This window comes from Gallinula chloropus (genome assembly GCF_964237585.1).
Source record: "Gallinula chloropus genome assembly, chromosome: 2".
Taxonomy (NCBI): domain Eukaryota; kingdom Metazoa; phylum Chordata; class Aves; order Gruiformes; family Rallidae; genus Gallinula; species Gallinula chloropus.
The window spans coordinates 8,102,322-8,246,500 of record NC_140086.1 but is presented as its reverse complement, the minus strand read 5'-3'; the positions used below and the strand labels follow the sequence as shown (position 1 = coordinate 8,246,500).

Genomic DNA, 144,179 nt, shown 5'->3' with positions numbered 1-144,179 from the left:
AGTTGCCAAGAGATTGCTAATCCGAGTTTTTGGATAGAAGCTGGTGAAACTGTAGGAAGTCACACTTTTTCAGAGTCAGTAGTGGAGGTCCAGTATACTCTTAAAGAATTCTTAAAAATAAGCACAATGGGGTTTTTTTTGAAAATAGGACAGAATGAGACAGTGAGTATCCCCTTTAAACTTGGGAAAATATATTAATACTTGAGTAATTTGGAAGACACTTCCCTGCTTCTTTCCCAGGCATCAGGAATTATCATTACCCTTACAGCTATAAAAGGCCAATGAGTTAACTGACCACTGCTCACTCTGGTATACCTTCTCACACTTGGCTGTTCAGGCTTGGAGACTACATTTTGGAAGTGCTTATCTGTTTCTCCTCAGGAAATTGCAGTTCAAGTGCTCTCCTGTGTCTCTTGTTTCTGGTCATAAATGGGCCCTACATTAGACTCCTTCAATTAGGCTGCTAGTGCCAACAGTCAGGTAATCAGAGGTCCTTACACTGCATCAGATAATATTCTCCTCGCTGTCTCAGCTTCCCTGAGAAATATCAGCATTATAAAGAAGGACACCGATGTCCACAAATAAGCAGAAAAAAAGTCTTGGGTTCTTGCTAGGATGGAGAAGAATCCCTTATTCCAGCAGTACCCTCTGCCATTCAATGTTGCTCACCTTCTGCCCAGATATGACATGACCCTTTTGTAATTTCTTTAATGTACTGCAGTAATAGTTTTTTAATTATTCAAACAAACATCTCAAAAATCGACACACACAATGGGCAAACAATGTCCAGGTCAGGAAGTTCCTCTTGCCCTACAAATTTTTCTTCCTACTTGGGTTATCAGTCTACCTGGATTTCTTATAAGCCTTTCTCTTCATCTGCCATTTACCTCTTAATTCACTGGGGGTTTAAACTCCACACCTTTCACCTCACATCTTCAGATAAATTCTAAGGGAGAATGGAATTCACACAGCACTGGCAGCATGTATAGATGTTACAAACAAATATAAAACAGTCATGCTTGAGTCAATGGAACTAAAATTTCAAATGAAACTGTATTACTACAATCAGCAACGCATCAGATGACAATTTATTTTAAGTACAATATGAAATAGGGGTATCATAACAGCTGAACTATCTCTAGTTGTCTTCCAGGTTGATAAGTAATAACATGCTATTCAGAGACACAGATCCATACCCTTCATCCATCCTGACAATGCAAGCATAGATTTCTTTTTTGTTCAGTATCTCATTATGCCTTTTTTCTGTAGATAATTTTAGTCCTATAAGTTTTCTCTGATAGCTATTTACGCTGCGCTTCTGCTCTTCAAACTGACTGCAGAGCTCCATAAGCATTACATGTCAGTGATTTTCATATCAAATAAGCTTGGTTTAAAACTTGAGGGGTTTTTCCTTCCAGCTCTACAAAATAAAGTCTGTGCCCATACTGTGGCAAACAGAGATAGGGTTTTCCACAGGAATAGCAACATGGACATGCCCAGAAAGGGTTTGGAGGCTGTGTTTCAGGACCATGCTTGCTCTTGCGTGTATTTACACCTCTAGCACTTCTGACTCTTGGAGTCTTCTCCTCAAGCTCTAGTATCTGGGCCCACTGAATATACATGGCTCAGATGCATTTTTTCTTCTATATCACTGCTGGCAATAAAGGTGGTGTCACATTTTTATCCATACTGTCTTTGGGTTATGTTCCACTGTCTCCACAGAATTTCCATCCTTACAAGGATGTGTTCTGCAGAGCAGTTTTGACTTGGTGTAACTTCAGGGACAAGCAAATGGCAATAGGGTTATGGAGGTGTTATTGAATTGTTACTGCTGGTAATAAAGTGCCAGCAAAGAAAAGTACAGTTTGACTGCCATATTCCAAACTGAGTTACCAGCTCTGACAGCTAAAGAAAATAAATGAATACATATCTTTTTTTGCTGGTAAAGTGATCATATTTGACTCAAAGCCCCTGAAACATTCTGTGTTTGAAATGATATGTTACAGCTTTTACAGTCACTAATCAGAGGAGAAATGTGATTTGCTGTAACTTCTTTTAATGCAGACACCTGGATGATATAAGCTAACTGCAACCCAGAAAATCTTACAAAAACTGAAATCCTGATCCAAAGTTTTGCAATAACCATACATACCTACAGTAATAGCTTGAGCTCCCTAATCTTTATTGCATGTGTAGTGCACCACTGTGGTAGAACAGTATACATTACAGTAATTTTTTTTTTAGCTTTGAAAATTTAAATACTGTTAACCTCTCTTTAGATTTGATGCAAATTTAACTTGCTTATACAGTAAACTCCAATCTTTCCCTGGATAAATTCTGCATTCCTCTTCTATCTTGACCTTTGAAAATCTTCCCCACGACTACCAATCAAAACACTCTATCCATCAGAAATTCTTTCAGATCTTGCTGGAAGATTAATCAATCTATATTCCAAAATACACAGTTGAGGGTCTTTTAGTTAGTTAATTTCCCCAAATCACATTTGAATACTATCTGAGTAATAAAAATTGGCAGGAATGATTAGTGGCAGTACCTTAGATTTGCCATGGAAAAGAACATGAATATTTCTTCATAAAAATACTCACTCTCCTAAGTGTACTTTTTGCTTCCTAAGCTAGGTCCAATATGTGAGTCCTATGCCTGGAAGCTAATATATGATATTTAGAGCTCTGAGTCCCCCTAGGCAGAATCCAGAATGCTTTACTGAGTGTCTGGACTCTGAGTATGTGACACAGAGAATAACATACCACAAAATGAGATTCGGGGCAGCTACTGTGCTGAACAGAAAGCTGACAAGAGTATTTAATGCTTGGAGTGCAGGCACCTAGGTGTTGTCAAGAAAAAAAACATTGTTCGGATAACTCCAGACACAGCTTTAAAACAGCTTTAAAACACCTCTGCTCTGGCTCCTAGCACAATCTAGTTTCTTTTTAGGAATGCTGAGAATCCAAAGACAATCTGAATGTAAGAGCAGGCAAATTTAAGAAAGAGCTGTCAACCTATATCCACCAACTCTTCCAGAGTACACTAGCAATTAGCACAGACACATTCTAAACAACTTGCCAAATTCAAGCCTTGCCATACACAAGAATATGAGATGAAGGCACCTGTGCTTGCTTGCAGAGAGTGTTTGTGCTGATCTCAAGTCCCTGCTCCTTCATCTGTTGTCTGATGGGAGGTAGAAAGGCTTTGGATAAGAAATGATCAAAAAAGGAAGCTCTGGGATTTGCAGCTCTAGCATGACACACCAACTTGCACAGAGGCACAGAGTGCCTGTGCTCTCTTCCCACAAGTTTAGTTTCTCCTCTGTGTTTAAGGGAAGGCTCTGAATCTAAGTTGGGATGGGGGAGAGAGACCACACGGAGAGCAGGATGGGACAAGTCTTTAATGGCAGGTCATGTAGATACTCTTCCCTTAATCTCTGCCCATTCCCCCAGAAAGATCTTTTCTTTTAAATTCCTCTGTATATCAAAGATTCTGCATATAGTTATGTTTATAATAATTCCTCCTTGGAAAGTATCAGCAGGGTTGTTCAAGATGAAAGACACATTAGTTCTCATTGTGATACTGTGATTTATCATTTACAAACTGTGCAGGTAATAGTCTTAGTAGCTTTTCCTAACTTTATGTTTGTGCTCCCACTAATTGGTACCTCTCTTGGGATTCTTCACCACCAGATGGGTGACCATATGGGTAGGGACACTTGTTTATAAACCCTGTTATTTATGCCCATGCAAAGTTACCTAGGGAAAATAAATTTCCCCTAGATTTTATTAGGGAGACAGACATTAAAGCATTGTCATTCCAGAGTGGTAGGACTTGTATTTTTCTTGTACCTTTTCAACACAAACTAGAGAAAAGCTTAGGTTTTGGCTGTGCTTATTTTTTAGTAACTTCTTAAAGAAAGTGAGGACTTAAATCAGTGCTAAGGTAAAAATCTATTAACTGTGCAACTGAATTGCTCTTTCTTCTCCAAAGAAAGAGCACACAATGGTGAAAGGGAAAAAAAAAATGTGTCTGGCAACAAGACTGACTCTGATAGAGAATAGTGGATTTTACTATTGTGGAGCACACCAGGAATATCAGATGGAAAACCAGCAAATGAAACCTGCATTTTAAGTCCTACCAAGAAGGACAAGGAGTCCAGATTTTTATCTTTTACATTAGTAAACGTTCAGAAAAATTTTCGTAGCTCTAAGTCAACAGTTACCTGCATCCACATCAGTGTATTTGAGATCAGATCCTGGCCTGGGAACTGTAGTAAAAAAAATATTAGAATAACACTTTAATGATAGTTTACATTGCTTAATTTTCCATTTACCTAAATCCATTTAATCCACCAGAAAAAAATAATTCACCATTAAAAGATCTTCTGTATCCCATTTACTGCAATGGACATTGAAAAAATCTTTACGAGTTCAAAGCGATTTTCAAAAGGAAATTAAGATAACTGCCAGTTTTAATATTGCTGAATCGAGACAGTACATGTAAGGAATACTGTGAAACAATTTATAGCACAACATTTTTACCTACTTCTTGTAAGTCAGCAAAAGGGTTTTTCCTAACAAAGTTAATAATTGAATAACTAACACAGACAACAAATGCTGTTGCACAGGGGCTTCCACTGAAACAATCCAAAACGTTTTGCATGGTGTGTGTGACATCAACACAGCACTGGTGCACCAGATAGGTAAAACCTGCAAAGCCCTCAGCCCCTGCAGCAACACACCTATCCATATTTTTCCATAAGTGTTAAACATAGTCTGATGCTGTTGCCAGACTGAAGGACTGAAACATGGCCAAGCAGACAGAGTTCTCTCTGTCTATTCAAAGCAGGGCTGTTATGTTCATCCCTAGGCATCATTGACCAGCCTCCAAGGTTGCATCCAGCTTCTCCTAGCTTTTTATCTTCCAGGCTGGGACCCTTACTGGGCCCTGCTGGCAGACTGTCTGCTTTCCCAGTTCGTGGATAAAGGGAAGAAAGTGAGTGTGTCTGGGTCTCATTGAGACATGAGGTCAAACACAAGCAGTGAAAATGAACACAGGAGATGGGAAACACAACCCAGACTGCTGAGCTTGTTTGTTTGTTTGTTTCGGGCTTTGTTTTCTGTTTTCAGATATAGCTCAAGAAACTGCTTGATTTGTGTTTAGCCTCTACAGCCACTTAAAAGATAGGTTATAACAAAGCACAGCTTACATTTTGAAACTGTTGGTTTCAGCAGCACAGCACTGTAGGGAGTTTTCACAAAGCATCTCACCTTCAAAGCCCAGTGTGCAGGAATGCCTTATTTACCTTTTGAAGCCCTGTAAGGGAAATATCAGGGCGGCGTGAAACGGAGGATGTGTTCCTCTGCACTGCAATTCTCCACTTAATTTGTCTGAAATTCTGTCTTACTTCAATATGAATTGAGGTAACTCAGCTGTGAGGTTAAACTTCGGTAGAAGGTTTGTATTGGTACTTCTCCCCCTTCTCTATAATCCCCCAGTAATACAGAAAACTACATCCCTTGTGATAAAACATCAAACCCCAGTACTGACTAGTTCAAGCTGGAATGCAACTTCTTCCTTCAAAGGCAGAATGTATTTCTCACAAAAACTGATGGATTGTCCAGCTTCTGCACAGAGTAGGAAAAGCACAGGAAATAAAAAAATCCCAGAAAACTTCTTTATCATGAATTGAAAAGCATGTTATTAAGGCTATTTATTCTGCAAAGTAAGTTACCATTCTGCCATCTAAAAGAACTGCAGAGGCCAAAAACTAGGGTGGACATCTAGCCACTAGAAACAGGGCTGAGAGAACAGCACTCACTTTTAACAAGTTGCAGGATAAAAGTTCCCATATCCCATAATTAATCTGGTTTACAAAGTCAGAAATATGGCCAAATCTGTGGTCCTATTTATTGAACATGCTTGAGCAATGAAGTACCAATAAATCAACTTTTAGGTAAAATCTGCAAGCAATACATTTCTGATGTCTTTAATTTTTTAAAGCTTGAAGAGGGTTATTGTCCCCCTTACCTCTCACTTCTCAAAGGGCTGAGAGTTTGAAAGGCATGTCTATACCACCTCCTTCTCATATCAACTGCACCACGTTATTCTCTCTAAATAATTTAAAATCCAGATTAGATTGATCAAATGTTTCTTGATAACTAAATAGAAAGATTCTGACCCTATTAGTAAAACATATATTTAATCACTTTTAAGAAGTCAATATTCATGGATGCTTTTTAAAAGTGCCCTTGGACACTGGAGCAATTGATGGTAGTAGGAGAGCAACAGTTCTTACCAGGGAAAATGGGCCATGGCCTCATGAAGGTCACTGCTTGTTAAATGACTTGTGTAGGAGGAATTAGAGCCAAAAAGAGTGGAGAAGGGGAAAGAGACGTTACCAAGTAAAACAGAAGTAAATCCAACATGGGACTCAGTTCAGCTGATACTTACCACTGAAACACCTCACACAAAACTACGTTCTCCTCCTGGCCTTGAACTCACTGTGCATATCCAGAATTGCTGTAGTCAGATAGGTCCCTACCTCTTTTCTGCCTGGGCCATGACAGGGTAAAAAGAGTAAGGAAAGTAGGTCTACAGCGTCTTAACAAGCCCATCTGATCTGTTCAGGGTCACATAATCAGCATACCAACAACTACCTGGAAGCTGCAGATTATGTGTATATTTTCAGTGATATTGGATGGCACTATCAACATTTTCTATGTAACATATCACTTAGTACATTCCTCCCAGGCAGAAGACTATGCTAGCTGAAGAAGAGAGTTCCCATCCATATTGGTTTCAAGAATGATGTTTGAACAGACAGGGGTAGCTTCTTTGAAACTACCATGGCTGAAAAATCCTTGGAGCAGCATCTCACTTTGTGGGTAAGAGCTTCTAGCCACTTGTCTTGAAGGTAATGGGGTGGCACTACCACTGTTTCTCCTTCATCTTTAAAAAGAAATGAGTAAATCACCACTCTTTGAGTGAACATTTGTAGGGGCTTATCCTAAAGAGAGAACTCTGGGCTCTAGCTTCCAAATAGCTAGGTAAATCTTTCTGGAAGACCTTTGCTGAAGGTTCTCATCTCTGGAAGATAGTCAGGGTTTAAAATGCATTCACATGCTTAGCAGATTCAACAGACTACATGGAGAAAGTTTAACATGAGTTCTGAAATGGTGGAGTTGATTAAATAGCACACAATAATCAGAGGAGTGGTCTGCTTATTGTTACATGCTCTCATTTCAATTTACATTCATGACAGACCTTGCACCTCACTAATCCAGGGGAAAACTGCTTGACCATTCTTCCATCATTTTCGAAAGGTCATGAAAAACAGGAGAGGTGTCTGAGGACTGGAGGAAATCCAATGTCATTTGGGTCTTCAAAAAGGACAAGAAGGACTCAGAAAACTACCAGCCAGTCAGCCTCACCTCCATCTCTAGAAAGGTGATGGAACAGTTTATTCTGGGAGTCATCAATAAGCATGTGGAAGAAAAGAAGGTTATCAGGAGTAGTCAGCATGGATTCACCCAAGGGAAATCATGCTTCATCTGACAGCCTTCTATGATGGGGAGAGCAGTGCCACAGTACAAGAGGGACACAAAAATATTGGATGGTGTCCAGATGAGGGCAACAAATACAGTGAAGGGTCTAGAAGGGAAGTATTAGGACAAGAGGCTAAAGTTTGTTCAGTTAATCCAGGATCTTATTTACTTTTGCATCATTAGGATTAAGACAGACTGGATTTCCATCTTTTAAAAAATAAATACATTAAATGGCAGTTGTTACTCTCCTGAAGACAATTCCTAATGGACAAGCCATAAGAGATGAGTTTTTGTCTCCTCACAAGTACACCAACTAATGGAAATGATTGGAGAACTGAATAAGATAAAGAAGCACTAAGTAAAAGTGAAAGAGGGGATTTTGAAAACAACATATTATTGCAGCATTATTTATCAATATGCGTAATTTAGAGTTAATCAATAGTGGTAATTACAACTTCTTACTGACCTAACCGTTATCAGTTGGCAATATTAGATAAATATTCATGTTATTAGAATGGATTACCATTATTATTCACAGCTATATTAATTTTTATAGTGACATAATTGTCAAAATCCTTTTCATTCATGTGTGGCATGTTAAAGTTTTGGTTTTGGTAGAAGGAGATCTGCTCCATCCATCTTAGCACAGTTCAGCTGCTGCTGAATTTTCTGATTACTTAACCCTGAAGAAATATTCCTGTTAAACTGACTTTTCCCCTCCTCTAGTCATATTCTACATTTCAGTATAGCAGGACAAGCACCGGGGTGTGTCAAGAAGCTATAATTTGACTTCAGTGAAAGTTACAGATGCTTGATACTTTTCAGGCCATGAACCAACATCTGCTTCTCTATCTGCTGAAACACTGATGCTGTCCACTGTAATTTGAGTTCACTTTCAAATCAGGGATTTGATTGCCAATTGCTGGAGTTAATGGCAGTCTTGCCATTCATCCCACGTGGGTAAGACAGAGCTACATGCAAAGAATAATAGAGATTTATTTCTCATGATTGCATTGAGTATTCTGTGAGGGAACTAAGTAATAGTAGAGCCGTATTTATAGAACAGATTTTATACCCATGTCATAAAGTACTTCACAAATAGCATCAGTCTACACTTCATGTCCAACTCTCCCAGAGATTCAGATAAACTCCTGTGGGAAGGTTTGGTTAGCCTTCGGTCTAAGTTCAAGGCTCTGGGTAATCAACAAAGTATTTTTTTATTAACAAACCAGAAGAAAACACTTCTGAAAACAATTATTCAATTTATTTATCCAGTAAAACTAGCCACAAAAATAATGAGTTCAGCCTTTATATTTTATACTTAAGTTATCGAATTTAAGTATTACACTAAAAAGATGACAATCTGAAAAGAGATAAATACATAAAGATGTTATTCCAGTGTTCTCATATGGCCATGTATTTCTGTACCAATAGATTAGTTGGTGTTTTGGAGTGGGTCGTGTGCATTTCAAATATTTACCTTTGGGATCTATAGTATTTCTGACAAGTATTTTCAAAGCAGAAATGTGAAGTTGTACTGACGTTTCCACAAGGGTAAGACCTGCTGCACAGATGTTGCACAGCTGATCTATGTTTGCACAATTCTGAAATGTCCCAGATGGGCTGACCATCCAAGGAGTGGAGGCTGTGAGTCCTCATGGGTCTGAAGGGACATTGAACACATTGCAGTTGTACAGAATTGTGCAAAATCTTCTAACTCTGTGACTGAGAATCTGTTGATATATGATACCCATCCAACCCCAGCTTGGATGGGACTTTGAGCAATGTGGTCTAGTGAAGGGTGTACCTGCCCATGGCATGGGGGTTGGAACTAGATGATCTTTAAGTTCCTTTCCAACCCAAAACCTAAAAAAAATTCTAAATAAAAATAAACCACTGGACTTCTCAAAGTGGAAAGGTGAAGCAGAAGGGAAAAGGTAAATGAAGTGTCTTGCAAGATGTTGTAAATGAAAAGTAATTCCATCAAAAGTTGAGCATTAAAGAAATCACACCAGTGTACCACTGTCAAGATCTCCACAAGTTCACAGCTCTCTATTTATTGTATTTTTTGAAGGAGTTTGGTCTTGAGAGATCTTCATCACTTATAGATGAACCCGTCATTAGTAGTCTTTTATGTATCTCCAGAGAGCTATCACAGCTCTCATTAACTACTATATCTAAACTGAAATCTCCTGTTCCAACTGCATGTATTTCAAGTTTGAATCCTTATCCATTCCCATGTCCTGACTTACAGAAACAGAAAAAAGCCTGAATAAACCAGGGTAAACCGCAAATCTTTCAGCACTGCCTCAGAATACAAGGTATGTTGAACTTAATAGTTCAGGCTCAAAGACTTCTCCAAGAAAATGAGGAGAAAATAAAGGACTGTCACAAAACATTTCTTCTGAACCGAGAGAACTGTTTTTTTCCCCACCAATTGTTGTAGATATAATTTATATCATTCATTTGCTAACCATGAATGTGATCAGTTAGGTCAGAAAAGAAACCTGTAATAAGAAGATTTTTATGCAAAATCAGTTTGGACCACTATTGAATCCTATCAAGAAAAGCAGCTGTGTTGCTTATTCTTTATTTTTTTTGCCACAGCTTTCTAGTGGGAAAAAAATAATCTATAAATGAGTTGTCACCTAATTCACAGCTTCCACCTTACCCTTTGTATGATTCTTTGTCTGAGACTCAATATAAACACTGTATGTACTTAATGAAATAATTTTCCTTCTCTCAGTTTTACTGCTATCCTTGACTTAGCCAGAAATGTAAATCATAGCCATACTGAATTGGAGAAAAGGTCCATTTTGCTGAGTCCCATCCATGACAGTGGCCAGTAGCTGCTCTTTATAGAAAGGTATAAAATCAGACTAAGGATCCAATGGTATTTCCCCTCATCCACCCTACCAGCTTTCAGCGAAAATATAATGGGTTGCATTGTACTCATCTTTTCACCCAATTTTTTCCCTTCCTGCTAACTTGAAGGATTTTATGAAGCCCTATAACTACACAATCACTGTCCTCTTTTATGGGCACAGACAACATTTCCCCCCACCCCTCTCTTTTATTACATTTATAGCCTTTGCCTGCCAAGATACTTTTATGGCGTTGGGAATGATTGCCTCACTCTTGATAAAGTCTGGAGTATCCCTTGGTGCTCCATATAACTTGTCACAATATTCTTAACAACGGCTCGTCGCATATTCCTGAGCGACTGACGCTTGCTACCAACTCCCCTGATGTGCTTTCTGACACCAAGAAAAAATATTCCTCTTTACAGCATCTCCCACACAGTGCTGAGCACCATTTCTTTCCAACTTCTGCTCTTGGTTCCTTCTTAACTCCTGGGCTTTTGCCGTTGGAGACAATGAAAATTTATACATTTGCTTTGCACAGCAACTACACAAACAATTTGAAAGTAAAAAAAAAAAATTCCTCTGCTGCATCACATTTCTGTTGAGAGTGATGTGTTCTTGTAAGGGGTATATCCCCAACACTTGTTTTTTAGTGGAACTGGAAAGCAGGCGTGTTTACCTCAAAGTATCTTGAGGGGAGCAGCTTCTATTCTCACAAACTCTTGGCTTTCCACACAGCCCAGCCTTGCTGCCGGGTTCATCTGCATTTTCAGCTCACAGAAGATTACATACATACTTTCTGCACCGAAATGTGTGACCTAAAGGGAATAAAAGACCAAGCAATAGTATAGATTTGGTTCTTCAGAGATCTAAAGGGGAAAGAATTATTGAAGATACTGTTAGGGCCTCTTGCTGAATCATCAAACTATTTTGCAGTGGTAATTGAGACAGCATATAAATACTGCATAGATATCTCTTCAGGCCCTCTTCATAGAGCAGTTATATTCCATTAAAGTGCTTTTCTTATACAGGTTAATCTCTCAGAATAAAAGTGGAAAATACAGCAACAAAACAAGATGATATTTTCACTACTCAATAAACCTCTCTTCTCTTCTCTGTAAATAAATGATTCCCAGAGGCCTCCCCTTCAGGACTTCTGAAAACTCAAAAGGGCAAGGAAAGGAATTAAAAAATATCACAGCCTATTCTGACACATTCATAGTGTTTATTAAAGATAAACAAACAAAACAGCATGTTAAAGGCTGCCCCACTTTTTACTGCACAGAGCCTCACCAATTTACCCAGTGTGCAAGTTAAATCAGATTTGGACCTAATCTGACTGTAGGAATACATGCCTTGTACTCCCATTGATGGAGATAAAGTTGGAAACAACCTTTCATTTGATATGAAACAGAAAAGCTGAGGGTTTTTTTTTTTTTGAAAATGAGAATGGCAAATCAGGCTTGATGATCAAGACAAATTCAAAGTGTGAAAGTAGGAGTAGAACAAGCTGCAATGTCATCTCTTGTAATTTCTTGCACATCCCTTGCTTTCTTTTTTTATTGTCCTGTGATTTTTATTTTTTTTTTTTAGTGCCAGAACTATATCTACAGCAACTGATGTATTTTGGATACTATGGTAGTGTAACTACCAGTGACAAAAATACATTCTCATTGCAGCTGCACACATAGGAAAGTATTTCAGCACTCAGCGTTGAATTGATTTCACGTTATAGGTTAAAAAAACACAAACGTCTCTCCTATGGGAAGGGAAGTCCTATATTATAATGGCTAGATTCCAGATTCTTTGATAAATTGCATTAATTTATAATGTATCTAATTATATACTATCTGCCCTTCTGTTTTGACACCTTTGTCCTTCTTTTCCTGTCCCAACGGTTGTAGGCTGGCATTGTATATTATGCCAGACAATTGTTTCTTACTTAAGAATTGGTTACATTTTCTTTGTGGGCCTTGTATTTCCTCTCCAAAAGGGTGTTTAAAGAACTTCATAAAATGCTTTGGGATCTTTGGGGGATGAAAGGCATGATATAAATCTCAGTTATTACTATTAAAAGTACACAGAGTGAGTTGTCTAGAGGCAACTCCAGAATGCAGTTTGGCTCTTAATAAATCATACAAACCTGCATCACTGGTCTGCTTTACTGTATATGAAAGAAGTGTTGGATGACACCTTGTATTTCACCAGCTGCTTTCCTGCCATTACTCAAAGAAAGTAACACAATACACGGCCCACCTGCTGTTAGAACCTCTGAAATACCACAGACAGTAAAAAGCGTTTGAGTAAAGTTCTTCTAGAGAGTCTTTTGTTGACATACTCTACAGCCCTTACTTGGTTTTCAGACAGTATAACTAGTTTTCATGGGAAAGAACTATACTTTTATCACTGTTCATTTTTCTATGCACATGAGGCTTTGATGAGAATATTTTTTATGTTCATTTTCCTTTTATTTTAGGCTTCTGGGTTTTGGGGTTTTTTTGGGGTTCTTTCTTTGGGTTTGGTTTCTTTTTTTTTTTCTAATTTTCATTTAGCTCTGCACAAAGGATCAATCAGCCCATTATTACCTCTTTGCTGGCAAGTACAAATTTAGCTCCTGTAAGAGTCCTAACAAAGGACTAAACTTGTATCCTTCACTTATGTAAGTAAATTGTTAGATGTTAGTGGAACTAATTACGAGCATATTGCTTTCTGCTTTCATCAAGACTTCAAGGCTTGATTGAAGTATGGTCAATACACACCACTGTCTTCTAATAACATCTTTATTCCAGAAGTTGATTTTATAAGTAGCATCCTCTTCTAATGTGAAAGAACTTTATAAGCGTTAATTCCTGCTGTGACCTGGAAGAGGGCTACAGTCAATCCACAGGCAGGTCAATTGAGTGGTGGTTCATCCGACACATCAGCAGCAGCAACTGAGCCACATTTTCCATAACCCACACAATTCTCATCATTAAATTCCACTTGAGTCTCTACAAGCACCTTGTGCCTTTGATGTATACTCGATTCCTCTAGACCCACAGAGCAGACACTAATTGTACTCTACATATACAGTGGAATAGGACCTTAAGGGATAGGTTTTTAGTAACTCTGATGACACCTTTCTAGTTAGTGTGGTGTAGCAGTATCCTATTTAAGATTGCTTTGTTTAATTATTTAAGAGCCATTATGGTAACTGGATATACTCTCACTGTAATTTATTAACTCATACACTTGAATTATCCAAGTGTCTACATCCACTTCACAGAATTACAGAGGAACAAGGACAAGGTAATTGTATGAAAATGTTACAGAATATTCCCTCTGCTGAAAAGTACAGAAGCTTTCTTATCTCTCATAGCACCGGTTCATGAGCCTTTTCAAACTATGCAATAAGACCATAAGAATCATTCTATACCAGCAGCAGCTGTTCATATAGAAAGTTTTAAGAAAATGTGTGCATTTTATATATATGTATATGCATGCATGGATATGTCTTCAATGTAATACTACTATTCACTTTCTTGTGTACGAAATGATACTGCATCCATCTGTTCATACCCCTTTCTCTGCTCCTCTGAATATGCTTTTTCATACTGTGAACCTTGTGCCATTTTCTACTCTTGTGCTTTCTTCTTGTCTATTCATCTTGTTTAAGCAAGCTGCCACTTTAGATGGTTCCTTCCTCACTGGAAATACTGCCCATTCCCCCAAATCCCTTTTCACCACCGTTGCCTGTACACACTGCCTGTCTGCCTCTTTCCTGCCTGCACAGGACATCTTTTTTTCCTCTGGAGAATGACATCTCTGGGAGCAGAACCTTGAGACTCATTCTTCCTTGCTCCAATATAGTGTCTGTTCTTGCTATCAGCAGCTTGATTCTCTTCCTGCCATTCAGGCACTTTTACACATCTCAGAGCTGTCATTTGCAAAAAGAATAGAGACACATGGGGCAGCAGATGAAGAAAAAAATCTAGACTAAATCATGTGAGCAACCAGCTCCCTGAAAGCCGTAGCAAGCACTCACAGACCATCTCAGTGTCATAAATTAATTTGGAACTGCTTAGAAAGGAAAACTTTTAGCACTCAGATTCTTAGTTATAGCAGTCTCCTCAACAGAATATTACTTTAGTTACAGCATGTATCTTTCTTAACCCAAGATGCTTACCAGAATTCTGCTGTGCTCCAGACAATATGTCATAAACATCATGAACGTGCAGAGCCATTATAAGTCCTGGATTCTGGGCTGCAGTATCCCTGCTGTTCAAATATACTGGCACAGGACAGAAAACTGATAACAGCAATTCTACAAAGCTTTTGAGCCAGGAGGAGATGAGGATTGCAACCAAATAGTGCCTTGGAGGCTCAGATGTTCCAAAGCAGAAAGGGGAGAAATTCATCATTTACCTGGACTGACCACTTTTGCAAAAAAAAAAAAAGTAATTTCCTCTAAACTAAGAGCCTGCCAAAACCTAAAAGTTAGGCAAGTGTGTCTGAGAAAGATCATTAGAAGATACAGAAAGCTTTCCTGCACAAACACAATTGTGTAATCACTAATGCACAACATCCCTCTTACACTTAACCTTTACGTGCTACCAAAGCACAGTGTCAAGACTGTCCTTCCAGCACATGTCTGTAACTGAAAGCTTTTAATATCCTCCTTCCACCTCCCTCAAAGCCAAGTTATCAGGAACATAGAAAGATTTAACCACTTATTAAACAGCACTACCTTGTCAGGCAATATGTTCTTTTCTGCAGGGCACTAGTGAATTGAATGTGCAAGAGAGACAGAGTGCCTAACAAAGGACAAGAAAAAGTTGCTGCATGACAAGTATGGCTTCTCCCCTCCCAAGGAATTTGACTAGCAAGGAAAACACTTTGTGGAGGGCAAAACAGAGCAATCCTGCAACAGAAAATAAGGCAATGGGAAATCACACAAATAAAGATGTAGAAAGACCAGAGGATATTAATTTTGTAGCACTTTTTTTTTTTAATCTACTTTAATAAGAAGAAAGCTGGGGACCTAATTGCTTTGATTACCTGGCTCACAGTAAATGTGCCTTTCCCTTCCTCTTTTTCTGCTAAATGGAGTTGGAAACCCCAACTCTTGCTGCCATGCTTTTCACCACCACTGCACAAACACATCACGCAGCAAGCTGATGATGGAGAATCAGGCCTTGCAACAAGCACTTGTATGCTTAAAAACCTGAAAAAAACACCAGTATGTAACTATGGGATTTAACACTGCAGGAAACCTGCCACTGGGACTGTTTCATTGAAAGAAAATGCAAGAAATAGTTCTCCTATGGCAATATGAACACATGGTGATTGTGCAGTATAGATGCACGTATGCATACTGACACAGAGAGGTGAGCATGAGCCTGTATTCAGCTTTACTATTCCCCAGCTTCAGTGTATCGACACCTGCACTGTGTGGAGACTATACAGTGCCAACAGTTCAGGACTCCTACATTTTTCATCATCCTCCAAGACTGCTGCTGAAATAGATTCACAGTAGCTCACATCAGTTTCCTGACTTTGACGCTATGTCCAAATCCATAATTACCAGTTCATATATAGTCATGAGTCATATATACAAAAGTCACCAGCACTTCTGGGCCCTTCAGCTGCTGAAACTCAACATAAGACATGCCAACCAACCTACAATGTCTCTACTTGCCTCTGCAAGTCTCTGCTAACTGGAGGACACAAGGGTTTGGTCATACTCCCATTTTTTTTCTTTTGGACACAATTCAATCCAGAAATTGAGCCTTCAGCCATGAATATATGGGTGCATGGCAGCCTTGAGTTCTGTCTGGCTTCCATGATTAAAATGATTACCTAAAATAAATAGCTGTTCTTAAAAATATAGGGTGTAACTGTTACAGGGCCTGGGGCATCCAGTGCAGCTGCTTTCTCATGGCGAGATTCTAAGCACAGTCCTAAGGTTAGACAGAACCCCCCCCACAAAGCAACCCCCTAAACTACACACCCAAGTTGAAATACATTGTGATTTCAACAGAAAACTAACGTATTAATATAAAAATTCAAAATTAACTGCACAGACATAATATTAAATTTGTGCAGTTAATTTAGTCTCCTTGTTTATTTCACCTTTAAAAATAGGGAATTGTTTTACATTCAGTAAAACAGAAACTTAATTAGGCTTTGCAATTCACATATAATTGAATAAAATACGTGGAAAAGGGCATATCCATCTCAAGTAATTTTATGCCATTGTATGAATTAATACAACATACCTCCATAAACAGTGGCTATAGCCCAATGAAACTAGTGTGTATTGTTTTTAAATGAAGCATTAAAACCAAGGACATTTGCAAATTGTTGCATATTCAATCACTTAAGTGCCTTTCCTCCTCCTTCCTATGTTCAGGAGGAAGGGAGATGGCTAGCACAGACTTCCATATCACCCTTTGTAAACCATGAAGTCTCTCATCCAATGTGTGCCAGGTAAAGCTGACAGCCTCTGAGACAAGCTTCTGGAAACGAATTGAAATACCATTGTTGGTTTTAAACTTCAGGATCTCATTCTCTAGGGGTTACAAAGTTCTCCTACAAACTAATGGTGTCCATATTCACAGCTACCAGTCTCATCTCATTATATTCATATATATATATATATATAACATATGTCCCTAATTTGACCACATTTTAAATTTTTCAGCTGCTGAGTACATGAAGTGTTAAAAAAGAAGCTGGCTATGAATGTGACAGTGGGAGCTGCCAGAGTGAATGCCCAAAACTTAAGACAGGCTGAGCCTTCTTTTAACTGTGACTTCGAGCTTCTGAAATGCTACTCACCTCTCTGAGGTCTGAGTGATTCAGTAGTCTTTGTGCAGACGGGTCAAACGGACCTGGACGTTCTCAAAAAGCCATAAGCAGCACCAAAAAAGCTAATGAATGTAATTAAGTTGAAGGATACAGACTCATTAAATCATTTCTGCAAAATGATGGGAAGTTGCTAGCAGTTACATTGCTCAGTATGCTGCAAAAGAAATCGCTCCAGACCCAAATTTGACTTGAGGACTATAATGCTTTGTGCATCTTCCTAAATAATCTTGCCAAGCCACAGTAAGAAGGAAAAACAGCATGTTGAGGTTTTTCAGCCCGAGTCGCAAGGACTGCAGCTGTAGTAGATCAATCATATGGAAAAAGTCAGAGAAAGCATCCTGCAAATGCACGTATGGATGCAGTGATGGCTCCCTGTATACAAAAAGAGGAGTGCACCTACCTGGGTGCATCTAGCATTGAAAATACAAAAGAAACGACGTGATTTATTTTAGCTTTAGAAGGTGAAGGCATGAAGAAGGAGTGGCAGAGGATGCCACCGGGAGGCAGTGTTGTCCCTTAGCAAGTTCATGATCAAAGTCCTCCCTGCTGCCTCAGGCCCTCGGCCACAGCACTGGGAAGCACAGCGCAGCAGCCTGGCACGCAAGGCAGGTTCCGAAGGAGAACATCACAGTACAGTGATGTGCACGTAGAGGTATTTAGAGGCTGATGCTTTCCTACCTACCCTTGAACAGCACTGAAAGTATTTGCGAGGCAAGTGATGTGCGAGTTTTGACACTTACAGCAGAGTAAAGTGGACTGGGGGTTGGATGAGGTTTTTTTTGGTAAAGCATCATCTGTCTTCATCCTGAAGAACTGTGGTATGACAAAAAAAAATCCAAAACAAAACAAAAAACGGGCTGCAATGAACATACATAAATTTTACGTGCTTATGAAAGCTTCTTTGTACATTAGAAATTCAGGAAAACCTACAGAGTTAACACATCTATCAAAACAGCAAATTGCTGTGCAAAAGAAGAAACTGAAAGTGGTGATGTAATACAACTCTCAGTTGACACAAAACCCCCTTAAATTTGTGTTTAATTAATTTTAAACTGCATCAAGACTCTTGATTACAAATTACAAGAAGCAGCAAAGCTATGTGCAGCAGAGATGAAAATCAGAAACCACAGAAGCCTGAGACATCCTGTTCTTACACTGTCTCCCATCAGAATAAAAGTCCACAAATCCAATAATTTTGTTTCATATGGATTCACCTAAGTAACATTGTTTTTCACGTAATTAACAATTCTTTTGCAACTTGAAGGATGTTGTAGGCCTTTTTCACTCCTGCATTCCTTGATTATGAAGGAACTTCCTAAAAACCATTATTCTTATTTGTATAGTATCACAGGCAGAAAAGGCTTTACTTAACATCTTGTCTTATTTATTATACTATTAACAGCTGTCAAAAACTTGGAAAAATGCAGCATTATTTAGGATTTTTTACATTTTATAATTAAAACTGCATGAAAATTGCTATTTCAAATAATGCCATTCCAAATAATACTCGATGATCTCAATTGGTCCATACATACAAGAATTTAACTCCTAAAGCTGATCATGTATATCACATTTTCTTTTTCTGCTGCTACCCACCATATTTCACATGCAGGATATTAAACCTTTTTCACCCTGAGATAGAAAGACACACAATTCTAATTATTGACAAATGTGCTATCATCTCCCCTGCCTGCCCAAGAACAATTAACCCAGAACGATTTGCTGATAGCAAGAAGTATAGACACGCTTGCAAAGAACCAAAGTGGACAACATACTTTGAATTATTTAATTTACTACACAGAATACATTGAGAGAAACACAATACACATCTCAATTGAAACTACTCTTTAATGAAGAGGTTTTAACGTTAAAGCAACGCCACTAGGTTATCCCTGGGAATATCAGATGTTGCCTGGCATATCTGTCTGTGCCAAGAGCATGTGCTAAGGCAGGTGGAAACATCTGGCTTTCATTTTACTTCCACTCGAAGCTAGCAAAATGCAGATCAGCTCCAGGTTTGATAGCTGTGCCTCTGCGAGAATCTGTCACCTGAGATGATGGATACAAGTAGAAACCCGAGCCAATGATGTTAAATAGTTCTGCTTTTACAGTTGGCTTGCACCCTGCCATGCTGCCACGTAGGCAGAGTTAGCCCAGGTCAGTATGTGGTCATGAAGGTATGCCAGGGCGTCAGGGAAAGGCAGTTTGCTGTACAGGGTGATAGCTGAAATCTAATCCCTTGCTCGGTCATAGCTCGACAATTTTCTGTGCTTTGGATCTTCATCTAGAAAAGATTAATTCTCTAATTATCACAGTATTGTAGAGACAAATCTATTTATAACTGTCATGGACTTTGATACTGCTGTAATGATGATCACATAAATTATTCCAGAGAAGTCCTTAGAGTTATCTCCTGTGAAAGTGAAGTAAAGCTGGGCAGGCAGTGCTTGCACGTCTCAGGTATGAGACACCCAGAAGCTTCAGCAAGAGTTAAAAAATAATCTGTTAATTTCAGGTATTTATTGATTTATTAGTGCTGGAAAGGGGGTGGGGGGAGACAAAAAAACATTTCAGGCTCTAGATGATATGGTGGTATTGGACAAACAGTTGGTCTTTATGATCTTAGTGGTCTTTTCCAACCTATGATTCAATGATTTAGTTCTACTGCAGATAGAAAAAACATGAAAGGTGCAACAAATATTCTGGCTGTTTTCATCTGCCTTCATTAAAAACAACTTGTGAAATTATAAAGTCAAGCGTGGGATTCAGGCCCACTTGCAGTTCACACAGACAGTGATTACAAAACAGGTCTGCCCTCACACTGCCTATTGTTTCTTCATTCCTTTATTAATGAGGTTTAACAATAATTCAGAAAAAGTTAATTGTTAAAAGTTGCCCTTTCCAACCTTAACTTCAGAAATAACCTGCAGTTAGGAGAGTTTCAGTGATGCTATTAACTAACTTAGCTCTTCACTTAGCCTCAGACTTCTTGGGTTAGAGGTAACCAGAATAGGCTTCTTGAACCAGCTGCACTCAGTAGCTCACCGTAGAGCGTATACCAGGTTATACTTCCAATTCTTTCCCTACAAATTAAGCTATCCAGGGGAGACAGTTCCAGAGAAATCCACAATGTGCCCAAATGAAACTTGCCTACCTTCATCATTGGGAGCTCAACTTTGTATAGGCTTGAATATTCTCGGTTTTCTTGTGTTTTCATGTTGCTTTTTTTTCTCCTAAAGAACAATGTTGATTCTCCAAGTTGGTGGGAGTGGAAACCTATAAAAAAACTGTTGATCGGTTGCAAATTACAGTCTTCTTGAAGCTGCACAGAGTAAGAATCATAATTAGTAATTTAGTAATACTTGTACAATGTCATGACCTGGTAGAAGCTTTTCCATCTATAATTAATTATACTCATTTTGGATAGATTCTTTTTAGAGATAGGAATGACAGTATTTGTCCTGATCTATTTATCTGCTGACATTAGTCTAATTTCTTTCACAGTGAAATTTTGTTTCTGATTTGCACCAATGGAAACAAATGAATAATTCCTGAAAATTACCTTTAAACTAACTAAACCTTTGCCTGCTTTTACCAAGGTACAGAAATAGAATTTTTTTCCATATAAAATGATAAAAAATGCACACACTTACCTTTACTGTCTGGAAGCTGCTGTCCATTTCTTCCATTTCGATAATGCAGTAGCTGTAGAGCTAAAAGATAGGCTCAGAGGACATTTGTTTTAAAATTTACTCTTTGGAGAGTTATTGCATTTATATGCTTTTTATGGAAAAGGGCAAAACAATAATGATGCTGAAAACTAGAATGCATAAGTAGACCATGTACCTAGTTATGTGCTATAAATCATGATGAGTATTTCTAACAGGGGAAAAGCAACACAAGAAGAATGAAGAGTGAAGAGACTCTAGAAATGTACACATGCACAGAGGCTTATAGAGCTCTGCTTACTTCTCAAAGGGAATTGATAAATGGGGGAAGACATCCCAAGGGGTTCGTGTAGTTTAACAAAAACAAAAGTATTTTTCAGTACATTGTTTTTTCCTCATGTCTTCCTTCAAATAAAATGAATTATGCACACAGATTGTTTATTGTCAGTTTGCATGCTGTGGAATTTCTGTTGTAGCAAGCAGGGCTCTGAGGACTTTTCTGTAAATGCTTTTCCTGTTCATTTATGTGTGTTTATCAATACAAATGCTTATCTCAACCTCAACATTTTACACACATCCCCCCCCAAAAAAAAGAAAAAAAAAATCCACACAAGATATTTTATTAATTGGGAGGTGCTGAGATATTTTGGAAGTTGCTGTCTCTCTGTACTTTTCCATCTGCAGAGCAAATGGAATAGGAAAGTTTAGCTTTCTGCCGGATTGACTCTAAGACTTTTTATATTCCTTATATACTTAGAAAACAGGGGTTTTTTTTGGTGTTTGAAGTCAATTTCATAACTAAATTAGCTGTAGGATTTAGGAATAGTGATGCACAATTAAAAAGAAAAGTGCATATAAAAAACCAAGCTGACAATATTTGCATGGTGACTCCTTTCTGCACACAAATATGGCAATGTATCTTCCAAGCAGGTGCAGTTCTGCCTTCTTCCCTCAACAGCCCAAAGCACAAGTTCTCTAAGGATCCAGAAAATACGTAGACCCATTCCTAACACTCAAGATACCTGGTCTGGAAAGTGTCTTCTAAGAATGGTGGGGACACATACTCAAAAGGACAAGTGTTTCCAAAATGCACTTGTAGCTTCTTTATAAAAAAACCTCATCTGCAGCAGTATCTATCATTGTAATAGCTCAGTAGTTGTAATATTTACACAGAAACTGTTGAGAACTAATTTGTATGCTTTGGGAAGGTTCTCCCCTCTCAGAAAGCTACTCAGTTCACTCTTTCACATCCTTTCTTGTCCTGCCATATGAATCTTTTCTCCTTTTCAACACAGGGGAACACTTTGGAGGTACCTACAGGCTACTACTGTGTTTTGCATTCAGCAGTCACTGGATTTAAAATAATCTTGAGGGAAAGTCAAGAGTCCAGGACTCCACACTTTTAAAGCATTAGACATCAGTGTAAAAGCATTTCTGATTGTTAAAACCAGCAGGCTATTTTGTACAAAGAGAGCATCACAATGTTTTTAGCACAAGATTTTCTCCATTCTTTCAGTTTAGATTTCATGAACTGGTTTTGACTCTGGACTCTGAGAAGGCTGTGTAGCATCTCCCTTGCAGAAATGACTGCAGTGCCTAAATTGCAATGAAGATAAAAAAAATGGACTTCCCCTGCACTCAGAGTTTTCCACTGGTAACTGTTGAGATAGTGTCCCATGGTCTTTGGATTGTCTCCCCAAGGGAACAGTTCTCCTCACAGCATTGCAGAGAAAGCATATGGTAGGCTTTGGCTTCCATTTCGTGGGACCAACCACATAAAAAATAACCACTGCAAAAGCACCACTATAGTTCTTTATCCATTTGCTTTTAGCGGTGGTGTGAGACAATTTTCTCCAACTCCAAGTTGCTAGTACTGAAGGAGTCCTACTTCACTGAAGTACTGCCATCAAAAACAGATAGGCAGAGAATCTATTCTTGGAGGGTGTCGTTGCTGACTGGAGCAGATTATAGTACTTGACAGATTTAGAGAATCTTGAAAAAGTAAGAAGATGCAGAGGGCTCATTTTGGCTAAGGTTGCTGTGGCTCCCCATCCCCATTATAAATGTGCTTGTTAGAGGCCACTGTAAGAGTTCTGCATCTATGTCTGAAGTTAAACACCTGCACATCCTTTGGCTCAACAGGGTCGTAGCTATCACCAGTTATATTGGAAGTTGTTCTTATCTGCTCTCACAGTAACTTACTTTCTATGTTTTAAAGAGGTTACCAAAGCACCACAACGTTATTATTGTCAGGACATGAAAGAAAGGTTTGGGGAAGGACTTCAACTCGTACTGAAGAAAAACCCTACCACCCCCCTACAAACTAGTAAAGCCCCAGAGGAGCAAGCATTTACAGTCTTTCAACGTTTTTAATAAGCACTAGCCTTACAGGGCAGACTTGGTCTGTGAAAACAAATCAGCTAATGATAGATTTCATTGGGGTTAACATCAAAGAAACAGAATGTGACTGTTGACTATACCTCAGTCATTTACACAAGAATAAACACTGTTCATTAACAATGGAGTCAATATATTTGTTTTCTTAACTGAGGTGAGAAATCCCAATCCTTCCAACTACATTTGTCTGTCCAAGTAGTGACTTTTCATAGGTTATGAAAAAGAAATTATCCAGGAACAGAAAGGGCTCAATTCAGTTGCCTAAGTGTAAACATCTAGTGATGCCTGAGATTCCCTAAGGTGTTACGTACACAGGGAGAGATGGTACAGCACCAGATCTATGGGTGATATATGTCCATCTGCAACAGGATCCTGAGGTTGGGTGTGCTACTCTAGGCTTGTCATGTCGCATTAGACACACATTTGGTACCTGCCTCCCATCAAATGAACATTGTATCACCTTTATGACAAAAGAGAGCATAGTTTGTGATGTGCACTCTGCTGAATCACAGGTGGTGGCCTTACTGTCCACCATCAGTACTGGTGGACAGTAATTAAAACAGAGAAGCCAGAACTATAGTCACAGTTGCCAGCAATTCTAACTCATCCTCTGTTCACTCTCCTTCACCTCTAATAGTTGTTATGATCTCACTAAGGGTTGTTTTTCAGGTAAAAAACTCAAGCTATAGATTTTTAATCATTAGATACAGCTCATGCAAATTCAAGTTTAGGAATCAGCTTTTTTTTTTGTTTAAATATCCATCACCAGCTTCAGAATGACCGCAAAGGAATTCACTCTAAAAGATGTCATACAGTTCTAGTAGCACTCTTTCAAAATGGTAAAAGATTGCTGTTTCACAAACTAAATAGGAAGCCTCATTTTCCAAGAAATACTTTGTCATTCAGATTCAGAGGGCTAAAAATGTTCTCCAGTGGTAGAGCAACACCCACCTGCAGGACCACTACAACATCAGCACTGCAGCAAAGTCTGACTTTGGTGGTGTATTAAAACCATTGATTACATCACACACCAGAGGGGTATAAGCAAAAGCTGTATCACCCCTTTGTCTGCATATTGGAACAACCTAATAAAACTTAGCTTTTTCAACTACTACTAAAGAAACCCAACCACCTATTGTAACAGATTTCAATGGACGATTTATTGCGTGTTGCTCACAGACCCTATTACGAAGCAAACAATGAAACCCAAACCAAACTGCCCAACATTACGCTCTTAAAAAGCATCTGACTTCTTTACTGAAAAATCAGTTATTTTTCAATAGCTCTCAACACCCACCTAACAGGAAACCTTCTTCTTGAAGCTTTCTCAGGAACTGAATGCAGCCAATACAACTGGTATTGTAGAGCTGGTCTCAACTCAGGGTTTGCTGGTATTCCTACAGAATGATAAAATTAATTTTTTATAGGGACATTACCTTGTCTCAACTGACTTTACTGTTGCATCTGTAAGTTTGTACATTACAACTAATTTCCTTATAACAAATTTTGAAGGGGAAACAAAATTTTCTAAAGAGTTTTCTCAGCAGAGGAAGTGTTAAATGACATGTAGCACAGAAAACATCTGGGCCTAGATTGACAGCTTATATTTTGGGGGCTTTAAAACAATATGAACAAACAGAAAGGATTTTAAAGTGTGAGATAGTATAAATTTTTTCATATTTTTAATGCATGTTAACATTTATTTGTTTCAAAAATTTCTTTGGTGTGTTTTTTCTAAGGCTCTGGAGGATCAGAAATAGATCCAAAATTCCAAGGCTACTTTTTTCTCATTTTGGATGAAGAAACATGTTAGAAATAGCACTTGCTGTGTGTGAGGCTTTAGGTGTTTCTGGCTTTTAAAGGTGAAGGTTGATGGCTTTTTTAAAATCAGGTTAGAAATTACTCCAGTTAAGACTCCTGCTGTATCAGCAGATCTGGATGAAAGTAATCAGTATAAAATGATGTATGGGCTGCTTTTCTTTAATAAAAAATACCCTAAAACAAAACAAAGACTAAACAAAACAAAAAACCCTGAAAGAAAACAAAAGTTGAGAGATCAGTGTAAGTAAGAAAAAGCTAGATGCAATAAAAATTATTACATAACCGCTAAATTAGCTTATAGTTTATAACTTTCCCTCATCCTTCACTGGTAAGGACTCTAGTCACACCACCCATGTCACAGAAGGCAAAGGCAGGGACTAGGAGAATGAAGAACCCCCCCAGTGTAGGAGAAGATCAGATGTGAGACTGCCCAAGGAATCTAAAGGCACAGATGCATCCGTGGGTCCTGAGGGGACTGGCGGATGAAGTGACTAAGCCACTCTCCATCGTATTTGAGAAGATGTGGCAGTTCAGTGACGTTCCCACTGACTGGAAAAGAGGAAACTGAACCCCCGTTTTTAAACAGGGTGTTGTAGTTTTGTGTGGCTTGGTTCTGGTGGAGGGTGGGGGTGGTGGGGCTGCAGGAGTGGCTTCTGCAAGAAGCAGTGAAAAGCTCTCTGCAGTTCCGATGGAGTACACGCCAGCTGGCTCAAGGCCAGGGTCGTGGTTGACCAAGGCCAAGCCAATCAGTGAGAGATATAATAATACTAATACAGCAAAATATACAAAACTGGTGATATACAATGCGGTTTCTCACTGAACCGCACAACTCAGGCTGTACAGCTCAGAGCCATCCCGAAACCAGACTGTCCCCCAAAAAAACACGGGTCCTGGAGCTGTGTGCTCCTCCCCCCACTCGCTCCCCTTTATTCTGAGCATGATGTTATTGGCATGGAATACCCTCTTTGGCCAGTTTGGGTCACTTTTCCTGGCTGTGTCCCCTCCCAGCTTCCTGAGTGACCCTCCCACCTTCTCATCATCAGGGAAATGTGAACATCTGAAAAGTCCTTGACTGCTTGGTGACAACTAAAAATATCAGGGTGTTATCAGCACTGCTCTCACGCTAACTCCCAAACATGGCATAACACCAGCTGCTAGAAAGAAATTAACTCTATCCTAGCCAAAACCAGGTCACGGGGAAAAAAGGTCAAGCAACAGAAGAGGGAGGTGATTCCCCACCTCTACTCTGCTCTCATGAGCCCCCACCTGAAGTCCTGCATCCAGCTCCTGGGTCTCCAGTACAAGAGAGGCATGGAGCTGTTGGAGTGAGTCCAGAGGAGCACCACAAACATGACCAGAGGGCTGGAGCACGTCTCCTGTGAAGACAGACTGAGACAGGTAAAAATAGCCTTTGCAATCTGAGGATAAGCATAGCAATGAAATGCTGTAAGAAGTCCAGATCTTTTAAACTCCTTGTTACGGATGAACCGTCCTGTAAAAATAGGGATACAAATACTCAACAGACTTTTATTTCATTGTTTAAGAAGAAAACAACATACTTGTTTGTCAAATCACAGTCTCTGCTTTTCTCATCTGCTATCAAATTGCTTTGTTTTTCTAAGTTTACAATAGAAAAGCAAAATTAGATAAGTACACCTCTTTTTACTTAATCTTTAATTGAATTAAGGTCTTTTAACGCTACTGTAGTATTGTCCCCCTCTATTGTCTGAGTCCTTTTCACTTGGATGAATTTTGAGATTGAATATTGTTTTCTGAACTTCACCCATCCTATACTGCATTACACAGCAAGCTAAAACAACTGACGGATTTACATTTTAATTACAAAGATTTTATTCAGAATTTATTCTTCAGAAGCCTCTAACTATTAACCTTTCACAAGTGTCTTCCTCTAGCTTTTACATATAGTGGGACACAGAAGACCATTGGTCTGCAGCAAATTTTACTGCAGTAAATTTTGAATGAAAAACAGACTAACAATTAACCTTTTCAGCTAAAAAGGGTTAATTCTGAGACAGTATAGCTAGTATTGCTAATCATTTCTAAAAGTATAAAATAATAATTCACATGCTTTAGAATGGGTGATTATTAAAAAACAAGATGCAGGATGCATAAGAGCAACCTGCCTAACCTTAGACAGGTGGGATAAACATTATACACATGGTGTTATAACAGCTTTAGGGCAAAAGCTCAGTGACCTCTGTCCCAGTGCACTTGCATCCCATAACATCAAAGGAGGTGCTGGTAGGTTTAAGGAAAGGGCATTATCAGGGGCATTGTATCCAATTTCCTGGAAAGACAGTTCAGCAGACATCAGTGTCCCCTGGACTCTTTCCTTGGGCAAACTTTTGGATTAGATGACCTCACGGTGTCTGTTTTTCTTCGGTTCTGTATCATGCAGCTCATTGCAAGGCTGTGTTGTCATAAAAAAACACAGAAGCATGTTCATTTTTTTCTGTTCTTGCATGTGGAGGACAACAGCATCCACCAAAGCAACCTTTTATAAAGCTAGAGTTGTCCACTGGCCCATTGTGTTAAGGACATCTGAATATTCATATTTTCATCCATATGAAAACCAGCAAGACTTGAACACTGCCATAGCTAAAGACCATAAATCTTGAAATGAAAGCATATGTTTCTTTCACACATTCCCACTTTTATGCTTTAATTTTTCCCAGCCTACCTGAAGTGTTTTTACTGAAATTAGATCTGTTACTAGCATAAAATTATAGCTGTTCTATTTATGTGATATTAAAAAAATGAAATTGAAATGTATCTGGGTATATTTAGGATTGAATATTTTTAAGATTGCTTCCTAATCTTGCTGTGGAAATCTAATGCAATGTAGAACATAAGAGATCGTGTTATTATCCTTACAGCTATAATATAGGCCATCAGGAAAAAAAGCATATGATAATGAATATTAAAAAATCTAATTATTTGTGTCATCTAGAAGATTGTATTTGTTTTATAATACAACAAAGACTGTGGCACATTCGTGTGACACATTCTGTTTATTGAAAAACAAATACAAAAAGAGATAATTTTAACTGCATAGCATATCATGTGAAGAAAAGATCTGTGGCAAAACACCAGGAAAAAAATCACAGTAATGAATGAAAAAATCAGTAGCTGAGAAACTTACAGCTAGGGACCCATTTGTTCTTTAGGATTGTTATGCTAATTTTCAGGACTTGCTGCAGCAGCAAAGTTGAGATTTAGGATGAATGCATCAATCACTAACCACTAATGCTATAAAGATATCCTTAGGTTCTCAAGGTAATTTAAAAGACCTATTCATATCGTACTTTTCAAGCATTGCACTTTTACGTGAACTGTGTTAGAGGTAAACTCTTCAAAAGTCAATAGAACTTAACAGTTTCCTTAAGCAAACAGAAGTGGTCTCCTTGGGAAGTATTATGTTCTAATTCGCCACTAATTTAAAAAGCAAAATAAAAAAATCCATCCAGAGGCCTGTGAATAAGAATCAGAATTGATGTATTAGCTCACTGATGTACTATTTTAAAGGAAATTTATGCTTGTATGCATTTTAAGGCTTACTAAGCATTTCTTACCCAAGCTTACATTCACGGCTGTTCACTGCCAAAATAAGACACTGCATCAATATAATTCAAACTATTGATTTTTAGTAACTTTTTTTTTGATAAAAATTTATTTCTCGGTTTAAGGCACAGAATTGCTTTAAGTCAATATTCCAAATTGTGAAGGAAAATTATTGGGTGAGGGAGGGGAAACAACATTTAATTAAAATCTTCTGGCAGGAACGCAAAACCGTATCTTTGTCTTAATATTTCACCTTATAGAATGAGCTGTAATTAAATAGTCCTGCTTCATATTTTCCTTAATTTTGCTAAAAATTCCTAGGTGGACAGAATGTGATATTTGTGAACATATGGTCAGGATTATTGCTTCCCAGTTCAGTTCTGAAATAAAAATCTGAAATCAGGTCATCCTCACCCACTGAACTCTCAGGTAGACTTTGTAGAAACAGGTTCTTTCCCCCCCACCTCAGTGACCTCTCTCCTCTCACAGCCACGTTTCCTTTTACCATGCCCCAAAACAACAGCTCTCTCAACTCTTCTGATACTGCTCTATTCTCTGTGGTCTGCCTTGTTTCCACAACACATTTAAACCTCACAAATCCCAGACAACCCCTAGAATTGCTTTTTAAGTCTCAAAAGCCAATCTCCTAATATACAACTGCCAGACTGCATTTCCAGAGCACCTTCCCCTGGGATTTATTAGTGTTTAAGATATTTGTTTATATGTAACTAGATTTGATACTTCTCTAGATTTGTTTTTTCTCATTGCACCATAAAAATTCCAATAGGCTCTCTGCAATTATAACCTGTCCATCTGGATTATCTTTCTTAACAGGACAGGTAAAACTGATTTTCATCTCTTAATGTGAAATATTGAAATTCCCTACCCTCTTTCAACAATCCTAAAACTGTATGAGGTAAAGGAGGCAACAAGATACAACTTCATAACTGTAAAACTAACACGCAGGGCTGTGATAACTGTTGTATTAACTCTCTCCCCCCTTATCTCCATGTAATGCTACCTGATGCTGTGACCAGTCTGCATTTAAACAATGTATGATACAAATATTGATTTCTTCCTACACTGAGACAGCTAATGGAAGAATGAATCTTGATAAACAGTTTTAATTGCTAATTCCATCCAATGACTATTTCAAATAGAGAAATAAATATATGGTTGTATATTTATTATAAAATCTATAATTATTACAAAAGAACTCTAGATGACTGTTCTAATGCAGCATCATATTGCAGAGAAGGCACTTTAAATTTCAGTTCATGTCTGATAGGAAAGAAAACCTAAAAATGAAATCAGACTGTTAATGTAATGGAAATTATGTAGTCTATTTGCTGTCTAATGCAAGGAATGTTAAAGATGGGATTTTTGCTTATTGCAGAAATTGAGAGAAAGATAAACTTAAGTAAGGAAACATTTTATTTCAAAATGTAAGACCAAAACAGAACAATTAGGAGTTCCATTAGAACTGAACTGAAACTTAGCATGTGACAGATTTAAAGAGTGATTTTTCTGGTGAGACAAAATTCATAAATAGGACACAACTCTGATTTGCCAGCACAGGTTCCCTCTTTTTCTGTATTAGTAATTATCAGCATATAAACAGCTGAAATATTTTTAAAAAGAATTGGTTTTTCATATCATGGATACCTGCTTTGTGATCAAGCAACCAGACACATACAAAACACTCATATCAACATTTCAGTGGGTGGCTGAGGGCTGGGAAGCACTGGGCCTTAGAAAACACAACTACTTCGTGTTAGAAGTGCAAATGACATTATTTGGAGCTAGACATAAAAAGACATTAGCCTTTTCAGCAACTGCTAGTGAGTTGAGCAAATATCTGATCCCAATTGTTCCACCATTCTCTTTCTGTCCCTAATCTGCATCACAGAAGATACCAAGAACACAGGGTACTGAAAAACATTTTGCACTGCTTGATCCTTCCATTGTAGGACAAATGCCTGGATGAGTGGGAGCACTTATAAAATCAGTGTTTCACATACTGATTTGCCTGGGTGCTTCGAGCAGGAGCTGAGTCTTGCTGTCTTTCATGGTGAGTTCAGCCTCTTTCATCTGTTGCCTGTGGAAGGTGCAGAAGGAGCTTGCTGCCATTCTTAAACAGAAGATGAACATGTTCGAGTGCTTTACGTTTTTTTTTATTCCCAACAGTCCCTTTGGGGCTTTTCTAAAGGTGCTGCTTTGCTTTGTAATCTGACTTCAGATATGCAGACTCTTAAAGGTCACTTAAAAGTATTATTATTTTTATGTGCACTTTGGTTTCATCACAGTCTGCAAAGTCTTCACGAAGTATGTTTTGGCTCATTTTTGTAGAGGTAGCTGTTGCAGGTGAACACCTGGACTAAAACCTCCCATCTTCTAGCATTTTAAGCAAAATGTATATTTTTCCAAAAGAAAAATGGACAGTTTTCTCTTGTCCCTCCTCCCTCTTAACAGAGCTTATAAAATACTTTTTATAAAACTGCTTCATTATTCCTGTGCCTGAGTTAACTCTATTTAAAAACAAATGCAATAAACTATCATCACCAAATGGGCTGTCATATAACAGCTTTAGTTTACCCTAGCTCTCTGAGGATCTCAGCAGGCTGAACAATGATATTTTCTGATATATTATCAGAAGAAAAGAAACTATCTACTGTTTTCATGCAGAATAAAGAAAGAAATGGGCCATGGGTGAATCAGGAAAGAAGTATTGCCGAAAACAGTGGTATATAGAAGATATTAATGCAGCAGATTTCTTTCAGCATTGGAGTAGATCATCTTCATCTTGAATAGCCACTCATTCCAGTAGGTAACAAGGAAAAAGGCAGGGGTATTTTCAAAGTTCAGGTATCTAGTAAACTCATACAAGGAGATAAGGAAAACACAGATTATCATTCTGAATTGAGTTCTCTCTCTTTTTTTTTTTTTTTTTTTTTTTTTTTTTTTTCTGTTAAAGAAAACATCATCATACCAAGATAAATGTTGTGAGACACATCAAGGTCTTAATAAGACAACTGATGTTATGGGTGATGAGGCCTCGGTAGTTAGGAAAGACAGCCTGTGAAAGACAGGCTTTGAATGGGATTGAATAGAAGAGAAAAAAATCAGTAACAAACAATTTCACACTGGAAAAAGCTGTCCTAAGAACAAAAGAGAACATTCATTAGCACACAAAATAATGTGCTAGAAGAGGTGCAACCAGGAAGAAGACAGGTATAGCAAAGATAAGGGTGTCTTGGATTTGGCATCACCCACGTTCAGAGCAATGAGAGACGTACATGGGTGGATCAGATGCATCAAGGTTTGTAATACACTTGATTGGCCAGCACCACAGAAGACAGTCACAAAGTGCACAAAGCAAACCACTTTCATAAGCATACTACAGAGGAAAATAGGAAAGTAAAGAACAGAACAATTTTCGAAAGCTCTTAGCAAAGAAATTTAGCAATAGTACATCTTACAGCTCCAGTACAGGATCAAGAAAGGACTAATGAAGATATATGAGACAAGAGAAAAAGAATATACAAAAAAGAGGTCTTTTCACCACGCTAATATTGGTATGTTTTGCATCATTAGGACAATATGAACTAAGTATTAGCAAGTATATAAAGGAAAATGTCAAGTCTAGATTTGTAATAAGTACATGTACAAAGCCAATACTGAGGCAGAGAACTGTGAAGTCATTGCACCTTATTTAAAACAGAATTAGAAAATACTCTTTTAATCTTACAAAATACTTCAGAACAGAGAAAATTAAATTCGTCATGATGCCTACAGTCGCATTATATGATCAAGGTGTACTTGCATGCAGTTCCAGGACTATGTGCACTGTTACAACTGCCATTAGCAATAATCAAAGAATCTGTGAATGGTTTGGGTTGGCAGGTCCTTAAAGATCATCCGATCCCCCTACTACAACATCCTCAGAGCAAAGAATTTCTTAACATCTCATCTAAAGTCATTACTCTTTGTCCTCTCACTGCATGACCTTGTAAAAACTGCCTCTCCAGATTTCTTGCAGGCCCCTTTAAGTTACTGAAAGGCTGCAGTCAGGTCTCCCTGGAGACCTCCCTTCTCCAGGCTGAACAGGCCCAACTTTCAGCCTGTCCTCATAGCAGAGGCGCTCCTATAATGCCTAAGGGAAAGAAGAAAGCCCTTCGGATCATGGCATACATGAATACAATGAAAAAGGTTGTGAACTCACTGCAATGTATTGCCTCAATTACTTCACTAGAAGCAGGAGAGACTGTTCTGATATACTGCATTAGCTTTTAAGACCTAAAAAGAATAATAAGGTAGAATGTGGAATGCTAAAATTTACCTGATATGCATGATGTCATTTTTGCTCTCCAGGGCTCATACATTCTACATATTATGTGTTCCACCAGCATACCAGTTCAGGCCAGACTGAGCACAGTGACCCACTTTTCAACTCTGTGGAAGATGGCAGGTCAAGAAAATGCTTTTTATCATGACTGTTGCACATAAGCTTTTTAAAGAAGGTGCAATGATATACTGGAAAGACTGTTTGGACTTAGCCAGACTTAGCCATTACTGATACTATACTGAAACAACAACAAAAGGTTATGGAAAATTCCCAATGTCACAGGCAAAAGGTAGAAGGAGATGTAATCTAAAATTCAATTGCACTTGATAGAAAACTCATGTTAGTCATTTTGGTTATGTCTAGGAATAGAGATGTATCTAACTCCCTTGAGTTAGTGCTAAAGCAAGTAAAAATATTTTCTTCTTAAAAGAGCTGAAGAACATAATGAAGATGATGACTAAGACTGGCAGAAATCTAGAGCAATTGGGGAGGGAAGGATGAAAACGGCGTTGAGATCACAGTCTGAATGATTTCACAGATGATGTTTTCCATAACAGGAAATATTTAGTCATTTACTTGTTCTACTGTAGTATCTTAGCTCATTCAAGGAAACACAATGTAGGCCAATTCATAAGAAGGCAAAGTTAAGAGTAGTCCCTCATTAATGTAAAGTTATGGTTTTCAAAATAGTAGTTACTTGTGGATGCTGTACTTTTTTTTTTCTATTTTTTTTAATCACACATATGGGTACATGGGAACAGCAGAACCTAAACATAACCAGTTGAGATTCAACACAAATCTTGATAAACCTTCAGCTATTTCAGTGCTGACTATAACACAATATAAAAAATACAAATGTACAACTTGAATGAAGCATGTAATTGCTAAAAAAAAACCCCTTAGTTGCATATATTTTATATGATACAGAATCTGGTCTAACTCCCCCCCCACCTCAAAGAGAGTCATCTAAAGCTGGCTGTCCAGGACCAAGTCCAGATGGCTTTCAAGCACCTCCAAGTTGTGAGACTCCACAACCTTCCTGGGCAGCCTGTACTAGTTAGTGCTCAGCCACCCTTACAGTAAAATGTGCTTCCTCATGTTCAGAGACAACCTCCTTCCTTTAAGTTTGTGCCCACTGCCTCTGGTCCTGTCTCTAAGCACTAACAAAAAAAGCTTAGCTGTGTTCTCTTAGCATCCTCCTTTCATAAGATACCCCTGAACCTTCTCTTCTCCAGGATGAGCAGTCCAAACTCAGCTGTTTCTCACAGGAAATATAAACTAGACCCTTCATCATCTTCAAGGGCAATTTTAAAATTCTATACAGTATGTCCAGGTCTATCTTGTACTGAGGAGCCCAAAACTGGATACAGCTCACCTTCCTCAACCTGCAAGCAATCGTCCTCCTAATGCAGCCCAGGATACCATTAACCCTCTTTACAGAGAGAGCACTTTGCTGGCTCATGTTCAACTCAGTGTCCACCAAGACCACCAGGTCCTTTTCTGCCAAGCTGGTGTTCAGCTGGGTAGCTCCCAGCACGTACTGCTCCCTGGGGTGACTCTTACCAAGGAAAGTGCAGGACATTCCACTTTCTTTATTGAACTTCACAAGGTTCTGATATTTAATACCATTTTTACAAGAAAAAAAACAAACCAACAAACCAAAACCAGAAAACCCCAACAGTCAGAAACACTTTGTTGGTAAAAATAATAAAAAAAAAAGGTTTGGGCATAAGTTCTTTGCCACCATATCTGTAGTCACTGTATGAAAACAATATTAACAAATCTTTACAAGAAATCACCTTAACACAGCTGATAATTAAGTAAGTTTCAGTGTGGACAAAAATAGCTTGACATTTGAACTCTGGAGGAGAAGACGTGAAAGAGGAAGCTGTGAATTTGTAGAAGAAAGCATCCAGAGCTTTTGAAAATGATTCATGATGGATGCCTTAATATGACAGTACATTCTTGACTATTTTTTCATAGTTTAACTGACATGGAGGTACAAAATAAATAAATAATAATAAAAAAGAAATGGCCTCAGGAATATTGGAAAAAGGAGTGCAATGGCAATTTCCATATGCCTAATAGAAATTGGCAAGTGATATATTGGAATACTAAGGAAGCCAGCACCTACTTAGCAACATGCTAATCAGATCTGTGGTGAGTCACATCAAGGACATATTCACTAGATGTGGTATTTGTGACAAACTATTTCCTGAAATAGACCCTGCTTCTATAGGTCTTCAGCTGTGTGCATTTTAATGAGCTGAAGTCGCAAATAAATAATGATTCCATAACAGTCTGTTGTGGCCTGAGCTTTAAATAGGGAACTCAGAGGTAAATAAGAGGTGGCAACTAGATTAGGGTCATGTAAAGTCTACCGTGGTCAGTAGCAGCTTGGTAACACTGTTCATACAAAATAAAAACACTAGTGAACAGGAAAAATTACAAGTATTTTATGTGTACTTACAATATGAGCAACAAAGACTGAACTGGTGAAAATACTGCTTATTATGCTGACCCAAGAAGTAAGGTAAATGTAACTGTAGAAAGTTCTACAGAACCTACACACCAGAGAAAGAATGTGGAGCAGTTCCAGCTTCTTCACATACAGTCCTCAGACTGCACCAAAACGTACAAGAATTAAGTGAATCTCACCAGGAGAGTGAAGGCATTAACACATTCTAATGCTTCTGTTACATATGAATATCAATTTTGGCATCTACAATTTTTCATCACTGGCCAGTCAAACAACTGGTGCTTTAAGGGAAGTAATGGGCATTAGTTTGACACCAGTTCTTGATTGATGTACACCTACCAAACTAACTGTTAAGGTATTTTTTAGTCTCACAAACTGTTGAGAAGTAGATATAGGCACATTTAAATCGTGAATTTTGAAAGTTTGAACTCATGACTTTTAAACATTTGGGAATAACTAAAGCTAATCCTTGCTGGGCGTCTCCTTGATTAAGCTGCTTTTCAAGCTTTGTATAGATTTCAATAGTAGGAAAGCACTCAACCCTTAAGACGATGGTGTTTCCTGTCTTTCTCTTAGAGTAAGAACTATGTTGCACAAGCTCTTCCCAACTAACCACATCCTGGGCTGCTTTCTGTGGCCTGAGGCTTGTAACTTACCATACTTTCTGTCCTTTTTATTGTAACTTACCATACTTTCTGTCCTTTTTATTGCATCCTAGTGAATTTCACCAGAGCAAACAATGTCCTGCACTTGTTATGTGCAGGTTTGAATTTGAACAATAGGGTAAAATGTGGATAACTTTATAATTTTTTATATAATTTTATATATAATTTTATAATTCCCATGTTGTTATAGACCTGGTGAGAAACAAGCCTTCAGACACACAGAGAGTCTTTTCCAGAGGGAATTGGTATAATATGGGAAGAAATACTGTGGTTTCTTGAAACACCAAATGCTTATTTAATCAGTTACCAGGGTGAATATGACTCCAAAAAAGGCACATTGTGTTTTACCCCTTTTGTAATACAGCTACCTTGCTGTTTGAGGTCCTGCGTGGTGTTGGGGGACATTAAATACATTTTTTGAAAATATAGGGATTATTTTTCTCCAGGTCATTCAAGAAAGACTATACTCCTACATATTGTTCTGTGTCAAAGTTGTATATGTCTGCCTGTTTCACAACAGATGGCTGCATCTCAGTAGTTTTATATAGACGATGTATATGGAAGGTTGAAATAAAACATTCATTGTAATGCAACTTTTTTCAGTTGATTATGTATGTTCTAGTTGTCTCCATCAAGCTTGATGTCATGCAAAAGAACTTTTCTAAACTGTAACTTTGTAAGTTTGTTTCTGTTAGTCCTGGGTCAAGATTTATTTGGACGGGTTATAGAGAGACTGTAAATCAAGTGTATTTCATATTCTGACATATCAGACATTGCTTTATAATATATTCCAGTCTGTAAAATACAAGAAATAAAGATACTTTAATATATGGCCCTTCTGTTTTAAGGGTGAAAGAGCACATGTAATTCTGAGAAGGGAGCCTTAACCTCTTCTTCCAAGCTATTTCTCATGATAGCCTTTGGGTTTTTTTCCCAGAGCTCTTTTCTCCCTATCTTTCAGGAGTAAGATACGTTGCAAAGTGGTTTGGTTTTTTGGGGTTTATTTTTCATGGAATACAAAAATAAATGTGTAATTACTCAATTTACAGAGGTAGGAATATATTTAATGGTGTTTTAATTGTAGCTTATCAGTTGAAGTTTCTTACCAGTTTTTCTGGTAAGCGCTGGTTTAAGACCAAGAGAGAGGGGAAAATGTTACTTTAGCATCATGATTTCGGCTTCAGGCATTTAGTAATTCTCCTCCGTTTTGCCCTTGTGCCCTGTCACAGAGCAGAAGAGCTGCTCTGGCTTCCTTTGGGCTTCTGGCACCAAAGGCTCATTGATGAAACACCTACGGTCTAACGAGGGAACTATGTAAAGCCTCAAAGCTGCAGATCAAAGTGAATAATGAGCTAATACACCAAGTGTACCCGCTGTAGAAAAAAAAAAAAACACAGGGCTCTTAAAACTTTACTTTCCTGTAAAATCGGATGCTGCTGAATCACCTGCCCGCTTACAACGGCCCATCCAGCCTAATTCACCGCAAATCAGATTTTCTGACTAGGATTTATTAAGCGCTTTGCATCACTGGAGCTGCAGGTACAGGACGCTGGATGGCGGGAGGGTAAGACCCAAAATTAAACCCACGTTCCTATTCCTAATTTAAACCCCACTCCTGCCTTCCTCCGCTCCCCCTCCCCTCGAGGGCTGTCTGTCCTGCTGCCCCGAGACCCCCTCTCACACCCTGCCGCCTCGGGCAGCGGAGACGGGCCGGCAGGAGGCGGGACACCCCGGGCGGCTGCCTTCTCCCCTCGCCCCTTACGGCTCTCAGCCCAGAGCACTCCCGCAGCCCCGGGCGCCGGCAAGATCCGCCGGCGCCGCTGGGTGCTCGTATTTCGAGGCGCCCGCGAGTTGCCGGAAAAGAGAACAGCGCCCGGTCCCCTCTCGGGAGAGGGTTTGCTGCGGGGTTTAGCTCCTCGCAGCCCCTCGGACCTCCCGAGCAGCCGCCCCGCTCCCCATCGGGAGCCGCTGCAGGAACGTTACCTCAGCGCCGCAACCGCGCGGCGCTCGCACCACCACCCACATTGCCAGCGAGGCGAGGGTACGAGCAGCCACCAATCCGAAGCTGCGGCCCATTCCTGACTGACGGGAGACACCATCCAATAGAAGCCGCCACTCGAATGGGCGGGGCGACACAGGCGGGGGCTGCTCTATCACCACCCATTGGGAGGACCCGGGGGCGGGGAAGAGGTACGGGGCGGGGCTCAGCTGGGATGGGCGGGGCTTTGGGCGGCAGGGGGCGGGGCCTCAGAGTGGTTATTTAAACCTGGCGCGGAGGGAGTCGCCCGCTCAGTCGGCGCAGAGCCGGTGGAGAGTGGGGTAGTAGGTGGCGCGGCGCGGCCGCCTCACGGTCTCTCGCTTCTTACGCGCGTGTGTGCGGGTGGTCGGCGGGCCCCGTCCCACCTAGTTCTGCGGCTCCTGGGGCCCGTCTCCTCTTCATTTCCCTCCCCCAGCCCCGTGCGCCTCCGCAGAGGGATTTCTCCTCGTCCCTTGCCCGGTGCTGGGGGGCGTCCCACCGGCCCGCGTCCCTTCCCTCCCGCACCCGGCCGGGGGCTTGCGGCGCTTCCCTCTGGATGCGTCCCCGCACCCCCGGGCGGGAGGCGGCCAGGGGGAAGCGCTGCCTCCGAGGATTTACCGCCGCCTGGGACTCGGACCCGCGCAGCCGCCGCCCCCTTCCCCGTGGGGACACCCGGAGCCCCGGCTGTGTTGCCGCTCCAGGCCGGCGCCATGGATGAGAAGTACCTGCCCGAACTGATGGCGGAGAAGGACTCGCTGGACCCGTCCTTCACTCACGCCCTGCGGCTGGTCAACCAAGGTGAGGGCCGTCGGGGGCGGAGCGGGGCCGCTTTGTCCCGCCGTGGGGTCGAGCGCCGGCGTCTGCTGGAGTTGGCGTCGGCCTCCGAGGACGCTCAGTGAGGGGCTCGCTCTGCGCTTCGCAACGCTTCGTGGGTTTTCTTGGTGTTCAGGCTGCTGGTGTTTACCGGCCCCTGCCCCCTTTCCCGTGCTATAGGCTGCGGGGGAAAGCCGGGCGGGGGGGGGGGGTCTGCCGAGCACCGGCAACCGCTGCCTGGGCAGGGCTCTGCATGCCGCCCCCCGCGCTGCCCGCGGCGGTCAGTGAGGCGTTGGGACTGCTGCCCTGGCAGGCTGAGCATCTCCCCCAGACAATAGCAAACGCTGGGCTGGCTTAGGAAGAAATCTTTGTCGTAGGTGTTTTTATAACTGCCGAGGCACGCTGGCTCGCTCTTTGAAGCTGTAATTCCGAGTTGATTTGTTGTGGAGAACAGCTCGGGTCTTGCGTGCTTTGCTTGGGCTTCGAGTCGATTAAAGACACAAAAGATCCTTCCTGGTTTACCCTGCGAAGTGTTTCTGAACAGCAGATAGCTTATTGTTTGTGTGTGAGCTCCTCAAAAATGAGTCAACAGTCAGGTACTCTGCTGGGAACTTGTGTCTCTGAAATATTAACCAACAACAGATTTTGGGGCATCATTAAAAAAAAAACCAACCCCAAAGCATGTTTTTCTCTTGCAATTATATAACTCCGAGTAATAAATGACATGCCCAGTAAACGCAGAGCTAGCACTTCAAAGCTTCAGTGATGCTACTGAAAAGTATTTCTTTGTGATCTGTAATATGATTCGGTGTGAAATTGGAAGTATTGTATAACTGGCAGGTGAGTCTCAAGTCCAGCTCAGGAGAGACAAACGCTGGGTGCTCGGGGTGGTCAAGTCAAATAAGTTACAAACTGATATTTTTTTTTAGTGTAACTTAACGACAGCCAAAATGATTCTGGCTTCCACTGAACTGATTACGAAGCTGTGCTGGTGTACTTTTATTTCCTGTAACAGGAACAGGTCTAAATCAATGTGGCTTCTTTTAATGCTTTGTTGTAGCTTTTTTTTGATGTGTAATGGACTGCAAATGTCCATCTCTAAATCAGAAGGGGAATCAACTACTGTCTGAAATACTCTGGAGCTGGTAGCAGCTGTCACAGTCTCAGCTGTGGAATGCTTGTGCCATGTGATTTGTTAGCTGCATGTCTTCAGATGACTGGTGTTTTGCATGTTTTTCCGAACTTTGTGGAAGTGTCACTGATAGCATAATTCTCCTTCTCTCACTAGTAAATATTTGCCTTGTTTGCTATCAATAAATAAACCTTGATGGATGCAAATTAATGAAGTTCCTCTCCAGCTAGTGATGAAAGAATATTTTTTTAATATGTAAATTATTTTAGGCAGTTACAGAAGTGATTTACTATTTTGCAAACAGTGCTTATGTAAATAGGATGTCTCTTAGAAAAATTGACTTCTTGGGGTTACTATAGTTTTTTGCAATTCACATTGAAACGAGACATTAGAGGACAATCTTCTGCCTGGTTTTATCATCTAATACTTGGTATTTGCATGCATACTTTCAGCTCCCAAAATAGATCCTGTCAGTGAAAAAACAAATGTAGATGAATGTGGATCCAGTGTCTTTATTCTAGTATGTCTCTAGATTTTTAGTCTTGTATTGAAACTGAAGTATTTCATGTTAGACGTGGGTAAAAAAATTGAGGTGTGACAATTAACTGGTTAACTGTTAAAATGCAAGTTTGTGTAATATCTCTATAAAATTATTTTGCACAGTTGTACAGTAACCAAAAATACAACTAAGGCAAAGTGACTGTAAAACCAAGTAAGGTGGAATGACTGTATAATGCAAGTGGGAAATGCCAAGAGATGTTTTATGAACCTGTTCTGTCATGACACTATTACTGACTCCTTTCTCAATTGTAGCTACTCTGTGTGGCTAAATGAATATCAGTGGAAATGTATGTGTAATAATTCTGGCTTGTACAACTGAGTTCTTACTATGGTAGTTCAGTGAGCAGGCAAACTAAATGGCTTGTCTGTTTTAAACTGGGTATGTGTAGCTTTTCAACTGAGAATGAAACATGCTTTGCAGTTTCGCTTCTCCCAGGTGTGTGTGTGTGAGAACGTCTTAGCAAAGGTTTTAAGTGCTTAAAATAACCATCTTAATCATGTAATAGCATTGTGATGTCTTAATACTATTACATTTACTATCTGTATTTACTTAAACTGAAATACTGTAGATCAGCCAACTTCAGGAACTCAAGATAGATTTGTAAGACTTGTGTGGTTGAATTTATAACTCCTAAGATGCTGAAGGAATTGAAGTGTTTGCACAGCATAGACAAAAGAGCCAGATCACCAATAAATTTTGGACCATGTTGAAAATTGGTTTCTAGGGAAAAGTCCTGTGTCTAGACTTCCAAAATCTGTTAATTATAGATCTCAAATGGAAGTGGACAGATTTGCATATTATGCTTGTAATTATAAATTATATTTTGGGTACACACAAATTACATAATTTTAAATGATACAGGGAAAAAGTGGCGCTTGACATCCCTTTGTAGTTCCAGGGTAGCCTTTCAGTTGAAAAACAATGTGAAGATAACTAGAATGCTTCAAGTATACTTTACTGGGTGGTGATATGAATCTGTGTATCAGAACTAAGAGATGACAGCATGTCTTCCTGCCCTAACAGCACCTTGTTTCAAGCATTTTGAAAGCATTCAAATCGAAGATCAGTCTCCTTCCCTGATCCTGCACAGTATGTAGAAGCACTGATTATTTTCTTGTCTAAAACTCTGCTGAAGTATTTGACTTGTCTCTTTGGGACATAATTGTAAGACATATTGCTTAAATTTGCTTTAAACAGTCACTGAAACCTTCAGGTGCTGCTTACATTTTAGAAGGGTGGGAATCTTTTGCAGGAGGCTAGACTGCTCTTTTCTATTTAGATTTACCTGCATACTTGAACACTAAGCCTTCCAGAAAGTGGACGTTTTTACCCGTAAACCTTTAAAAGGTATAGATTGGAAATAGTCTTATTCCTCATGTGTAGTAAGGTGACCATGCTAATAGGATTAATTTGCAGCTGGTACCAAACAATGGGAACTAGAACATTATGTCTAATTATTACCTTATTAGTCCTGTAATTGAAGAAACTTGAGAGATGAGCTGCTGTGAAGAAGTGAGAGCTTAGTACATGTCTATTTGTGTTTTTCCCATTTGCAACCCTCAGGTGCTCATCTTCACGTGGAATCTGAAAAATATTTTTGTATGTGTGAGTGATGCTAGATCTTTGTGTTTATCTTTGCCAGGTGCTGAGTGCCTTTAGGTTTTAATCTCTTTTTTTCATATCTTTATTTTGAAGGCTGGCTTTGTTTTCACTTAGGGTTGCATGTAAACGTTGGTAGATGTGTAAGTGTAATGTCGATTCTCATAACTTCCTGAGTGCTGCTTTAAAAATATTGAAAAATCTGTAAGAGGAGAGTTACTTTATCTCTCCTATCTGTGCATCGTATTGATTCATGACAAGTATTTTGTGAATGCTGGATAAAATATGTGAAATTGCAGATGGAAGAAGCTAAATAAAACATGTTGATACCAGGCATGTTTAGTAACAGGGGAGGCATTAAAATGGATGCCTGGCACTTGTTTGATTTGTGTAATGTTAAATGTGTGGGTGAAGATGACCCTGTAGTCACAGTAGGGCAGCTGAAATCCTGAAGTCAGAAGGCAGTGAGTCCGGGTGCTGTTGCCAAAAGACACCTTTCACTTCTGTAAATTGTACTTGTGGAATTCTCCCTTACAAGCTCTTTCTGAGATTTGAGGCAGTATCTGAAGTTGGTGAGGCTTACTTTAAATTGTCAACAAGGTGATGTACAGGAATACCAAGCCCTCCTATCAGTAGATGGCTGTATGTGCTAGCTGTATGTTGAATGGCTTTACTGAGACATGTGACTAGTAGTTGTCAGTAGAGGCTTGCTTGTTCTTGTGTTGAATTTTGAGTAGGAGTTCAATAATCACTCATACCTCCCTAAATATCAGGGCAAATGGAGTGTGTAAAAAGTGTACTGACTTTCTGCATTGTGGAGAACATTAACGGACTGATTTTTAGCAGGTAAGGGATAGCTTCGTTAATGTTTTAAGTAGGAACTTATGAGTAATGGATTTATTTTTAGTAAATCTGTCTTGCTCTGCAGTCCTTCTAAGTGCCTAGAAGGCCTTTAACTTTCACAAATAGATTTTTCTGCAATTCATTTCACTGAACAATCAAGTACATATGTTGTGATATAGTTGGCTTGCTACTGAACCATCCACTTACCTGAGGACAGGTATTTCATGACAGATGTGCATGGTGCTGCTTGTTCCCACTCCCTAACCATGCTACATTACATGTACTCTGTTGCTGTGTAACTTCAAACTCTTTTCTTTTTCATTGTAGTCTCAGTCATATGAGCAATGCTGCTTTCAAGTGTCCTGCTCTGAGGGGCTGATGAAGTGCTTTATGAAGGTCATAGGTGTTCTGTAAAGCAAATGCAGCTCTAAAGAGGATGGAGTTTCAAGGTTACTTGGGGCATCCTGTTAATTTGAATAAATTAGTAAATTTTATTATATCCCCTACAGATAAAGACTTTTTTGGACAGCAGGTCACTAAGTTTTTCTTTGAGGCTAGCTAGAAAGAAGAATCTTTTGTTGTCTTCTAGTAATCAGACTTCAAAACAGGCTATGAAAATGTGCAGGTGGAATTGGGTATTTGACAGGCTCAGGGTGATGAGAATCTTGAATAATGGTAATTGGAATGGTTGTGGTGGGATGGTAGCACCATAAAAGCAGGGAAGGTTGACTTTGGTTCTATTACTAGTTAATTCAAACAGCAAGAAAAGCAAAAGCTTGGGAGTGAAGAAGGGCTGTTTCAGACCAGGTTCCTCATGTATCAGCTTTCTTCATTTGGTATCACTTTGGAACTTCTCATTTTTGTCCTGGCTGGCTCTTCACTTTCACTGCACTGAACCTGTTTTGGGCAAGTCATGGGACTTAACAATTAGATTCCGGTGTTGGTCTCTTAAACGGCTGTGGAAGTGATTTATCAGGTATTCCAGTCATGTTAACAGGACTGCTGTGAAATGCAGCTGAAGATAATCATACATACTTCACCCTAGGCTCATCTGCTCTGAAGCATGACTCTAGCCTGCAGCCGCTCACCCATGATCGCATTTAGTCTAAAGCTGACTTCTAATTCACTTGCACACTTACTTTGGCAGTCAATGAGAGAGATCGAATTTAAAGGTTTCAAATTTAAACTGACATGGTTTGTCACTTCCAATCCCTTTCGACACCAGCCATGCAAATTAAAACTGTAACCTTCTGAGTACTTATTTACTGGAGAAATCAGAAAGAAGGTCACAGCATTGGATGGCTGCTCTTCTGGCCCATGGCTTGTTTGATTTAACTTGCATTTGCTTAATTTATTTACGTGACCTTTTTGCCCTCTTGAGTTTTCCCCTCCTGGTGCTTCATGTATAATTAGGAAACAAAAGAATTTAGGATGTGCTTTGATTGTGAAGAATTTGGTGTGAAAGTTGAGTAGCCAGCCTTGATAAGGTATTCGGTGTGGTACTGCATGACTCTTTAATTAGTATTTAGCAATTTCAGTAAAAAGCATGTTTAAATGGATTAACTGGTAGCTGACACACCTAATATTTTATGGTGAATTAACTGACTGCTCTTAGCTGAGCTCTGCAGGAATCTTCCAAGCTTAATGTTTACATTATTAATACTGGTTTTCGAATTGAAAATGATTCAGGACAGGGTGTTTATACTGGAAAAGTGGAGTGTCTTGGTAAAGTGGGGTTATTGACCCCTAAGACCTGGGAAGGCAGGTCTCACTGTAATGGGTGCTGCATGGTAGAGGAGAGTCCTTTTAGGGAAGCTGTATATTGAGAGCTACATGTGAGCTCCGGATGTATCACTAGCTAGACAATTAATATATTTATGGCCTTAAGCTAAACTATAAGGTTATATGGGCTAGGGAATCTCGTTTTCTTGACATTCTAGGGAAAGTCTATCCTAATTTTCAAGATCATAAGGAAAAACATGATGCTTTGCAAGCTTGAGAAGGTCTGTAGGCCTCTTGCTAGCCGGATGGGTTTGTGGAAGTGATCGTTAACCTGTGGTCTGAGTGCTTAACTACCTTCCCAGAGGTAAATAAAGGTGCTAAGAGGTGATGAAATGTCTGGCCAAAGTGCTTTTTTTCACTTGCACAGTGCTTTAGCAGTGGGTGATTAACTCTTAAATGTAACTGGTAGATTTTGGGCTCTCTTGACATTGTTTGAGACGAGTATCTGGACAAATTTTTAGGCTTATTGAACTATCAATGACTTGCAATATACAGTAGATGTAGTCTGGCTATTTATGACAAGGAGCAAATTAAACCAGCAACTACAAAGGTGGAATGAAGAAACATCTTGAAGCTGAGAACTGTATTATTGAGTGATTCAGCTGAGCAGTGGATGTGTTATTCTTTGTGGTTATCCTGTCTTAAAATATTCCTTTGATTTCAACTTTGTCATATTTATCACTAACTGTTCTTTTGTTTGTCATTGTCATTTTTTTATCCTTTTACCTTATTGTCAAGGTAAAATTAATAAGAAACTGAGAAAGTTAAATGGATTTCATTCCTATTCTCTACTTCCAGCTGCTGTCTTGCTGGCTGCCTTCCATTTCTTATTTTGATGTGTTTATCAGGCTTCTTGGCTTCAGCTAGCAGCTCAACAGGAACAAAGTTGCAAGGCAGTAAACAAATGTCAGTTTAATTCTTGTACTTGGTAAATCTTTTACTTTTTTGGCCTACATAGGTGTTCTTTTATAGGTCTTTATTTTCTAGGAGGAATTTCTTGACAAAATAATTGGAAACCTAAAAGATTAGAAATCATTTCAGTAAACCTATTGTTCTTGCACTTAATCCAAAAGAAAATTTGTTACAACTGCTGCTGTGCTGATCCTGGTATAATTCAGTGACAGTGGAAATCTGAAGTTGCAAATCCTTTGAGGATTTACTGGTTTTCTTCAACTTTATTAATCCATTTGTGTTGTGCAAAAGAAATAGTTGGTAGGGGAAGATACCTTTTTGAAGACAAGGCAAAGAATCTAGGAAGAAGTCAAAACAGCTGCTCTGACACAATACTGCTGCATTTACAGAATGCTTGTAGAGTCAATGCATCTGTAGTCTCTTACTGCCTCTGATTATCCAGTAACAGAACTCTGGAAAGAGGATGTATTTGAAAACAGAGCTTTAGGTGCTTTCAGTTGGCTCTTCCTGTTGCTTTGTGCTAGTAATGATGTTTGTTAAAGATGTAGAAATTGAAGGACTGCTGTTAATGCTGTAATTCTTCCTTTCATGTATGTCTCTTTCTGTTACTGATAATGGACAAAAGGCTTTGTTACTGGTTAGTTTTGATCTGTGTCCTAATTAACCAGAGATGGGCACCTAGATGGCAGTGAAGCTTCAGTGCTGATGCCTCTATGGTCAGCAGCCCACATTCTGCTACCTGAGCTCCTTAACTCTCAAATGCAGAGGATATGATCTCTTTTTTTATTGTCTCTGTCCTGCTACAAAGCAGAAAATGTGCTCCCCTGCATGCAGATTTGAGTGATAAAGCTCTGTGGGGTAAACCAGTAAAGTAAAAAATACCCTTTTCTGCCCAACTACAAAGGGATATTAAATGATAGATCTCACTTGTGCCGAAGTGAAAAGTACTAAGGTCCATCATGTCTATTTAGATCTTTGATGGCTTTTTGTTATGCTTAACTATACCCTCTACCCCTCCCTGAGTTAGAAGGAGAAAAGATTTGTCTCAACTTGCTTTCACACAGTTCTGAGTGTGATCTTCTTGGTCCATTTGTGGAGTACCAAAAGTCCAGAAACCTAGAGTGGTTTGCCACTTCGAGTTAACTGTTTCATGACCACTTCCAGCCTGTACTTTGTCCTGATTTCAAGGAAAACACAGCTGAGTTCTGCCTGCCCTGTAGGGATTCACCAAAGTTTTTTGTGGTAGGTGGAGCTTGTCAAAGTGAACATGGTTTGTAACTAATGATTTGACTCAGTTTCTCTGTTTAAACCCTGATGTGTGTGAGAAGCTAAGCTGCTTTACTTACTGTTTTACAGTGGATAGGTTGTGGTATCTTCAGTGTTAGTTACCTCTTGCTGCTTTTCTGGACGTACCCTTAATGATGTCCTAGTCTGACCAGTCTGCAAGGTGAAATGTGGCACCTTAGTTCTAGATCTTAAGACTGGGAAGGTCTTCTGTGCTTCAGTTTGTCTTGTGCAACGCAATAGGTCTTGGGCATTCTTTTAGCTCACCATATACCCTTGACCTTTCTATTGCGCCATGTGTCCATGGTCTGGAAAAATGACCAGGTTTTTATGGGCCTGCTGTATAAAGGCATACAACAGAAGATTTATGTTCCTAAAGTGTACTGTATCTGTTCGGACACTTTGTCTACAGCCATTTGAAGTCTTCACAGAAGCTTGTTAATACTGTGTGAAAAATCTTGGGAATGATGTAAAATGTAGCAATATAAAATGCTTGTGAGGGAATTAATGATGACTTTAAGATTTCCTCCAGCATTACTTTTTCTGTGAATTTGGCCATCTCAGGCAATTATGAAGTATTAACCCGAGCTCACTTCAGAAAGAGCAGAGGTCTCACGCAGTGGGTTTCCCTGTAGGAGACCTATAGAGCATCTTAACTACAAGGATGCTGCAACTCTGAAGACGTGACTTACCCGCGAAGGTTTTTGGACGCTGTTTGCGTGTCACGAAACTGTTGTATTAGCAGCAAGTCGCTGAGCGTTAGAGGAATCGCCGTGCAGCTTCTCATTTTTCGTGGAGCTTTTTCTGGGCCGTTTTGGGGAGTTTTATTCGGAGACCCGCGCGGTCTGTGTGTGTGCAGCGGGACGGCGCCGTCCCGCGGGTGCAGCGCTGGCGCAGCGGCAGCAGGGGGAGCCGGCGCGCAGCCGATCTGGCCCGGCCGGGGCTCCCCGGGGAAGCCGGGCTGTGGGAAGTGAGGGTGTCAGCCCCCCCCTCCCCCGAAGGGACCCCAGGAGCTGCTTTTGCAGGAGTGTTGGGGCTCCTGGGTGCTCGCTAGTCGAGAGAACTCTTACAGCCACCTGCGTTCTGTCTGCACCTGAAAGCGCAGGTCGCTCCCGGGAGCCAATATTCCATTAACCGCGGCTGCAGCCCGTGGGGAATCACTGTCAATGGGGCTCTTCGCGCAGCTTCCCTGTGTGAACACGGAAAGCTGGATGCTCAAGGTATAAAGGTGCTAAATGGTAGCTGGTGTCTCTTTGAAATTCCCATTGGCTGCGTATTTCTGCTCGTGCAGCCCTTTTCTCTCCTGCTCATATCTTGGTCACGAACTTTGGCTCTAATATGGACTTAATGCTGTGGCTGTAAATAGAACTACCTTATCTTTGGACACAGGGCTTCCAAATACAGCTGAGATACGGATGGGTGCTGAAATAGCTTTGGCTGGTGCTCTTCCCTTGGTGTATACTTCAACTTGAGACTGCTGCTAGTGTTGATGTTTTTTAAACATCTGGCAAAGTATTTTAACTTTACAATCTCTTAAAAGATCACATTGTTATCGTCTGATTAAATGCAGAGTGCAGGGAAACTACTGTAATGTTCTTTATAAATCATTTGTTCATAGATGCATTTACAGAATTCACAAATCTCCTGAAATAATCGGCTTTGCTTGGAACACTGACTAATAGGTCACATAGCTCAATATAAGGTTAATTAAAAATGCTGATGTGTGTAGCATTATCACATGTGGCAAGTAGCTGGCTGTGAGATCAGCTCTCTAAAGAACTCTAGACAAATTATCCCTCTTGAATTAGTGCCCTGATAGAGGAAAATGGATGCGACTTGCTTTAACTAGTAGATCATAGTTTCTTTAGACTCAGTGCTGTGCAGAGCACTATTCTAACATCATGTATTTTCTGCCTCTGAGTAGCTTGTAGGCTTTCAAAGCTCTAATCCCTTTCTGTTGTCTGTGCTCAAAGCAATGACCAAAGCTTTCCATGACTGGTTGTGTAGGCCAGAGGGCTACCTGTTATGATGGGTTGCATGATGATTATACTGAGAGGTTATCTATTCCAGGCACTCTGATGGATAGCATCCTGCTTGGTCTTCCAGTGGAAAACAGTGAAATGGATAGAAACTGAATCAGAAGTACTTTTTTCTACTTGGATGAAGTAGAAATTAAAACTATAGGCTTCATTCTGAAAGTCCTTCCAGAATCCTTTGCTGAATTGAATAATACTGTGTTGGAGTAATACCTGTCTGGAGCGTGAACCTGTGGCTTCCAGTGAGTACATTTTTCAGAAGGAAGTACTCAGCATCACTTGCACAGACTTAATTAATAATCATGTAAACATGTCAGAATTCAGATTTTTTGGGCACCTCATTTACAAGGTTTTGGGGCTGTTATCAAAGCTGAGATAGAAAGCTTTTCTGCAGAGTAACTTGAAAAGACTGCAGAGAATACAAGAGGTAAACACAGACCTGTTTATTCAATTTTAGCACCTTAAAACATGGATATGCATACTTGTCATAAGGGATTTTGAGCTGTTACAATAAAGCTAATGTTAAGCTTTGTATTCCCTTCATTTTTTCCTTAATTTATTGATGGCTAATTAGCTATTTGAGCTGTATCAATTAACCTATCAGCTTTTGGTAATAATCCCTTTTCTCTCTTCACTTTACAATATTTCATTTTCAAGTCAACTATCCTGACATGGGAGAGATTTTTACATGTAACCAATTGAAATATGGAATAGTGAACTTGGCCAACAAATGAGGAAATAAGAGCAGATGGCCCCTTAAATTAAAGAGAATAGATGCTGCTGGCCAGCTATATAGTTAATCCCTTGCTTGTCAAGAGGTGCTCCCAATAGCTAGTTATTTTGCAAGGGTAAAAGGAAAGCTGTATGGATTTACAGCTTTTCCTCATTCTCAGCTCTTTGTTTGGTATGTTCATATTTTTAAGATAACAGCTATAATAAATTGGAATAGTAACCTGTTGGGTGTCCATGTTGCTTCAGAAAGGGATACTACAAAAGAGTAATCCTAGGAATGTAGTTCCATCTATATTCAGTGAGGATTCATTGTAGCATTTCTGGTATTTTCTTGCTCTGAAAGTCTTTAAACCCTCATGTCAAATTTGGTAGACATACTTGTGATAACTTTGACTTCTCCCTTATTAAATGTTCTTTCCTGAATTGTAAGTGGACAGTCAGGTCTTTTAGTTAAATACCTTTTATTTCTCAGGTTTGAGAAGTAGCACAATAACCACCTAAAATGCTGAAATCTGTTTGTACCTAGGTAAGTCATGCCTGTACTTGCTCTAAAATAATCAAAAAAGAGGAGTTATTTGAAACAATATACATGTGAAACATTCTTTAGGAATACTTATAAGTAACAATTGTGACTGCTTTGGTCTTTTGTCCTTCCCAGTGCACTTCATGCTTCGTTTCTCTCATAGCAAGGAGGGCTAGAATGATTTATCACATTATATATTGTTGCCTCACCTGTCCATCCTTTGAGCACCCAGACACTGAATTTATTGGGCAACTGCATTTTTTAAAATGCTTTTTTCTCTGCCATGTGTAGAAGGGAACTGGGTTCTATGCTGCTGCAAAGTGGACCACCAAAACTTCCTTCCCTACATGGGAGTAATTCAAACTTCACTGAAACAAGAAGTAAGGTACCTTGGTGTTGGCACATAGTGTTGCTTGGCAGACAGAAGTGATGGAAGAGCAGAAACTTGAATGTATGTTGATTATGAAGGCAAGTGTGGAACAGGCAGGGCAGGAGTCTGGTTAGTAGCAGCTTCTGCATTTTCCTGGCACTACTGATACCAGTAAGACCAGTGCAGTTTTGGTGTCTCAGCTTGAATGTAGGTGTAGTTCCCTGGCTGTGTATTCTTTCACTGCACTTCAAGATGCTGGCTGCCTTGTGCATGTCACACATCACAGGAGTTGATTATTCTGTGTAAAATTAATAGAAATGTACTGAAATCTATTTAAATTAGAGGCATTATTCCCATGAGAGAACTTGTAACTTATTACTGGGAAAATGTTGCTCTGGTGAAAACTGGGATTTTGAAATTGGTGGGATTAAAACTAACAGTAGTTCTAAAGTTAATCACATAACTACATGAGAGTGTAGTTTCTGAAACTGCAGTAAGACTGAGGCATCACAATTTATGCTTTGTGAAAACCACTTGGTTTTAAACTGTCTTAAAATAAATTTGTAAGACAAAGGAATTTGCAGTATCTTGATTTGAGTGGTTGCACAAAACATCATGTAGTCATTGTTTTACAGCTGTAATGACAATGTCTTTTGGAAGGAAACTTGACCTTGACCTTTAGAAAATCTTTTACTGAAGAAAGGAGCTTTTTAATGAAATTTATTAACCTGAAATATGTGGCTTTGAAGGAGCTATTTAGTTTTACTAAAGCTAAACATGAAGATACTTCCATTAGATAATTATGATTCAGAGCTGTTTCCTATCACAAGTGAAGCTGTACCATAAATGGTACTAAAACTAGCATATTTTAACTTTCTTTACAAGTTATGTTTCAGCAAAAGTTTACTGGTGCGAGTCGGTAGTTCAGATATTTATGCAGGTATAACTTGCAAAGGTATGTTTCACTTTTTCTTAAGTAAGGAACACTGAATAATTCTGCTAGGTGAATGCTAGAAATAGCAGTTCAAGAAAATGTTCACCCACAGATGCCATGAAAGTTAGAAGATTGCTTGCTTTAATGGAAGTGCTGTATGGGAAGTACATGGTCCTACAGAGAACAGATTTACAGCAGGTTTGGATCTCACTTCTTTCCTGGAGAAACTGGTCTGTCAGATGTTACTTCCTTCCCTTTTGAATTGCAGATGGAATGAATTCATATCATAGAATATCCTGAGTTGGAAGGGACCCATAAGGATCAAGTCCAACTCCTGGCTCCACACAGGACCAGCCAAGTCAGAGCATGGGACTGAGGGCATCGTCCAGATGCTTCTTGAACTCAGTCAAGCTGGGTGCTGTGACAACTTCCTTGGGGAGCCTGTGCCAGTTCCCGACCATCCTCTCAGTAAAGAGCCTCTTCCTAATATCCAACCAAAATCTGCCCTATTGCAGCTTCATACTGTTCCCTGAGGTTCTATTGCTGGCCACCAAAGAGGAGATGGGCACCTGCCCTTTCGCTCCCCCTGGTTAGGAAGCCACAGATTGCTGTGAGGTTTTCCCTCAGCCTCCTCTTCTTTGGGCTGTATAAACCAAGGGACTTCAGCCTCCCCTCGTAAGACTTCCCTCCAGACCCTTCACCATCCTCATTGTCCTCCTCTGGACACTCTTTCCAATAGTTTTGTCCAAAACTGCACACAGTACTTGAGGTGAAGCTACAGTAGTGCAGTGTTGAGTGGGACAGTCATCTCACTGGACCAGCTGGCAATGCTGTGCTTGATGCACACCAGGATATGGTTGGCCCTCCTGGCTGCCTGGCTGAACTTGGTGTGGACCAAGAGCCTCAAATCCCTCTCAGCATGGCTGGCCTTCAGCATCTGATCCCCCAGTCTGTAGGTGTAGCCAGTGCTGCCCCTTCCCAGGTGCAGAATCTGGCACTTATCATTGTTAGACTTCATGCTGTTGGTGACTGCCCAGCTCTCTAGTCTGTCTGGGGGTCTCTGCAAGGCTTCTCCATGCTCAGTGGAGTCAACAGCTTCTTCTGATTTGATGTCATCTGCAAACTTAAGACACCTAGTCCTGTGCCCAGGTCATTTATGAAAATACAAAAAAAGCTGGACCTAAGATGGAATTCTGGGGAACCCCACTAGTGGCTGGCCACCAGTCAGATGTTACCCCATTTACTATCTCTGGGCCTGACCCTTCAGCCCACCCAGTGCATTATGGCTTTGTCTAGTTGTATGCTGGATATTTTGTCCAGCAAGCTACTGTGATTCACAGTATTGAAAGCCTTACTGAAATAAAACCCCACTAACTGGTTTCCCTTGGTCAACCAGCTGGGTGACCTTGTTGTAAAAGGAAATCAGATTGGGTAGACAGGACCTTCCTCTTCTGAACCTGTATTGGCTGTGACCAATGACTGTTGTCCTTTTGGTGTTTTTCAATAACTCAGTATGATTTTTTCCAGAATTTCACCAGTCAGAGGTGAGACTGACAGGTTTGTAATAACCAGGGTCGTCTTTCTTGACCTTCTTGAACTTCCAGTCAATGAGGACCTCTTCAGATTCCCAAAACTGATGAAAAATAGAGAGGTTTCCCAATGACATCAGCCAGCTCCCTGTGTACCTTAATCTGGACTTTCAAGGTTAATCACACTTCTATGGAAGTGTGACCTTGTCTAAAATTCCACCAAGTGATTTAATTGATTTTGAGGATTTTTTTTGAGCAATATTTGGAAACAATTGGATGTGGCAATAATCTTAATTCTGTGTAATATGTATCTTCATAGAGAAGATTATTTGGATTTACCTGCTAATGAGCATGTGGAAGGGATAGGTAATTAATGCTATCCCCTCTGGTAGTTAAAAATCAACTTGGATGCTAAGAGTTTTTAACACTCAATTTATGTTGAAGCTCATACATAATGTTTCCACAGGAATTTAAGATGTGCTTTCCCGAAGGAAAAGTGTAAGCTGCTTTTGTTTTGTTCTGCCAGGCTACATTACTGCAGCCAAAGACTCTAATGGATGACAGAAAAGCAAAACAATTGCATCAAAAGTAGTGTTTTGCCTCTTGTCCTTTGGCAGAGGCACTAAAGGCCTAAAGGATTAGAGGTGTGTTCAAGTAATCCGGAGTGCTGTGCTAGAATTATAGAATCATTGAATATATTGGGAAGGAAGGGACCTTTAAAGGTCATCTAGTCCAACCTCCCTGCAGTAGGCAGGGGCATCTTTACTAGATCAGGTTGCTCAGTCCCATCAATCCTTGAATATCTCCAGGGATGGGCCCTCCACTATCTTTTTGGACAACCTGTTTCAGTGATCCACTACCCTCATACTGAAGAACTTTTTCCTAATATCCAACCTAAATCTGCCATTTTCCACTTCAAAACCATTACCCCTCATCCTATTGCCACATGCCCTTCTGAACAGTTCCTCCCCAGCTTATAGGCATCTTTCAAGTACTGGAAGGCTGCTATAAGGTCCCCCCCAGAGCCTTCTCTTCAAGCTGAACAAGCCCAGCTCTAAGACTGTCCTCATAGGAGAGGTGATCTAGTCCTTGGATCATTTTTGTGGCCCTTCTCTGGATGTACTCCAACAGGTCCGTGTCCTTGTGTTGAGGGCTCCAAAGCTGGACACAGTATTCCACATGAGACCTCACCAGAGCAGAGGGACAGAATCACCTCTTCATCTGTTGGCCACAGTCCTTTTGATGCAGCCCAGGATGCAGTTGGTTGCCTGGACTGCAGGTGCACATTGGTGGCTCATGTCCACACAGATGGCTCATTAATGACTTTTGTATTATATGCACCAACTAACTTACGCAGGTTTTTGTTTATCCATCTCCATATGAGAATATCTAACTGCTTTAGGATCACTGGGTTATCTCTTTCATAAGTATTCTTAAAGCATTTTTCAAATTCTTAAGCTACATGTTTATGTATTAAAATACAACCCATCTATAAGGCATTCACCTCTTTCTGTGCAAGTTTACCATTTCATGCATGGTGCTTAGACATAGATTGTGCTTTAGAAAACAAAGTTTCAGGAACCTCAGACGAATTTACATCAAAGGATCAAGAAATTTGTGTTAGAACCAACAAGCTGAGAAATTTATGAACAGTAGGTTGCATTGACACACATGCATGAAGGTCACTCCATCCAGCATATATAGATTACAATAGCTATTCTTTTACAGGCACCAAAGTAGTGGTAACATCCATTTTACTAGTGCACTAGACTAGTGCAGTGTCACAAATGTATATGTGTTTTTCTCAGTTTCTGTAGTAAGAGTGGTACTATACTTGTTGGTAATATTGGAACCAGGAGATAGGAGCTTTAAGTTGTATGTGTCTGGTGTTAACTCTGAGTTTCACTGAATTCAATAGAAGAATTTAAATGCATTGCAGGTACTTGTGATTGCCTTCTCTGTTCTGTTCCCTAACACTGAAATAAGAACAATAAATTTCTTGGACATGTATTTTAGACTGCACAATGTTCTGGGAAGCAGTTGGAAGATGTGTAACTTTGGAAGAAAGTGTATACTTGTAGCCATGCAGAGCAGAGTAATGGTGGGGCTGTGAAGAGGGAAAGCTGTATGTGGGATCTAAATCTTTCTCTGAACTGTTTGATCACATGCAATCTGATGCAATGTGAATTGCTAGCATGCTTTCCAGTAAAAATCATGGCTTTCTGGGCTACAGTATTTAATGAGAAATGACCTTGGGGTGGGGTCAGATTTCACTAGTACTGGAACCTTAATATGTAAAAATACCAAAGATGGAACAAGTTGTCCTTCAAAAAAAAAAGTATTTCAGAACTCTTCTGTAAAGCAGTAGAAATCAAGTAGCTTGTACTAGTGCTGAGTAGAGAGGAAGGATCATACTTTCCAAGGCACTGCTGTTCTAGTGCAGGCTGGGGTGATAGTCCTCATGAACATACATTCCTCCTCAGTGTTCAGCTTGTAGGGACTCACAGGTCCTCTTCTCCAAAGCAGCTTTCTAGCACATCATGAGTGCAGTCCCATGGCACGTGAAGGACAACCAGGTTACCAGGCCCAGTCAGCATGCATTCATGAAAGGCAGGTCCTGCTTGGCTAACCTGATTTCCTTCCAGGAAAAGGTGACACTCTTAGTGGTTGTAGGAAAGCCTGTGGATATTGTCTACCTGGACTTTGGTAAAACCTTTGACACTGTTTCCCACAGCATTCTCCTGGAGAATCTGGCTGCTTGTGGCTTGGAGAGGTGTGTGGTTGGCTGGGTAAAAAACAAAACCAAGCTGTCTTACTACAAGGACAAGTCTTAGGAGTGGATGGGGGAGCTGGGATTGTTTAGCCTGGAGAAAAGGATGCTGGGGAGAGAGGAGATGACTTTCTACAGCTGTCTGAAAGGAGGTTGTAGCGAGTTGACCCTGGCTGAACATGCTCACCAAAGCTGCTCTATCACTCCCCTTCTCAGCTGGACAGGAAAGAATATGAATGAATCCTTGGTCAATGGTGGGTCTGTCTTTGAGCTGGCTAGTATTGGCTCTGTCAGACCCTAGGGAAGCTTCTAGCAGCTTCTTGCAGAAGCTACCCCTGCAGTGGGTCCCTGTCCCCTCCCCCCTCTCCCCCTTCACCATGTAAACCCACGCCAATGTTATAGTAGGTGGGTGTTGGTCTCTTCTCTGAAGTAACAAGTGATGGGACAAGAGGAAATGGCTTGAATTTCCACCAGGGGAGGTTTAGTTTGGGTATTATAAGGAAATTTTTCCCTGAAAGGGCCAGTACAGGCTTCCCAGGAAGTGGTTGAGTCACTATCCTTGGAGGTATTTTTTTAAAAGATGTGTTGCTTAGGGGTGTGGTTTAGTGTTTGGACTTGACAATGGTACATTAACATTTGGACTTGATCTTAAAGGTCTTTTATCACAGAATCATTTAGGCTGGAAAAACTGGCCTGACGTCAGCCAGCTCCCTCAGTGCTTTTGGATGTTCCCTGAAATTTCTGAAATTGTTGATTTAAGGTAAAATTTACTTAGACATACGAGTTGTGTGTTATTAGAGTTTATCAATAGGATGTGACACCCTTCTGAATGAAGGGTTGTCAGAGTCTGAGGCCGTGGCCTGTTCTTGTTAGCTTGTGTGAAGGATGCTGGCCAAGCTCTAGAGTTGCTTAAAATTATTTTTAGAGAAGTAGGGAAAGCTAACACCACTTGTCTTGCTGATGGCTGCATAAATCTTTCATAAAGCTTGGTAAAGAGTTATATGCTTATTTGAGTAACTATAAATTATATAAAATATGGGGATGGAAGATCCCCTATTAAGATGTGTTTTGGTATTGTATGTGTCTTCCAGTATTGAATGTGGTTTGAATCTGTTGGCACCGTTTTAGACTATGGTGTCTTTGCCAGTACCCTAAAAAGCTTTAAGTGTGGTCTTAGTGCACAAGCCTGCTTTAGGGTTCTGTAACAGGATGTTATGGCTGGAGTTTCAATTTGGCAATAGTTTAAAATGTGATGTATGCATATCAAGAGCCAGAGGTGTTATCCATTCTTCAAGTGAGATCTGAAATAATGCCTTTCCTTGTGGAAGTTGTCAGAGGAGTCACAAAGTTTGAGTAGTGTTATGTACATCACCATCTTGGTGAGTCATCACCCTTCCTGATAAGTTATATCTTGTCAAAGGGCTACCTGACCACATTGATACATATAATATCAATATACGTATAATAAAGATGGAAAAGCTTTTTGTGGGGGCTCTTGATACAAAGCTAACTTAATTTTCCCTAAGCCCTGTGCCCAGAGTGGTTTAAGGTCTGTATGTTGGGTCCCCTTATGAAATAAAGTCATGGTTTTACATCTAAAATCTGCATCCAAAGTAGATTTCTCTCTATGCTGCCACATGGCACATGCTGCTGCTTGGAGGGAACTACTTAAGGCTGGTGTTTAAAACTCCATAAAAAAAATCTTTTTCTAGACATTAAGATCACTCAGTACTAACTCCCTGTTTTTGTGCTGTATCACCTGAATAGTTTGGATTTCCTTTGGGGCTTTTGGGCTACTTGTGTGCTGTCATGGAAGCAGAAAAAGGTATTGGCAGAAAGGGAATTCTGTATTATTTCTAGGCTGTTGCACAGTAGATATGATGAGTAAAAAAACAAGACAGAAAGGGTCCCTTTTAGGTGCCTTATAGGAAGGATTGTAAAGTGCCTGAAGCTTTAAGAAACCTCTGAAGATCCATTTGGCTCCTCAAAGCAGGACAAAAGCCACTGTTTTTATTCTCGTATTTAGGTCAAGACTTAGTGTTCTTGAACCAGGGAAGAACATGGCAGTCAAGTGTTTTTGTCTTCATGGTATGTAGCATCCAAATACTTGACTGTAGGACATTGGGTACTGTTTTTTCCAAATGCCTTTGGGATTTTTTTGTTTTTAAATCAGGGAACAAATAAGTTGAAATTCCTGTAGGTAGTGGATTCCTGACCTTGCTAATGTCAAAATGCTCCTGTTGGAAGAAAGCTGTCAACAGTAGGTAAATTGTAGGAAATTTTAGCATTTTACGTTCAGAAACTCTCTTCACAAGGAGATAAACAGTAATTTTCAGTGAAGTAGGGTGGATATACAAGACTGAAGCTTATGTTTACATCTTTTTTCCTGAGCAAGACTGAACATCTGTTAATACCTTACTGTTACTTTTGACAGTTTCTACTGTGGCATTTTCTACCTTTTTGCTAATATTAATCAGTCTGCACAGATTTTAGTGGAGTCATTTTTGATGTGAAGGTAATAGGTGTTCAATTAGCTTTGAATTGCTTAAATAAAAAGGCCTATTCAAAATATTTTTCATGTTGGTGACTGAAATGTATTTTCAGATCAGTGCAGACAGTAGTACTTAGGCTGTAAAATAGAACTTACAATGCCTGTGAATGCAATTTAAATAAAGATTGGTTTAAGTCCTTCAACAGGGATATTATTATTAATTTGAGTATGCTGAATGTTGTAGACATCATTCTAGCGTGAACCACTCATTTTATTGTAAATTCAAATTAGATTCATTGTCAGTTGCTTCTACAGAATTAAGGTGGCGTATAAGACAGTTATGCTGAATTGAACTATTGTAGTAATTGCATTTGTTGAAGTAAATTCCTATGTTTCCTATGCACAGTTAATGCTTTTCTTCCTAATGTATTACTGCTTATGCCAGTTCAGAATTAGAACCTGCTGTGGAGGGTAAATTTGTGATTTTAAAAAGGCTTTTTTAGTGTATTAAAATGATGGTTGAGAAGGTTAGGTGGAGTTTTCTGAAATTCATAGAGGAATGGGGGTAGATGCAGTAATAGAGCAGCAGCAATAAAAAAAAAACCCCTCTTAGTACCTTTTTAGAGTCCAAAATGCATTTAGCATGTATCTGGATGTAAGGAGTCCACATATATTTAACCCCTTTATTTTTGAGGCTGTTTTATTCACTTGATTATGTGACTTTTCCCTAAGCAGTATTTGCTTTGGAAAAATCATGTGGGTAGAAAATGTACAGTTGCTATTCTCAGTTGTTCTGGGGTATTGGGATGCTATGTACAATTCAAACTGAGGAATCCTGCATCCTTTGTAAATATAAACTGTTTTGAGAATTACGTCTACTTCTGTTTTGTGCAAAGGTTGAGGTGGTCATCCAGTTTAGTGTTAATCAATACAACAGGGAGAATAGAAGGTGTCCTAGAGTCTGCTTTCAGAAAATGTGGGGTTTGCTTCCAAAGGCCTTTAAAAATGTTGGGTTGGACTTAATGATCTTTAGAAGTCCCTTCCAACCCCTACAATTCTGTGAATTAAAGCTTTAGTGTGATTTTTTTTTTTAGTTTTTGTGCATTGCTGTTTGTTGTCTGAGAAGACAAGTATTTTGAGAGGTACTGTTTTAGGTGACTTAACTACACCATTATGGGAAGGAGCCCAGTGTAAGATACATGTAATCTGAAGCATAGAATCAGAGTCATAGGGGTTGGAAGGGACCTCAAGATTGAGTCCAACCCCCCTGCCAAAGCAGGTTCCTTAGGACAGATTGCACAGTTAGGTGTCCAGATGGGTCTTGAATATCTCCAGAGAAGGAGACTCTGCAACCCCCCTGGGCAGCCTGTCCCAAAGCTGTCACCCTCACTGGGAAAAAGTTCCTCCATGTATTGGTGTGGAACTTCCTGTGCTACAACTTGGAGCCACTGCCCCTTGTTCTGTCTCCACAGACCATTGAAAAGAGGCTGGCTATTTCCTCTTGCATCCCACACTTGAGATCTTTATAAACATTAATAAGATGCCCTTTTAGTCGTCTTTCTAAAGGCTGAACAGCCCCACTTCATTCACACTCAAGGTCACTTTGCTATGGCAGTGAGATTAAGCTCTTGTCAATGTAATCAAAACTAGAACTACTGTTGGCTTGATCATCCTATATTTTGCACTCTGGATTTAGTCAAGTCATGGAACTGAGCATTAAAGCCACTTCCAGCATAGACTTTCTGTGACTGCTCTTGTGCAAAAGGTCTAACTGCCTGTGTCCTTAATGTGCCTTCTGAGATACGATAATGCATACACTGCAACTAAAATGTTGAAATAAAAGTATGCCATGTGTAAAAATTATCCAGTGTTTGGATTCAAATGTTACTTTTTCTAGAAAGACTTTCTGAAGGACTTACACTCAGAGCAAGAAGGGTTGTGTGAGGAAGCTGAAGTGATAGCTTGTTTGCTCCATTGAGAGAAACTATTTTTGTTATCAAATTTTGCTACAACTGACTGAAAATCTCCTTCCTCCTCTGGAAGCAAGCTAACAAGCTGAAGTCTTGTTTTTTGTGGTACCATCATTTGAATTTTTCTAATGTGAAACCATAAGGAATCATACGGTCAGACCAGATACCTATCTGCCTCAACGCTGCAACTACAGCAATGGTTTTCAAAATTAAAAGGACAGGGAAAGTATCTAAAGGTATTTCCACGGTCTTCAGTTGGACTTAAGAGCTTTCTGAATGGAAGATGGTGTGTGGGTCTCTTTTTCCAAAGTAACTATGAAGTGTTGAGAATTAACTGAGATGCTGTTGGGCATGCTTCAGTAACTATAAAAAATATGGTTGACTTAATCTAAATGTTGATGTTGTTTTCTCTTGGCTACAAGCTAATAAACTGTTTCTGAATCCAAAGAATCCTTGGATTCTTCATTTGTTCCATCTGAAGTAGGAAATTAATATGAAAGTATTTAAATTTCACAGGCTGATATGACTTCTGAATCTAAGGAGAAACGATGTTTTGTAAAGTTATAAAGACAAATCTACCTGATTTCTGTTTCTCATGATCTTTTGATTTGGAAACACTGTATAAATGTGATGCAGTAAACTTTTAGTTTGACATTTGATCTTACATTGATTATATTGATTTTACTACGGACAAATGCAAAGCATCACTTGTATTTCATGTAGAACAAAGTATTTATATTGGCTTAGCAGAGGGAGCTGGAAGCCTGGCTTGTAGGTCTGCCACAGGAAGATTAATTCTACCTAAAGATTAATGTGAAACAATTCTACTTTGTCATTATCTGATGTATCTAGCAATGTTATTTGAATTAACTGAGGAGTAATCATTGCTTAAATCTCTCTGCTATGATTAAATGTAAAGAAAAAAATCCATGCAGCTATTACTTCATCCAGTTAAATTCCTGGATGGCTGCATTAGCTGCATCCTTGGTCTGAGAACATGGGATTTTAATCTTTAGTATTATGGGAAGCTTTAATCACATGTTTATTTACTACTTCTGATCTAAGAGATGTACTGCTTAGCCATATGAAGCAATGACAGAATGTAATCTAAGGATTAGGAAAAGGCAAATCTTACTATCCATTTGACCTTGAAAATCTGATTGGATTTCCTGTGTGATCTGGCATGATTTTTCCCTAATTATCTAAGCTTGATGCTGAGTTGTGCAGATATGGATAAAGTTCTAATGCTTAAATCTAAGATTAATATGAAAGAGTGCAAGGAAATTACAAGAAACAAAAAACAATCTGAGAAAATGTGGCCTCAATGGAAGACAAATTCAGTAATTCAGTAGCCTTGACTTTGTTAATTCCAAATGAAAGCTTTATAGTAGTGAGTGTGTAAAGTCTTAAGTCACTTAAGTTGATTGGCCTCAGACCATATTAGGAAACAAATAGTGCTGTGGCAATGGGCTATCAGTGTTCATTAGAAGAAAAACAAGTCATTTGACTTGAAAACAAATGGGGAAAATTGTGATCCGTTTTGCTGAGTTGATTGGCTGTTTCAGCAGCATCTTTCAGCAAATGAGAAGATTGAATGGTGAAAGAGTAAAGAAATGGTTGTACTTAAAATGGTCAATAAAAAGCTTGTAGCCATGTGGGGTAGGAAAACAGATCATCAGAGTAATGGACAGATTTGTCTTAATATTTGGCCACTTCAAGTTCAGTGATTACTGGAGCAAAAAGGGAATGTTCTTTTTATGACCTTTTACTTTAAAAAAATTATATCAAAATACTACAGAATTATGGTTGTATCTAGCATTAATCAAGTTGTTTCAAGTCCTTCAAATACCGAATTGAAATAATGTAAGCTAAAATGTTTAGGAAATGCAGATAATGGTGTATTGATCTCCTAAGGAATTAATGCAGTGGGGAATTCCCCATCTGAGGAATGTTACTGAAATATTGTTAGAACTTTGCTCTTAACTCTTCAAATACTTAACCTTGACAAGTCCTGTTAAGGAATGTTCCTGAAACAAAACTCACTTTCAGGTTTATTATTCTAAGGTCTTAAAACTACTGCTCATTCATAAAACTGTGGAACTCTTGTAGAGTTCCTTACTAATTATGGGAATGGAATTCTTGTGAAATTACTTTCAGGTGTGCAAGGGTATTTGCTCATAGAACTACACTTCTATGTTTGAATGTGATGCTCAAACTTTGACTTAAAATAGCAGCCACATGCTCTGAGTGGGAACATCATGCCCTGTAACATTAGCTTTAATTTCATCTGGAAATTAATGCAACTTTTTATCTCCTTAATTTCCTGTACTTCTGTAGTATACGTTGGTGCCTTTGGGGCTGGACCTGATGATCTCCCGAGGTCCCTTCCAACCCCTAGATTTCTGTGATTCTGTGATTGTCTTCAGAGAACATACGAATTACACTTACCTGGATTTAGCGGTTAAAATATGTGCCTCAGTAGTTGTTAGCTGTGGGCTGAGTGATTTTGAGGTTTTCCTGAGCATGTTGCGATGTAAGACACTAGAGAAAGGTTGCTTTACTTGAATAGGGCTCCTCAAGAGTGTTTACATTACTAGAATTTGTGTGAATCAAACTTCACAGGGACTTACTGAGAAGATTTGTAAGGATACCTGGGGAAGGATGCTTTCAGGAGCCTCTAGGTAGCGTGGGGCTGGCTTTGCTGTTAGCTCTTCAGTCACTGAACACTAACGTGGATAAATGGAAGTGTGCTGAATTCCTGCTTTGTGGTAGCGAGGTGAAAATTCAAAGATGGGAATTTCAGTTACTGAGAAGGATGTTAGTGTCTTCATTTTCGTGGTAAACAGGAATGGACTGATACTAAACAAAGCTGCTAATGATGCATGGGGCTTTTTAAGCAGTAAGAAATGTGCTGCTTTACTCCTGTTTCTCATTGGAAGAATTTGCAAAGTAATTTGTGTTTTAAATGATACCTTTTGATGTTTGTTTTCACTCAATTTTTCTTAGTCTTCTGTTGGCATAATATCACATTACCACTAAAGAAACTTAAAACAATTGATAAATTTCATTAACTTTGCTGCTGAAATAGAATAGAAACGTATGCTTTGGGCAAAGCTAAGAAGATCCTGGAAGATTTAGGAGGAGGAGTGCTAGATGCCCATGGCAGAACTGTTGTTGCGCCTGTGCAATTGGATTTTGGCATGTTCTGTGCTGAGATGTTTTAACACCAACTCACAGCATGCTGGACTCCAAGCCAGCAAAGAGTTCAAGCAGTGCTTCATCTTTAGTTTCCTTTTATGTTCGAGTTTCACCATCCATGAAATGAAATCTGCTATTTTTTATTAGCACACTGGAGAGTCAATACTTGGAGAGGTATAATCAAGAATCAGTTCTGGGTATATCTCTAGTGTGTAGTCATGCAGTTTAACACTAATTTCAGTTTTTTGGGTATGATCTGTGTGCCTCAGTTACCCTGAAAGATTCATGTAACATTTGCTAATGAGTACACTGGACAACTGCCATTAACATTCCATACTTTGTTTATAGTATCAAGGAAAAAAATGAAGTATTACATTATATTGTTAGTTTTTGAGTTGAAAAATGAATGAAGGTATCAAGAATTGTTTTTACTGTTTCAGTCACAAGATATAAATATATCTGAAGCATTCAGTTGAAAGTTAGGATTTTAAAAATGCTTGCAATGGTAATTCAAGGTGTTATGCACATGACTAAAGTAGACTGAAAGTAAAACATGGTTTGCGCATAACTTGTGTAACTAATTATATGTATTAATTAAACAGTCCACTGTATTATGCAATATAATATTAGCTTAAAGGTTTTCAATTTATACTGACTTTTGAAGGTTCTCAGCTTTAGATTGTTGTGATAAACTGAAAATAAATATCTTTTTTCCTTTAACAGAAATTGAAAAATTCCAAAAAGGGGAAGGAAAGGAAGAAGAGAAGTATATTGATGTAGTCATCAATAAAAACATGAAGCTGGGACAAAAGGTTTTGATTCCAGTAAAACAATTCCCTAAGGTAAGCCCATTTCATATCTAAGTGCTTATATTACATTCCACTAAAAACCAAATGACCTTAATTGTTGTGTTTAGAACTAATTCTCTTTCTTGGCTGTTCTGCAGTCTGTTCCGTGGAAGTTCTAAGGTGGAAATGGTTCTTGTTGGAATAAGTGTGCATGAAAGTAGTGGTGGTCACAAAAAATAGTATGCTAAGAACAAATGATAAATACATTTTCAGGATAGCAGGATGGTCTTCAGGACTGCAAAAGGAATTAAATATATTTAAGCTGACTCTGCTTTGAAGCTTTCTTATTGTAGGTAGAAGTGCAGCTTAAAATGTACCATTAAAGGAATTCACTGTCTACTTTTTTCCTTCTTATCCTCTTAAGTTTCAGGTGTTGTTAGTTCAGCCATTGTTAGTCTTGAATTAGTTGTACCTACACTGTTAAATTATGTAGTAGATTCTGGAGGGGTAGGGACTGATTTGCTTAATCTTTGATCACCATTAATTCTTAATACTGCTTTACTGCCAGTATTATCCTGCACTAAAATATTGCTATCTAGAAGCATTTACTCAGTGTTCAATAGGCTGTGGAACTTTATTCCTTTGGTTCCTTTTTAAATTTGAAGGCTAATGTTATGAGAATCAGCATTTTTTTCATTTAATGGGTTTATTCTTCCTACTAGAAATTTCAAGACTGTTCCTGCTTGTGGAGGGGAGAAATTCTTTCATTGCTTCCTCCATTTCTTCAGGAAGGCTAAATTTTACTCCCCCCCCACTGTCAATGTTTTCTTCATACTATGCTGGGTAACTTGCATGTTATTAGATATTTATGTTAAAGCTTACTTATGAAAAATTTCATATAGTCAAAAGACATTAAAATTTGTCACTCTGTAGGAATAGTGTGGGAGGTGTGTGAAGTCGAACTTAGGACAGGTATCTTGATCTTCTCTGAAGAACATTCATCCTAAGCCACATCAGTCACTTCAGTTCAGTACCGCTTTTTTTTATTAAAACCAGGCTTGTGGCTTTATTTCTGAGATCTAATAAGTTTAAATACTTGGTATGAAGTGCCATAGCTTCAATGTGGCGAACAGAGCCTATCCTGGCATGCTGTAGTCTCTGGTGAGTGACATAAGTTCTGAATTGCCTCTACACAGGGGAACAAAGTCTTTTCGCATCCTAATGTCTCCTACAGGCTAATCCTCTTCCTGTTAGGTGTGTTCAGAGGAGGGTTTAGAAATCAGGGATGCTTTGCCAAGGCTTTTGGGGCAGATAGGGAATTATACCAAAACATGTTGATTTCACTGAGCTGCATTTAGAGTGCATGCATTGTATATTCTGATTCTGCAGAACATAAGCAGAAAATGTGGTGCTTATAAAACCTGAAATAATGCTTCATGTAAATGCTTTATTGATCTATGAAGTTCTTTCCTGTGCATGTGTGCAGTTTCCTAGACCATTTTACCTATGAGAGGTGTTAGTGCAAATGTATTATTCAAACTCAGGGTATTCTATGATTTGTAGAAGGCTGCCAAATAATAGTGCCTTGGAAAAACAGTTAAAAGATTTGGTTTTGATTTAGGAGCAATTTTCTACTTCCTACTGATACAGGGCTGTTGACAAATGCTTCAGAAGAACGAAACTTGAGGCTTAAATATGGATGAAACCTGTAAGAAAAGCTCTTCGTGTAAACATTGAATTTAGAGCAGTTCTAGCAAGCTGGCATCTGTTTTCTGTATGCCTGCAGTCCACACCAGCGTGTGGATTCTATGCTAATGTGCTAATTCTAAACAAAAATACTTCCAGTCTTTAAGGAGATACTTTTGGTGTTAGTGAACTGAATCTGCTGTTGGAAGCTGACCAAGTCACTACAATAATTGATGTATGTCAGATTAGCATCGGGGCACCAGTTTGGCTTGAATCTGGCAAACCTTGGTATCCAGAAAGTGTAACATATGTAGTTTTTCACCACCAACTTTAAGAATTCAGTAGTGCTTCCCCAAAAAAGCTGAAATTACTAAATCATTAATAGGGTTTATTATCTGAAAATAAAACATAAGGGATAACAGTAGCCAAAACTATTCCTTTGTTTCTATTTGCTGGTGGCTCTGGCAAGCAAAAAATGCTTCTGTTCCTTTTGGTATATAGGTAGGATTAATGAAATACCATGATTTTTTGTGATAGATGTGCTCTGGACCAGTGCACTCCCTCATTCAGACAGCTTACCAAGACTGACACATGGTTAACTAAGTTTCCTTTAAGTATTTCATTGCCCTTTCCCTCTTTAAAAACTTCCCTCTCTGACTCCTTGAATAAATCATAATAGCCTCAACTCAGGTCAGGCAGTCCTAGCGCTGATCTGATCAGCCTGGCATTGTAATGCCTGCTCACATTACCTGTCCTGTCAGATATATTCTTATGGGCTTGCAGCTGAGTCCTGTGCAAACTCAGCCTCATTATGTCTGACAGCCCTGGAAGGTGACAGGTTAACTGCAGCAGAAAGCTATTCAACTGAAGTTCAGAGCAGCTGGGTTTCTGCTAGAAAAGAATCTGGTAGACCTCAGATCCAGAAGCATAGGTAGTTCACTTCTTTTGGCACCTTTTCTCTCCCTGAAATAAACCTTTCGAGTTCTTAGTCTGTTTAGTGTGCAAACACCGGAGTGTGGCGATGTGCTTAACTTGCCTCCTGCCTAACTGCTCTTTGTAGCTTCTCTGGTTCTCTGTATTTATATCCTTTAGCTGGAAGATCTTTTGTCTTGCTCAGACCTTTTCAGTGTTAGCAGCCCTAGTATCTCAGTCTAAAACTAGTTGGCCTAAATGTTGGGTGTGTTTGGTCTCAACCTTGACCCTGGTTTTGTTTTGAACCTGAACAGATTGCTTTATGAAATAAGATACTACTGGGAGTCATGTTCATTTTCTACTTGAGGCTGGTTGTGGTTTTGAAAAACTTTGTGTTCTTTAGACTCCTGTACACATTAAACATTAATGATTAAGATTGTCATCAAGACAAAACTTTCTGAAAATTCTACTATAGATTGGAAGTCCTTTAAGTCTTTTCAAAATCTAATTGTGTATGGCCCTGTCACAAATTTTTCAGGTTGTTCCAGCTCTGCAGATCCCTTAGAGAAGTCTGAATTGCTGTGATAGGGAAATTAACCTGAGGTATTTAGGTGAGGCTTGAATATGCTTTGGCAATGCTGTCTGCAGTCCTTTTGTAACTGGGACACAATGCTACAAGCAAGGATTAGAGAGGTTAGAGCTTTTATGCAACCTTATAGGAAAAGGGCCAATGTTTTCAGATAGGATTCAGTTTTAAATCAAGTTACCTATAGGTAGAAGTCAGTGTTGGATGCTGGGTGTCTAAACTACAGTTAGTGGAATGAGATCTTGTCAGTGCAGGCAATGGAGTTCAAGGTGATTTAATATAACCTTGCTATCTAATCAGCTGAATACCTCGACTGACTCTAGGTCAAGTGTGGAAATGTGACCCTTAAACTTGTACTACTGTTTCATTTTGTGCTTGAAAATAATCTTCAGACTTGCACAGCCTTAAAGGCAGAGAGTGAGCTGGCCATGGCAGGTCATGATGTAGTTGTCTTGGTGAAGGAGTTCTCTGGATATATCCTAAAACTGCTATGAAATGCCAGTATGTGTGAAAGGTATTTTTTAACTTAAATGTTTACAAATGAGCCCAGAGGGTGTTATCCCCTCCCAATGTGTTTAATGAATATGCATTGAGAAGGAGTTTAGTCTCCAAAATCAGATTTTTCTTTGACAGCTTCGTGAACTCAAGTGTTCTGAATTCAGAGAATAAATAGCTTCTATGGATCATAAATAGAATGATGATGGTTTTCCATGAGGTGGATCAAAATGATGGGAACAATTATTTCTATTTTGTGACAGGCCACTTCTAAAAATTGCTCATAGAACTAGTGGGTGAATCTCAGAAGCCGGTAAGAAATGGTCTGTGTTGTTCCCTGAAGTGATACTTTAAATATATATTCTTAAACGTTACTGACTTATGGAACACTTAAGCTGTTTAGATATTTTCATTTTAAATGTTGAGCTATTTTAAAATATCACTGTCATATACAATATATCTGCAGCTGTTATGTAAGGTCATGGAGGGATTAAAATATTAATCACATGACTAGTTAGAAAATGATTTTTCATAATAGCTTAGCTCAAGGATTTCTTAAAGTAGAAATGAGAGAATGTGGTTGTGTAACAAGTAACACGAAGGAATAAACATCAAATACTAGGGGTAACTTTTGAGCAACTTTATGGTAATTGACCAAGGTTTCTGGTTGTGAATGTTTACTGTGGGTGAAGGAGAATAGTTGGTGTTAGAACTTAGATGCTCAAAGTATTTACTTTTCTGTAGAACCCTAGTTTCTTGAAATAAAAATCTTGGTTTTTTTCATGTTTTCAGGTCATTGTAAAAAAAGTGCTCTGAATCCTTATTTTTTCTAGTGACTTTATCAGAGGTGATTGCCATCATAGAAAACTAATTAAATCCAAGAAAGCTTTCTGTGGCTTTAAGTGACAATGGTTTGCATAGAGCTTTACAGGAAAGCATTTGGTCAAGTGTTTATACTTTCACTAAGTATTTTAAGCTGGATGAACTGTTCTCAGCAGACTTGTTTTGGTGGGGATAAACAGGGATTACTTTTTTGTATTACATCCTCCATTCTGTAATGTATACATTCAAAAATGCTGCAGTATTGTTAATTCCTTTTGTGGAAATTTGTATGGTAGATCAAATGTTTATGAACATATTGTCTCACTTCTATACTCTGTAGCTGTTTTCTCCAGCACTGTTTTCAGGGAATAGTTTCAAGCAGTGATCTGGTAAAAGTCTAGATAACTGTTAGTCAAGGTTTGATTTGGGGATTTTGAAGAAATGGGTGTTAAGCAGTCATCTCCATAATCTCCTTTGTACTTCATCTGCAAAAATGCTGCTTAAAATGAAAAGTAATGAATATCTAGAGAAAATATTTTCAAGCAAAACCCTGATTTTTTCTATTTCTATTGAAATACATGTTTTCTATTAATGTGTTTTAAATTGGTACTTTTTTAGTTATGCAGCACATAAAGGAAATTTGTAAATGGGAAACAAATACATCTTTTCAGTATAGTTAACTGATATTTGTGGGCTAGTGGACACCATAGTTAACGTTATAAAAGCCTGTATCCAAGGAAATTGAGAAAGCCGTTGCTCATCATGGTGCATTTTTACCCACAAAGTGAACTAGAGGTATAGATACAGGAAGATGTGTGTTCTGTGATTGGATGTTTTTGAAAATAAGATGACCTCTTATGTACTGCATCCTTTTGCTCTAATATATACCTGGTGAAAACCTGTGAAAATGATTTCAAGACTGCAGTGCGTACCATTATGACAACTGAGGTTGTATTTGGCTTGAAATGTAGCTGGGGTAACAATTTTTCCTGTCTTCATCTGTCTCCTATGGTCTGTAAATCTGACTTTTGGTACTGTTTTTTGCAAAGGTGTTTTCAATGTTTTGCTGTAATTTTGAGGTACCATGTTTGACATTCTTCAGATCTGGTCTAGAAGGAACTTGGATGTGGGGAGCTTCACCTTCTGTTTTATATATTCTCACCTGTAAGATACTGTTTCTTCCTTGAGACATCAGAAGTTGTCTTATTGTATAGACAACCCTTGATTTTAGCATAGATGATTCATCCAGTATAGAACAACACTCATAGCTGACTCTTCAGAGCTCAACCATTGTGTCGAACTGAATAGGCAATAGCTTTCAGGCCAGCTTGTGCTGGAAAGCAGTGTGACTATAATGCAATGTTAAGGTGAAGCTGCTGAACTTGAGGACAACTTTGGGTCTTTATGGTGATTGAAATATAATTGTGTTGTACTAGAGAAGGGTGAGTGACATTTGATTTTGAGCCAGGGCTAGTGAATATGACTGATGGGACAGAATGCTCAAATGTCGCTTGTTACTATCCAATGACTCTAATTCAGATGCTTTATAAACTTGAGTTCAGTATTAGACATGAACTTGTTTTTTGTTCTTGTGCTCTTGGGCAAATGAACTCTAGGAATGTGAGGTGTGGAAAGTGCTTGTGAAACCTTCACATGGGTATATTCTGTAAGAGCTAAGTTAGATCTCCCAGCTTATTTGCTTTTGATTCCACAGCAGATAGGCTGTATGTTTGTAAGTAAAAATTCTCACTCTGGCAGTATTGATCCTTTAGGTATGAGTCCTACTCCTTGATTACTGTGGATAAAATGTGTAATTAATGGTAATAGCTTAGTGGTTAATCTATTCTTGAGGTATTTCAGAGTTACAGAAACACTCTAAACATTTCCTGATCAGATGTTTTCAATTTGATGCAACTAGTTCAATCAGTACCTGTTGAAAATAAGTATCTTTACTGAAAGGATTCATTCAATGTCATAGGGAATAAACAAATGATATAAAGTATTTTAGCTTTATGTTGGAGCAGAAAAGGCTTTGGGACTGTATTGTAAGGTATTGTAACCTTCACTGCTTGTCTAAGCTATATCTAGAGACAGGGGCTTTCAAAGCAGCAGGATTTCAGACTTTCTGTGTAGGTTTCTCATGATTCAGACTTGTCAAGTCTAATATTTGGGGCCTCAGTGTGCAGGAAAGAATAGTTCAGTGGATCTCAGGGTACAGCTAATACATTTGTCATTAAATGTGTTGTCCAGGACATGTCATCTGTGCAGCTACTTTATAGCTACCATAATTTCTGGCTTCAGTGCTAGAGCTTTTTTGGTTTTGAGAAGATGACAGCTTGTGGTGGTATTAGCTTTGTAGGTCAAGCTTTAGATATACAAAACATATTAAACTACTTGGCTTTACAGTAAACAATACAGCTGGAATGAACCTTCTGTTTTGGACCAGCCAAGTCCCTTCTGAGCTCTGAAGCCTAGTTACTTTATGTGCAAATTAGGTTTTGCTTTTGTTGCAGGTATGTACTTCCATTTGTTAGGATTGTAGCTTTTTAACTATCATGTAGTTGGTTGTTCTGGTTAGGAAGTGACATTTGAAATTCTGCATTGCATAGTTAAATGTGCTTGCCTACTCCTAAGCAGACAAACTCTATGTGAAATTTCATCTGAACATTTAACTAAGATTACTGATAGTATTTTAGTATATATCAGACTGCAAGAACTTAACATACTTGAAATAATTTCAACATTAAATGAAATATCTCTAAGTGTGGAATAGGCTGCCCAGGGAAGGGAGGTGGTGGAGTTTCCATCTCTGGAGGCATTCAAGACCAATCTGGACACCTATCTATGCAGTATGAGCTAGGGAGCTGCTTTGGCAGGGGGGTTGGACCTGATGATCTCTTGTTCCCTTCCAACCCCTAAGATTCTATGATTCTATGTTAACTTGGCAAATAAAGAAAACATAAATAATGTTGAATAACTCTTGAAGAATTTGTGTTATTCTGTTCTATAAAAGCTTTCATTTAAGCTTAACTCTGAACTCCTTCCCTCTTCAGAAGCAATGATCCTCTAGTTAAGGTAACTGAGAAGGAGTTAGTAACCTGCAGAAATTCAGTGTACTTTCCTTGTAGTTATACATTCAATAATAATAATCAGAACTCCAAGGTAGAAGGGTTCTCTGGAGAACATCTATTCAAGCCTCCTGTTACAATCATGGCTGTAAATTAGATTACACAGGGCTTTGTCAGTGGTCCTGAGTCTGAAGGATTATGAAGGGTCTGGAAGGGAAGTATTAGCAGGAGAGGCTGAAGTCCCTTGGTTTGTTCAGCCTGGAGAAGAGGAGGCTGAGGGGAGACCTCATCATGGTCTGTGGCTTCCTGATGAGGGGGAGCAAAGGGGCAGGTGCTGATCTCCTCTCTTTAGTGACCAGTGATACAACCTGAGGGAATGGGATGAAGCTGTGGTGGGAGGATTAGGTTGGATGTTAAGAGGCTCTTTACTGAGAGCGTGGTTGGGTGCTGGCACAGGCTTCCCAGGGAATTGGTCACAGAACCCAGCTTGACTGAGTTCAAGGGGCATCTTGACAATGTATTCATTCAGAAGCTCTGACTTGGCTGGCCCTGTGTGGAGCCAGGAGTTGGACCTGATGATCCTTATGGGTTCCTTTCAACTCAGGAGATTCTATGATTTTATGATTCTGAATATTCTCAGGAAGGGAGATTAACTGTTGTGCTAGTCGACCTATTTCTGATGAACGTTTTCTTTGGCTGAATCTTAGGACATCCAAGAAGTAAAAAATTGAATATACCTAATAAACTTAAATGGCCTGAGGATTTCTTGATATTTGTCGGATAACTACAAAAGAGTAGTTCATGTTAGGCCTTAAATTTAATAGCTTCTGTAGATTGTAGTTATCCATATGCAATTGTATTTTGGTTCTAACTCAGGTTTATATTGGGAATTCAACTTGCCAAGACTGAGGTGAATAAGATGATAATTTTGTACTTAGTAGGCTATTAATGCTTTCATTTTTTTGTCTAAAGTAGCAGAACTAGGTGAACTAGAAGTGTAGGCTTCCTGCAGCCGGGCTCTTTTCCATCAGCACTTCCCATGTAGCAGCAAAGGATTGTTTCAGTGGCTACTACCCCATTTAGAAGTGTTTTTAAATTCCTCCAGCTGAATAGGAAGATCAAAGAAGGCCTGTCTTGAACAATTGAAGTTACTGCTTCATAAATTCTCTAAGTCTTCCTTCACTGCCCATGGTGTCTGGAGGACTCTTTTTCACTTCTCTCACAGCTTTGGTGCAGAAATTTTCACTCTTAAATATTTTATCAGAGATGCTGCTGGCATTGCTGATGTTGCCATGTTTGGCTGGCAGTGGGTCTGAGCAGGCTGGAGCTGGCTTTGTCTGATATGGGGCAGTTTCTGGTGCCTTCTCACAGAAGCCATCCCTGTAGCTCCCCTGTTACAAAAACCTTGCTATGTAAATCCAATACAGGAATAAATTGTTACTTCCTGAAAGTATCTACAACCTCCTGTACAAAATTCCAGGTGTGGCACATACTTACCAGTTTTTTTTGTGAATTTTTTCCAGCTTAAATAGGTCGGTACTTGAAGTGAATCCTCATGTCTCTTCTCTAACTGTCCTTCAAAGTTAATATCCCTTTCAAATGCAGCACAGTGAGTGGACTGCTGATGGTACACAGCTTTTCTCCCAATACTTGTGGCTTGCAGTGAACGTCCTATAGAGTAGTGCTCATGAGAACTCCCACATATCCTGGCTCCAAGTACAATTTTGTGTCCTTGAAAAGATTCTCCTATTTGTTTTCCTCTTCTGCATGTTATACATGTTTTCTTGTAGCACTCTCTCTGAAGCACCAGCTGTATGTTTTGGTGCTGTATATAAACAAAACGTGTTAGGCTTTCCTTGTCTGTCTTTGTGGCTCACCACTTCTCTCTCTGTGGTGTAAGGCCATGTTTATGACCCCAACTGATTTTGGTAAACTTAACTGACAATGAGGATTGAGTGGCAATTGAGAATCCTGGGGGATTCTGTTTTGGGACTAATGCTTTCTGAGTTTTATTCCGTGTTTGTTTCTGTGGGTTAGTGTAAGGTATATTGTAGGGGTTGCTGTGTTACTTTGTGAATCAAGTGAGGATAAGATACTTTTTTTCTTCAGAGCTTTGGCTGGTATGATAGGAGATTACTGCCAGCTTTGTTTTAATGGTTATGTACCTGGTAGCAATTTTTGACAAACTGAATTGCAATTTGAGCATACCTGTCTGTGTTGAATGGGATAAATAGGGTTCCCTATATTGAGTCCCTTGAGTTCAGATAGTTCTGTTTCTATTGGTACCTGGTGGAGACATGGACCTGCTGTTAATGATCCTATACAGTTGTACTTGACTGTGTAATTGATCTAATATTTGTTTGCACCTAGAACAAAAAGATAAGCAGCAAAGTATTTGATTTCATGTGTTCATTTATGCTTAAAAATCTAATGAGCTTAATGGTTTTCTGTTTTCTTACAGTTCAACTTTGTGGGGAAACTTTTGGGTCCACGTGGCAATTCTCTGAAGCGCTTACAGGAAGAAACACTGACAAAAATGTCTATTTTGGGAAAAGGCTCTATGAGGGACAAAACAAAGGTAAGTCTTGAGTATGCTGGTGGAGTGTGTGATACTTAAATTTTGTGACCTTCCTAAAGCTTTTGGGGATGTGAACAAACCATATGCCAGATTGGAGCAAATAAAGTGTAGGATACCCTTGTGTTGGTTAGATTCAGATGGAGTCTGTTTTCCCTGAGGAGTCTGTTCTCAGTATTTTGAAGCTAACAGAAGTTGTACTAAGGCCTGCACTGAACTATAGTCTAAACTATTGGAGTGGAATGTTTACCAGTGACATGTTGTAGAATGATCTTGTGTGGCTTGCACTGAATGATGTCTGAGGCACCATGGTTCTGTTCTCACTGTAGAAGGAACACGACTTTGAGATTAAAAAACCTTTCTGTTAAAAAAAATAAATTTAGTAACACTTAGCACTTCCAGGCAAAGAAAAACATCTGATGAAAGGAAATAAAATGCACCAGATAACTTCATAGTTCTGAAGATGACTTATGCAGCTTAAATAACTGAGAAAATGCAGCTGTTTCTATGAGAAGTATTTGTAGTAGATGTAGCCATTAAAAGAGCTGAAGTAGATGGTGGAAGAGAAACCTTTAGCTTGCTAGCTTCACTCTTTACTGAGTGAAATCTCTGCTAAATTTGTAATAGATGTGTACATCAGTGAGATCTCCCCTGTCTGGTAAGCTGTATTTTAACTTCAGCATTCCTAATGATACAAATAAAAATGCTGAACATATTTCTTACCAGTAGCAGTTCATGTTTTATAGTACTCCAGTGAAATCTTTTTGCAGGTACATAATCTGAAACGTAAAAATATGGTGTGCTTTAAAGACTGATAATGACATACATATGGATGAGTGACTTACAGGGATGGCTCCTGAATTTCCTAAACTGTTTCAGCACACTTCTCCATGAGCAAAATACCAATGTTATGTGATAGGTTATTTATCAAGAACTTAATTAGAACCCATAGATTACTTTGTGCGGCTTAAGAGCTAATACTTGCTTGTAATTCCTTCTTGAAAATACTTTTATTAAATATAGGTTGAATATAACTTAATACAAGTACATTTTCTTGTAATACAGGCTTAAGATGGGAGGTATTTTTGAATGGGAGCTGTTAATGTAATACATAGTAAAAATAATGCAACTTTAAGTGTTAAACAATTAGTCATGAAAAACTACATTCTAGTAACTTTATGAGGAAATATGACAGTTACATTAAAATAGTATTTGGATATTTACTGGCTTATCATCTTGACTTAGAGAAAGTTTGTTTTTTTAAGGAACACTTGGTAAACTTTCTCAGTTGTGAAATGAGTCAAACTGACATTTTTATGTTGCTGTGTTGCATGTTTCCATATGAAAATATGTTATGGGGTAGGAAGGTCTTTGAGTTTTTATAATGGCTCTGCAATATAAAAAAAATTATATTGGAACTAGAAGCTCAAGCTGAAAGTTCAGATTCTCACTTGAGTCTCAAAATCATTGGGAGGAGTCTGAAAAGTTTTGATGTGAGCTCCTTTCTTGAAATGCTAGCCAAAAGTTTCAAGTGATTTTAAAATCAAGTCACTAATGAAGCTGTTAGTTGGAGCTATTCTTTGCAGAGAACCTCAACAAAAATCTTTGAATTCAGAGATGGTAAGACTCCTGTCTGAGTCTGGTTGTGTTTTTAAAAGGTACAATAGAGAGGACCTGCTCTGATACTCTGGAATAATACAGCTGGAATAGCTTATATGTACCAATCTACCATGGTCCATCAGAAAGCATCATTCAGACCTAAACCAGAACATCAATAATGCTGATTCCAGAAATCAAACGTGCAGAAATAAGTGCATAAAGGTACTGCTGTTACAAGGGATCCTATCAGCTAATAACCTAAACCAGGGTGAATTCATTCCTAGTTCTTTGGGGGTGCTGCTCAGTAAGCCAGAGACTCTGTGGACAACTTAACCTTAAGGTTAACGTCAGACACTTTTTCAGCTTCATGTAGGTTATTCATGTACTCATTTTCTGACATATCTCACTAGCAGTTTACTTTTTCCCTTGATCCTTATATATGTTCTTGGCTAACATTTTGGAACTACTGGATAAAACTTGTCCAGACAGCTAGCAAATAAAAACCTCAATTACATGGGGTTTTTTTTGTACAAAAGAGTAGTGGTCTGGGCTGAATTGAAGCCCAGAATTGAATTACTTGGTGTCACCAAGTTGTTGATCAGAGGCTGGCAAATTTTAAGGTGTGACCAATTTTTGTTTTACTTGGAAAGTCTAGTTGAGACTTCAGTGTGGTATTGACAGCTAGTGAAGGACATAACTCTTGCCCTGTTTGACGTATTTCAGATATGGAGAGAAGCCCGAGTTGCTCCAATAGGAGAGTAATAGGTAAATAGAGAACATTACTTTTTCTATTTGCCAGTAATCCTGGTGCCAAAACAAGCAATTTCACTGCTGCCTTGTAGAGAAGATAGATGGTGTACCAGGGTGACATGCCAGACTAGACAGATGGGAGATAAACTGCCTTTCTGCTGTTACTTGTCTGTCATAGCTGTTCAAGCATGGTTGCTTCTCCCTATTTTCCAATGGACTATCTGATGAAACCACAAGTTTCTAGACTACTATTTGATTTTGCTAGATGGAAGGAATTGACTAAAAGCAGAGCTGCAATTATGTGGGATTTTCTTGCAGCTCTTACTGACTTTTGGTGTAAGGGTCAGATGAAAGCAATATTGCATGCTGGTGATCAGCAAGTTAGAGCAAACCTTGTTTTCAGAAGTGAACAGGTGGTGTGAAATGCTGATGTTCAAAGGTATAAATGGTAACTTAAGATATTTCTGGAAAATTACTGAGTTTGGAGAGCCTTTATTGCAATTTTTCTTACGGGTAGAAAGGTCTTTAGAGTTATCATGGATTAATCAATTTTTTTACTGATGTTAATTAGTACTTGTACGCTGAAGCCAAATTTGCACCAAAAAACAGCTAAGGATTTCATCTGTTGTCTCAAGTGAACCGCAGTATCTTTTGCTGCGGTAACCACAAGTGAGACAGCAGCGCTGCATAGTGATGGTGACCACAGATTGTGGGATGAACTAATTGTTGGAGGCTCTGGATCAGATCATCAGATATTTCTGAACACTTAAGTTACTACAACTGCTTCTATCTCTGCTTTTAAATGTCTGATTATACATCTTCCTGAAGAAAAGTGGCAGTAAGCTTTGTGGACTTTGGCCAAGTCAAACTTGTAGGTACTTTACTTAGCTTTGAGAACTTCAGAGTGGTGTAAGAAAGCTAACTGATGTGAAAAGTTAGACAAAATACAGCAGCAGCACTAGCTTCGAGCTTTCTAGGGAAACAGACAAAACAGGAAACACGAGATTCTTTAAGTTAGAGACCTGGATATAAAAAGAACACATTCAGGAAAGCTTTCACTGTTATCTTCCTTATTCATTGAAAAATTGAGTTTTAGAATCAATCTAGGGTTTACACTTCAGTTTTTCTTGTTAGCATCTGCAGAATAATTTCATGCATCTACTTGTGATATGCAGTATTTACATTCAGTAGTTTTCAGTTGCATGTTTTTTTAGGCTGTGCTGTCAATTCAGCACTGGCGTTTCGTTAAGTTGTGGCTCTGTGGAGACAGCTTCTGCTCGGCTATTCAGGCTTTCGTGTGTCTGTGGGAGATTGAAGAAGTGAAAGGGCCTGCTTCAGAATTTCTCTGTTACATGGCAAGATTGCTTTTGTATTGAAATCTGAAAAAAGTAAGAGTAAATCTTTCCACCCCAGTTGGTTATCCCTGTATTAGCAATAGTTTGAGACTGGCACAGACCTTTCAACTTGAGTATTCTGCATAACAGTTAAAATCTGATAGAAGCAAAGTTTCATTTAAGGTAGTGTTAAAGAGATACTGGATAGTGCCTGAAACCTACGACCTAAATGAAAGGTGATGTAGTGAAGATGAAAATGGCCAGTACTATGACCATGTATTTTGATAAATACTGTATGCAGCTAATGATTTAAAGTAGTAGAGTTCTAAGGCTGGTGTCTGAATCTTGATAATTCAACAAATAAGATGGAAAGCAACTGGCTCTACAGAATACAGAATATTAACTTTGTTAGGTGTATTTCTAGATGTCCTGTGATGCTGTATATTAACAGCACTGGTATGCTTTGTTCTGGACCATGAAGGGATGAAATGGATCATGGAGAGCTAAAGATGGGACTACAAGAGAGTTGGAGATGGACTGCTTACAAGGGCATGTAGTGATAGGACAAGGAGTAGTAGCTTAAAGGAGAAAAGGTAGATTTAGATTAGATATTAGTAATAAGTTCTTCATTTTAAGGGTGGTGAGGCCCCTTTCCTGACAGTGTTCAAGGCCAGGTTGGATGGGGCTTTGGGCAATCTGGAGGGTGTCCCTGGCCATGGCAGGGAGTTTAAAACTAGATGGTCTTTAAGGTCCCTTACAACTCAAACTATTCTCTGAAATATAGCAGCACAGAAAGAGTGAGATTTTTCATAAGGCTCCCTGATTACAGTGCTTGAAGGATGTGTCTATACTAAAAACAAGCTAGATCAGATTTTTTTAAGCCATGAACTGTTTGGTGTGATAGATTTTTGTCTGAAGCTGGAGATTTAAAGGACAGATTTTAAAAAAAAACCCACAACTGATGGCCACCTCGCCGATTTTTAGCTCTTTGGTTCTGTATCTGCTTTACTTTCATCCTCTCAGCAGCTTTCAAATCTCCACTGGAATCAAGGAGAAAAGTTCTGTGTTTTGGCCAGCCACACACTGCCCACGTGGACCAGGCAGGCCTAGACATTGTGTGTACTGCCAATTAATGGAAGGCAGGGGGCTTTGTAGAAGCTAAAAATACTGTCAGTGAGGGATTCTGGAATGGGAGCAAGCTGTGGCTTTTGCGTTGGTCTTCATGTGGAAGAAGCCTGAAATGCTTCATGTGTGCCCAAAGTTGGGAGATGTAAGACATAGTGGATGACCTCTTCCCATTTGTGTGCTGCTAAAAGCTGTGGTGACCAGTGTGTTGCCAAGTCATGGTGTGGAATTGAAAACAAATGAATCCAAGTAAACTGCATGTGAAGCAAGAAGAAAGGATCAGGTGAAAGCTTGCTTATGGAATGGTTTAGGACAATCTGCACGGAAATCGTGTTAAAATTACGGTTTGGAATCCTTTTTGATTAGGGCACTGTCTGAGAAATGATGTTTCTACTGCTTACTCCTATTGACAGGTTGAAAGATAACCACAGTGTCTGAATTCTCAGTTCTTTGCAAATCTAACTACAGATTTTTACTTAAGGAATAGGAATGCTTGATAGCATGCGTGTAAAAACATATGGATATCTGTACTGATGAAGATGTAGTGCTCAGTGCTAAATGAGGGTTTTATAGCTCAGGAACTGTTTCTCATTTAAGCCCAGTTCAAATTAAAACTAGATGTTTGAGCTGCTGTGTTTATATTTGCTTCCTACTTCTAAGATCAGTTATTTATATGGACATAATGGTTTTGATTAAGTGTAACCCTGCTGACTGACTGCTTGCTATCCTTCCTGTGGATGGTCTAACAACAGTTAACTAGATTCTGCTTTTTTTAAACATACCGATAGTCAAACACTGAGTCTGACAACATTATTTATGAGATGCAGAGATGGATTGTCATTTATAAACTTGAACACCCATAATTAAGGGGTGTGTGTGGGAACACTTCAACTATCATTGAAACTATGTAATTTCAGTCACCTAAAAGATGAAGTACTTACCTGATGTTTGCTGAATGCAATGAACAGCAGGGGAGAGTTCTTAAGGCTTTGTTTTTTAGATAGCAGACCTGCTAAAAATTTGGTACAATGTTACTGTGAAATTTGTGTTTGATGGTGACTTAATCTCTTGGAATGAATCAGTCACAAACACACAAGGGAGGCAGGGAGCCTGAGACTAGCAAATGTCCTCTAGGTCTGTGAACATCTTGCATTTGACTATAAGAGATCTGAGCTCTGTTCCACTACAATTGAAATCATAGCTTTTCAGTCACAAATAAAACAGAATATAAAACCCCCTGTTCTGCAGTGGTGAACAGTTTTCTCTAATATCTTCTTTCCTCGACTCATATGCTGAACTGTTAGATTCAAATCCAAACAGCACTGTTCTGTGAAGGATGTACTCATGGGGTAGAAATCTGAGAATAGAAAATAAGCATGACTGTGCAGTAATAGATTGAAATAATATTGGTAAAAGAATCCCGCTCTTGTGGAATATTAGACCAAACCTGTTTCTAAAGACTTTTGAGAAGAGGCTTCCAAGTTCACTTACGGTTCTTAGTGTCTTCTGTGTGAAGCTGGTATGCTTGGGAAAACTCCTGTGAATGTTGTCCTTTGTGCTACAGTTTGTGTATGTAAGCAAATGCTGATAGGTCATATTTTGTGTTAGCAGTCCTGTAGTAAGCAAACTGATATTTTAGCAATGAGATTTGGAAGTGTATCAGGAAAGTATGTAATTTTATGCCTTTTTAGTTGATGTCTGAACATGAGTAAACAGTATAAGCAGATGCATCTGAAGGTAATTGTAACACTTGTGTTAAGTTTAAAATAAGGTGGAAAAAACCCAACTACTTTCTTATTTCCTAGGAGGAAGAGTTGAGAAAAAGTGGAGAAGCAAAGTACTTCCACCTGAATGATGACCTGCATGTTCTAATTGAAGTATTTGCTCCACCGGCAGAAGCATATGCCAGAATGGGACATGCATTGGAAGAAATCAAGAAGTTCCTCATCCCTGTTAGTATAATTTTTGGTAAAAATTCTGCCAGTCTCAAGTGAGAAATTTTCTCTAAAACCGTAATTTGGGTCAGGTCATGTTGCTTAATTTCCTTCAGTTTTGAAAAGGGTGATGTTTACTTTTCATTCTGATACACAGCCATTGGGTGAATGCACAGTTATCCACATACTCTCACCTCATGACCTTTTGTGTAAAAGTAATTTATTCTTGCTTAACTGGTTATTTGCAGGGGGCTTAAACTTCTAAGTTATATATAATTGTAAAAATATGTAAAATAGGGAAAATATCTTTGCTTAAGGGAGGACTTTTCTGTGTTCTTTGTATACCTGAAGCATCAGCATAGGGTTCTGTTTCACTAAAATTTGAAGTTGTAGCATTACTGTAACCCATAATCCTGGCTTAATGTTCAGTGCTAAGAATCAGTGCAATTTTATCTTGTATCTTTATTTTGCTCACAAAGCTAGTGATGCATGGATTATACTTGTATTCTAGTGTAACCTTCAATGTATGGTATGTGGATGTATAGAATGAGATGTGGCTTCCAGTAAGTTTGTACTGCCGGTCTGGGATATATAGACACCAATGTTGCAGGTGTTTTTTTACAGAAGACACTTTTACTCACTTCTCATGTAAGGACCAACTTCAGTTGTTTTGCAATAGTAATCTGCTTGGAAGAGACCAAGTTCTCAAGAAGCTGGGGTGTTTGAGGTGGTCTTACTGTGTGAAGATTATACTTGGATTAGCTTTCTGATGAATCATAGAATGCATTAGGTTGGATGGGACTTTTAAAGGTGGGGTGGTTTGACACTGGCTGGAGGTCAGATGCCCACAAAAACTACTCTATCACTCCTTTTTTCAGCTTTCAGGGAAGAAAATTTATGTTTAGAGGGTTAGGAGTAGAGATAAGGACAGAGAGATCATTCTGTAATTAGTATCGTGGGCAAAACAGGCTCAACACAGAACAAAACGAAAATTAATTTATTACACTGCACACCCAGTGACACCAGATTTTGGATAATGAGAAATGGGACCAGATCTTAAAGCACCTCCCTCCCCTCACCCCTCCCTTCTTAGACTTGACTTGAGTCATGATTTTACTCCCTTCTTCCCCCCTGCTTTGTGGCATGGGGAGAGGCAGGAAATGGTGGAATGGGGGTTTTGGTCAGTTCTTCAGGAGTTTTCCTTAGGGGGAAGAGGGGTGTATGCATTCATCACTCCCTTTCCCTGCTGCATGGTGGGGTCCCGCCCATGGGAGATAGTCTTCCCATGAACTAATCCAGTATGAGTCCTTTCCTACGGGGCTTCAGCTCCTCACCAGCTGCCCCAGTGTGGGTCACTTCTATGGGGTGGAGTCATAGAATCATAGAATGTCTCTGTCTCCCAGGCCCAGACTGCTTCAGCCAGGTCCTCTACAAAGTCACAAGTCCACTACCCCTGTCAGGAAACCTTCTCGGTGTGGGTTGGTCTCATTCTCTGTGTCTCTTACCCCACTTTCACTGACCTTGGTGTCTGCATCTTCTCACTCCCTTCTCTGGTGGCAAAAAGCGGCTGCTTGTGTTTTTCTTAAATGTGATTCATAGAGGCACTGTGACCATTGCTGACAGGCTTGGCCTTGGTCAACAATGACTTCATCCTTGAGTCAGCTGGTGTTTACTTTGTAGCCTATAGAAGGCTTCTAGCTGCTTCTTGCAGAAGCCACCCTTGCATTCCCCCTCCTCCACCAGAACCCAGCCATGCAAAACTACATCAAAGGGTCTTGTGTAGTCCAACCCCCTGGCATTATTTAACTAGATTAGGTTGCCCAGAGCTTTGTTACGCCTCGTATCAGGGATGGGGCCTCCACTACTTCTCTGGGCAACCTCCCTCAAAGTGAAAAAATCTTCCTGATGTCTAATGTAAACTTAACCTGCTCTAGTTTAAAACCATTGCTCCTCATCCAATTGCTATGTGCCCTTACCAACAGTGCTTGACAGCTTTCCTGTGGGCCTGTTCAGGTACTGGAAGGCTGCTACAAGGTGTTCCCTGAGCCTTCTCTTCTCCACACTGAACAAGCCCCATGTTTAAGAAATGTTCTTCTGATTTTATTGGTTATCAAATGACTGACTATAGAAATCAAAGCATCTTCAAGGTGCATTGATTTCTGCTAGTAATACTGCTTAGGAAACCAAGTCCTGAAGTGACTGGAGCTAATTGTGTGCTCCTTAAGTGTTTTTTCTGTCTTGTTCTTGTCTGATAGGAAGTCAGATCATATGCCCCAGTACTACTGTAAGACATGAAACGCAGCATGGTAAATAGTAATCATCAGGAGGTTCATTTAGGAATACATCCTGATGTGAATAACACTAATGTCGTCAACCTCCTGAATGTCTTGAGAATTATGTTCTATTATAAAGAAGCAAGCATGACAGAACTCCATCTGCAGTTTCCAAATGGCTTTTGTCTTGATGTTTATGAAGAGGTAAATAAAGTACTGTTCAAACATCCGAACTGCTGAAGTAGGGGATACTGAAACAGAATATTTGTAGGAATGCTGGACTGTCTTAATGTTGAAGGTTACTGTATTTACATATTCATGACTGTATGAAGAGATAAGGGAGAATTAAGTTCTTGGCTGTTCTAGTGAGCAGCCAGCTGTTTTCTTTTGAGATGAAAATATGATCAACTTGATGTGTGTTTTGCATGTACTGGAAGTGAGGATATATCCAATTTCTCTGCCCCTTCATCAGATCTTATTTTTCTTCATTGAGCTTGATTCACCTAATGTCACAACAAATGAAATAAGCTTATCAAAACCTTGTCATTACTTCTGGTAAGCCAGTAGAATTAGACTGATAATGAGCAATTCTACTTTTCTGTCTCAATTTTTGATCATTGCATCTTTATTGTACTGAGCTGAACTGATGCTACATAATCTTTTCTGTATTACAGGATCAAGCCAACACTGTCTTAATTTCCCTTTGGCTTTTCAAATGTAATCTTATCAGAATGGTTCTAAATGCCTTAATCTCTTCTGCTCCCCTACCCCTCTAACAGGAGCTACTCCAGAAAGCACTAAGGAACAGCTTTGTCCTTTCCAAAACTACTGCTTAGCTAACTGCTGCCAAATGCAACTTGATTTTTACTTTCTATGAGGTCTGTTATGGCTTTCCATAACCTTCTGACAATTTTAGATACTGATAGTAATTTATGAATATGGTCACTGTTCAGTTTTCACATCTACCCTGAATATACAATCACAAGGGGTCCTACAATGTAGGATGCGAAATATCCTTGTAGTAGCTGACTGTAGCAAAAATACCTTGGCCTCTATTCTCACATCATTAGATCAATGAGCAAGCATCTTTGCATTGAAATTCAGCCTCGGGCAGCTGTAGTGGTGTACTCTCATTTAAATTATCAATATAACTCAAATCTTATAACTGAGACTTTGACTGTGCTTGTGTTTCCTGGATTCTCTTCTGGAATTGTGGCTTGAAATTCTTGTGTTGTCATCTTAAGTTAGCCAGTCCCTTTGTAGCCAGACCCTCTTGTCAGCAGTATATTTGATGGGAAGAATGGTGGGAGTCATGCTTTACTTTTTGCAGAATTAATTCTGTCTGGACAAAAAGCCAGATACTTCTACCTTCAACTCCCCCTGGGTTGGTAATCATGGGTGATGCTATGATTACTGTATTTTTGGCCAATAGGGCTTTTTTTTAGTCTATTTTACTTAATTTTTTTAGTGGTAGTAGTCATTCTTTTGACAGCTGCAGCATTAATTATACTTTGTTTACCAATCACTTTTTTCCCCTGTCTTTAAAGCAGAAGAGTAAAATACCTTTGAACGAGAGTCTGTAGCAGTTAGTTTATAATATCAGCAGAATTTACAAGTGTTTCTTCTAGTCTGCCTTGCCTCATGCATATTAAGTTTGTAAGGTGCAGTGATGAAAAATCATTTAATGACGTTTTGAAGACCTGGTGGCTTTGGAAACTTGCAGACTTTTCTTTAAGCAAGATGGAACTAACTGTAAGGTGTATACATAAAGGTGTCTGGAAACATGCCAACTGCTGCTCCATGCCAGGATATAGATGTGGTTCACTGTTTTGCAAGACTCTAGGGTTTTGCATGTATCAGTCTTAACATTAAACAAACTTTTTACTAATAGCTTGAATGATCAATTGGGATAAGGTCTTAACTTAGAGGTGATCCCAAGGAGAGCTGCACCTTATGTGTTGATCAGGGCTGGATGAAAATCACAGATGACACTTAATGTTGTCTAGTTCAGTCATGTAAGTAATTTCATGTAGGGAAAAATCTCTTGCATGTGTATTGATGCAGTCATTCCTACAGAAGAAACAATTCTCCATGTTTCAAGAAGACTGTAGCCAGTCAGGATGGGCAGTATTAAGACAGTGAGACTACATTTGCTCACTTGAGATTAATGATCAGTATTTAACTGAAATTTGAGTGTTGTCTCTGCTTATTGTACATGGGAGGAGCGCAGTTCCAAAGGGTTTCCATGTCCATCTTGTGTCCTTAAGTGAGGAAGAGATTGTTGTCTCCTCAATTTGACTTGAAGTGTGCTGTTTTCCAGCAGTGGGTATTCATAAATTGACCATCTGTTCCTTTTAATTGAAGAATCCAGTTCAGAGTAATGGATTAATGCTGCTTATCATGGATTCCTTGCACTGCTCCTTCACTCTGTATCCTCCTGCTGCCTCTGGCATATGTGATAAGGAATGTATCTTCTCTTCTGTGCCTTTGTTTTGTGGAGTCCTTGTCTGTGACTGAGGCTGCTGGTTTGTCTGGTAGGATGCTGCAGGAAAATGAGAAATCATTGACAAAAAGACAAAACAGGTACAGCGACAACCTAAGCATGTCTCTGCCATCAAAGCTGTATTTCTAGAATCCCTGCTGAGGTGGATGTCAAGTGGAGAAGTTATAAATGGGAGTCTGTGTCAGAACTTTGAGACCTAAGTGTTGTGTGTTGGTACAGTTTGAAAAATCCATTAGCATTTTGTTTCAAGGCTGAAGTTTCGTTCCATACACACCTCTCATTAAATTTTGCATTTGAAGCCAGTACTGGCTTCAATACTGGTCCAGGAGAAAGCACAACTATAGAGTAGTTTTCTGAACAGCAACTGGCCACAACTGTACTCAGTTGGCTGTTTCTATTGTAGTCCCTACAGTGGTTTGATTGTGCAGTGGGTCTAAGCTATTTTAGAGAAATCTGTTTCTCAAAAGCTTAAATTCTGCTGTTTAAAAACAGCTCATTTGGTCTTCCAGAGTGTGTTTGCTGTTCTGCTAAGTGGAAGGTGATGTCAGATGGTCAGCTCTGAGTTAAATTTCAGAGCTCATTCAAGACAGTCTGGACAAAATGCCTTTAGTTTTACTTTTTTAGTCACTCTTCAGAAGTGGCATGTAAAGGAATACTTATTCTTGTTGGGGGAAGACTAGGGGAGGTAGAGTGTTTCAAGGATAATTGAGATCTTTGAATTCATAGACACTTTAATGTCCTTTCAAATGAATAGTTATGCTTCCTAGTTGTCTGCAAGGCTACCTGGCAGTCTTGTTGTACCTGCCTAGTGCATAGATGTAAAACTCAAGGTTTCCAGTAAGATGCTGATCCTTTGTTTTGTAATTGAATTGGTACAATATATGGTATTTGAACAAACCTTTCTTCTTTGACATAGGAGGATTTTCAGGAGATAAGAGCTGCTACATCAGAAATATCACTTCATTCTTATTAGAAAACCTACTAATATTTTTGTAGTTTGTATGTATACATTTTGGGTTAAATATTTTTCTGATTCACTTTTACAGCTGTATTCTTTGGCTTACTTTAAGTGGAGGGAAAATTATAGGAAAATGTGTGTAGATGAAGTTCATTGCTGTAGCTATTTTGTTCTTGTGCTAGTTTTGGAGGTTGGCTCAAGGTCGCTGAAGAGACTCTTGTGTATTTTAGAAGTACCATATTAATTCCGTTTAAATAACTTCAGCTTTCCTTATGGTAGGACTTGAGAGGATTTGTGAACAAACAGTTTGCTTATCACTGCATATTCTAGAACTGAACTCTTTAGCTCTTTCTATTAAAAGTGTCTGTGTGGAATGAATTTAATTTTTTATTCTTTAACTCCTGATTTTAAGTGTAGATGTCTAATCTGTCTTTCAGGGCTGTTCTCAACAATGCTTGTTACTGCTACTTGATACCAGACAATGATATTTTTCCTGCTTTTAACACACTGTCTTTATACAGCTTGAACTACAAACCACATCTTGCCTCATAATACAGGACCTTCATATTTTGTTGTTGCTCCCCTCTATCTACAGCCTTTTAACAGTGGTATTCTAAGTAGTAAAGCTACATGGAGCTAATATGCAATAGGAAAGAAAGTTTCTAAGCAAAAATTGTATTGTATAGAAGTCTTAATATTCAATTGCCTATTATGCCTATAGTGTTCTGAATATTAAACTTTCAGTGGAATGGTTACCTCTTTTAAGATGAAACTTTCAGGATCAGTGTTTGCTGATACTAACTTGGTGATTGAACAGTTTCGTTTCTTTCTCCCTCTGCCCCCCTTTGTAGGACTACAATGATGAAATCAGACAGGCACAGCTTCAAGAATTAACATATTTAAATGGAGGTTCAGAAAATGCAGAAGTTCCAGTAGCTCGTGGAAAAGCATCTATTCGAGCAAGAGGAGTGCCAGTTCCTGCTTTGTCCAGGTAGGTGTCTCAGCTCCAGTGGTGTTTCATTTGAATGTATGTTACAAGCTTCTCCCTACAAACATGCCCCACTGCCCAAACGTGCAACAGTAAAATACTCAGGACACCCAAAAGAAGCAAAAGATAAGGGAAATGATTTTGATTCATTCCATATAGTCTAAATAGTTAAGACAGAATTAACAATGGTGCTGAGTTTTGTCTTATGAAACTTGATTGATACCCTGCTTACTCTAAGGGGCTGGACTTTGACCTTTAAAGGTTTCTTCCACCTTAACACATTCTGTGCTTCTGTTAGCAATCTACATCATATGAGATGTTCAGTTTTAGTGTCACCATCTGCTTGACTTGTAACTTTCAGTGGCTCCTTAGGTGTGTGTAGGGTCTGTGTACCAGCCCTGTGGAGCTCATGTCTTTGAAAAACTGGTGAATCTGTCTTGCCTTTGACATATGACTTTCAGTGCAATTTTTCTTAAGAGTATGTGTTCCTTTTTTGCTGTATTTCTAAGTTATAGTCATAAAATAATGTTATAGAAGTGTTTTGGAAGTAGAATTTGGATTGTCTCATTTGAGTGGCACTTACTTCATACAAAAGGCTTTTGTTTGATTCAGGAATAGGCAAGTCTACTGCTGCTTCTGCTTTATTTTCCTTTGACACAGGAGATGTGTTATTTTTACTTTAGCATCCTCTATCTTCCTTGCAGTACTGAGATGACAACTTCAACTCCTTTGAGTCCTGAAGTGTGAAAACAAAAACTAAATAAAGTACATAACTGTTTCTGTTACAGTACCAGAGAAATTGTGGCTGCAGCAGCTAAATGTAACTGGTTTCTACAGTGAACTGTTTCCCTTCAGTTGTGGCTGTGGTGCTTACTAATGCAAGCTTTAAAGTGTGTTAACTCAGATTAAGCATGTTAGGAAAATAGCATTGAGGAATTACTCCTTTCAGAGACCTGTTTAGTTACATATATCCTGTAAGAGTGGTTGCAAATGTAATGCAGAGTGAATCTTAATTTAGAGAATTTGCAGTTGTTGGTTGTGCCCTGTAAGAATACCATTTTCTCTAAATTATGATACTACTCAAGAATAAAAGAACAAAAATTTGTTGATTTATCTGTTCTGCTTGATTTTAATATTATTCAGAGTAGTGGTAATTATATACCAAGGCTCACTTCTTCAGCACTATAATCAGCCATACAAAAGTGCTTGCAAATTAGATTTCACTTGAGTTTTGGAGACTTGTTTTTTGCTAATTTTTTTCCTGTAACACCTCTGCTACAGATGTTCAGAACAGGCACAGTCACAGTTCTCTTGAATGTTTTTTAATTTTTCATATATCCCTAAGCTAGTGTTTGATACAGAAGTTACTGTTTGGACTGATCTTATCACTGAAGTTTGATACCTAATTTCCACTGCTAGTATCTAGCACATCCTTGCAAACTGAACCCTTTAGGGTCCTGAGTTTTTAACATAACTAATTCCATCTGCTGGGTTTTGGTAAATTGGTTTTCAAACCTGCATGTTATACAAGACAGACATGCTGTTAGGCTGTTTACAAAATCCTTGGTAGTTAATCCTGTTGGTCTAAACCCATTGAAGTGTCCTCAGGGTAATTTTAAGTTAGTATTTGATTTGGAAATGATAGCTAAAAGTTGTATATGCTGTCACTTAGGTTCTAAAGAAAACCAGAGGGTTTTGGTTTGACTAAAACTTCCTTTTAGGCTTTTCTTAAACTTCAAAACTTTCCCCTCAAATTCAAGTGCTCCGTTAAAATAAAAGATTCCTTGAGTGGAATTGAATGTTCTTTCACTCAATGGTTGTAGGATCTCAGTAGCAAGATCTCAAATGCAGTTGCAATGCTCTGATTCTTTTTTAGCACAAATTGATTTCAGTGAGTAATGCTTTAGTTGAAGGATGGTGTTGTTAAAGGCTTTGTCTTAGTGTTAAATAAAACAGTTTTAATAGGAAGCATCCCTGAGATCCAGGAGAGTTTGAAGCAAGGCTTGAAACATGTAAAAAAAGTTTAAAACCTTGATTCTAACTTCCTTATAATCTGTATTTAAGGTACCAAGCTTAGATGAATGAAACACCTTGTGAGGATGCAATAACTTGAGATTAAATTCCCAATTTGTTAAGCCTTTATTATTCCTGATTAGTTTCACTTCAAAAAAACCAAAAATACTAATTTATGCCTTTTTTTGCTCCTTATCAGACATGTTGAAACTGGAGATAATGCATCTTATCAAGTGCCTTCTTTTAAGAAGACTTGTTACGAGTATGTTTAGCTCCATACCAAAATTTTACTTGGTAGAAAACACTAAATTTGTTATGTTTGCATGTAAAATTTTAGCTGCTTGTGCACAGGTATTCCAGTATATGGTAAGTAATTTCCTAATGCTTGTGGTTCAGTAACTTTTTATTACACTATTTCTGGCCTGATCCAGATACTGACTAATTTTTTTTACTGTAGAGCCCAGTAATATTTTTGGGGTGCGTGGATGGAGTTTCCTGTAGAAGGATTGTGTTTTGAACTCTACCTTTAGCTTTTCCTGTCACTGATCTTGGGATTATAGCTGCTTCCTTCTCCCCACTTACCCCCATTTTTTTCCTTTGTCCTAATACTGTTAAAGATGACCTTTCAACCTGTTTAGGTGGTACCTGCTGCTTCTGTGCAACAAGAGAAGGGACATGTGAATCTTTTCCCTAGTAAAAGGCTCATTTTCATTTCTTTGTTTTTATTGTTAACTGACATGGCTCTTCATTTTATCTAGTTGCCTCCAAAAAATTTAGTATCATCCCAGTTATTCAGTTTATTGTGCTAGGAAACTTAGAGGATCTATGATACCTTATGTAATGCAGTTATAGTAAGTAGCTAAAGTTGTAACTCTTGAAATCAGGAAAATAACACTTTCTGCTCTAAAAATTCACACTTCTATATTAAGAATGAATAAAAATAAGGTCTGAGGATCACTCAATTCTGACTCAAATTCAGGGAGCAAATTCGTGTTACTTCATAGCTATGAAATCAGTTAAAATCACAGAATGGTTTGAGTTGGAAGGGACCTTAAATATTCTCTAGTTTCAGCCCCCTTGCCATGGGCAGGGGAACCCTTCACTAGACCAGCTTGTCCAAAGCCCCATCCAGCCTGGCCTTGAACACTGCCAAGGAGAGGGTGTCTACAGTTTCTCTAGAAAACCTCTTCCAGTATCTCACCACTTTAATCATAAAGAGTTTTTTCCTTATGTTCAAACTAAGCATACCCTCTTTCAGTTCAAATGTGTATTGCCTCTTGTCCTATGACTACAGACCCTGGTAAAAGTATCTCAAATCTGTGTTACAAGCAAGAGCCCTTAGGTATTCAAAGGTCACAGTATGGGAGAGCTGGTTGGGTTTGCTCTTGAGATGAAGAATTGTATTTGAAGGTAGATACTTTGGTATCACTAAGATGTGGGGAGAAAAATAGTTTCTCATAAAGCCAATATGCAGGAGTATAACTAAAATTCTTGTTTATGCTTACAATTTTTTTACTCTCCCATAGATTCTTTTTATTCATGTTTTTCAGTGTATACATGGCTGGGATCCTAATGGATGAATTACTGTCATTATCTGGGGAAAAATAAAACTATTACAGAAGTTGCAGGCTAGGATTTACTGTCTTGTATCAAGTATAAGGTGATGTGCATTACAGCTGCAGTGTTTACAACTTTGTTATTGTCCTGTTATATGTATGGAATCAATTGATTTTTTTAAGATTATTTTGAGAACATGTATGAAATGTACTGCAAAAGATTCTGTAGTAGGAAAAAATAGGTGGCAAAGCCAGGTCAGGATCCAGGACGGACAGGTATGTTCAGTGTGATTTTTTACTTTGTGATAAATCTCTCCTTTTTCCCCAAAGCGAATTCTTTAGAAATAGAACTCTGTAATAAAACTTGCATAGGTGTAACTTTAACAGTGAAGGTCATCTTAAAAAAAAAAACAAGGAGGCAGGAATCCTGAGTGGTATCTGGATTTCAGTGTTTAGTATTTTGATGCTGGCACTTTAAAATAGCAGGCCTGTTTTTCAGATCTTTAATAAAACCTGAACCAAAATACTGTTTGGAGAACATTGAGCATAGCTCGCTGTACTCAAAGGAAAAAAAGTTGTTAGCAATGTTAGATCCATACATTGAGCAGGTTAAATCATTGCAGATGAATGGTAAAATTAAAGAATTCTGAATGTTCCCTCATTGAATAATGTTAGGGAACTGGTCTTAAATTTCACAAGTATTTTCATTTTAAAGCTGTTCTTCCATTTACTTCAAAGGGTACTTCGAGCCTGTGACTGAAATTTCCTTTTTTGGTCTTTCACTAGAACAAAATGAAGGAAAACTGAATTGACTTCAGCTATGATTTCAAAATCAGTAATTTTACTAATTCAGTCACACAATGAAATGTGAAATAAAAATCAATGTAATGCTAGAAAAGAGAAGTGAAAAGATAAAGTAGAGATATTAGTGAGGGAAGCTGGAAAGGAGTATCAGCTAGATGCTGTGCCTGCTTATGGTCAAGAGCAATAACTTAGTTTGCTGGAAACAAATCCTAGTAACTGAGACTACTATAAAGCAGAAATGTCAAATTATTGGTAATAGAGGAAGTATTTAAGTAGTTTCCTATGAATGTATTTAAGTTGTATCAGTTGGTAAAATACTATTTTATTGGCAATCAATGGTTAGTACCTGTAAATTACTTGTAAACATTCACAGATGTTTTGAGTCTATAGTATAGTGTGGTTCTAAATGGTGGTAGATTTTCTTTATATGCTTTCCCATAAATTAAACTATTCAAACAGTGAAAAGTTAATCAGTTACAAAATGCAGTGCTTAAGTGATGTTTTGACAGTACACAGTAAAGTACACTTTTCAGGTTTTATACACTAAAATTTTCTATAATTACTATATTTACAAATCACACTAACGCATTCTAACACTTTTCAAAGGCTTGTTCTTCCATTCTTTAATGTGATAGCTTTATAGTAATTAAGAGCTTCAATTATTCTTTTTTAATGAAAACAGGGATGAATCAGATTCCATCAAAAATAGTTTTCATGGCATGTTCAAAGGATTCTGTGACATGAGTTTGACTATTTCCTCTCACTATTCTTGTACGCAGTTCAGTGTAGTGAATAAGAAGATACTGAGTTACTGATACCAGTTTTATTTAGTCTGTTCCATGGTAACAAGATTGAAAAAGACTGTTTTTGTTGCAGGGCCTGCAAGTTAATTACCTTTGTGAGGTAAATTATTCCTAAATTAATCATCAAATCACTTGTGCATTTAATGGGGAAGGGTTAACTTCCTTCACTGGATTCAGATTAAATTCAAGAAAATAAAAGCCAGTGATGATTAAGATTAACCAGAAGTATTTCAAACTTTCTTATGGCCATAGTCTGGTTTAAGGCAGTAAAAGGATTCTGTGAGAGTAGGACTCTGGTCTCAAGTACATTGGAAGTAAGAATAATAGTACCTGGCTAGAAGCTAGGATTTGCTGAGTATGTTCAACCACCTATTTAACTACAGTCTCTTTAGTAGAAAAGACTTTAGTCACCTAAGGAGTAGATTTTTCTCATCCAAAGAAGTTTGAGCTTCTGGGTTGCACACTGATGTAAGACTTAGAGTAGAGTTTCTTACCAGTGTAGCAAGAAGAAATGAAACCCTAGTGTCTCCCGTGGTGCCTCAGTTGTGTAGTTCCATTATTACAGTATGTAGCTGGCTGTGCTCAGAGAAAGAAAACACATCAACATCTAGTAACAAAATTTGTTAGATCCATGTATTAAGCAGTTTAAATCCCTGCAGATGTATGGTACTGAATACTTCAATGAAAGAATGGCTAGGCCTGGATGGTGGTGATCAGTGATATGAAGTCCAGATGGAAGCCAGTGGTAAACAGTGTGCCCCAGGGAAAATACAGGACCCAGTCCTGTTAAACTGCATTAATGATCTGGGTGATGGGGCAGTGTGCCCACAAGCAGTTTGCAGGTGACCCTGCACTTCCCCTAGCTTACCTTCATTGGCTTCCTGTCAGGCCACTTTTCAAGCATTTCAGGTTCCTTGTGGATGTCGAACAGTCCTCTGGAATATCACCCACTACTCGTACTTCAAAGTTCTGCACCTGGGGAAGATCAGCCCCATGCACCAATGTATGCAGGAGGCCACTCAGCTGGACACTAAGTGGAAAATGAGCCAGCAGTGTGTTTTTTGCTGCAAAGGTGACTAATGGTATCCTTGCATGCATTGCTGTTGATTGCAGGCCAAGGGAGGTGATCCTTCCCTTCTGCTCATCGCTGGTGAGAGAACACCTGGTGTGCTATATCCATTTCTGGGCTCTTCAGTGCAAGAGGAGTAGGCATATACCACAAAGATTAGGGAAAGGTCACAAAGATTAAGGGTATAGAGCATATCTCTTGCAAGGAAAGCCTGAGAGCTGGGACAGTTTAGCCTAGAGAAGGCTCTCTTCAGTGGTCCCCAGTGACAGGACATGGACTTACATTGTCCAGAGGTTGTGGAGCCTTTACCATAGAAACATAGAATTATCATGGCTGGAAGGGACTGTGACACTAACCTTTCAATCTAAACCTCCCCTGGTATAACTTGGTGCCATTTTCTCTTGTCCTATTACTTGTCACTCGGGAGAAAAGGTCAGCACCCAGCTCTCTGCTGCCTCCTTTCAGGTAGTTGTAGAGAGCGATTAGGTCTCCCCTCAACAGTCTCTCCTCAACACCTTTTCTCCAGACTAAACAACCCCAGTTCCCTCAGCTGCTCCTCATAACATTCTGCAGTCCTCTCACCAACCTCTTTGCCCTTTGGACATGTTCCAGCACCTCAATGTCTTTTCTGTAGGGAGGGGCCCAAAACTGCACACAGTACTCAAGGTGGGGCCTCACCAGGGCTAAGTACAGGGGGACAACTACTTCCCTAGTCCTACTCACCACATTAGCCTTTAAGGTGTTAGAAAGGCCCTTGGATGTGGTCCTGGACAGCTGATTCTATGTTGCCCTGCTTGAGCAGGAGGTTAGATCAGATGGCCTCCACAAGTCCCTGCAATCATTAACCATCCTATTGTTCAGTGATTGCATTTCATAGGAGCACTCACAATGGCTCAGGCCTTAAGGCAGTCTGGCTTAATGTTCTTGCTATATGTTGAGATCTGCTGATTCTTAAATTGAAAATAACTGCTGAATAATTCCCTATATACCCTAGAATATCTTGAGTTAGAAGGAACCATAAGAATCATTGAGTCTGACTCTCCACTCCTTGCAGGACTATACAAAACTAAACCATATGACTAAGTGTTGTCTAGATGCTTCTTGAACTGACAGGCTTGGGTGTCCAGCCCACCTCCCTGCAGAACCAGTTCTAGTGATTGACCACACTCTGTGAGGAACCTTTTCCTAATGTCTGGTCTGAACTTCCTTGATGCAGCTTCATTCCATTGTCTTGTATGCTATTGCTGGTCACTGCAGAGGAGGTTGACACCTCCACCTAGGGTGCCTCCCTTGAAGTAGTAGACTGATGTCACCCCTCAGTTGTCTTTCCTTTGTCTGCATTGGATTTTAACATATCAGCCTCGGTTGCTCCTTGTAGTATGAAGTGCCTTAATCTACTTAATTGTGCTTATTTAAGCTGTTCTATGCTATTGGTGATCTTTAATGTAGTTCCTACTTCCAGTTCTTTTATATTCTTTCCAAACTGAGAATCAAGACTGAATACACAGTCAGGTAACAGTTTTCTGTTCTTTATTTTGTAAAATTGCTTTTTACCATCCTGACCACTGTGACAATCTTCATTATAGCTGTTCTATGGGTAGTGATAGAGCAAAACCTATTACTTTGTATAATGTTAGGATATATACATTTATTTGTGTGCATTAACTCTCAAGCATCCCATCTTACTTTGCTGCATTGAATTTTTTCTATTTTTCTTTCTTTAGTATTTGGGTTGGGATTCAGCTACATGTTAGAGCTAAGTGTCAGAGCTCCTGGTGTAGTTTACAGAAGATAGTTGAATTATTTTTATTTCCTCTTCCTGTTCTGAAATTTGTCTCCAAACAGTTGATGGCACCATCCAATACATTCCACATAGGGAAAGGATCTGTCATGTCTCGTGTAGTACAATTTAAGGTATATATACATACACATCTCCCTGTTCACTGATGATTTGGCTTCAGTCTGGTAGGTTTTCTGATTCCAGAATGTTTGAAGATCTTGTATTTTTTTTAGGTTTTTTTAGAAATTCATTAAACTATCTCTGACCTGATTTTCTGAGTATTTTTACATTTGTTCCTTTAGCATTTTTCCTTTGAGGTTAGAGAAGGGTTCAGCTTTTCAAGTGATACCTCTTTTTAATACCTCTCCTTACCCCTGCTGTTCTAGTCTGACTGAACTCCTTTTACCCTTCCAAGCTTTTTCTTAACAGTTGTATATTTCTCTGACTTCCCATGAGATTTCTCAAAATATTTTCGAATGCTGCTTGCATACATTTTAGTCCATTCATTATTTTTAAACATAATTTCTCTGCCCTTTTTCAAATAAACAATGCCAAAACTGATCTGTTGGTTTTTGTGGAGGTTCCTATTCAGGTGTTTACTCTATTTTGACTCAGTTTCTGTTCATTGTTCATGTCAATTGACTTTTAGGTCCCTGATGATAATTTCTTAATGAAATAATAATTTAGTTTCTAAAAGTTTGCTCTTAGCATCATGCCTTGTTATGGCTCAAATCTGGTGGGAATTGAACTCTCCTGTTAACTGGGTTTCCTATTTCTGCACCTTTCTAGTCTCCAGCCAGGTGCAGTAGCCATCTGAGTGGTATAATACAGAACTACGTTTCAGACTGTTTTATATTTCTCCAGTAAATTGTAAATAGTCTTCTAATATAGGAGAAATAGGTGTGACACCCATCACCAATCCTATTAACTGCTTTTGAAATGTAGAAAAGACCTTCCCATCAGTGATTCTGGTGTTCTAATTACTCTGATAGCTCTAAAAACTGTACTTTTCCCTCCCTCAAATGTTTTTTCCATGTTTTTCAGCATGTCCCTCTTCCTGCTACTTTCACTTTAACCCTATCTAAAGGATGCCATGAAGACTATGGCTAATGATTCTTGAATCTTTTTATTGATTTTTTGACTTGGTATTGGCTATTGTCTATGCCAGTAGGTTCATTTCCCTTTGCCTTCACTTCGAAAGTATCACATTTGCTATTTCTTTATATTACTTCAGCAGGCTGTGTCTGGGAACTTCACTGCTCACCCCTGCCCCCACTACAATGAAGTCAAATAAGCAGCTGGTACCCTGTCCTGAGGAGGCATTCTACAGATTAGCCAAAACCAAGTAATAAGCACAGTTTTAAATCACTTACTCTCTAGGCTTGTTTAAAATACTTTGTGACTGTGTTTTGATCAGTAATTAGAATTAATAAAACCTATCCTGATTGTATCAAGTGTTTATGTTTTTTGTAGTCTTCATTTAGTGATGCAGTTTTTGTACTAGAGTGATTATATCTGTTTCTAATAAGGTTATCAGTAAGATATAACTTTGAAATGGGATAGGAGATCTTAAGTCCAAATCTGGATCTTACTTGATAAGTTGGAAGTTTCTACTGAAATCAAGGTGGTATTTTCACTCAATTGCAACCTTTGAAACTAGATGATGGCATGATAGGTAGAAAGGTAGTGTAGAGCTTGTTTTCTTCTATATATCTGTTAGTGTATACAATAAGTGTGTGACTTCCTGTGAACAGGCCTATATGCAGACAGAGCAGTCATTTAAACTCAATTACAGTCCATGGGGTGATCTCCTTTTAAAGGAGATGTGTTAGCAGTGTTTTAGACATCCTGTTTAAAAGAGAATTAATGATAACTTCTCACAGATTTTTACCTCCAAGTCCCTCCCTTTACTAGAGGGAGGTGGGTGGGGGAGGGAATTAAACTGTGAATAGATAAATTAATTTTGAAAGCTGTTTCAGTTTAGGTCTCAGATTTTTTCATCTATATGTTTAGTGTCCAAAATAATGGAATACAAGTTAATGCTTCTTACTCTTTCAGAACTTGAAAACCAAATATACTGTTATTTTTTTGTTCTTAAATACATAATAGAACATCAGGTTATATCCTATAACCAGTCTGCACATTTATTATGGGTTTGAATGTTTCCTGCTACAGCTGGAAATCTCTTCTTTTTAACCAGAGGAAAATATAGCTTTTGACTAACTTAATCTCCTACATGCAGTGTAATCTTTGGGTTGTGTTTAGAAGCTTACACAAGGTCAGAAGGGAGTCGCAACTGAATCCTTCGTGCGGGGTTTGAGTATGATACAGCCTGACAGCTTCAAATTAACCTGTTAATCTATGATTGTGATTTCACATACTGAAGTCAAATTCTAGTTGAAGTTGACTGATTCCAGAAAATGGGTTTCGGTGTCTGTGTATGCAGGAATGGCTCAAGCTAGTGAGTTTATCACTGAATCACACATCTAGCTTTATTGTCCTGCATTTATTGCATAATGTGTGTAACGGGATTAAAGCATACAGAAAAATGGCAAACTAAACCTCTTTCACAATTTCTGGCTGTAGCAAAGCAAAATGTGTCATGATGTGGGGGGAGGGAGCTGTTGAAAGGGAGGCTGAGTGTGTAGTATCTAATGGTGAGTGATCCATGTATTCACAGGGGCCGTGGAGGAGTGCCTCCGCCACCCGCAGGAGTACCGAGAGGGGCACCAGCGCCCAGAGGAGTGCCTCCCAGTAGAGGACCAGTCAGTCGTAGCCGTGGACTTCTAGCACCCAGAGCAAGAGGAGTACCTCCACCTGCAGGCTACCGGCCCCTTCCACCACCTCCGGCACAGGAGACGTATGGTGAATATGTAAGTCAAGCTGTTGACATACCATGCATAGTGTGTATTTTTGGAGGGGTGATCCTGACTGTCACTTTAGAACTCAGAGTCTCTTTAAGTCTTGCACCCAGAATCTATTGCAAGTGTAGTCATCTCCACCTTTTCAGACTTGAACTGTTTGATATTAATAAAACTTTTTATGTACTGCCATAAAAACACTTGCAGTGTATTTGTTAAAATAGTTATGTACCTCTTCAACACATTATATTAGGTTTCTGCTTTGCAGAAATCTGGAAAAAAGACATTGTCAGTAGATTTTTAATTCTCATGTAAAATTGGAAATACTATTCTATTCTTAACTTAAATTTGCAGTCATTTAACTGTTCAATGATTGGACAATTGAAATATTTTTATGAATCTTTCAGAAATGATCCTATGTGTTTAATAACATACAGTGCATTTCAGTAAGCTGTATGTGTTTATTTTATTGTATTAAAAATTAGTCCAATGACTTCATATTGTACATGACTGAAAATTATATATAGTTGTGAGTAGTTAATTTAAACCAAATTTACAGAATAGTGAGGAGAACTTGTTAAATCAAAACTGTTGTCATATAAACTGATATGGTCTCATAGAAAAATAACATTTTTAAGGACAATGCTTTGAATGGTTTATTTATCTTAACTTTTAGCATGCCCTCTACAGCCAAATCTGTCGGATTTTCTCTTTTCAGTCACTTGCTAGTCTGAGCTCTGGAAAACGGCTTTGCTGTTTAGACATCTTTTGTGCTTCTCCCAACCTTACTTCCACCTACCCTGTACCTATATTCTTTCACCTCCCCAAACCCTCTAAATCAATTCTCAACCTCAGTTCTTTTGATCAGAAACCTTATTTTCTATATAGCACAGCTTTATGCAGAAGCTTAATGTCAGTAGTACAAACACTTAAACACATTTTCTTCTGATTTACTCAGATATCTTACTAATGTTATGAGAACTAATACTTGACCAATATATGTGTCCCCTGGCTATACCTGACTTGACTAGTCAAGGTGGGTATTACAAGTGTGTGGTTATTTCACAGTGCTTCCAAAGGAAGTAGTTCTCATTAAATGTCCTATTTCTGGGACACAGACTGAAGAATACATGCTGATCTGGTTAAAAAAAAACACTTCTGAGTAACTTCATACTTACATATATCTGCTATTTATAATATGTGTATGTGGCATGGAAATAACAGGTGTTGGAATCTGTACCCTGTTGTAAGCTTTACTTCTGAGAGAATAGTTAAAAAATAGCACTATAAAGAAACAATACTGAGCTAATTAAGTTAGAAAAATAATGTTCGCTAGAACTGGATGACTTATTTTCTGGTATCTGAACTGGGGTAGTCATATTAAGCTGTAATTAATAAAGCAGCAACATTGCAGAGAAGGACCTGGGAGTTCTGGTGGATGACAAGCTCTCCATGAACCAGTAGTGTGCCCTTGTATCCTAGAAGGCTCATGGTGTCCTGGAGTGCATCAAGAGAAGTGTGGCCAGGAGGATATCTTCCCCCCTACTCTGCCTTGGTGAGGTCACAGCTGGCGTATTTTGTTCAGTTCTGGGCTCCCCCAGTTCAAGACACAGGGAACTACTGGAGAGAGTCCAATGGAGGGCTACCAGGTTGATGGGAGGACTTGAACATCTTCCATATAAGGAAAGGCTGAGAGAACTGGGTCTCTTTGGCCTAGAAAAGACTGAGAAGGGATCTCATCAACACTTAGAAATGTCTGAAAGGCAGACTCTGAAGAGGGCAAACTCTTTCGGTGGTGCCCAGTGACAGGACAAGGGGCAACCAGTACAAACGAATACAGGAAGTTCAGTCTTCATATGAGACTTTTTACTGAGGGTGTTTTTGCTTGCCCATTTGTAATATATTGAAGTGCTTTAACTATCTTTTAATGGTTAATGTAGCATGGGAGTCATTGGTAGTATTTCTGTCATTTCCTTACTAATAGTTTAGCCATATTTAGTGCTGGTTTGCCAATCTGATGATCTTATCAGTGTGATTGTGGGTATTGTAAGTTATTGTAAGCACTATATAGTTTCAGAGCCTTGGAGATGGGAATATTCAGAGAGGTTTTAGAACTTAAGCACTGGGAAAAAAAACGCTCTGAAAAGAACCAACTTGGATTGGACAGTCTGCAAGATTCATTAAGTTTTTCAGTCCCTTAGTGTTACAAGCCTCTGCCTTGTACCTTTAAAATAATGTGAAACTAGGCAAGTTCAGAAAGAAGCAAGCGATCTGCTGGATGGAAGGCTTTAACCACTTGCCTTCTGTAACTCTAAATAACAGGACTTCCAGTCCTCGCTATTTTCTCTGAGTACTAGCCTGGAGAAGAGGAGGCTGAGGGGAGACCTTATCACCACCTACAACTGCCTGAAGGGAGGTTGTAGAGAGGTGGGCAATGGTCTCTTCAGCCAGGTGACAGGAGATAGGACAAGGGGAAATGGCATGAAGCTGTGCCAGGGCAGGGTCAGATCAGATATTAGAAAAAAATTGTTTACCAAAAGAGTTGAGGGCCTGGAACAGGCTGCCAAGGGAGGTGGTTGAGTCACCACTCCTGGATGTGTTCAAAAAAAGGGTAGATGAGGTACTTAGGGATATGGTTTAGCATAGGATGGGAATGATTGGACTCAATGATCTTCAAAGGTCTCTTCCAACCTTGTGATTCTGTGATACTAAGTATCCTGTGTGGCGGAAAATGAGGCCATCAAGTCAAACAGCCTCCATTTGCCTTCTACCTTGCTAAATTCTTTGCTGTAGTCCTTGAGACTATGTCAGTCAGGATCAACAAAACTAGGTGACCTTTGCTGACCTGTACTTAAAAGCTGTAGGGAAGTCATCCAGGGTGTACCTGTTACAGCAAGCTCTACACAGGTCTGCCAGCTTTCTGGGGTATTTGTCGTGCTGACTCTGGATGCTTCATGTTGCCTTCTCTATTCAAGCTGAATGACATATTGGGCTAACAGCAATGTCTGCATGGTCCTCCTGGGACTTCATTGTATTGCATGTGTTTAGTACGGTGAAGAAAGCTTTGAAGTCCCTAAATGATACTTACATTTTTCTGCATAGCATCAGTTTAGTCAATACTAATGATTATGTGGCTTCTCTGACCAAACAGCTTTATAATCACTGTTCTCGCCTCACTGCTCTGTGGGGTGTGATAAGCTTTCTCTGAAGGCCAACACGCCCCCCACTTCTGTCCTCAACTGTGCATGTCAGGAGAAAGCCTAGCAAGAGTTGTAAAGCCTGGCCAGTACTTGAATAAGGGAAATCATAACAAGGTTGTTGCTAGATTTATTGATATTGAAGCGCTTACAGTTTCAGGAACACTTGTTCTTTTAATTATATGAAAATTTTCCTTTATTCATTGAACCAAACCCTAATAGATAAAAATATTTTCATGTATTTTGAAGTTGACAATATATCCATTAAGATAAGAAATTGAAATTCTACTTAAGTGCTAGCTGGAGACTTTCAGCTTTTCTGTGATTTTCAATAAGCAGGAAATCAGTAACACTATGTTAGCAATTCACGGCTTTTAAGGTGTCAATTCCTTAGCCAATATTCATCAAACATAACTGTTCACTAAGCTACTGTCTAATAACAGTTGCTTCTCTCTGGCTATTCCAGTTAACAGCTTAAAAATTTAAGGCTTTTTCCAAATTAGCAACACATCAATTTGAAGCTTTTAAGATCCAGTTTTTATTTGCTGCTATTCTCATTATACAGAGGTAAATATTTTGCAAATACTCCGTAAGAATTTCAGTTCTGTACTTTGTATGAATATAGTTGTGATCGTGCCATGTCAAGTACCACTTTGGCTGCTTAAATGTGCTAAGTGACACTTATGTTGATAATCAGGGTTTTTTAGGCATTAAGAACTGGGCTTTAAACATGGATTTAAACACTGGTGCTGTGGCACTATGGAAGAAATCTGCACTGAAAAAGCTCTGTAATCTAGCAAGTGATGGCCAAGACTTGCTTCAACACTGTTTCAGACAACAGATCTAAATGTCCCTTTCTAGTGAAGAGTGTGGGGAAGCTGTGGCAGAGCTTCAGATCTGTCTCTGGCAATGTTATTGTGTTCAGACAAGGGTTCCCTCAGCAGCAGATTTTTCTAATGCACTGACAACATGTATGATTTCTTGCAGTCAATGCCTCAATTAGAATGCTTCAATGAGATTGCTTTCTGTAGTAAGAAATTGAAGATGGAATGTCTACCAGTAAGACACTTAGGGAGCCTTTCTAATGTTAAATAAATTGTAATTTGAAAAAGAGTATTATGAACTATTTCCAATTACATGCAAAGGTGTTTTAACTTAAAGATACAGATAGAGGGTGCTTAAACAGGTACACAGAGCACTTGAATACAAAAGGGATGATAAGAGTTCAAAATCTGTTTAAAATCCCTTTTTTGCCTCATTCTGGCAGATCCTAAAGTGTAAGGATTACTAAGTTTTAAAAAATTATAGTTAAAGGCATAAATTTTGGGGTATTTCCAGGACTATGTTGCCTTTACTAGTGGACAGACCAGTGTTTCAGACAAATTTAGACTTAAGCTTGTATTTGTCATACTGTGTCTGTGCTATGAGACTGTACTCACATTAGGTATCATAGGAGATGGGTATAGCTGCTGCCCTAGTATGAGGCTGTGCTCATACTGTTTCCCATGGGGAAGACCCAAAAAATACATAACACATTAGCTAAGAAGATCCTACTCAAACAATGAGCAGTTGATGTGATGCTGTGTGTCTCTGGAAAGTTCAGTGCTTTTCCAGTAGTAGACCTTTAGATCAAAATCTTGTTTCAGGTATTCATATTCCCATGGTTCTCTGTGGTGATGGTGTGCTCATTACAGAATACTCACTATGGTGTTAGGAGCAGTTGTTTCTCTCCTATTGATTTTGCAAAAGATCCTTTCACACTTGTTGGAAGACTTAAGGGAAGTTTGTTCTCAAGTGACATTTGGCTTGATGGTTAAGAACAAAATCCATTTCATGATCCAGTGATTATTATAAAATATGCATGTATCTATTAGTGGAAAAAAATGAATGCACAGTGTTAATGTTTACAGGTGAGAGCCCATTCAGCTGAACAACCTATTGCGTGCTTAGTGCACCTTCCCAGAAACCTTGTGCAATTTCTGTGTTTGATCTTGGCATTGAGCTTGAATTCTTCATTGAGCTACTTAGTTTAGACTTTCAAAAAGTGAAAAATTAGAATTAATGAAGAAGCAATTTCTTGGAGCTATTAATACAATGTTGGTTTTGTCTGAACTGTTTTCAAAGCAGACTTCTTTCCCCATTAACACTACTCATTCTTCATGATTGAAGAAGGAAAGAGCTGTAGGAAAAGAGGAAAAGAAATTGTATGCCATATTAAAAAAATCCACGCTTTTTAGTCACAAATACTACTTAGTTTTGAGGTGGCAAAATATTAGCCAAAATAAGGACTAGTCCATATTATGTAGCACTTTGAAAAGTTCAAATTATCTGTGAACAGAGAGTTCAAGTACAGTCTTAATATTTTGCAAGTTGCACTGTTTTTCTTTTGGTCTTTTGAATGATAATAGTTTTATTAAAAGATGCAACATCAATTTCACCCCTGATTTTTATTTGCTTAGTTGTTCTGTGTGAAGCTTTTTGTTTGGATTCCTGGAAAAAGACCTGAGGTAGCTACACTTTCTAAGAACCAGAAAAATGATCTTTTGTCCATTCTTTCTGTTCCTATCTGTGGATAATGAAATGGTTTCCATGTGGGTTTTATACCTTTTTTTAAAAGAAAGGTATTTATGGAGTTTTGGCTTTTTAGAAGACTTAGGTGGCTAGGGTGAATTCAGGTAAGGCTTTTGGCAATCATGTTTGTAACATCAAACCACTATTTCTTCCCACTTTTGTCTAAATAGGACATGCAAGAAGAAATAAATTAAAAGATTTAAATTCAAAAGTCTGTCAATTGTTCTTGCATTTTAAATCCTCTACATTTACCTTCTCTGAGGTTTTTGCAATAAGGTGGAGAGAATGGAAAATCTTTGTTTTTCTCAGGAATCCGGGTGACATTGGCTGTGGGAAGAGTGGAATGTTTTGGTGGAAAGTCTGAAGCTTTTCCACCTGCCTATCTCAGAGTGGAAAGTTCACTTACATGCATATAATTTTTTCAAAGTGTAAGTTTAATCTGCTCATCTAAGTTTACCATTTTCTTGGTATTGAACAAGCGTGTGTCATTCTGATTCTGACCCTGCTCCCTGCTGTTGCTTATAGAACACCAGAACTGCTTTGGCCTCAGCTTGGTTTCAGTGTTACTGCATATATTCACTAGCAACTTTTTTTAGGTGCATGACAGTCTACTAGTGCATCTCTTATTCCAGGAACAGCTGATTTGTTCTGGTTGAACATGCACTAGGCTTCTAGAAGAAAACAGATTAAAATCTACAAAGTAAGAGTTTGCAGTCTGTGTATGATAGCTGCTGATGTTCTTGATGTTATTACTCAGTCTTGAGATGGTAGTACTTGCCCATATTTGGTTTGATTGGCCCATATTCCCTGTTGATTAAATTGTAGGGAGATGTTGTTTCCATGTAACAAAATGGCTGTTCCTTCCTTTACAGTTCTAATTTGCCAAAAATTCTTCATTGTGTGGCAGTGATGCTGCCTCGTTCTTTCTCCTTCAAGCTAATATCTGTGCAAACAGTTTTTTAAATTAATAGTTTATATCTAAAAGGAAGATATTCCTTCACTATTCTGTGATAAAGTACTGGTGTAAGTATTAATTTCGGAGAATTATGAGGGAAAGAAACAACCTTTTAGATATAGTGATAACAGCCTTATTTTTTCCCCTTGGATGGATTTCCTTGGTTGGAGAGAGATGGAAAATTGATTTCTTACTGATTTCATGATTTTTTCCAGCACTGCAAATGGCCTTTTTGTTAAAATGAACTTTTTACCCTCTTCTTTCTTCCTGTTTCTGTGTCATGTTCTCGTCAAAGCATTGTTAATTTTCCCTAAAGAGGGCCCAATGCTAGTCTGTCATCATCATTGACAGCAGATTATAATTTAAAGCCACCATTTCCTATTTTCCACAAACAAGGGTATGTTTAGAGTACCCTATTAGAAAGAAACACTGATGGGCAACTCTCAGCCTGATTTGTTTTGAGTACTGCAGAGGTTTTGGCAAAGATCGCTTTCACTGCTTTTATCTTTTGATCTGTGATATCAACTTACTATTTAATGTATTTGAAGGGTGCATATTTACACATTGCCTTCAGTTCTGTTCATGAAACATGTTTGCACTTTGAACTGAACATTACTGCTACCAGTGCTGCTTTCTGGATTTATATTAACTGTGGGCACTGTCATTGAGATGCAACTGTAGGCAGCAGTTATCTAAGAGGAAATGCAGTGTGACTCTGGCTTAATAAAGGGGTTATTAATCAGGTTTAAGATTTTACAGAGTAATTTCATATTCTTTGGAGAACATCTGTCTTGTAATTGTGTTCTGTTAAATTTAGTCTGAGTAATCTACACAAATAACAGAAGCAGAAGAATTGTTCTTTGGTATTTCAGATACTGTGTGCAAAATAGATGTAGCTTGAGGACTTCATAATTTTCAGCTCATCTTCCTTCTGTGTTTTGTTGTAAGCACAAAGCTTACAGCACACTTTCCTTTTGCTCAGATGTGATGTGATCAGTTATTTTTTCTAGGTTATCCTAAAAAGTAGAATAATGAATAACACAATGTTCCAATTCATGGGATAAAAATAGGACCTGCTTTGGGCTTTTTTGTTTTTGGAGTGGGAGTGGAAGTACTGCTTCTCTGTTAAAAGTCTGAAGACAAACTGAGCTTGTTGGGCTTCTTCAGTCTGCAGAAGGCTCTAGGGAGACCATATAGCAGCCTTCCAGTACCTGAAGGAGCCTATAGGAAAGCTGTGGAGGGACTGTTATCAAGGTGTGTAGTGATAGGACAAGGGGTAATGGGTTTAAACTGGAATGACAGTATATTTGGATTAGATGTTATGAAGCTCTTTACTCTGAGGGTAGTTAGGCACTGGAAGAGGTTGCCTAGAGAAGGTGTAGATGCCCACTCCCTGGAAGTGTTCAAGGCCAGATTGGATGAAGCTTTGAAGCCCTTTCCAGCAAAAGCCATTCTATACTGAGTACCTATAAATAGCTCCTCCTATAGCCTGAGTAGAGGAGGAAGTCCATTGTACAGCATATGGTAGATAGTAGGAATGAAATGCTGTCATCCACATGAAGACCAATGGCTTTAAATACAGAAATTAATGCTCTTACAAATACCTGAAACGTGGTGAAAAATCAGCAGGAAAAATACAATAGATTATTCTAATTCTTCCTGTATTTAACAGAAAATCTGAGCAGCAATGAGTGAGTGAATGTGATGTACTTTACTACAGGATATTTGTGCATATTTAAGTTCTCTCCTGTCCATCTTCATTATGTGTAAAAATGGTATTTACCTCAAGTTAGCATGATATTTTATAGTATTGAAACATGCCAGATGGCCAAGGGTGTTTCACCTAGATACTACATAAAGCTAAAGAAAACATTCATTGAAGCCACAAGGGGTCTGTGTTTAAGAAATTACTCATGTAGTGTGGATTTAAAATGCAAAACATTTTGCCTTGCCCAATGTTATTTGTAACCTTCTGAAAGTTTTCAAATACTGTATGACTAAGAAAATACTGTCATTCAGGGAAAGCTCTGAAACATACTTCAGCTGCCCCTACCTAATTGCTACTTCAAGGAAATAGTGCACAGTAAACAAATGTCTTGGAATTTGAATCACTTATCCCTTAATGAGCTATTGACAGCAGCTCTTTAAAACTATTTTTTACAGCGTGTTGCATGAAGTTTATCTTGGGTTCAATGTAAATTTTGTCTTATAAATGTAAGTATAGCAATAGAAAGGAAGAGCTGATCTACTTAGGATCATAGTAATTGCAAGAGCACAGATTAATCTTTTTTAAAGTTAAGTGAAAGGAGTCCCACATAAAGTACAAACCAGATAACTTTCCATTCAAAATTTATAAGAACAACCTTCAGCAAAGGGAGGATTTAGCACTGGAACAGACTGCCCAGAGGGGTTGTATAGTATCCTTCTCTGGAGATACTCAAAACCCACCTGGACACGTTTCTGTGTGACCTACTCTGTGATCCTACTCTGGTGCAGGGGGAGGGGTGGTTGACTAGATTTTTCGAGATCCCTTCCAACCCCTAACATTGGGTGATTCTGTGACTTGATTTCTGCAATATTCTAATTATTAACACACAAAATGTTGAACGCTAATGAGTTCCAGGTGAAATTTCCAAAGGGAAATGCTAATATTTGAAACATTTAAATCTCATACAGCATGGACAACCCCCAATATTTTTTTTAGTTCTGCTGGATATCTTGTTAACTTAAGGGTCTTTCTGTTACACATTTACATTGTCCTTTTGTCTGCTCAAAGTCAAAGATACGCCATAATTTCAGAGCAGTCTTTTTCCCCTCTTTCAATTTCCAGTAAAAAGGTGAATGTAAATGTGAATGGGAGTGATAGCTTAAATCTCCAGTGATTTCTTAGTGGCAAAGCTTTCCGAATATATGTAAAGGTTAATTTCCTTCCTCTTCTTTCATTTCTTGTCACTGCTGGGCATATACAGTTTAAAGTTTGGTAGTTCCTCTTAAGGATGACTCGCTCACAGCTGAGAGGAGCTATGAGAGGAGATCAAATGTCAAGTAAATATTCTGCAACAGAGCAAATACGTTGGTTCAGCTTCTGCTGTTGATCAATGTCTGTATTGTTAGCAGATGTCTGTGTATTGCATCAGTAAGTAATAAAATGCCTGCTCCTAAGAACTGCCAGGAGGCAATGGTTTTGTGGGTTTAGTGTGGCTTATCAAGAAAAATCCATATTGGATGGGCAAAGAAGTGCTAAGACCATTTTAATTTTTAGTTTCAGGACAAAGAATTACTGAAAGAGAAAACAATGCTTTTACTCTTCAAATGGGAGTATTTCTCCATGGACCTATTCACACTAGACAATTGGAAGAATCCTTGTTGTTCTTTCAGAATTACAAATAGGCTGTCATTCATTTGTTCCTGCAGTTATTCACAGATACCCTCCTACTAATCACTGTTGGGAAACAATCATGGTCACTGAGCTAGCTGTAGTGAAAGTAATAATGATGTGAATGTATATGGAAAACCAGGCATTGTGATCTCAGATGACTAGAAAAATGCTGAAAACTCTCTTAGTAAATGCAGTTTTCCATCCCTTACTTTTAGGATCTATTGGCTTCTGCTAAAGAAAACTTTTTCAATATCTAGGAAGCTGTCAGATTCCACTCCTTGGGAGATGCATTCTACTAGTTAGACAATGCCATCACTTGTTATCCCAACCTAGTTAATAACTGCTAGTTGGTTTTGTTTTCTGTCATTGCTGACAGTCTTGAAGATACTGTTTCTTGGGGAAGGCTTTGTTCTCATGAGACTTTGTCTCACGTTGTCAGGGTTTGATACATATTCAGAAAACACCATATATAAGATGTCTGGTTTTAATTTCTCTTGGTCTCTCTCTTCAGTGTGTCTTCTCATTAGATCATCTGGCAAAACTAGGCAAGATACCTCTATATATCCACAGAGATCTGTGGCATATTTGGATACTAGAATTTCCTTGAAATCAGTGCAAAGTGCTGTTGCTACTTTTTATTTGTTTAGCTCAGTTTTATTATTGGATGAAATAATAAACTGGTGTCAATTCTTTGGATTTCTCTAGTTCATCCTTCTCTGGGAAAACATTGCATCATTGTTACTTGTTTTTGTCTTAATTTTCTCTATTGTTTGTGGCTGGAGTTACCAGTGTATTCAACTTGGTATTTAAATGCAGTGCTATTTTTGGAAGAAATACTACAGTCTATATTTAAATAGCACAGATAATGTGGGAGGAGCAAGAAGTCCTCACTTGTAATGGATCCTTATGTCCAAGTTGAAGAGTTTGCAGAGGGCATTCAAAGAAGTAAAACTATCATTCTTTTTGGTCATCTCTATGGTGAGGAAAGAAATTTCCTAGTCTATGAAGAGTTTTGAATTTATTGTCCATAAATGTCAGTTACCTAAGTCAGTTGCACAATATTTATTCAGATGCTTAGATTCTGTATGTGTTTGCCAGAGCTTTCTTCCAGATAGATCACTTCAAATTCAAGTATGAGGCATTTATACTGTTTCTGCAGAAGCCACTGTTAACTAAAAAGAAACCTCTGAAGTACATTACCAATAGTTCAAATATGTTTAAAATAATTATACTTAGATGCATGTGTCCTCCTAAATGGAAGTAGTCTCTAATATTAAGATTTTGCTGTTTCATGATACATGTATGTAACATGCATTTCAGGAGAGCATTGTCTTTGGTCTTCAGAAACAGGTTACTGCTTTGTTTCTGTACTGTGCTTATGTTTAATGGTACCTTTCTTTCATATCATTCCAGGAGTATGATGATGGTTATGGAACTGCTTATGATGAACAAAGTTACGATTCCTATGATAACAGCTATAGCACTCAAGCACAAAGGTAAGTCTCCAGATCTGCTGTAACTGCATTTAAAATATACTACAGTTGCAATGTTAAAGTTTTTTTTTAATTTAATCTTAATCAGCAAAAATGTTATAAAAGGCATGTAGGAAATTAACCCCAGTGGTTTTTGTCTCTAGTAGCACATAAGTATAAAATTTATTGGATGATTGAAAAGAAACAGACTAGAACTTGAGTTTTGGTGATGTCAAATGATAAATCCAAAAGTTCAGGAATACTTAATTCAGTTTAATTCTGGAGAGAGGTGGGGGAAAGAGGAAAACTTTTTGAAAGGTATTAAATCATCTAAATCAGAGCTGATTACATCTTTAACTACCTGAACGTGGTTATATTCCAGTATTTAACCTTTATTTGGCTGTATACAAAGTACACCCCCTCCTTTGTGGAATTGTCTTTGAGAAATTTCAATCTCTTGCCATTTGTGTTCCTTCCCCTATTTCATTCCCTACAGTACTTTTAACCACTTCTGATTTATTTTCTTAAAACTTTTTCTTCAAAGGAGGTGCTATTAGAAATCCCCATGACTTATGGGAATGATAATGTGCCCCAGTGATAAATGCTATGAAGTACTACTTGTATCAGGCGGTAGTTTGAACTTAGTGGCGAACACCACATGACATTAACTAGCAGCTGGGCTGGTTATCCTCACTGTTAGGTACCTCTAATGTGCATGCCTGGAAAGGGGCATTCTATGCACACTAACTTTTAATTTATTCTTACTGTTTTTCTCTTAAACCAAGAATAGCTTGATCAATAGTACATTTTGTAATGTATCTGAGAATCTCTTGCGACTTTTATGGCAATAAACTTCAAACAGTTGAAACAATGTTTAACAAGTGATAAAATAAAATAGTGCTCTAGTTCTGTTACTGCTTTAGCTATTTGGGGTGATTAGAGCTTCAAACCTTGCCTTCTAGGAAGGTCATGACAGTAGGAAGGGGGGATCCTTGGTGGATATTGTGACATTGACAGGTAGAAATTACTGTTCTACCTTCTGATAAATTTTGGACTGTTTTACAAGGTAGCCTTATCTGAAATACTACAGAACTGTTCTCAGTGAAGTTGAGAGCAAAGCTATTTACACCTGACATCTGCTTTGCTGTAGTGTTGACCCATGCAACTTAAATTTTGTTGTATTATTATCTTCCTGTGCCCAACAATTTAGTCAATGTGAGAAAGCTTAGTGGAAGGTTCAAGTGTCACTGTTGGGAACTAACAAAATGAAAATACCTTTGTTCTGTGACACTTGGCCCCTGCAGAATCTTGTAAACTACTGAAAATTGATAAAAATGATTCAAGAAACCACCAGTGTAAGACCTTCAGAATATGAGGCTTTGTAGGATGTTACATTTAGAGAGCAGCTGTTGGTAATGGATTTTTTTCCAAAAAGAAAATTACCAAAATAGTCCTCAACTTTTATGTTGGTAATTCTGTTCTGTTTTACTGCTTCTAGTGTTGGTAAATGGGTTTATTGCACACAAACATTTGGACTTCATTACAAAGTCATTTGCCTGAGCCAAAATTAAACATCACTTGGATTTGATTTTTTCCACGTTAAGAACATTTTCACTAAGATACTTTCCTTTGAACTAAAATTAGCAAAAAGCTAATCTCCCAAGAAGTGAAATTGCTCTTGTGAAGGATTAATACGAAGAAATATATAGAAAATTCTTAGATACAATATGTGTGCATATTTAGCCCAGGCTGGAAGGTGGTGCTTCATAAAATGATAGCTCTGCCTTGTATTTTGCCTGTATTTTCACAATACATATACTGTCAGATTTTGTTGAATTCATTATCTTCTGAATGATTACTTCATTTTTGCCACTAATTTTAAGTGATGCATGGTAGAAGAAAACAAGAAATGATTCACTTGTACATTTCTCACGGGGTATTGACACTCATTTTCTGGCATACTTTCTGGCTTGGCAAAAATTTTTAGGATTTTATTGGTAGGCAAAAAGTAATAACTGTAAACAGCCATCTGAGCTACCTAGAACAGCATTCCTGTCTTTAACCTGAATATCAAATAGTAGCCCATATTGCAAAATGTCATTTTGTAACCACTAAGAGATACTTATCATATTTATATGCATTACAATGTCTTTACTGTGAAGGAAATTAGGGAAAACTGTATTGCTTTCATAGTTTAGCCTTATATCATTCTTTATATTCTGCCCCCTTAAAGCATGGAAAGAAAATGTTTGCACAAGAGGGTATTTACATGTTTAAAATGTATAATTTAGTGACTAGCACATGTAAATAATTCTTCCTCTTTCCTTTTGGAAGTTGAAAGTAGTAATCTTGAAATGTAATATTATTTATAATGTCTTCTGAAATTAATTTCCCTAGAAGTTTGTGATACAAATGATACCGTGTATGTAAGAAATAATTTGAGAAATCGCTAGTAAAGATGGATTTGGTCATGTTCTTCAGTACATGAACACTCTTCCTGCACCTCACCAAGTTTGTTTAATGTTTATAAGTGTAAATTGTGTGTTCAGTGTACATATGTGATACAGAGGCATTAGAAATAGCCATTTTGTTTTAAAGTGGTTTTGGTTTAGTGATTCCTCTGTTAAAGATGGAAATTCTCCAGATTTGACCATTCAGTACAACATGTTGTGCCTCTCCGTATTGTTTTGAATTTGATGTTTCTAGTGCATTTCTCAGAAATGGCCCATTTGAGATGGACTAGGATGGCTGATAGACTCAGATAGGAAGCTTAGCATACTCTATGGTTTTATGTGCATTAAGGTAGTTGAGTTTTTGTGTGCCTCTGCAAACAATTTTTCCTTCCTATAACCTAACCACTTTTTGCTACAAAACCATGTGTGTTAAACTTTAATGGCATTTTATTTGGTGTGTGAGATTATCTGTTCTTGGCAATCTGAATCTTTAGTTAAAATCTGTAACAGCACTAATAGGGATAGAAACATCAGAATTTTCTCCAAGTTGTCATGTATCTTAATGCCCTATAATCCTATATAAAATGTTTCCTTTAAAATACAGTCTTATCCACAGTTTTTGCTCATGTGACAAAGCCCCAAATAGTACTTCAGGATGTCTTTTACAGAATTATTTCTTATGGTCAAAAAGACTTCAAAATATCCCTTGGAGCTGTAGTGACCTTGACTAGATATCTTAATCAAATCTCTTCTAAAGATCATTTAAATTACATGTATAGCTTTTTGCGGAGGATTGCGAGATTATATTTTTACTGGTGTAAACTGGGATGGTTAATCACCTGGGTGGTTCAGTATTGTTATAAAAAACAAGTGATTTAAAATTACTTTAACAAAATATTTTTCAATTTCTGCTAAGCAAAAGCCTGCAAATACTTAAAGCAGCTGAGAATTTACCTTAATTGTGTCTAATCATCAGTGACAAAATCTAAGATCATTTATGGTTTATACTCCTTTGCCTAACTAAGGAGAGCAGCAAGACCAGGTTAAGAGCTGCTGTCATGTAGAGAATATTTCACATTATGCAGCCTAGGAATTCCTTCTTAGTGTTTCTTCTAAATGTGTGTAATGAAATTAATGTGCAGTTGTATGCTAAAAACCTTTGGGATCTTATGGTAGCATGTGAGTCAGAAGTGTGAAACACCATGCTTGTGTGTACGTACTTTTTTATATGCATATAGGTTTGTAGGCTTCCCTTACCAGCACTTAACACATGCTTGCTGCCACAACCTAGCTCACTATTAGCCTTCCCCAAATTTGTCTAGAACTGTAATCCTTGGTTGTACTGCAGAAATGTTAGGGTGTTTTGATAGCCTGATGTTAATGCTAGATCAATTTTATTATGAAAATTCAGAGAATAATACTACGGGGGAAGCAGGAAAGTTTAGTTGGCTCTTCATTTAAATTTGTACATAAATTTAAACATTTTCAGTATAAAGCAGAATTCTGTTTATTTTGATCTCTGAAATATGTTTCAAATCAAGCAAAAGTGCTTTTGTCCCTTAGTGGTTCCATACATGATCTGCACAAGTGTTTGTGAAGACAATAATAGGGCAAAGGGAAATGGATGCTAATAAATCAATTGGCACTGTCAGTTCACTGTTTAATGTTCTCTAGAATACATAAGATTTATCACCAAGGAATTGTGTAATAATGGTAGTGTATGGAAACAAAGTCCACCAGGGAGATGTACTACATCATTCGGATTTAGCGCTGCCATCTGCTTAATAGCACTGAGATGACTACAGAGGTACTTATGATCAACCATTCATAGCAGTGACAGATGCTGCAGAGAGTTAACATGCCAGAGAATGAGGTTTGTTTCTAAAATTCAGATTATGTGACAAGGTTGCTGAAAAAGGGGGCAGAGTATGTTACCTCTCCAGCAGCATTAAAGGTTTACTGTGTGCTTTTAAGTTTGCTATCAAGAGAGAATTGCTAACACAGTTACTGTAGTACAAAAAAAAAAATGCAGAGAACCCCATCTGTGTACTTCATGGCACTCTGAAGTTTCAAATAACTTCTTTAGGCTTGTCTGCTAGCATTTAAAACTGGGTACTTTTCCTAGCAATGACAGCTTCTGTCTGGCATCATTATTTTTTTACCTACAGCAGATCAGCACTCTCAACTATAAATGGAATAGTTTGTGTAAGAATACAGCGTTCATGTGTAATGTAGTATTTTCTGTGCTTAATTATAACTTACATGTAACTTCAAACTGTTTTAGATCTTCAGGGTGATCTCACCTACATTCCATTAAAGAATTAAACTAAACTAAACGTTGTTCCAAAAGGGGAAAGATTACTACTTAAGGCAATTGCTGGGTTTGCATAGTTCTCTGCAATGTTTCCTGGTTTTTACACTTGTCTATTAACCCTCTAGATTTCTCTGTGCAACCATGATTCTGCCACATAGTTTCTTGGTTGTTGTTCTTGATACAACTACTGCTAGATATGCATGTCAAATCAGACCAAAATGATACATTCACATGCCTGTCAGTTACCTGTAAACCTCAGAGCTGTTCAGTAGAGCTAATCGGAGGGAATTGCCAAATTCCCTTCAGTTTAGCTGTGTTCATTCAGTGAACTTACTCTTAAGAGATGCTTGATTCCTAGTATGGAGCTCTTGCCAAGACCTAGAGATACAGTTCTCCCTATTTTCCATTAGAAACTCAAATTTTCAGTTTTATTGTGAAACTGTGATTAGTAGTCATCCAAGAGTCAATGACATTGCCTTTTATAAGAAGAGGATTTTCATACAGCTGAGTGTATGGGTTAGAAATTAGCTTATGGAGGTGTTGCTATTGCTATCTGAAAGTTAATTGCTAGCATTTTGTTTGATGTTCAGTGTTTTAAATTTACATTGTTAAGTTTGTCAGCAATCATGCATTTCCAGGCTGTATAAATATGCATTATATGCAAAACAGTGTCTTACTGTAGCTTTTTAAAATGTAATTCTTTGGATTTTAATGCTAGTAGCTGTTTGTATTTCATACTCTAACTTATAAATAAATCAATCCACTGCGGTTTGAATTCTGGGGCTAGTGCAAATGGCTAGTATTTAGTGATTGTTGCTTATGAACACCTGGTACATACAAGCTTATTGGAGGGTGTATTTCTGTACAAATAAAGCCTCAAAAACATTAGCATAAACAAGCTAATGTATCTTTTAACTGAAAATCCCTGCCATGTGGTTTCCTGCTTAATTTTTATACTTATGTTATTGGAAGAGGTTTTCTGCAGTTTTCAGATTTAGGTCTTCAGGTTTTGATAGATGTCTTTTTTTATCTGTAATAAAGTGACAAGGTAAAATAGAAGTTCCTCAGTAGCACAGTTAGCTTTTATTGTGTCAAGCATGCATGTTTTAATTTTTTAAAAATTCTTTTACTGAAGTTTGTTATGAAACCTCAGGCAATTCAAGTGTAACAATGGGGGAAAACAGAAAAAACTCAAGTATAACAAGCTGCCTGTATAAAAATGGAAGAAGTTTTTAGAATCCTCATTATGTTGACATTAGTAGATTGACATTTCTAAAAAATGAAATAAAATTGCTGTTAATTTTTACAAATTACATTTAATAAAATGGGGTTTAGATTTTTTCTTCATGGCGTTGCTATTAAACTTAGTTTTGAATATGCTTCAATGTTTAGAAAACAAGTAAAACTAAAAATCTAGAGGTCCATTGGAGAAAACTTATCTTGAGGTGTTAGTAGTATAAAAAGCAGTTATGAAATTTTAAATGTGTCAGGAATCCAAAAGAAATTATTTCATAATACTCATTTTGTGTGATTGATTTAATTTTACTTAGGTCACTGTACAGCAACTTAGACTGAGCAGTTTAATTACCATAATATAATTAGAGGATTAGTATTTGGTACGATTTAGGATTTTTTCCTTGTTCTGATTACATAAATGAAAACATAAGGAAAGGATAGGCCAAATAGGATCTTTTAAGAAGTCCTTAATAGGGAGAAAACCTCATTAACAGGTAATATTTTTGAAATATTAAATGCCATATTGCAGTTACTAATGGCAGCCTGTGGAATTTGTCATAGTTTAAAAATATCTTAGTTTTGAGTACTTCAATTTAATTGCAGTATGTTTTAAAAACAAGGTACTCCAAGCCTGCATGATACAGGTCACAGAGGAAGGAGAGTATCTAGTTGCTGGGCCTCAGCATGATGCTCCAGCAATGCTTCTGGATATATGGTCTTTGAGACAAATTTGATAAATCAGGTTTTTGTATCTTACAAATTAAAGTTGTTATTCACATACAAATAACTTTTTCAAATGTCTTAAACTTTCTACCAGTTTAATTAAGAGATACCAAGGTAAGGAAGAGAAATTTTCTGACTGTAGAAAAGGATAATGTCCTACATTTGCACTTGCTGTAGATACTGAAGAATATACAGTGGGAAGAATTATTTTTCCTGTGAAGGAACTTCACTGGAACTCAAGTTGGAAGCCAGAGTATTAGTTGAATGAGACACATGAGAAATTAGTCTTCATCAGTTCTGAACATTTGTCACAGATTAAGGCCTCTTCCAATCCAAACCACTTTATGAATCTTTAAGACATCTTTGTAGATGGTTTGATGCAGTTTTGCTGGTTGTCAGTCAACATAGCAGTAGCTGAAACTTGCATTTTCTCTTAGACTACCCTGCCTTTGGTTTGCTTTCAAGGGAATAAAAGATTTGCCTCTTCATATTGGCAAGGAAGTAGCTATATAATAGGCCAACTTTAGAAGAGGGAGGTGGTGGCTGGAAAACTTTAGTTGGTCTTATTTGTTTTTCCTCCTTGTGTTTAATTTAGAAGTAGTACTGGGAACTGTGAATTGTACTTAAGTACAATTTTGGCATCATTCAGTTGACATTACAAAAAGTAGCTTTGTAACCATCAGGATTTGAGGTTTATCATAGTGTAACTGTCAGGTGCAACGGGTTTGGGATTTATATGTGGATAAAAGTACTGGAGTCCACATAAGGCTAGCAAACAGTCTTAGTAAAGTGGATTTCACTATCTTTTAAAACAAGAGGAAAAAGTATTACTGCCTTACTGTATGGGATGAGGCAAGTCTTGAACCTTGCCTGCATAAGGAGTGTTAGAGAAGCACTGGAAGGATCTCAAACGTGGTAATACATTCCTTTTAAGCTGTGAGATACTTATGGCTGCACAGCCCTGAAAAGCTAAATACAGTCTCTTTAACAAAATAAATTCTTTGATGGCACTCTTATTTTTGCACTACCGTATAAATCTGGGATGGAATGACTTTTTTCTCTCAAATGTTCAATTTCAACTGAGTAAGGTATCAAATATATAGGAAACTGATGAAAGTTGTACCATTTCTTCAGTAACTTAGACAAGTATGATGTATACATTAGTAGCATTTCTATGGACAGATTGGTGACATACTGTCTATGTGGTTTCTGTGGATGATGTGTTTACTTTGTACTCCAGTCTGTCACAAGTAACATCATCTTGGATCTCTAACAATGTCTTATGCAGAACTTGAGAGGGATAACCAAGAATTAGATGGAATAATACCTACAGCTTTTTCCAGTGGATAGTCTTTCAAGATTTTGACTAATATTGTCAGATTTTCATTATTCTCTATTGTTTCCACTGTTCTGAGTAGTCTTGCGAGGGAAACGGAAGAAAATGCATCCTTTTCCAATGTTAATATTCATGTTCTCTATATAGCAGTTGGAACACATTTGGTACACACATGGATAGTTTAAGACTTCCAATTTACATGTAGTTCATTTCTCTCAAACTTCTTTGTAAACTAGACAGATGTGTTGGGGGATGGCTGGGGCTTGGTTATTTACAAGCCAAACCAAACGCTCATAGGCAGCCTGAGTTGAAATTTATTACAACTTGTGTTAAGAGTAATTTCTAAACAGTGATTGCTAAGGGAATCTTTCAGGGGGCACTCTGGTCATCTTTGAGATTATAGGTAATAGATTTGCTATTTGTATGATTCGTGGGAGTACAATAGGATACAGTTTAAGGCAGATTGCATCATTTTTCTGTGTTTTATAAAGCTTTCACATATAGGTCTCAGTTGCTTTCTCAGATCATTCTGTTTCACAGACATAAGCTGATGAGAGTATCACAAACTATCTGTAAGATGCAAGAAAAGATGTGGATCTCCTCTTGATATCCTGCTTTTAAGCTATCCTGCTATTAGCTGGGTTACAGAATATGGCATTCTAGTTATCCAAAAAAGCATTAGGATCAGATATTCAACTTGGTATTTCAGACAATTATGGAGTTATAAGAAGCTTCACTACAGTGATTGCTGTCTTAACATTCGAGACACTATTCTTCCTGCTTGCTGTTGACAGATGCTTTTGGATATCAGAAGCAGCTGAGCATGAAGATCTAGTAGGAATGATAGGAAGTCTTGTCCTTGTGGAATAGTTCTGTTCAGATGTGATTATATCAGTCAGGGTCTATCATAAAACCTCTTGAGAGAGATGCTCATTTTTTCTTTCTGCTTTGATGTTCTGTGACCTCTGTGTAGGAGAACAAGGGTGATACTTGTGGAGTGACTCAGTGCAAAAGGAAACCTTCATGTTTGGAAGGCTTTCTGGTCACTTTCTGAAATTGTCCTGGCTTTTCTCTGAAGGGATTCTGATACCATATTGCAAAAGAAAAGGCAGATTTCCCCCACACACGTACACATTGCTCCATGGTAAACATTGCAAGAAGCTGAACTGGTTGCAAAGACTCATCACTGAAGGGGAAGTTTCCCTTCACTCAGTGCTTAAACCTGGTAACCAGGTTTTTAATGCTTAAGCCTGGGCTTTTCCACTAGACTTTAAGCTTTCAATCAGAGACCTTTTACTTTCCTCTTAGCATGGCAGGAAGCCTGATTGCTACTTTTGTTTCAAACACAGAAATGACAGAGGTCTGATTCAGAAAGAAAGGCTGTGGCAATCACATGCATTAATCACAATATATTTTGACTACTTTTATGCATTTTCTGCAAATATTAAAGAACACTTGCATTGTGTGGTTGATGTGACTGTTCTGGAATTGTCCCAGAAATAGCCTAGTGACCTATTCTGTTATCTTCAAGACTTAGGTTGAAACTTTACCATTTTGATACCTGTTCCAAGGGAATATCCTACATCTGGGCAGAATAAGCTCACAGTTAATATGGCATAAAAGGTAAAGATTTCCTTAAGATTTAACCATGTCAAAAAGTAGTTGCTGTAATTTGTGGTTTTTCAAAAAGATTTGTTCTTCTATTATGGTTCATCAAGATATTTCCAGAAACAAACAGCTTAGCAGAAAAGCCTGAGACATTCAGGTCATATCCCCTAAGACCTTTGAAAGCTTGTTGAATACCTCTAAAGCATTTAAGACACTTCTAAACACACAGTGGTTCTAGAAAAATCATAGGAAGCTTCCCAATCCTCTCTTTCAGTAGAGAAAAAAGCTTCTCTAAGGCTTTACTTCATCAGTGATAGAGTACTAAAATCTGAGGTTGCTTTTCTCTATTGCAGGCTTTTTGAACAGAGAAAACAGGCACTTTCTCCGGCTTTATTTAAACTGCTTAAGTCTCACTTCACACTTCCTCTAAACATTGTAGGATTAATGTCCAGCCCTCAGGATTAGAAGCAACATAGTACTTTAAATTTATTGTTCTTTGCTAATCCTTACATATCACTAGGTGGTTACAAGTTTTTATGTTGACATGGAAAATCAAAGCTTTTTTGTTTGCCACCTCTGGCTTCTCTTGTTCAGTCCAAAGACATTGTACTGGAATGGGAATACAAAAGTTAAATACAGAGAGGGAGGTAAGGGCTCTGTAGGTACAAAAGATACAAATCAGAGCTGATACTTCAGTGTTCATTGCACTTGTACTGTTTACTTGATGTTTAGGAAGAAGCTTGAAAAGTCAGTTAACTACTGTGTAATGCAGCTATCCACCTACCAAGTAGACACCTAGACAAGTAAGGAAAATCTGACTACAAATTTAAGAAAACTGCCTCAAGACAAGTCACACTTTAAAGACATGTGGAACTCAGGTTTAGTCTTGCTGGATTAAAAAAGATAGAATCCATGAGATGTTTTCCTTGTTCGAAGAGGAGGGGAAGCACATGAAGAGAATGAACCTGGTTTGTGAGGGGGGGGGTTGTCCTTTCTACGAGATAAAATGAAAGGAACAGGAGGAAAGATCTTCCCTTGAATAAATCCATTAAAGGGAATGCAGAGTTTGTGTAGTCTTAGTCGGAATGCTAAGATGCCAGAAAACCTGTATATCACAGAATCACAAGGTTGAAAGATACCTTTGAAGATTGAGTCCAACCATTCCCATCCTATGCTAAATCATATCCCTAAGTACCTCTTCTACCCTTTTTTTAAACACATCCAGGGATGGTGACTCAACCACCTCCCTGGGCAGCCTGTTCCGGGCCCTGACCACTCTTTTGGTAAAAATTTTTCTGATATCCGATCTAAACCTGCCCTGGCACAGCTTCATGCCATTTCCCCTTGTTCTATCTTCTGTCACCTGGCTGAAGAGACCATCGCCCACCTCTACAACCTCCCTTCAGGTAGTTGTAGGTGGTGAGAAGGTCTCTCCTCAGCCTCCTCTTCTCCAGGCTAAACAGCCCCAGCTTCCTCAGTTGCTCCTCATAGGATTTGCCCTCCAGCCCCTTCCCCAGCCTCGTTGCCCTTCTCTGCACTTGCTTGAGGACCTCAATGTCCGTTTTATGGTGGGGAGCCCAGAACTGAACACAGTACAGGGGCACAATTACCTCCCTAGACTGGCTGGCCACACTGTTTTTGATACAAGCCAAGATGCCATTAGCCTTCTTGGCTGCCCGGGCACACTGCTGGCTCATATTCAGCCTGCAGTCAACCAACACCCCCAGGTCCTTCTCTTCCTGACAGCTCTCCAGCCAATCTCCTCCAAGCCTGTAGTGTTGCATGGGATTATGTCCCATGTGCAGCACTCTACACTTGGCCATGTTCAACTTCATCCTGTTGGTCTCAGCCCATCAGTCCAGTCTGTTCAGATCCCTCTGAAGAGCCCCCCTACCCTCAGGCAGATCAACACTTCCTCCTAGTTTAGTGTCACCTGCAAACTTACTGAGAGAGCATTCAATCCCTTCATCGAGGTCATTGATACAGATGTTGAACAAGACTGGACCCAGAACTGAGCCCTGGGGGATGCCACTCATGACCGGCCTCCAGCTGGATTTGGTTCCATTCACCACCACCCTTTGGGTCTGTCCATCCAGCCAGTTTTTAACCCAGCTGAGGGTCCACCTGTCAAGGCCAGTGGCAGCCAGTTTCTCAGTCAGAATGCTGTGTCAAAGGCTTTACTGAAGTCCAGGTAGACCACATCCACAGCCTTCCCCTTGTCCATTAAGCGGGTCACCTTGTCATAGAAGGTGATCAGGTTAGTTTAACAGTATCTACCTTTTGTAAACCCATGTTGTCTAGGCCTGATCCCCTGGCCATCACACATGTGCTGCATGATAGCTCCCAAGATGATCCTCTCAGGCTGACAGGCCTGTAGTTCCCCGGATCCTCCTTCTGGCCATTCTTATGTATGGGTGTCACATCTGCCAGCCTCCAGTCGAGTGGAACTTCCCCAGTCTGCCAGGATTTGTGGTAGATGATGGAAAGGGGTTTGGGTAGCACATCTGCCAGCTCTCTCAGCACCCTCAGATGAATCCCATCAGGTCCCATTGACTTGTTAGTGTCTAACTGGCCAAGTAGGTCGCTAATCATTTCCTCTTTAACCATGGGAATTTTGCTGTTCTTCCCCTATCTGTCAGCCAGATCCTGATGATGAGTACTCAGGGAATAACCATCTTTACTATTATAGACTGAGGTGTATATAAAAAGTATAAATGTCAAGCATGCATTTAAAAGAAAAATTGACCATATCTTCTGTCTAGAAGCAGACTACTTTAGTATAGCAAGTTAATTCCTCATAACAGAATTTCCTTCAACTATATCAGTGAAGTTCAAATGTGTAATTTAAAGAAAGAGGAGGTATTACAGATTCCTTTGAGTAGGGTTCCTTTCTGCAGGTGATTGCTTTAGGGAAAAAAAAAAGTTCTGTAAGCCATAACTTCATATATGCTACTAGATTTTTCTGTAATTCCTCTAAAAAAACCCAACAACAGTTACTTTGGTCTTGGTTGCAAGCTCCATTCAGTCTCTTGTTACAGCAAAATGAATATCTTGTTAATGTGTTATTACCCAGAATTCCTTACAGCTGTCTGTCTCCTTCTCTTTGGGTCATAGACTTAAAGATGTCTTATCTGAAGTTTTGCATTTGTTGAATGTACATTTGAACTGAGAGAGCATTGGCAGTGTTCACAGGGCACAAATGAAAGCAGTCAGTGGAGATAGTATTGAATTGCACTAGGCAGCTTTACTTCCCATTATAACTTGTAGCTTCTGGACAGATGATTAATTGTGAAGGGTTTGTTCATAAAGATAGGTCAAGATATGCTTTCAGTATAAGTAAAAGATTGTTTTTCCTTTCTGATGTTTATTCATTTTGAAATTCACATGCTGTATAAATGAGTCATTTTTTATTTAATAGATATTTTAGATGTATGAAATCAAACCCTGCAAAAGTCATTCTGATAGGATTGACAGATGGGGGATAGGGCTCAGCTGCTATAGGCTTCTAAACTTGATGACAGCCTTAAAATAAATAATCGAGTACTGCGTGGAAGAACAGTGAATGTCAGCTTTAAGGTGGTTGTCAGAATGAAGACTACTTTATCACTGGCTACTGCAGGGCCAAGTTGTGTTATTTCTTATGCTTCAGACTTGGCCCTTGTTATTCTGGTGGCCTCATCACATGGACTGACAAAACACATAACACTTAAGTTATACACATAAACTTTTTTGTGGGTCTTCATGGTACATTCCAGTTAAGACTTTGTTTGGAAGCCTCAAAGTTGTGGTCAATGGCTCACTGTCTAAATTGAGACCAGTGGTGACTGCTGTTCCTCAGGGGTTGGTATTGGGACCGGTGCTGTAACATGTTCATGTCTCAGACAAACAGGTTTGAACGCATTGCCAGCAGGTTTGCTGACAGCACCAAGCTGTGTGATGCTGGTCACCTCCTGGAGGGAAGGGATGCCATGCAGAGGAACCTTGACAGGCTTGAGAGCTGTATGAAGTTCAGCAAGGCCAAGTCCAAGGTCCTATGCATCTGTCAGTGCAATCCCAAGCATATCTACAGGCAGAGAGGAGAATGAATTGAGATAAGCCCTGAGGAGAAGTACTTGGGGTGTCGATTGATGTAAAATTCAACACGAGTCAGCAATGCACACTTGCAACCTGGAAAGACAACTATATCCTGGGCTGCATCAAAAAGTGTGACCTGCAAGTTCAGGGAGGTGATTCTGACCTTTTGCTCTGTTCTGGTGAGACCCCACCTGGAGTACTTTGTTCAGCTCTAGGCCCCCAACATAAGAATGTGGGGGTGTTGGAGCAAGTCCAGATGGGCGCTGAGAGGACTGGAGCAGCTCTCCTATGAAGACAGGCTGAGAGAGTTGGGCTGCTTTGGGAGGAAAAGGCTCCAAGGAGACCTTATTGCAGCTTTACAGTACATAAAGGAACCTATAGGAGAGCTGGAGGGGGACTCCATATTAGTGAGTGTACTGATAGGACAAGGTGTAACAGGGAGGGAGGGGAGATAGATATCAGGATATCAGTTAGATATCAGAAAAAAATTTTTCACTGTGAGGGTGGTGAGGCACTGGCACAGGCTTCCAAAGAAATGGTGGATGTCCTCTCTCTAGAAATTATGTAGACCATGTTGGATGGAGCTTTGAGCAGCCTGGTCTAGTGGAGGGTGTTGCTGCCATGGTAGGGGGGTTGGAACTAGATGATCTTTGGGGTCCTTTCCACCACAAACCCATTCTATGATTCTTGTCTACTTGTTAAAATGTGTGTATTTGTTGTCTTTTGAAGCAACTGAACATATAGCAACTGTGTAACCCTCTGATCAATGAATTGCTTGCCCCTTAATGCATTTTTATCTGTGAATTCAAAAATGCAAAGGCAAAATAGTAGATAACAGGTTGATGAAAATTATTTTATATGGAAAATTATTGAGTTAGTACCTAGACTTCCTCTTTTTGTTGCCTCTTAATTGCTTCAACCTTCCAAGCTATACATATAAAATTACCACATCCACATTTCACACTGTAGACTAGGGGGTCAGTGGTAAACCATGTTTACTTTTATTTAGGATTTTTTCTCCTTAATGAAGAAATAGGACCTCAGCTGTCACTGTCACATAGTCATTTACCTTTCTTATGTTAAGGCATGTCTACAGCCTTCGAGATTTCTTTTCAGAAGTAAAATGTATAATAAGTATCGTCTCCTAAAATATAACTGCTTTATTTCTTTCTTCCTACTTCCCTCCCTCTTGAACAGTGGAGCAGATTACTATGACTACGGACATGGACTGAGTGAAGAAACATATGACTCTTACGGTGAGTAGCTTTGAGCTGAATGCCTGCAGTAGTATGATCCTAAAAAATATTATCAAAGACAAATTTCTGTAAGGCAGGCTTCAGTTTTGGACTAGGTAACAGCTGTTCAGGGATTCTTGCACCATCACACAGCTCCTCGTGCTTATTGAGAGAGATATGGAAGGAGGTTTCTGTGGTATGTTAGTAAACATAGTCAAACAAAACTAAAACCAAAGAAATAAAACCTAAAATAAGACTTAAGGAAAAAAGATGAGGGTGTAAGGCCTTTTTTCCAGGAGCTTTTTGCAGCTGAAACCAAATACTTTATGTGGCACAACTGGTGTTTAAACTTGGTACAGGGTAAGAATATGTTGAAATTCTCAGCTGAATCAGGGCCTAATTGAGTGCATTTTAGACTTAGATGGTCTCTGTATTCATTTTCGCACATCAGTCTTGTGAAATCAAGTAGGGAGTCATTATGTAAAGGTTATGAAAGTACTTTAGGTAGCTAATAGACGTGAGGGCAGTGGGTTACTCATATGGAGACAAAACAATACATACTGAAGCAAAAAGCATATGCCAGTGGTAAAGATCACATTTTTTTAAGCTAGAAGTGTGGTAGTGACAGGTTTTTTTTCTTAATTAAAGAAATCTGTTATGGATTAAACGTAAAGCATGTTAAAAGGCACCTTTGCTTAAGGGATAAATGTTAAATCTCTGGCTAGAGATCAGAGAAATATAATCTTGATCCCTCAAATACTTGAGGATTCTTAACTAGTGTAAAAGAGTTGTGATTCCGGGTAATGGATGCTCCAGTGATTTTTTTTGAGCTCTACTTAAAATTTTCCATAGTATATTTCTTGCATTCCAGTTGAAGTGCTTCCTGATGGAAAGTAATACAACCTCAACTAAGTTGTGATTAATGCACCTAATACAGAAGTTTGCTCAACGTCATCTGCTTAGACTAATTATTTGGCTTAAGGGGCAATCAGCTCATCAAAGGAGGTCATTTGAAATTCTTCTATTGCCCAGCACTTTGAATTGGTTTTGATAGATTTATAGCTTAAATCTTTATTTCAGCATTAAAATAAACTGTTTGCCATTATAAGCCTGATGTTTCTAAAACTATTTCATGAATGCAGAATTGATGGGGGGAGAAAATGTATGAAACCGTAATGTAGAGTTGACTGATGGGGAAAAATGTAGCTTGCAGTATTTAAGGTTGAAAATATGGATTTTTTTTCTCTGCTTTTGCATTTAAAATTGGTTTTCTATTTATCAAAGCACAACCACTCAGAATATTAAGTGATGTATTTACTCAAGTTGAGAGGAAGACTATAAATACCTTGAAGAATGGTTATGGGTTGCAGCCACTGAAGATCTTGCACATACAAATAGCTCTACACTCTTTCTTAACTAGCTGACCCACAAGTACATCTTTAAATGTGGAGTTAGATACTAATAATTATCTTTATAGCATGTAAAGAACATTAGATGCTTCGGACTAAAATTTGCAAGAGTGCACAGTGAGCAGATGTTTGCTCCTGGCCAAAACTAGGCAAGTAGTTTCCCAGCGAGTACATTCCCCTGAGAGGCTCCAATCCAGAGGGTCTAGGAGGAGTATCACTATCTTTAGGATTTGGAGTACTGAATGACACCAAAATAAAAAAAAATGGTAAACTAAGGTGGCTAACTGCTTGGAAAGGAGCAGATATTCCCCTCAAACTACAACTAAGATGGTTTGTTTACATTTAAACAGCTCCTTGTAGTAGAGCTCAGAAGTTATAATACTTTTTTCTACCTCTTCCCAGCTACCTTTGTTAGGCTAGGGTTCTTTTCCTTGATTAATATAGGTCATGCTTTCTGTGAGATGAAGCAGCACAGGAGGTATGTTGTTGTGTTATCAGATTCCTGTGGAACTTGCCTCATGCCAAACTTAAATTTTTTCCCCTTACCTCCTAGACAAGTGTTCTGACCTCCTACCTATGATATATATATAATGTTCTGACCTCCTACCTATGATATATAAAGCATATCATACCTATGATATGCTTTGTGGGCAGCTACCAAAATTTTTACAATAAGGTAGCTAGGATGAGACATATGTGGCAAACAGTTAATTGACCCTTATTCTTGAAACCTAAACATATACTCCCTGAGGAAACTGCCTTACCATTTAAAGTTGTTCTCTAACTGTTGGCTTTTATTTTTTCGATTGACTAGAAGGTAGTGATGACTACATTTTAGTCATTTACATTGCACTCTTAGTTTCACTTGGACACCTGTCTTAGGACAGTAGTTCTAGCAGAACTAGCAGTGCATTTGCTGCTTTCAAGTGTGTTGCTTGTGGTATGGGTTTTTTTGAGTTTTTCTTTTGGGGGGCAGAATTTTGATTTGCATACTTGATTAAAGTGTACCTAAGTACTGTTTCATTGCACTCTGGTCCAGTGTCTTCTCTAGTAAATGTGTGGTGCAGTAGGTCTGATTCTTAAGATACATATTAACAAAAAATAGCAAATTATTATTGCCACTGACATGTGGTAGGATTATGAAGTGTGAACTATGGCACAAGCTTTTTGACAAGCTTTGTCAAAATTCAAACAAGGTATCCCCCTTTTAAGCTTTTTATAGTCTGCCTTCCTTTTTCTTTTATTTTAGGAAGTGTTTGTTTACGGTGAAACTGAATATTTCCCCTAGATTAGAAGCCACAGGTGTTTGTAGTGTTAGAATCAGTTGTAGAATTGCCTTGGTTTGGAGGGACCCTTTAGATCATCAAGTTCAACCATCACCCTAAAACACTGCTAAACGATGTCCCTCAGTGCCACATCTAACCATCCTTTAAATACCCCCAGGGATTCTTGAGGTTGCTCACTATTGGATTGAGTATTTGAGTTAAGCCTAAATTGTTACTGACACAAAGAAACCTATTGCTGAGGGTAGCTTATTTGCTTATACATAATTCATATCCTCCATTCATTTCATTATTTCTGTCTGCTACTAGAGCTGACAGTTCTGTGCATTTGCAACAAGCAGGTCCATCTGAATGCCACTAGCCTGTCACATCCCCTGCTGTTACGTGCATTTTAGGGTAGCTCAGATGTATTGTACCCAGAATTTTCATTTCTAGTGTTAGAATTTACTTTGTACACCTTGGTTTCAGTAAATAAAATGTTATTTGAGTCAAAATTAAGGAAAAAGTACATCTTCTGAGGACAGGAAGAGGTCTAACTATATTTTCTCTTCTTGTAGGACAAGAGGAATGGACCAATTCAAGGCACAAGGCACCTTCTGCAAGGACAGCAAAAGGAGTCTACAGAGACCAGCCATATGCCAGATACTGATTGTACTGTCTGATGTTGTGAAATATCCAATCTCCACCAGTCCTGTATACTGTTCAAAGTAATTTTTTCTATGAACAATCCCTTTTTATTAAATCAAAGCGCTTAAAAATCGAATGGATGGACTGAACTTAAAATATTTTGTTGAAAGAGCAACCTGGACAGAAAGATATGTAAAACAAGGAACTTTGTTATTTCCAAACTGTATTTGAAAAGATAGGTGATCAAAAAAAATAACCTTTGATTAAATAGTGTTAAACAAAAAATAGGTTTACTAAATATGTTAGTCCATTCTTTTAACATAAGCGTAACCTTTTATTTTAAAGGTTTTCAACAATTTAGTTTTTAGTTTTTATTTTCAACCATTTGCTAGTTTTCTCTTTGCAAACATGCGTAAAAAGGGAAGCAAATTACAATTGCAAATAATGTGGTATTTTGTAATTCAAGTCTTGAAATGTTCTGTAGTGTTAAGCAAAGTTTTACCCTTGCTTGATACTAAATAAACTTTTGAAAGAAAATCAGTGTGTGTGAGATTAATTTTATGCTTTATCTTATAATAAAACTTCATAAATAGTAGTAAACAGGGAGAAAATACGTTTAACAGTGATCAGCATAAAAGGCTTATTTTAAACATTGCACAACTTCTTTTAAAAAAAAAATGGTATAAACCTAAATGTATATACTCACAGTAGATATAAATGCTGTTAAAGTATCCAAATGGTATGGATCTGCTTGAGTGCCACATTAAATCCAAATATTTTTGTTAAAAATGGTTTAAAATAGCTACTGAATTTTCTGAAAAAGATGTGACTAGTTTTCATCTTGTTGAGCATTTTTTCACTAGTGCAACTTTGGATTTTTTATGAGAATTTTGGTACGTTAATGACCACCTCGCTCCGTGCTGGAAGCAATAAACACAAAGCTTTTAAAGACTTTCTGACTTGACTAATTGAGGTCGCTTTCGTCAGAGGCAGAGGATGTGTAACCCTTAAAACGGTCTTCATTTGCAAAGGTAAATAAATCAAATAAGATTTTAATCTCACTTAATTTATCTTAATATAACCAATAAAAACAGGGAGGCTACAACTTAGAAAGTTTCATTTTAGAATGTAGGAAAAGACTTTGAGGACACCTAAATTCTCATTTTAAAACGTTTAATTTGTGTTAGTAATCTAAAAAGCCTTAGCTTAGCTAGTTAAATTTGGACAAACTATTCCCTATTAAACAACTGTAAAACCTCATAACCAATAGTTTGTAATATATTATTTTTCCATAAATTCTAGTAACTTAAACAATACAAATGCTATCTAAAGCTTTTTGTTAATCATTAAGTTTCTGTTAATTATAGTTTTATTTAGGTTGTTTAGTTTTTTATTTTAAAGTCTTTGAAATTTAGTAAAATATCTTTTTTTTTCTCTTGTCAGGAAACCCATCTCCTTGGACAGCCAAGAGAACAAAAACCTTAATCTTCTGATGCTTTGGTAGGTATCTTTACTCATCAGTGAAATTATTTGAGAGATATAATGCTTTTGATCAGGGCCTTAACTCTTTATGCACAGGGCCTTACTACTCCATGTAATGATTTCAGGTGCAAAGCTGGAATCTAGGAAACATCATTGTCCCAACAGAACTGACCATAAACAAGTCAGTAGCTGTAAGCTGTCATTAAACATGACATTAAACAGTCCTAGTGTGTGGACAACTGTCCTCTGGCTGTTTACTGAAAGGCATACATACCTTTGACAACATTTCAACTGATCAAGTATTTAATTAAACAGAGGAAGGAGAAAGATATGTAATTTCATGCTAGTAGTGTTTAAATGGGAACTTAAAACTCTAATCTGGTCAGCAAACATGTCTGAAATGGTTTTCCAAAGCTGAAGAAAGCATTTTGTAGAATAATTTTCTAAGTCAAGCATTTCTGCACAAGGAGCAGACTGATTCTTGGCACAAATGAAGGAGAACAAGTCCATTGAGAAACATTAGCTAAAGAATAGCTAGCTCTGCTGTTTCTGGTGAATTCAATATATGAAGTAGGAAATAATTTAACTGTATGTTCAGATTGTGTATACTTTAAAAAGAACAGAATTTTTTCTTTATTTCCTACTTGGAATGGCAATTCTTCCTGCTAACCTCATGATCTCAGTGCCTTTAGTTGATGTGACTTGAAGCTCTATACTTTGAAATATTGCATGCATTGTGCTGTCTCTGAATACAGCAGTAAATTTAGACTCCTTTCACAGGCTAAAGAACTGTTTTGTACATAGAAAATGGCTTTAGAACAATTTTGAGTACTATAAAACCTTAAAGTGAAGGCTCCTTTTAAGGTTAGTGCTTGGAGAAGATTTCTGCCCTCTGAGGCTCAAAGAGCAAAGATTTTATACCAGCTGCTAGAACTGCTGTGGTAAAACTGAGTATATAAATTTCTTTAAAAATATTTCTAATGGAATTGGCCCAAAGTCTGTTTCTGCTCACATCTTAAATCACATATGATGAGCTACAGGAGTCATAACAAGTTTTCATTTGTAGATAGGAAGCTTCACATATCGTATGCAATGAAATTTGATGGGTTGAAACTGAAGTATCTAGTAGCAGAGATGGCTAATAGGCAAGTGAATCGGAAGTGAACTCAGCCTCCTGCAGTATTTATCCAACTTTCTCATCTTTCCTTAGTGCCTTCTATATGGAGGATGAATGTAGCAGCCTGTGTTTGTGTCACTTTTCTATTGCTGTACCCAAAGTTTTATAAATCCTAAAATGTTTCCAGATTCCCTTTTTTTTGGGGGGGATAGTGTGTTGCTGTCAAATCATCCCAAGGCTGTTTGGGTGCTCCAATGTGTGACAGGATGTCATATGACTGGACATTGTCTTGTGTCCTGTACATGCATGGACAACAAGGTACACCAGTTAGAACATCTGGTGCCAGGTGTTCTTAGAAACTGTATTAGCAGGACACAACTACTCTGGACAGTTCCCAAAATGACATGCAGTAGCATTGTGTTCTGCTATTGAAATTCTGGTTTGTTTTTCTCTTTTAGGTAACCTATGCAAAGAGATCCATTAGGTTTTGAAGAGAGGGAAAAATAATCTAAAGATCCTTACCTTTTAAAAAATAATAAGTTAATGGAGAAGGCAGCTTTTTTATTGTAACAAACTAACATAGGAGGGTTTGTCCATTCCAGTAGGATTTTGTTCTGACATCGGTCAATTTCTGTGTTACTGGTCTAACAAATTATGCTAATTATTGTAATCATAGCATTAATTTCCCTTTATTGAACTTTTTTATCACACTTGCACCGAATTTCAATGATAGCAGTTCTGCAATGGTTTCCATAAATCTGCATATGCTTATTATACGCCTAGTTGCCTGATCCCACTGCTCATAATCAGACAGGCTTTGGAAAATTCATAGTTTCATGTCTTAAGATATGTACAAATAAATTGTATTTCGCTCTTTTTCAGGAACTTCTGCCATGTTAATTACGGACTGCTTAGAGCCTTGTACTCCTCCGTGCGCCTAGACAAGACGACAGGCTACGGAGTATGACAAACCTGTTCTGTATTTCTTGTATTAAAGCCTTAAAGTGTATAATAATACACTTTTTAAACAAATTGTATATTTAAACTCTTAATTGTTTGGTGATGCAACAATGTTTTATTTGGAGCTCAATAAAGAATTTTCATCTTATTTCCTGTTACAAAGCAATAATGCAACCTCATGTTCCTTTGGTGATTATTTTTAGCCTTATGCAGCAAGTGTAAGAGTGTGAAATCTCATGACTAGAATTTAAATGCTTTTGGAAATAGCTTGTCTAATGTATGAACAACATGGATAAGTTAAAATGAAGATTGGATTTCCTGAAGCTTTTCTTAATAGCTAATTGTAAACAGGTCTACTCAAAACAAGACCCTTGAGTAGAAATGATACTAGGACTTTCATTTCCTTCAGCAACTTGTATAACATGAAGGTGTGTTAATCCCTGTCAATTATACTCTGCTGCTTATTCTTTCACTTGGTATTTGATGCATAGAAATGTTTCCGCTGATACACCATCACAGGTTTTCTAGTAGTAGTCCTGGATGACGCTTTTACACCTTGATAAATCTTGTATCTAACAATTACGTTTCCTCAGTGCTTTCTCTGTTTTATATTAATTGTGATTGTGATATTTGTAACAGAAATAAAAATATGATAATTTAATTTCCTGTGTTTTTTTCTAAATACTGCTTGCAAAGTAGTAGTGGTCCCATTCCTTGATTTATTAATTTCTTCAGTGATTTTTTCCAAATTCATCCCAAGAAATCTGGGTCTGTAACTTTATTTTGAAAACAAGTGATACTACTTGCTAGATTCACACCAAATACCACCTCTTCCTGTGTCCATAACTCCTAATACCATATACTGACTATTGAAAAATTACCTTGAAATTTAGGAGGATATGAAGAAAGTTAAGATTTCCTATTAATGCTGCCACTAGTCAAAGTGACTTGAATATGATAACATTTTTATTTTATACCGTTACAGTTTTTATCTATTAAAGTCTGTATTTTAAACCTTCAAATATTGAAGGTGATTTTATTGGTCAGTCTCAATTTTCCCTACCATCATCTCTCACTACTATAACTGCATTTCTACAATGTTTTCCACAGCAAGCAATAGTTATTTAAGTTAAAAAAGAAATAAATCCCACCTTCAAATAAGTGCAAGAGATGTATAATAATGATTCCCTTCAGAGTGACAGGCAGGAACCTCTGGCACGGAACAGCACCTAACGCTTTAAATGCTAGCTGAGTATAAAAACTGTATATAGATACTGGGTGGGGGGAATTCAGATAAGCAGAATGCAATTTCAACTCCTGTAATTTGGACTGGACACCAGGATTGCGAACACAATTTCATTTGAGGAGTGCTAAATGATTTAAGGAGTGAAATATCAAGCCTTCCTCCCCAGAGTCATGAACAACAAGAGTTTCTTAATGTCAGTTCAGAAATACTTTGCTAGTGTGACTTATTTTATTATGGGACTATCAAAGCTATCTAGCAAATCTATTAAGTTTTCTCTTAGGGTCCAGGAGAAGTGGGTTGACTGCAGACTCTCCAGCTCTTTGTCTTGCAAGTACTTTGCTTCCTTTCAGTAACAACTGAAGATATGGCTGTTTCCATGTTTTGAAGCTTGGACTTAATTTCTGCTGATCTTTGTAATAACTAGGTAGAAATTTATGCACTAATTGTGATGGTGTTTTGAGGAAAAACAGTGTCTCATTGGAATAGTTTTGTCATTCACTTCAAGAGACAATACGCATGTGCATTTGGCCTGTGCTGTCACTGACTTCAACTGATGCTGTGTGACAGTGCTGATGCTCCTGGTCTGTGATACTAGTGCAACATGACATTGCCTTACATCAGTGTTTTGAGAAAGGATGTGAGCCTGCTGCTTCAAATGAATTGTCTGGTCTGCATCACAGTCCTTAGTTTATCCTAATGTGGGGATGTCATCACATTTAGTGGTGTAATAAATGTATATGGAATAATATGACTATTGCAGCAAACCTTGAGATCATCAGTAAAATATAGTGCTGAGTGTACCTTTCAGGTTAGAACTTCATCTTTCTGGCCAAAGGAACTGAAAATTTAAAGATTAAAATGCAGAGTTAAAATAGATCATGATTGGTGATAAATGGGGTCAAATATGCCTTGAGTTTTTCTGCTTCCATTCCTCCACATGGACACTGTCTTTTTTTAGTATTACAATTGTGTGCTCAAAAGGCACGATTTTTAGTAAAATTTCCAGGTTGACCATGTCCAAAATTCTCAGTACTGTTGGAGCTGAGAAAATGCACACACAGAATCAGAGTATCTTTTGACTTTATGGAAAAGATTAATTGGATGAAAGGGCCGAGAATTATTTTCACAGGCTCAGCAGTTTTGTCCAAGACAGCTGCATTTGTTCAATGGGGAGAAAAACCCCTTTGGTAATGGAAATTATTGAAGGTATTTAGTGTTAAAGCACATATTGCTAAGATGATAAATGTTTGTGCGGCCTCAGATACTTCATTGAGTCTGCAATGCATTGACCCTCATCTTTGGGCAGGCACTCTCTACAACTGCCAGTCCAGGAGAACATGTCTGGCGAACGTGGATTTTAAAAATGCTTAGAAACTGTAGCCAAGGGCAGAAATAAAGCTGCTTTGCTGTGTAGTTCTTTTTTAGGTTCCTCATTGGAAAGTATTAAAGTATGAAATGTTGACATTCCTAAAAATAACAAATTGGGGAACAGGCTTAATGGAAACTTCAAATTTTCCCTCAAACATGTACTTGAAAATTATAAAATTAAAATAATTTAGACAGAAAAAAGGCTTATAACAACTTCCCCGAAATCTTTATATCCAGTAATCAAAATAACTCATGCTCTTTCAAGATAGAAAGCGACTGAGCTAGAATTCCTGAATAAATAAGGTTCTGCTCTTATTACCCTGAGAGAAATCAAATGTAAATCACTCCTTGCAGATGGGTCTCTGCTTTTGCAAAGCTAAACACTTAACCAGTTCTTCAATGCCTACAACCATTTGGTACTAAATAGCCTAAATGATCTGATCTTTATGCTCCTACTGAAATTTAGAATCAAGAAAGTAAGTTTTCACCTGAAGTGAAATACAATACTGGCTCCTTTGTTAAGATAAAGGGAAGTTGGTTTTTTTTACTAACCTTCGTAGACTTGATTTTTTTTTCCCCTCACTCATTCAAACCACAGTGAACTGCTCCAAATGCTTACTTCAGCAGCAGTCTATGAACTCAATAGCTCTTTGTCTTCTACAGCAAAAAAGTGTTAACTTGTGCTATTGCTGTTGATGTTTGTGAAACATCCTGATGCCCTGAGCATCTCATGAAGATGAAACACTTGCTTTATTTCACACTTTATTCATTTGATAAGCTGTCTTGTTTCTTTATTCTGTTAAGAGTTAGGGTTTCTTAAGGTGGTGGTAACTGTTTTTTGTGTTTCTTCCTGAGAGAAAATGTGCAGACTCCCATCTCACAGAATTCACTACTCTCTTTAAGGATGGATTAAAAAAGAAGGAAAATACATTTGTGTCTAAATTCATTCTTCTGATAATGCAGTTCCCAGTTCAAAAATGCATGGATGATGATGCTCTTGCTTCAGACAAGTGAGACTACTACAGAATTTACTTTTACTAAATCGCTTTGCAATGTTCATAACACAAGATAACTGTTTAAAAAAAAATCAGTTGACCTTTCAGGATACCTAATTGCAAGCTTGAAAGCAAATGCAAAAGCTAAGTACAAGTGATGGTGAATGCTGCCTACATGCATAATGGAAATAACCTGACTGATGATGATCAGAATTATCCACATATGAAGATTAACCTTATTCTGTTTAGTGTAGGGCTCACTTTTTTACAGCACTTGAAGCTCTGACTTTAAATGGTTTGAATAGAAAATTCCCTTAGATACTCAAAATATTCTAGTGATGATTTTCTCATGCAGAATACTAATAAGAAAAGTGTGTGTTTAGTTTTTTTCCATGATTCACTTGAGTATTTTATTATTACATCAGAAATAGAGTTCCCCCAAGACTGACAGAATTAAGGAAGTATAAGTAAAGAAAGCAGAGTTGATCCTCAGGCAATTATTCCTGTTGAAAGAACCGTGGGATAAAGGTGTAAGGGATTGTGGTGAAGTTTCATAGTATGTTTTATGGTGGTGATCATGAGTTACATTTAGTTTTTGGGTTTTTTTTCGTACTCATTACAGATTTGAGGAAATGAAAATGGGTTAAAAAATATAAAAGCATATTCCCCAACAAGAAACTGGATAGGGGGTAGGGGTGATGGGTTGTTAAAAGGCAATCTAAATACTAGCAGCTATTTTGGATTTCAGATTCCGGAGTGGAAGGGAAAAGCCTCCATACTCTAGAGCATATCTTCCCTGAGCTAGCTGGGGAAATCATCTGATTTCTGATAATCTTTAAAACGTCTTTTTTTGGCACAGACAAATTATTCCCTGGACTTCACTCTTGGTTTAGACATGTTTGATGTTAGGAAGTAGGACCTAGGTCAGAGGTAAGAGAAGCATAGGTCACAGACGTGATCTGTGGAAAATACCAATTTTTACCTTTTTTTTCTACCTGTATCTCGTTCAGCTGCTGTTGGAATCCCTCATGTAGTCGGAATCGCTTTGAGAATTTTTGGTGATATCCTTAAAAAATCTAAGCAGATCATTTCTATAAATGCCACGATCAATACCCTTTGGAAAGGTCACTTGGCGTACTCCTGAATAATATTTATATGCATGTGTACATAATTTCATGTACTTGGTAAGGGCTCTTCAGAAGAATAATTCAAAGGACAGAAGATAATATCTTACTGTGAGAGGCTTAAAAAGCTTGATTATGGTTTGTAATTGCTTGCACAGGGAGAAAATAACAAGTACTAAATGACTCTAATCCAGTAGTGAAAAAAAGTAAGAACTAATGTTGAGTGTAAAAGCCCTGCAGTTTAAAATGAGAAATTAGGCTCAAATGAGAGTGATTAACCACAGCAGCAATCTACATACAGAAGAGTAGGCTTCTGTTGTTTTTTTCTATCTAGCAGACAAGATTGAATGATCTAATAACTATGTCTGAACTTGAAAGTCATGGATCCATGATTCTTGTATAATAATTCTAGACATCACAAGAAAGGGCTTTTTTTTCTTTTTTGATTTGCAGGCTAACACAGTAATCTGTGAGGGTTAAGATGAAGCAAATACCTTTTATTAATAAAGATGAATTATCTGTTTCTATATACGTATTATTCATGGCTTCCTGCCTTTACAAACAGGGAAAGAGGTGGTAAGTCAATATTGAATGATACTAACATACCAACACAACTTGCTGTCCATACAAGCAACATTGAGAAGCCTTGTGTGTCTCTGTGGTTAACGTGCAAGTTACGCTTTTTTTGCCAAACAGTGTCTACTTATTAACAGAAGTCTCTAAATTTTGTTAAGGAAAGGCTGGACTTTTCAGTTCTGCTGTATGTATCTACAGCTCAGCTCGGGTGACAGACTCTTGACTGGTTGCTTAGGCCCTCCCTTATAGACAGCCAAGAAAAGCAAGCTCAAACAGTAACTCCTTTTTTTGAGACAGAAGTACATTGAGATCAGGTGATCCACCCTCTGAAAGCACCTGGCACTCCCTCCTTGACTCATGTGCATGATTAAATGTGTTTGGCCATTGAAACCCAAGATGTCTGAAGTGAAGCGTGATGAATCCCGCTCATATTTCTCTTCCAAATCCAGCTTTGTTGGTACCTTGAAGACAGCAGCAATTGATGGAGCCTGGAAATAACCAGGTACTTTGAGAAAATCACTGAAGACAGCCCTTTAGTGATGTCTTCTGGGTATGGTTTGCTACACACTATAGAGGGGACTATTCCAATTAGGAAGGAGGGGGTGAGAGGATGTGTGTGTAACCATGTTTGTTACCTGCTGTGTCCTTCCTTCAAAAAACTTTTATGCTCTGCTTGTTTAAGGAGAAAAGGCAGACTGTCTTCAGAGGGCTTCTGCTCCAAACATTCTGTGTGATAGCCTGCTTAGTATATGTCTTTATCTGGACGTTTTCATACTCAGTGTTTGTTTCCAGAGTCTTCCATTAAACATGGCTGCATGGTTTTGTTTGTAAGCATCTTAAGTCTAAGAATTAGCTAGAATATTGGCTGAGAGGACTTGTACAAGAGGGAATTTATGGTTATGCTATAAATGTTAGTCACTGCTTAAAGGAACGTTTCAAATGGGATTGGCTAAAGGAAAGTCCAGAGACTAGAAAAAGCAGTTGAATTTCTTTGCATAAATTCTGAGAACAATGGGAAGTTAAAGATTTCCTATTTCAGTCTAGTGTTTAAAATATTAGTATCTAGCCCCCTCTGGTAACCATTAGATGCTACACAGAAGGACAATAAAAACCTCCAGTGTGTTTATCCAGTTCTCCAGAGCTGTGCAAATAAGATTATCTCTCATTTGGAGTATCTGCAGGAAATCTTTTAACTAGGAAACAGAAAATACGCAACACTTCAGCTAATGGAGATTAAAACGTCATACTTTTGTGGTTCTTTATTTTTAAAGAATCCACTGACTTTCAAACACTGCTGTGTTAAGGTAGAGGTAAGGCAGGTAGATAATTTTGTACTATGCAGAGGAAGAGACAATACCAACATTATCATTGTTGCAACATTCCTCAGAAACTCAAATTCCCACAGGAAAAAAAAGTTGTATTGCAGTAAAATGTATTTGGAACAGAATCACTATTTCAACTTCAAATAAATACTTTCAAAAGTTTTTAAAATACATTCTTAAAGCATGATTTTCTGGGCAAGCCTAGTGTTGCTAGGCCTCTCAAAAGACATGAAAAATCAATTGTGAGGGAAAATAACAAAACAAAACAAAAAAGGCAGAAATAAGATTAGCAGGACACACTCACAGACTGTAGTAGTTCTCTGTATTAACGTAGACTTGGGCAACCTGGTCCAGGTGGAGCTGCATCAGCAGAGAAGGTGGATAAAATGACCTCAGGATGTCTCTTCCAACCTCAACCATTATATGGCTCTTAAACTTAGTAATGTCATGGTGATGGATATCTACCTGCAAGGTGTTAAATGTGTCCTCAATCCCAACATGCCCAGTGTCTACAGGAGCACATATGGTGGTGTCCATCCTGTTATTGAGCATTGGCTCCCATATAGATCCCAGAGGCATGCTGCAAGGAGCTGTCTGCAACCAAATCTTCAGTGACCACCATCTTTGGAGTTCATCTGTCCAGCTATGTTTTCAATGCAGACTAGTTTTCTAGTCAACATGGAGTCCAACCAACCACTCTGCATCTCTAGACTTACTGCAATTTTGCCACACTTGTCACAGGACACGACACTGACCACTCTCCCTGCCAGTCGCTAGAGAAGGCAACCATCTTGGTCAGGCATGATTGGTCTTGGTACCACTAGGTACTTTTCTACTGGGCAGCTTTCTAGCCACTCTTCCCCAAGCCTGTAGGATTGCAAGCCCTATAAAAAAATGTAGTTGAGAGGAGCCTAAAACTATAGAGTTCCTCCCTCAGTTCTCTTTAAAAATCTGTGAAAAGGAGATTAAAAATATGCTACATGCTTTGTTGTTACTTTCTTTTCTCAAGTTGGTCATGGTAAACCAAAGATGTTTACAGATCTTTTTTTCTCCCTCAGTCAACAGTCGTCCCTTGGGACTATTTCAGCAGTTTCGTTCAGTGCAGTCTTGAAGGATGCTGTAAACATATGTGGGCTTTTCAAAGGTACTTACAGCATCAGGGAGTATAAATCCTTCCACTGTATGTTGAGGCTTACATGTTTCAGGTACTTTAGACCTACATAATGTGATCTTAAGTCTGAGCTATCATTCTATGTTCCTTTATAGACAGATATGATAGAAAGCCATGGAAGAAAGGGAGAAACAGGTGTTCCAGATATGGTTAGGCTAGCCTGAGGAACTCTTGTCCTAGGCTAGAAGCTTCATTTGGTTTCCTGAAGTTAGCTGACACGTCCATACTGACTCCCACGAACTGCTTTTGAAATAACTGCAATTGTTAATATAGTAATAGAATTAATTTAGTAATGAATAAACGCAGTAAAGATGAAGTCTGTGCTCCCTCCTCTGTCTTCTCTTGTGCAAACACAGACTGCAAGTGAGCTGATTATAAATAAGTTCCAAACGATTAGCATCTGTTAGCAGGAAAGAGTTGACTTCCTTATGCTACCCCAGCACCAGACCCATTATTGTCATTCACCGGCGACGCTCTGTTCTGCTAATTCAAGTGGAGGATCGTGTAAATGGGAATGCTGTTAATCAGATAGTTCTTGAGGAACAGTGCCACTTATTAATCATCCCTGCAGATCTTTTGTTCTACTACAGGTACATTAAGAGAGCAGGCAACACTTTCAATTATAGGCAGGCATTTATTTTTCAAAGAGTTTCTTAGCATTAAAAAAAACCCAACACCCCCCCCCCCCCCAAGAAACCTGGCGAAAAGCAATTTATTATTTACGTTCTTTTGAGCACCTGCAGCATTTCACATCTAGTTGGCAGAACACAACACTGCATTAGTTCATGTAGCTGTGAATATATTGTTCTATTAGCTCTGTGAAAGAGGCTTTAAAATTTAAAAAGCCTCAGCTATATTTTAGGATGGGCCTCTTGATCCATCTGTATCTTTCAAAAGAACAATAGTCAGAATTTTAAGTACCTGCCTGTAATATATTATAGTTTGATTAGGACAGAGCAAGCCTCAAAAGATTTACAGCTTTGATTAAGACAGCTACTCCCCAAGAACAAGTCACAGTACTGAAGCAAATAGAGTTCAAAATTTTGCCATTATGGTCATATCTGCTATATTTCTCAAAAAAAAAAAAAAGAAAAAAGAAAAAAAGCAGATCTTTTAAGCTCATGGTTTGAGATAAAGGTATGGGGATCACTGTGGTGGATTGACTTTAGTGCCCACCAAGCCACTCCTCAACAAGGCAGGGGAAAAAATATAATAAAAAGCTTGTGGCTTGAGATGAAGACAGGTATACCACTCAGCAATTACCATCACAGGCTGAACAGACTCAACTTGGGGGAATTAACTTAATGCCAATCAAAATCATAGTAGTATAAAAAGTAACAAACAAACAAACAAACAAAAATCTAAAACACCTACCCTCACTCTTCCCATGCTCCAGTGTGGGGTCCCTCCCATGGGAGACAGACCTTCTCTGAAGAAAGCCATGACTCTGTGAACATTCATCTGCTCCAGCATAGGGTCCTCAACAGGCTGCAGGGTATGTATCTGTTCCACTGTAGGCCTCTGTGGGCTGCAGGGGGAAAACCATGGGCTTCACCATGGGCTTCAGGTGGTACCTCTGCTCTGATGCCCAGAGCACCTCCTCCTGTCCTTCACTGACCTTGGTGTCTGCAGAGTTGTTTTGTGTCATCTTCTCGCTCATCTCCCTCAGCTGAAGGTTTTTCCCTTTCTTAAACAGGTTATTCCAGAGACACTGACCCCACTGTCACTGAAGAGCTCAGCTTTGGCCAGTGGCATGTCTGTCTTGGAGCCAGGTGGAACTGGCTCTGTCTGACATGAGAACAGAGCTTCTCACATCTTCTCTCAGAAATCACACCTGTAGCCTTCTGCCCACTACCAAAATCTTGCCACCTAAACCAAATAAAAACCATTCATCAGTTATTATCACAGAGAAAACAGATGTGTCTTGGGGAAAATTAATTTAATTTATAACCAATTAAAGTAGATCCAGGGGTGAGAAAAAAAGGAGAATTAAAACACCACCACCTCCCAACCCATTTTCCCCATTCCCACCTTTCACCCCCTCACTGCCAACTCTCCTCTCCCGGAGGGCACAGGGCTGGAGCTGGGGGTTGCTGTGGGTCCATGACAGCCCCTACAGGCTGCTCCTCCCTCCTCCCCCATCTCCCTGCTCCAGCACGGGCCCTTCCCCAGGCTGCAGCCCTTCAGGGATACTCTGCTTTGTACCAGTGTATGAGCAGTTCTGACATGCACATTGTTGCAGATGATGGTGTTGGCTTTGGTATAGATTAGGCTTCCAGAGAAATTTTAAAGCATCTGTTTAACTGTGTCTAAATCCTTCAATTAAGCCTAAATTTTGATTAGGAAGGACACCTCTTATTCTACTGAAGAGGCTCATAGATCAGTGATAGGTTGGAATACTCCCGCTATCCAAGCAGGTCATGCAAAGGCTGGGTCTGCAAAACAGGCATTTCTTTAACTTAAAACCTGGGTAAGCTAGCAGCAGATCACTGGTCTCTCATAATAGCAGTGATTTGTGAGCTTCACAAGAACTGCTAGGTATTCCTTCTTTCGATGCCTTTTACATTTACTGGTGCTTTAATCAGCAAAATTCCTTTATGGGCAAACCCAGCACCACCTCCTAAGCCTCTGGCAAAGATGGTTATTTGTCTCTTAGATTTCCAGCAACCACATTAATTTTTCATCCTGCACTTCCCCCTTTGAGAAGCAAGTGAACCTAAACCTGCCTTCTAATGTTCCTCCACAGCCAGGTACTTACTCTCTCACTGCAGGTCCCTGTTTATTCTGTGGGTTGCACAGCTTTTGATTCATATTTGGATGGCTGCCTTTTCCTGATTTCTTTGGGTTTTTCTTTTTCCTTTTTTTTTTAACCCTTTTTGGAAGCAGCCCAAGTTATTAGTACCAGCAAACTCAGTCTGTAACCAAATACTGCTCCTCGATGAAAATGTATCTGCCACTATGACATTAGAACAGCACCCGCAGCAGCAGTATCAGAGCAAAGGGCCCTATGAGGTGGTGGTTGCCAGGCTTCAAATAAGACATCAAACGTCAAGCTTTGCCACATAGGGGTGTTTAAAGTCCCTGTGGTACTGGAAGCCTAATTCCCATCCCTGTCCCAATAATCAGAATGGGTAATGACTACACAGTTTGTCTAGAAAAGTTCCTGATGCCGCTGTGTTTTCACATGTGATTTCTCCTTTCCTGTCAAGTTCCTGTGTGGCATCATATGTAGTGTTACACAGCTGCTTCTCTCTACCCCAGAGATGGATGCATTTCAGCAGAAGACAAAGCAATTGCTGTTCTTTAAGCATGTTAAATTCCCCGTGAGTAAAAAGCTCCTAATCTGCTGCCTTATTTGACTTTAAAATATTTTTCAGACATCTGCAGATTTAAGAGCCGTGGTTTGGATACTGGGAGGAATATGTCCTTAAATTATTATATCCCTGCAGAGGACTAGTTCTTTTCACCTCCACCCACCCAGAAAAATAATTTAGTGATCTCTCCTAGAAGAGATAGATTTTCAGGCTTACTAAATCAAACTAAATGTTTGCAATTAAATTTCAGTGTACTGGAGGTCATTTATATTTGAAATTGAAAAAAGACAGCCTTAAGATTCTACCAGATGTGCTCCTCTTGCCTGTTCTTAGGATGAGTTATATTTAATTTGAGTTTGTGTTTACTCCTACTGTAGATTTTCAGCTGGCTTCCACAGTTTATACCACAAGAAAATCTGACCTAATTGTTTTGATAAAATTAGTTAATAAGAAATAAATCTATAATGCAAATGAGATATTAAAAAAAAAACAAAAAAAACATACTCCAAACACAGAATATCTATTTTTTCAAAAGGGAAGATGTCATCTTGGTGATTTCACATAACACAGAATGAGGACAATGAAGAAGTGACCTTGATGCATATTATTCATGTGTGGCACACAAGG

General features: G+C 38.5%; 1 protein-coding gene across 2 annotated transcripts; it reads left to right on the top strand.

Annotated features, from left to right (window-relative positions):
- Positions 1-38,911: 38,911 nt before the first annotated feature.
- KHDRBS3 (KH RNA binding domain containing, signal transduction associated 3) lies at positions 38,912-132,630 on the top strand. 2 transcript variants are annotated; one of them, XR_014617138.1, is made up of 12 exons: positions 38,912-39,041; positions 64,447-64,565; positions 74,542-74,658; positions 81,269-81,415; positions 87,983-88,122; positions 97,379-97,489; positions 98,825-99,017; positions 110,521-110,603; positions 125,521-125,579; positions 128,808-128,957; positions 130,321-130,377; positions 132,359-132,630. XR_014617138.1 is itself a non-coding variant. In XM_084260421.1 (10 exons), exons 1-10 carry the CDS (start codon positions 38,954-38,956, stop codon positions 128,897-128,899), a joined length of 1,149 nt encoding a protein of 382 aa, XP_084116547.1. In that variant the 5' UTR covers positions 38,912-38,953; the 3' UTR covers positions 128,900-129,395. The 2 variants fall into 2 exon arrangements, 1 of the variants encoding a protein (XP_084116547.1); XM_084260421.1 differs by lacking the exons at positions 130,321-130,377; positions 132,359-132,630 and having other exon boundaries at positions 128,808-129,395.
- Positions 132,631-144,179: the final 11,549 nt, after the last annotated feature.

Excerpts from the sequence above, each read along its gene's own strand:
- KHDRBS3 (XM_084260421.1), top strand. The coding sequence starts at position 38,954 with ATGGATGAGAAGTACCTGCCCGAACTGATGGCGGAGAAGGACTCGCTG. Across the intron at positions 81,416-87,982 it reads TCAAGAAGTTCCTCATCCCT|GACTACAATGATGAAATCAG; the intron begins GTTAGTATAATT and ends CCCCCTTTGTAG. Across the intron at positions 99,018-110,520 it reads AGGAGACGTATGGTGAATAT|GAGTATGATGATGGTTATGG; the intron begins GTAAGTCAAGCT and ends ATATCATTCCAG.